General features: G+C 47.0%; 1 protein-coding gene across 3 annotated transcripts; it reads right to left on the minus strand.

Moving 5' to 3' along the window:
- Nucleotides 1-18,380: 18,380 nt before the first annotated feature.
- Nucleotides 18,381-87,216, minus strand: Syk (spleen associated tyrosine kinase). 3 transcript variants are annotated; one of them, XM_057787953.1, is made up of 14 exons: nucleotides 86,816-87,216; nucleotides 63,044-63,500; nucleotides 61,696-61,856; nucleotides 44,293-44,431; nucleotides 42,900-42,981; nucleotides 42,368-42,399; nucleotides 40,837-40,902; nucleotides 33,472-33,559; nucleotides 32,200-32,377; nucleotides 27,585-27,794; nucleotides 24,525-24,714; nucleotides 23,306-23,446; nucleotides 21,948-22,060; nucleotides 18,381-21,248 (listed from the first exon to the last, which is right to left on the minus strand). In XM_057787953.1, the coding sequence occupies exons 2-14, from the start codon at nucleotides 63,455-63,457 to the stop codon at nucleotides 21,176-21,178; spliced, it is 1,887 nt and encodes a 628-aa protein (XP_057643936.1). In that variant the 5' UTR covers nucleotides 63,458-63,500; nucleotides 86,816-87,216; the 3' UTR covers nucleotides 18,381-21,175. The 3 variants fall into 3 exon arrangements, with proteins under 3 accessions (XP_057643936.1, XP_057643937.1, XP_057643938.1); XM_057787954.1 differs by lacking the exon at nucleotides 86,816-87,216 and adding an exon at nucleotides 73,702-73,759; XM_057787955.1 differs by lacking the exon at nucleotides 40,837-40,902.
- Nucleotides 87,217-114,306: the final 27,090 nt, after the last annotated feature.

Below are 114,306 nucleotides of genomic sequence, written 5' to 3' on the forward strand. Positions count from 1 at the left end.
GCTGAGCCTCACTCCTCTCTCAGAAAACTTCACTTTTCCACCCAGCAGCCCTCTCTCTCATTTAGTAATTGGTAGCACCCTTTAAAGGAAAAACCTCTGAGACCTCCATGTTGGCCATCATCAGGGACCATGACTGAATCAGATGTCTTCCCACAGGGATGGACAGGCATGAGAATGAGTAGTGCCATCTGACCAGTGAACACAAGGCGCATGGGACTCCTACAGGTGGCACTGGAGTCCAGATCCCTGGACAGGAGAGCCCAACTCTGATTCCATAATACAGAGCAAAATGTCAAGAAAGACAGGATGATCCTGACATGGTCACAGCACAGAAGGGACCAAGGTCAGTTGCTGCAGAGCTGACAGGGCTCTGTCTTCTTTTTAAAGATGTATTTATTTATTTTGTGTGAGAGCTCTATCTGCATGTACACCTTTCTGCCAGAAGAGGGCATCAGATCCCACTAGAGATGGTTGAGATCCACTATGTGGTTGCTGGAAATTGAACTCAGGACCTCTGGAAGAGCAGACAATGGTCATGATTGCTGAGCCATCTCTCCAGTCCCAGGCTCTGTCTTCTTTATAGCCAAATGAACAGGTGTGCTCAGTCTGTGACAATTCACAAACCATACTTAGGAACTACACAACATTTATATATGTACACATGTTTATGTGTGCATTTATGTACATGTGCATATATATGTGTAATGTTCGTGCATATAATGGTATATATTGATGTGGCTGTCAATATATCTATATTGTATATCTGTATATGTGTATCTATAAACATTTATGTGTGCATGTATGCAAATGTGTATGTACATATGTGCATGTACACATGTTTGTATATATTTGTATCTATGTATACATATTCATGTGCGTATTATGTGTATGCATGCATGTATATGCTGTGTATGTATATGTCTCTCTAGATCTTAATTTAAGAAAGACCAGAGCTTGCAGCAGGCCTACTGTGGACACAGTGATGTGTGAACTCCTATGGGCTAAGACCCTCTGAGGACACTACTGTCCTTAGCCCTCAGTGTCCTTCTTCTGTCTGCTCTGTCCGTGCTGCGCCCCAGGGAGGTAAGTGCTATGCTTTGGGGCAGGAGTCATCAGCCTCATGTTGAAATGACTGGTGCTGTCACTATGTCTAGGACAGGTCCCAATGTTCTCTGTGGAGTCCTTTCTGTGAGGATGCCACCAGAAGAAAAATAATAGTCTTCATGGTGGTGGCTGTCTTGTCAACATGAGCACTGAAGGCTACCCAGAGCAATGGAAGCCCCAGGAACACGTTGGATCCTGAATTGGAAGGTTGAGAAATGGAACAGAGCAGAAGCAGGAAGGACAGTTTCTCCTCCAGGACACAGGGGACCAGAACCTTACAGAGCCAAGGAAGCAAATGGGCTCCCAGCTCAAATGTTTTGAGTCTAGGATTTGAAAATCCTTGTTTGTTTTATTCCTGCAAACTGACTTCTTCAAATGGAGGAATTCACTTAGCCTTCAGAAATACAAGAACACTAGCACCCCAGATAAAAGAGTACAGAGAAATTCAAAACATCTACCTTTTCGTTATTGCTGAACTGCAGTAACTTTAAGGATGGGTAAACACACATGTGCATTCAAGAGCACAAACGTGTGTGTGTGTGTGCACACACAACACCCTTACCAATATATGAAGACCCACTTTAAAAACAATAGGTATTTTCCCATCGGCACTTCTACCTGCTTCTGGATGAGAAACTAGGCAACCATCCCACTTGGATGTCCATCTGCAAAGCCTCTCCCATGTGGTGTTTTCTTTGTCCCAGAATTGGAAAGAACAGCCTTGAGATTTGTGTTCTCCCTTTTCACTGAATGATAAAATGACACCAACCATAGCTTCCACATCCTGTTTTACACACTGGCCTGGACAGAACCTTACTTAGTCTAGTCTTTTTTGTAAATGGGTCCTTTGAAATCAACGGGTCCACTTAAAGAAAAAGAATCATGTTTCTGTGACCTCTTGTGGCTGGTGGGATCATTTTTATGGTGACCCCTGTGGCTGGTGGGGTGGTGACCCGTGTGGGGTCACTTTTACAGTGGCCTGTGTGAGTGGTAGGGTCATTTTTACAGTGGCACCTGTGTCTTGGGTCATTTTTTACCATGACTCCTGTAGCTGGTGGGATCATTTTTACAGTGGTCCCTCTGGATTGTGGGACCATTTTTACCATGGCCCCATGTGGCTGATGGGATCACTTTTACTGTAGTCCTGTGGGTGATGGGGTCATTTTTACTGTGGCCCCCATGTCTGCTGAGGTCATTTTTACTGACAGCATTCCAAGACTTCATCTGGAAGTCAATAATAACACTGGGGATGTGAGGGCCAGCAAGACGCTATGGTTCTCAAGTGGCAAACTTTCCTGTTTCTGAAAGCTCATCAAAATGCACACTTTGGAACATCACATCTCAGATCCAGACCCCTTGCTCCACGCACAGACAGAAGATGTTGCCTTTCTAGGAAAGGATCAACAACCAGGGTGTGGTGTGGGGTCACATTCCATCTCTCTTGAGCTGCTTCCCTCTCGTGTATTATGACGAGCGAGGGAAGAGGGAAGGGGAGGGGAAGGTGCCTGGACTTCACCTGCTTCTTACTCATGAGCTGACCACAGGCAGTCGGTGCAGTGTGCACGGATCAATGGGTGAAACAGAATGGCACAGGCAGGGCAACAGTGTGCACGGATCAACTGGGGACTGGGGAGATTTCACTTGCAGTGGTTAAGACACTTGTTGGTGGTTGAAGTCCTCATAGGCATGAGGACTGGAGGGGCAGATCCCCAGAAATCCACGTAAAGGCTGTCTGAGCATCTCAGCCTGCCTGCCATCTGTACTTCCAGCCTCAGAAGGAGCTAGGACCCCCAAGGCAAGCTGGCTAGAGAGACTAGTCATAGTAGCTCTGGTTTTGACTGAGAAGCCCTACCCCAGGGAATAAGGTGGAAGGGCGGCCAAGGATGTTTTCTGACATCAATCTCTGACTCCCACATGCATGTGTACTCACTCGTGTACAAAATCACACACACACACACACACACACACACACAGAGAGAGAGAGAGAGAGAGAGAGAGAGAGAGCTCTGTGCAGTGTGTCGACTGTTCTGGTGAGAGAGAAATCCACTCATACACGAGCTATAAGATGCAAACTGTGTAGAATCAATGACTCCTCATCCACCTTAAATACATTTGTATTTGAATATAAAACCGGCACTACAAAGGCCACAGTTTTCATTGATCATCTAAAACTTAAAGAGACTGGAAAACACCATGGCAAGTCAAGAAGTTCCTTTGAAGGAGAAAGCTTTCCATTTAGTACCAGTACACATTCATCCTGCTTCCGGTACAGGTGCCTGAGAGAGTCAGCCCTGGTTAGAGCATTCACCAGATCCAGAGACCATTTTTAAATAATTGATTTTGACCTTCAGGAGTAATGAGGGATATTTGAAGTTAACTTACTGACTGTGCCAGGCACTGGTGGCACCAAGACAGGGGCATCACGGGTTTTAGAAACTAAAGGTAAGTGGGGTAGGAGGCAGGCTGTGGCCAGGGAGATGGGAACACCTAGTTCTTTCATGACGGGGATTCATCTTCAGAGCTTTTCTTCACACGGTCACAGTGTAGTTCTGGAGTCACACTGGGATTCTGGAATGACCCAGGCACAGCCCAACTGGGCTATCACTATAAGAAGATGGGCTGAAATATTGAGGACATTTTGGAACACAATGTCCCTGCAGCCATGCTGAACCAGGACCCGGACTGTGAGATCCCCTATGGAACCCAGTGAGAGCATCAGGGATGGCACAACACAGGGAGATTCTGCACCGTTAGGGGGATGCACTTGCTTATGTCTGTGCTATGATCCATGTGCTGGTACATTGTGTTCCAAACACAGACTGACAGACATGCACAGTACAGGTAAATACTGACATGTACACAGACACATAGCCACAGGCAAATAGACACACAAGCATACACAAGCATAAGCACAGATATACATAGAAATGTATACACACATGCATACACACACAAGCATGTTAACATACAAATACAAGCATATACACAGATATATATATGCTGATATATAAACATAGGCACACATATAGACACAAACATACATACACAAATGCCCACAGGAATGGGGACAGACGTACAGACACATGTACACAAAGAGACATACTGACAGACATCCGAGCATGTAGACACACACTCAAAGACACACAGTAGTGGAGAATGTTCCTGCCTTCTTTGAATGCACTTGGCTGGCATGAAGCAGGTGTAAGGGACTGATGCGCAAGGCAAGCGTTGTCCCCTGTTACTTCTGCCGTGGGCCTGAACGAGGCCATGGTAAGCACTCTCAGCCAGAGCTGTCTAGGAGGCAGAACATGGGGACAAAGTGCTTGTGGGGACAGTATGGCTGGGGACAGTGAGTCCGAGGGACAGTACGCCCAGGAGATGATGTGCTGGAGAACTTAGGATAAATTTTATGAAGAGAAAATATTTGTTTGGGTTCAACACTAAAGGTCTGGGCCTCCGATGGAAGGTGACCATGGCAACACGGAGAACATGGAGAGAAACAAACAGCTCCCATCGTGACAGGAAGCAAGAGAACCCAGTCTTAACATCCTCTCTGAGCATACACCCTGGTGACCCAGAGATTTCTCAAAGGGTTTGTGATGTGAGCACCAAGCTGCTGATCAAGTCCCTAACTGCTAGGCCCATGGAGAATGTCCCAGACCCACACTGTGGTGAGAGTCCAGGCCCTGGGTCATGTGCCTGGAGATGCATCAGCTAAGTCAGTGCTGTTATCTGCACAGCAGAAATACTCCGAGGAGGACATTGAGACCGGTACCCAAACATCACCATGGTGATTACCTTGAATGACGGCAGAAATAGCAGCGTGACTCTGAGAGGCCAGACCACATATTCAAGACCACACAGCAAAGAAGCACTACAAATACCCTCAAACTGAAGTGTTCTTGACTCCGAAGTCCCATCCCATCTCCATGTGGGGCGTGAGAAGGCACTTGAGCTACAATAGCGAGGCTGGGGCTGCAGCTCGGTGATACAGTACACACCATGCCCACGTGACACCCCAGGCTCAGCCCTGGCAGAAGCTCTAGGCAGGCTCTCCAGGAAGCTCTCCAGTGCCACGCAACCTCAGATACAGGAGCGCCAGATGCCCTTTAGTAATGGAAAGACCCCAGGTGTGGCAATTCTATTCCTTCAGTGGTGAATGCCACAGAGACATGCGAGTGCTGAAGACCCTTTCAGAAGAATCGCCCACTCTGTGAAAAGAAGACAGGAAAGAGAAATCATGGGCATGACGAAGGTCTGAGGAGCCAGCTTTCCCCAGCTGTCTCGCCCTCCCTTCACACTGGCTGCCTGGTCAAGCTCCCAGGCCCCTAGCAAAGACTACACAAAGGGACTGAAGACTGATGCTGGGAGTATCAATTGCCCAGGGATGCTTTGACTACAGATTGAACAATTTTGTTTCACTGAATTTAATTATCCATTTGTTCTGGAGAGTGAATGACTTACGGGGAGCCCCATGGGTTTAGAAGGATGTGCATTGTTTCATCTACACCAAAAAGAGTGTTACTTGGGGTTCTCCAGAGAAACACAATAAATGCATTATTATCAGATAGTTTAGCTCATGTGCTTACGGAGGCCGAGATGTCCCACAATGTGCTCCCTGTGAGTTTGAGACCCCAGAGAGACAGTGATGTCATTGGGACCTACTCCAGAAGCCTGAGAACAGAGGAGGCCAATGGTTCGCATCCACATTTAACGCTAAAAGCCCCTCCCCCGCCAAGAGGAGCTTCATTGGTTGAGGGCAGAAGGTGGTGCCCCAGCTCAAGCTCATAGAGCAAATTCTCCTTCATGCTCTAGTCAGGCCCTCACCAGCTTGGATGGCAGCCACACATGGTGGTGAGAGTGAATCTTCTCAGCCACGCCAATGACTACACTGATCTCTCTGGAAGTTTCCTCCCAGATACACATAGACATAATGAAGGCTTTACCAGTCATCTGGGCATCCTGGAGCCCAGTCAAGTTGATACATAAAATTGGCCATCCCCGATCTACCCTTTGTCAACTCAACACCCGTGCACATCTCCTTAGATGACACAATCACAAATCAGATGAACTCAAATTCTTAATTGCACTTGATATGATATAAGAAGTTCACACCTGTTAGTCACTCACCAGAAGAGAGGGAAAAGCTCTTGAGTGATGTGTGGTCATCTCAGGATCCTGTAGTTTGTGCTGTCAAGCTAAGTGTCCTCATTCCACTCTGGTGCTGTGGTAGGCACCCTGACCACACTGGCTAGTTTAATGTCAACTTGGCACAGTTTGAACCATTTGGGAAAAGGGACTCTCAGTTGAGAAAATGCCTCCATTAGATTGGCCTACAGTCAAATCTGTCAGGCATTTCTAGGCTGGTGATTGGGAAGGAGGTCCTGTGGGAAAAAGGTCCCAGGTTGTATATGGAAGCAGGCTGAGCAAGCCATGGGAGAAAGACAGTAAATAGTGTTCCTTCATTGCTTCTGCTTCCATTCCTGCCATGAATTCCTGCCCAGACTTCTCTTAGTGGTGAGCCATACTGTTGAACAGGAAGCTGAAATAAGCCCTTTTCCCCCAACTTGCTTTTGGTCATGGTGTTTGGTCTCAGTAATAGAAACCCTAACCACGACATCAACCAAAACCAATCTAGGGCCGTGTGGGTTTGATATCTCCCAATTCCAGTTTACAGGGAAATAGCCAAGATAATAGAGAATTAAAATAACAGGTCGCATCACCTCACAGTCAAGACAGACAGAATGAATCCATGCACGGCTACTACTCCGTTTACGGTTACCACTCTTCCACGGCACAGAACCCAAACCCGGGGATGGTACAGCCCACTTTCAGGCTGGTCTTTCTACACTAATTAAAGCAATCAAGATAATCTCCCCTAGACATCCTCACAGGCCAATCTATCTAGAAGATTCCTCATTGAAATTCCCTGGTGATTCTAATTGTAGCAACTTGACAACCCTACCCATAACACTTAACAACACTCAAATTCTTAATGAAGTCAGAATGCTGTGTGTCATCTGAAAAGGCACCAAGAGAGGGAAGTGGAGAGAATCATTCTGTCAGCACACAGATGTATCCCTGGCCATTAGTCCTTCTTCTGGATCTGGTCTTGCCTCATGGTTACAGCTGGTGTTTATAACATTTTCTCACTGCCTGTCCACTTCCCTTCTCAGTCTCCAAGCCCCTCTGGCTCATCATTGCCTGGTGGAGCGGTCCACTCCATCATTCCTAACGGGTCCAGACCTTGGCATCTTAGATCATGCTTTTGTCCTCTGTGCAGGTTAAATGCACTAGTGATTAGTTCTAAGTCACCAATAATACATTGATGTCGCGTTAAGGAAAGAAATAAATAAAAGTACTTCCCCTTGGAAACATTTAAGCAAGAGGGAGTCAAGATTTAAATTCTCTACTTCACACTCCCCAGGTCTTCTGTCCTCTGCCTGTCTGCTGCATGAGTTCAAATCTGTGACAGAATAAAGTCTGTCTTCAGTCTCTCCCTGTGTCTGTCTGTCATTATGTCTGTGAGTGGTGTGGCAGTCCTCAGAAAGGACTTTGATCTATCTTCATTGAACAACAGAGAAACCGTCCCATGGGGAAGGAACGGAGACTTTACAATCTTTAACAAACTCTTACAAGGCATTAAGTCCCTGACTCGCACTGATCCCAGCTGACCCAGATAACAGACATCATTGTTTATCAACCAATATCCATCAATGGATGCTTTCAACCTTTATGATAGTGCTTAGGAAGCTGCTTTCAACATCTGCATTTGCTGCTTCCAGCAAACGATGCACAGGCATTGTTCTGGGCCAGGGCCATGGAAGAGCACAGAACCTAAGACAGCAGCGATGCATTTGCTTAGGTCGTAAAAGTTGATTACATGGGAAATCCAAGGCAAGGAAGGTGGGTTATTACACTGTTCTCGTAGAGGCAGGCTAAACAAACACTTTGAGTACACTCTAGGGGAGCAGTCTTAAGTCTTATGTGACCCCAAGGTGTATTATTAACTCGGGCTCTGAAGTCCAGCAAAAGTTCCACTGTCTTAGAATGCAAGAGATATTTTTATTACCATGTATGGCTACAGTCCTTGACCGCACTCTCGGGGCACGGTAACGCTGGTAGGTGCTAGGGGTCTCCTGCACCCCAGGTGGACTCTCGCCATCCCTCATGTGATAATCTCACTCGTGTTCTCTTGGGAGAGTGAAACAATCCCCTGGCAGACACTGTAGTCACCTTTGAGCTTGTTAACTCCGAATCAAGAAGGAGCCCAAAGGGGTCAGGTGACGTCACTTCAATGCAGCCATGTTTGTGCCCTGCACGGGCATCATCTCCCTCCCTCCGCCACAAAGACTTCAAGGCCAGCAGAGCATCCAGTCACAGGAATAGGAAGAAAAGTGTTGTGAAGGGGCCACTAGGGACACCAGTGGTATCAGCCCGTCCTTTGATCTCGGATCTGTGGTCCCATGGTTTTAATCTTCCATGTCTCCCACAGACAGTTGACTATTGGTCCCATCTGGTGGTACTGTTCAGAGAGGGCATGGAGCCTTTAGGCGGTGAGGTCTAGGTGGTAGAAACGGGTTATGAGGTGGGCCTTTGGGTTGCCAGCCTCTGGGTTGTGCACTGTCTTCATCTTCTGGGTCCCCTGCTTGTAACCCAGCTTCTCTACCCTGCCTTCCCCTCCACAATGGGCCAAAGCCCTGAAACCATGAACTAAAAGTAAATCTTCCCTCTTTAGGCTGCTATGTCAGATATTATGGTCACCGAAGGATGAGTGACTAAAACCAGCTAAGAGAGAGACCCTTGTTCACAACATCTGAGTCCTCGGTAGGCTCTTCAGTGACTATGTGAAACACAAGAATAAGTTTGGCTTTCTGGAGATGCACTCAGGTAAGCCCCTTTCTCCTGCTTGGCTCTGTCATTGGGTCCAGCTCCAGTTAGCTAAAGGAGGGTGTGTGTAGACAGACACACTTCTACACCACCCAGGACGTGTTGATCTTCCTGGCATTTCTCAGATACTTTCTTGGTTGTGTCAGGAGGATGGCTCGTCATTGGTTTTGACTCATGTCTCAGAATCAAGGAGAGACATAAGCTGTCCCTGTCTTGTGGTTTTCTCAGCACAGCTAACATGCCTGAGCGTGAGAAGGTGCTGGGAGGACCAGGTAGAGGTAAGGCAGAGCACAGAGTCAGGGTCTCAATCCATGCTATCGGAGAGCATCTCAGACTTCCTGGGTGCCAGTTCCTTACCCAAAAAGCACAGGCTGGACTTGCTTTTGTCACCTCCCTGGCTCCTCCCTGCTGTAAGCCCGAATCTTCTAAGCTGTTATGATCCATGAGTCACTCGGACACACAAGCTCATTGCTTTGTTTTCAAAACACTTTCTCTTGGTCAAAATCCGAGGCTCTCTGAGTGCCGTTAGAGAGGCTGGGCATTCATGTTGTCTGTGAGACCTCTGACGAAGATCGACAGGTCCCAGTGATGTTCCAGTAATTAAGAGAGACTCAGGGGTAGAGACCAGCAAGCTGGGATGTAGGGTTCCTTCCAGCATCATATGCACCCCATGAATGTTTATCAAGGCCCCCAAGATGACTCCATGTTGCTGTCAAGCTAGCAGAAATAAAATTGTGCCAAGAGGACCTCCCCCTTTTTTGAGACAAGGTCTTATGTTGCCTAGTCAGGCCTTGAATTCATAATGTAGCTGAGTGTAACTTTGAACTCCTGATCTTTCTGCCTCTGCCTCTTGAGTGCTGGGAGAACAGGCCTGCACCTGCTTTTACTCAGTCCTCGGAGCAAACTTAGGGTTTTGTACGCACTAGGCAAGCTCTCTACCTACTGGACTACCCGCTACCACATCTCCAAGTAGATTTTTTTTTTTTAAAGTAAATAAAGAGACCTGTTTAAATTCCTTCTCAGCAGTACTTTGATGTCTAGGATTAGAAATTGCTTCCTCGAATATAACTCTGTGTATTATTTCTGCACCTGCTGGAATGTGATTTCCTGCTGTTTGTATCCACTTGGCAGTGCCGACTCTTGTTAAAACAGGTGCTTTGTTAAGGAGGAAGCCTCTCCATTTCCTGCCTGTGGGCCAGGTGGTGTGGTTGTCTGAGGGTTTGCTGCCACCTAATGGACACCTGAAGAATAGCGCCAACATTTTCAGTTGGAGACTCCTAAAAGAGGCGGGGGGGGGGGGGGGGGGGGGTGTCCAGAAAGGAAAGGGTCCCACTGGTCAGACACGCCTATTTTTGTGTTAAGAGCTTGGTGTTATGATCATTCCCCCCTTCCTGCCCTCATCTTCCTCCTCTTCCTCCCATCTCCTCCGACCTAGTAATGTTTGCTTTTTAACATGACCCGTCCTAAAAGAAGAGAACCAGATGAGTAGAGCGAACGGCTGCCATCTGCATGTTGCTTCAGAAAATGCCTCCATTGCTTCAGGATGTGCTTATCTGTGTTACCCATCCTGCATGTCTACCCCATGCATGTTGCTGGGTGGCTGGCCTGAAGTCTGTGTTGGGGTTACAGGGGACAGCATGTTCTGGGGCTGAGAGTCACACCATGGGCCCCAGAAGCCCTGGTACAAGGCAAGGAGCTGAGGACTGAGCATCGGACTTGACTTCCGGTTGCTGTGTGTCTCCTGAGGGGCCCACAGAACAGATGTGACAAGGGAACACTCTGAGCTGGCAGCCATGTGGGCTGAGAGCTGGTACTGGGTACCCTGGCTGTGGCCAGAGGGACAGGTACCCAGACAGTGTCACAGTAGCGTCCTCCCCCACAAGGCCCCCCACTAGGTACAACTGTTGCTGACTGACAGTTAAAGGGGCACTGAACATAGTGGTGGTGACTTTCTCCAAACCAGGAAGGGCTTTGAGAACTGGGGCCCTGCTGCTTTCACTAGCGGTCAGTGTGTCATGGAACAGCTGGGGACTTGGGAGAAATCACCTCGGTTGGTTCTCAGCTCCTACTTCTCATAGTACCATCCCGTCCCTTTAGAGTTAAAACTGGTTTCCACCAGAACCGGACACAGGCGGCCAAACATGACTTCACATATGACTCAGACCTTCTCTGGACTGTAGACAAAATCCCCAGGGTTCCCCCATAGCCACTCTTCTCCTCTTTCCTCCTGTATTTCTGCACATACATCCTTAACTCAGTCTCCTCTGCTACCCACCCCCGACACACACAACCATCACGGGGCAGGATGAGGGCACGGAGCCCTAGGGTTGTATGTTTCCATGTGTAAACCTGTTCCTCGCTCTCCAGCGATCCCTTAGTCCCTCTGAGGAAGGCTGACAATAGTGGTGATACTCACCTTCGTTCTTCAAAGTCCCTCCCCCATCCTCCCATAGCAGAGATGGCTCTGTCCCTTTGAGAGACCAGGAAGCCATGGGATAGGCCTTTCCACCTCCGGGTGCCTATGCTGTGGGATCAGGCGACAAAGCTAGGATGTGGCAAGCCTTGCTGGATAAAGTCACCTGGGCAGGCTCTGATGGCAGCTAGGGAGCAGTTGCTTGTATGGAGCTGACCCCATGAGTGTTGTCTTTGTGGGGCCCGTGGTCAGCAGTGGCGTGCTTGCTTTCCTTGTCTCACCTGGTGACACAGGCTGTTTGTCTCAGCCTGGATAGCCCATGAGATTGTTTAGGGTGAGGAACCTGGCATCTAGAAGAACCCCCTCCCCACCAGGTAATGCCAAGGCATCACCCTGTCTGTGCCATCTGTCTAGCCAAAGCGGACAATGGCCACTAGAGAGGAGGTGTGTGTTTGAATGCAGATGCTAAGAGCTAAAAACAGGGCACTTTTGGAAGCCCCAATTCTCTGGCTGATAGTGGGATGGACCCAGGGAGTGGTGGGCAGAACATGGTGGGCTGGGCCCTGGGAGTAGGGTTGGGTGGTACACTGTGGACTGTATTACTGTCAGGGATGGGGTACAGCCTGGCCCTGGAAGCCCTGCGAATCTAGGTGTGGCCACCCATCCTCAGTATGCCCAGTTAACAGATAGGTTAGTGAGTAGAGAAAGGAGTTGCCCAGTGACATTCCCCGCCTCCCTCCAGTCATCCTCAGGGTCCAGATACGAAGTTCGGGAATAAGCAAGGGACACACTGCTTGTGTAACTAAGTGATCCTGGTTGAAGGTGTCATTCCAGCCAGCACTGACCCATCGTTGTCTCAGCTCCAGCCTCTCCTGCAAGTTGTCATCACTGCAAGATGTCTCCTTCCCCTCCCCCTTCCTCTCTCTCCCTCCTTCCCCTCCTCCCTCAGTCTCTCTTCCCTCTCATTCCTCCTTCCTTTCCTTATTCCCTTCCTTTTATTTTTTCTTTTCTTCTTTCTTTCTTTCTTTCTTTCTTTCTTTCTTTCTTTCTTTTTTTTGTTGTTTTGTTTTATTTTTCAAGATAAGGCTTCTCTGTTCAACAGCCCTGGCTGTCCTGGAACTTGCTTTGTAGACCAGGCTGGACTTGAACTCACAGAGATCCGCCTGCCTCTGCCTCCTGAGTGCTGGGATTAAAAGCATGTGCCACCACTGCCTGGCCCTTTTCTTCCATATCCTCCCCTCTTCTCCTCTTCTGTCACCTTTCCCTTTCTACTTTACCCTTCCTCTCCCCTCTGCTTCTATTCTCCCTCCCTCCTTCCCTTCTCCTCCCTGGCCACTCCCCCTTCATTATGTCTCCATTTCTGTCTCTAAGATGCATTGTATTTCAACACCCCATTGTCCTCTGGCACTGTGTCCCCTGGCCAGACTACTGCTGCAGCAAGACCCTCTGTTTCTGGTGTCTGCATGGGCTCCTTCCAAGATCCCAAGGAAGAGTGGAAAAGATGTACCAAGGCAGCCACTTTTTTTTTTTAAAGAACTTTCCCAAATTAACACATTTGTGCTTGCAATCTGTTAAGACAGCTGTCTCTTTGTCCTTCGAGTTCCTTGTAGCATCAGAAACAGACACAGGCACTTTACAGGTTTGAGAGGGAAAAAAACGGAGCCAGAAAACAAGCAGTCTGGACTCTGTTCCAGGTACGTGTGTGACGGACAGTCCTCCAGTCTTGAGGGAAGTCTTTGGGAGCGACCCAGGGCAGCACAGCTCACCACCCACCTTACTGACCACCTGCTTTTGAGATGAGAAGGCTGCACAGGATGCTCACATACCACGTAATGCTCATGAGGACGGCAGAAACAAATCTTGGTTTGACAACGTGGAGCCATTGCTACTTCAAGGCAAGGTCTCACCATAAACATAGCATGGAGGAAGTCTTTGCGATAGAAAAGGGATTGGGGAAAAGTCTCTTACAGAGGAGGGCTCCTGGAGAGATCTTCTCATAAAGGAAGGCTCAAGGAGGACTCATGCAATAATATTCTCACCGAGGAGGGCCCCTGGAGAGGTGCTATAGAGGAAGACTCAGTTCTCAAAGTCAGGGTGAAGTCACTGTTTTTAGACATGCAATTAGACACATACCGTGTCCCCGGTTTTCTCTTTTGAATTAAACTGTGTAAAAGAAAATTCAGCAAAATTCCCAGCTGATTGGCATTCTGTGCCCTGTGGTTGTACATAGAATTGTCCATTTTATCACTGTCAACCAGGGGACTGGGTCATAGCTGTACAGCCATTGCCAGTGCTGGTGGTTCCAGAAACTGAACTGGAGCCAACTTTGGTGGTTCCTGGGAATGTGTCTTCCATATTCTTTTTCTTAAAGAGGTCTCTCAAATCACGTGAATATGAGGGTCCACATCTGCCCCAGCTTCTGAGCACAGCCTTGGGAGACCGTTGGTTTCTCTGACGTGATGTTCGACACTGAAGGCATGGGCTCTGGGGCGCCAGTGAGGGACAGTTTCAAGTTGAAAATACCTGGGGTGTTGCTCATTGCTTAGCCTCTGCAGGGCCAGCCAGGGTGGACAGGATGATGTGCTATTCCAGGCTGGAACTTTCTGGCTTCTTTCCCCACAAAGGTCTGGCCTCTACAGAACGCCAGTACCTCTGGACAGTCATCCCAGACTGACACGTGTTCTGGAAGCCTGGCTCAGACCCCAAACTCCAGCTCACTAATTCTCCAAAAAAGTAAAGGATGCGTGCAAGGCTTTGACTGGAGGTTCTAGGACTGTGGCTGATCACAGCATTACCCTCACCATGCTCTAGGTCAGCTGTAGACTCTGCTCTTCCACAGGACTCAAATCACAGAAAGGCGATGATGCTTTTAAAGGCAGAATCTGTGGAGTCGTCAGTCCCAGTTCCAGCTTGCAGCTCCTTGGCATCACAGAGTCATGTTCCTGAGGCCATCTAGTGGCCAGCATTCACACAGGAAGCCTGCGCCTGCACTAGGCCACTGTAGAGGGCCAGGATTCAGTCTGGTCCGAGCCTCTCCTCCCTGAAACAGGACTCAAGTGACTACTATCTCAACCATGGCACAGACTGCCACATGCTGTGCTGGAAGGGACAGCCTCGCCTCCGGGTGTACTCCTCCGGGTGTACTCCTGGAGACTGCCCCAGGCCACACTACAGACCCATTTTCTAATCTCAGGGACTTGGGATAGGACATCAGCGTTTTAACACTCTGACTTGTTCTGAGGGTTAGTCAGGGTTGAGACCCTGACATCTGGGTTAGATTTGTGTGTGTGCTCATTGTCTTTCTGGTTCATTTATAAAGTTACGTAATGCTAACAGCTGTCTCAGTAGATGGTTGTGAGGGAGCAGAGGACCTGAGTTTGATTTCCATCACCTACATCAAGCAGATCACAGATGTTTGTAGCCCCAGCTCCAGGTGATCCAATACCCTCTTTTGGGACCATGCAGGCACTTATAGCCTCTGCGTGTGCGAGCACATGTGTCCTATACGTGCGCGCATGCGCAAACACACACACAAGAATAACACATCTCTGAGAATAAGCAGAGACCTGAAGAAGGCGATATCACCTAGGAAGAATCATTCTGTCCACCATAGTAGGGGCTGAAGCGGCTCCAACCTGAGCTAGAGTCCCCCCATTTTGAATGAGGGTAATTGCTCTTGCAAATGATTAAGCAAAACTGACCTCAATTCTGTGGGGCTACAGTCAGGGTTTCTTGTGAGGTTATGGTCTCTCATGGTGTCCTGCTTCCTGTGATTGCATATGTGTTTAGGACAGAGTCAGTGGTAGGTGGTCCAAGACTGGAGTACTAGCATCAGCCAGACTCCATGTGGGAGGAGGGTTATTGCCATGAAGCCATCCTCGGGGTGTTTCCATGGATTAGAAGATGGAGTTATTATGGTCCATAGGAGAGTTAATGTCAGGTCGGGAGGTTCAGAAACCCAGGATCTGAGGTCAAGGGGTAAAGACTCCTATGCAACAGTTCCAAGGCCCCACACATGTAGGAATACACTCCCTAAGAAGGAGATATGTGTGTCACACAAACATACACGACACATAGATGTCCACACCTATGTCACATTCACAACACATGCACATAGACACAAGATGCATATGTCAGAATACTCTACTACACACAGATACACACACACAGATACACACATACAGAGGCACACACCATACATAGGTAAACCCATATACACAAACATGCGTACTACGTGGATAATACATATACACATCTCACACAGACACGCACACACAGGATCACATACCACATATATAGGGGGCCCTTTCACAGCTATCCACATACAAAGACAAGCACACCAAAACAGAAACACACAAAGCACACTACCAAAGAGCAAAGGCCCAGCATCCCTCTTTAGACGGCGTCTCCACATCTTGTGGGCAGAAGTGCAAGTTCCGACTGCACTTGTTGTGCAGGTGCACCAGCCCAAACGTAGCCCCACTGCACAAGTCTTGTGTAGGAGGCTGGCTACTGTTTGGGGGTGTCATGTGACAACTATTCCCAGGGGAAATATAAGCAAACATCTACTCGCCCCAGATAGGGACTCAATGACAAACCAAAGTAACCACACCACCAAAATTCAGCTTTGTGAACCAAAAGTTTACTGGCACCCCTAGCAGGGTTATGGTAGCATGTATGGGTGAGGGGTTAGTTATGGGGGCAGGGATGATGCAAAGGCAGCTGCAACACCCGGAAGCCCACCCTAGAATGGGTGATGGCTAGCGACAGCTGGAGGCTTGGAGCTCACAGCACAATTTCCAGGCAGCTCAACAGGTTAGAAGAATGTCTATTCTAGGCATCTTAGCTCCTAAAGTCTCTCAGTAGTTCTTAGTGCATGTATCAACTAGAAGAGGGAGGGACTTAGTGCATTTGGTCAGTTTCAGGGACTTCTGAAGCTTTTGAGTGATTCCCTTCATGAATCTTAAGACACTTCCCTGCCAGACGGAATGTTTTATCAGGGAGGGAATGACGGACAAGAGGCTCATGAGAATGGTGTGATGGGAAGACACCGAGAGAATGAGTCTCCTGAGGAAACATTGGCATGGGGTGTCTGATGAATTTCAATGGAAATGCATTCTGGAGTGGACATTTGTCTAAACGTTTTCATGGCAGGGAAAACTATCATCCAAGGTGCTTGTGCCATGTTCCTGGGGCTCCATCTCCCAAGACCTGCCTTCCTCCCTGTCAGGAGGCTTGCTTAGCTTCTGGCACCCACTCTGTGGCAGGCCCCTGCAGTGCTTACGGGGATTGAGAGGGACACAGCAGAGGATGCTAGGGTAGCTTTATAAGCAAGTAACACCTCAGTCTCTTCCCTGTTCTTCACAGCTGAATATCAAAGAAAACAAGAAGAGGGGTGAGCATTGGGGGGCGGGGGACACAGTGCATGAACATGACTGTCTGGAAGTTTTACAACTGGGAGGAGCCTGCCTGTCCAAAATGCTGTGTGAACCTCCAGGTTCAACCTCTAACCAAAACTATGCAGTTTGATGCTGCGATGCCACTGGACTGCCCTGCTTGGGAAAGTTACTTCCCGTCTGGCAGTGTGCTTTTCTAAGTGGTCCCTCCGCTTCCTCACCTGCTCCACACCCTCTAGGGTAGGGGTCTTTCTCTCCTGCATAAGGGACATTAGGACGCGAGGAATTTGAGAACCTGGACCCAGGCAGCCAAGTCTTCATGACCTGTAATCCAAAGGTTTCGTCAACCCCGGTGATTTATAGAAATTGATGGTGTCATCTGATAGGAGGTGTGGGGAAGAAGCTGTCCCAGACACTGGCTCTTTATTTTCCATGAGTGAGGGAGACTTGTTTATGAGTAGTCTGCATTTTGAACTCTTTGTTCCACGGCTTGATGACAGCCACGGTGGACTGAGTCACCCACAGACACAGGAGACGGAGCCCTGAAGCCAGTGACTAATGGCTTTAGCGCAACATGCTTAGCCAAAAAAAAAAAAGAAAAAGAAAGAAAGAGAGAGAGAGAGAGAGAGAGGAGAAAAAGAGAGAAATAAAGACAGAAAGAAGGAAGGAAGGAAGGAAGGAAGGAAGGAGGAGAAAGAAAGAAAGAAAGAAAGAAAGAAAGAAAGAAAGAAAGAAAGAAAGAAAGCAAGCAAAGAGCTCTGTAACAGGCCTCAGGCTTCAAGCTCTGGTGTTCCATACTGGGTGGTGGCAGTAGCTGGAACACCCCAGGGACTATTTTCTGAGTTTGGCAGTGGCGACTTTGGAAGTGTGCTTTTCTTCCTGTGGGTTCATTTTGTAAAGTTAAAAACAAGTGGCTGGAAATAAAGTTGAAACGAGTTGTCAAAGTCGGCTCACTAGCACCCTCTGCTGTATACAAATGGTATCAGTTTCTTTTTTTTTTCTTTGAAAGAACTGTTGGTTCTTTTGCCCTGGGATGTGTCAGAGAGAAGGGAGAGAGGCAGATAGGCAGAGAGAGGAAAGAAGAAAGGATATGCCTGAGGTCCTGCTGTGAGGTGATGAGACTTTTAGGAGGTAGGCCTCTGTAGCTGGAGGGGTTCGGTGGTTAGGAGCACTTGCTGCTCTTCTAGATACCCAGAGTTCAATTCCCAGCACTCAATGTCCCAGAACCACCTGTAACTAGCTCCATGGATCCAACACTCTCTCCTGGCCTCTGTAGGAACCCTTTCACACATGACACACACACAAACACACCTACACACATGCACAGGCACACACAAATGAAAAATAAAATAATAAACTTGAAGAGATGGGATCAAGTGGGAAGCAAATGACAAGATCAGGCCCTTCTTGCCGGCTTCCTCCCGTGTCTGGAATTCACTGTGAGCTCTGGGCTCTGTTCCCACCCACGGGTAGCAGTGTGGGCAAGCACTCAACATTTCGCAAGCAGGCTGCACTCAGGACGATGCTGGCCGACTCCGGTGGAAGGTTTAGCCCATTGTACCCTACCCACTTCCATAAAAGTTGTTGCAAAACTAATAGTAGATCTTTATTCAAAACAATTTCTGAAATAAACAGGAAACATTCTGTGCTGCTCCCGGGACGCTTGCTGGCACTGACAACAGGGCTTCGCTCTGCAGGGAGCATTGCAATCATAAGGGCTGGCAGCCCTGTGGAGTCACTGTCTGGCACGCAAAGCAGGGCTGGGTGCAGGGAGGACATGTCCCGGTACACACACAGACCATTTGAACGATTAGCCGGATTGGGTGTTTACTGGAGAGACAGTCAGTTCCATATGAGGTATCTGGTATTTGTGGTCAGCGGGGTGCAGCAAGGCAGCTTGGGAGGCTCCTTGTCCTCTGTTGGCAAAGGGTCATAGGTAAAAGGCACGCACTGAGCCCAGCTGCCAGGCGGAAGGGGTTGCAGTCATCAGAGGAAGCTTGTGAAAAGAGGCCCAGCCAAGGACCTTGGCTGGTTCCTGACCTTGCAAATTTTGTGTATCCATGCAGTCTAAATCATCCAGGGAGGAACTTCTCCCTGTCTGCCTGCCTCTGTGGCCCCAGGGGGGAGAATTAATCTTGACAGCAAGACACGGTTTTCACCAGATGAGAGTGTTGAACACTGGCTACAGTGCAACTTCTGCACACGAGAGCCTGTTTCGGCTTAGAGGAAGGCAAAGCCTCTGCCTCCATCCTGCTCAGTCCTATCTAGACAATGGTCAGGCCCAAACCCCTGGAAAGGAGAGACATTCCTAGGGAGGCCAGAAGGAATCCAGAGACTTCTACAGCATTCTCACCTGTGTGCTCCCCAACCTGCGTGCTGACTTTTTTTTATAGCCTCACCCTGGGGGTAGGGGAGGGCGAAAGCAGAGAACTTGCTTGGACATGGTTCAGAGGGTCCTGTCTCCATAATCAATACTTCGGCTTCTTCCTTTCCTAACTCTATCTGCAGGTGGCCTGACCCATGGGACTTCATCAGCAATTCTGTGTTCTGTGGGTCTGCTCAGTGAGCCCAGCATGCAGGGATTCCCTCTTTAACAAGACAATCGGCTGTCAGCATAATTCCAAACAGTGCCGGCTTCTAAGCACTTCTTAGCGATCCTTTAAGAGGCTCCTGCCTAAGTTTATTGCATCCATAGTCTGAAAGGCACTGGTGGTGTCCTCTCCATCCCTCACCCACCCCCAGTGGGGCTTCCCGCACCAACCCTGCCTGTTTATGTCACAGTGTCTCGGAGGTGGAGATGGCATTTGTGTATATTCGCAGACACAGAATGAAGACTGTGCAGCCTTTGTAATTTTAGGGTCCTCAGAGAAAGTGCTAAGAATGGGTGACACCTTGTGTACGATCAAACAGCAAGCCACGCATAAGGAGGACAGAGTGACAATCTCGGGTCACATGTTCTCAGCTCAGAATTGTACTTAGCCAGGCTTTCTTGTGGAGAAGATCAAATCTCTGGTTTTATTGTGGATTAAAATTACATTCAGGAACTCATCACGAGAGGGTCTTGGGCACCATGTTGCCCTCTGCTCCTCCAGTATGAACGTGTCCCCTCAGGGCCCATATTTGAAGGTTCAGTACCCAGATTCACTGGCACGGTGTTTGGAGATGGGGCCTCTGGGGCATGAGGTGGGGTCCTGAGGGGGACCCTAGGATGGGATCCGGGCTTTCCTAAGAGGAGGGCAGCTGAGACGGCTCACCTGCTCTGTCAGGAAGGCCCCTGCCTCATGCCGCACCTCACGGGTGGAAGTTCAGAAGGGACACACACATCTCACAGATACCTTTCTCTTCTTTGTCCATGGCCCTTCTAGGTGTTCAGTTATAGCAACAGGAAATGGATGGATCCTGTTGTGGCTTGAATGTGAAATGCCTCCCCCCACTCCCCAAGGCTCACATGTCTGAACGCCTGGCCTCAGCTGGTGGCACTCACTGCCTAGGAAGCTTGTGGAGCCTTTGGGAGGCGGGATCTTGGTGAAGGAAGTGGGTCACTGGGGTGGTGGTGGCTTTGGGGCCTTGTAGCCTGATTCTACTTCCTGTTCATTCTCTGCTTCCTGAGTGAGGATGCCAGGTGACCTTCCTGCTCAGGCCACCAAGTCTTTCCTTCCAGGTGTAATGTCTTTTCAACCATGATGGCCTTTCCCCACTGTGAGCCCAAACCGACCCCTCCTCCCTTAAATTTGTCTGTCAGGTCTTTTGTGGCAGCAACGAGAAAAGAACCTAAGAGACGCGGATGCCATCACGAACTCAGAAGGGATCCTGGCTGTCTCCCTCGGCAAGCACACAAGGACAGACTTCAAGTCATTCTGCAGGAAGGCAGGCAGACACCAGGGCCAGGTCGGCCAAGTCGGTGTGTCCCATGCGTGTGGTATTTCTTGTCTCCAGCGTGAGAGCAAAACCAGGGTCCAGGCGTGTTGCTTTCCTTATGCGACTGTGTGATTGCCAGCTGCAGTGCTGAGTTTTCTCTGTATTTCCTTCGCTTAGGCCTCGGGGCACTTTTCCGATCTTCAGGGGAACATTGCAGTCCCGGACCCAGAGGAACAGGACGGTGCGAAGATGATTTGGAAACAGTTCCCGACTGTGGCCATAACGAAATTCAACCACACAGATGGCAACAAGAAACAGACAGATGAACCCATGGGCCCTGAGGATTGACCGCTGCTCTGTTTTGGGGACCAGACCGGCTGTGAAGGTAAGTCCTAACTTTTCTTAGCTCTCTCCCTGGGCAGAGGGAGATGAAACTCTGGAAGCCAGTTCATCTGAATGAAGTTTCTGTAATCGCTTGAGGATCCAAGGCGGCCGATGACAGGCGCCAGAGCTGTTAGTTAACCACATCGTAGTAGTAATTGCGAAGCCGCAGCTCCACAGCTGTGAATCCCGGCCTGTTCTCTACCCTGGAGGAGGAAGAGATGTGTTACTCTTTGTAGGTAGAGGGGTGGAAACATGATTATCTCACTGTGCTCCCTAGTGGTGAATGCCAGTCACTGCATCCTACGCCAGTGTTTTCTGAAGTCCCTTCCCACTCCCAACCTGCACAACTCAAGCCTGCATTTTATAAGATTCCGAGGATCCGTGTCCTTATGAGCTAGAAGAATTTTGTACTATGTTACAGAAGTTAGTTGTCCCTATGTTGTAGATGCATCAGTTCACGCATGTTGACACAGTCTGGAACCACTTGGGAAGACAGTCTCAATGAGGGACTGCTGTCTAGAACAGGGCAGCCTGTCAGGGAATTGTCTTGATCATGCTATTTGATACGAAGACCCAGCCTGCTGTGGGTTACCATTCTTGGGTCAGGGAACCCTGGACTTTCTCAAGGAGGAGAAAGTGAGCTGAGCACAGAAGCATGTACAACATCTTTTCTCTCAGCTCTCCACTGTAACAATGTGACCAAATGTTTTCAGTCCGTGCCACTCGACCGCCTTGTGACCATGAACTGGAATCTGGAGTTCTGAGCTAAAATAAATCCTTTGCCCCTACGTTAGCTTTTGGCAGAGACATTTTATCACGGCGACAGACATAATTAGGACGCTAGCCATGCCGTCTGCTTCTACAAACACCCAGGTCAATGGAAGGCAGGGTTGAGTACTCACTCATAGGTCCAGCAAAGGTTCATTAAGTCGTACATCTCTCGGGGGCATCCTGGAGGGCACCCCATACGCTCCCCTTTCTCCAGCATGGTGCTCACCTCGCTCCCCTTCATCCCCTGAGACATGAACATGCACACAAGCTCTTAAAACACCTGCCAACAAACAAAGGACCTCACCCCCAGAGACAGAGGAACACAGACACAGGCTGTGCAACACCAAGTGACATCAGTCCCAATGCTAGGGGCCCTTCCTTGGAATCCTAGAGTCAGAAGTGGCTGCCTGGTGAGAAGGGTTGGATGTCTTGGGGAGCAGGGGGGCTTTGGGGTTCCTGCTCTGATTCCTTATTTAGGGCCTGGCCTTGTGGGATGTAGGGTCTTCATGTGTGGCAATCTACTGAGTGGTACCATCCAGGAAAACACACACACACACACACACACACACTAGTTTCATCTGCAAAATACTACCTTGCAAGCATGAGGACCTGAGTTCAATCCCCAAAGCCCATGTAAACAGTCAAGAGTTGCAGTGAATGCTTGTAATCCCAGTGCTGGGGGCATAGAGACAGGCAGATCCCTGGGGTTTGCTGGCCAGCTAGCCTGGCCTATAGGATGAACTCAGGCTAAGAAAGAGACTACCACAAACAGCAAGGCAAGTAGTCCCTGAGGAATGATGTCTCAACACACACATATGCACACACATGAGAACACAAGTGCATATGCATCCACATGAGAATGCACACACATATGCATACACATGAGAATGCACACACATATTCATACATGAGAATACACAGACATATGCAAACACACCAGAATGCACACACACGCATATGCATACACACAAGAACACACAAACATATGCATACACATTTGAACACACAAACATATGCACACACACAAGAACACACACAATGCACACACACAAGAACACACACATATGCACACACACGAGAATGCACATACATATGCAAACACATGAGAATGCATACGCATATGTGCACACCTGAATATGCATACACACGAGAACACACATGAGAATGCACACACACGAGAATGCACATAGCAACAGCTAACATAGTTGATGCTGTCAGTGTCACCATTTCTATTATAACTCCCAAGAAGGATGGTCTGGGGCTATGTCTGGTGAGTGTGTATGTAACACACAGTGAAAACATGTTCACTTAGCACCAAGTGTCATTTCCAGGTTACTGTAAGCTAAGGTTGCACTAACTGCCCACTGTTAGAGGCTGATGAGCAACCCCAGGGTGTTCCCAAGTTCTTGCGGCAATAGCCCAACACCGAGTGATGTTTTCCTAAGGCCACAAGGCTGAGACATGAAACACACAGCTGAGCGCGGCTCACCCGATAAGGCTTCTGCCCGTAGGAGAACGCTTCCCACATCAGGACTCCGAAGCTCCAGACATCACTCTTGCTGGAGAACTTGTAGTAGTTGATGCATTCTGGGGCATACCACTTCACGGGCCACTTCCCATGGGTCTGGGCCTGTGAGCAGAGCGAAGTCAGATGTGCACACGCCAATGCACACAGGAGTCAGGTGGGAGAAGCAGGGCGGAGAAAGGCCTCTGCTGAAACCCAGTGTTAGCTCTAATGAAAAGGAGTCAGAAAAATCTTCCGAGGATCAACCTTCTGGGGCTGAGGACCTGGTTTAGTCAATAAAGGGCATTCAGGAAGCCCTCAGTTTGAGTCCTAGAACAGTGTAACCCAATCATGGTGGTGTGTGAATATAAACCCAGAACTCAGTACCCGTGAAACCAGCCTGGGTTACATGAAAGCCTGTCTAAAAAATAAAAATCAACTTGTTTGACTTGTATTTATCAAAGTAAGTTAGCACAAACATTCTATCCTTTTTTTTCAAAACTCAAAATTCAGGGTCAGGAAGGTGGTTCAGTGGGTACGGTGCCTGAAGATCTGAGTTCAGTTCCTGGGACAGACACGGTAGAAGGAGAGAATCAACTCCTGTAAGTTGTCTCCCAGTCTCTATTGGTACATTATGGCACACATGCCTATTCACACCACAAGATAAATAAATGTGGACAAAAAAAGAACAGGAGATGCTAGTCTGAATAAGTCTTCAGCTGAGATATATTAAGTATTTTTGGATTTCGTTTCTTTTTTTTTTTTTTTGGTTTTTCGAGATAGGGTTTCTCTGTGGCTTTGGAGCCTGTCCTGGAACTAGCTCTTGTAGACCAGGCTGGTCTTGAACTCACAGAGATCCGCCTACCTCTGCCTCCCAAGTGCTGGGATTAAAGGCGTGCGCCACCACCGCCCGGCAGGATTTCGTTTCTTGATCAACAGAATTAATCTTAATTTCCCATTGCTGGGTGCTGATGGCTCACACCTTTGACCCCAGCACTCAGGAGGCAGAGGCAGGCAGATCTCTGTGAGTTCGAGGCCAGCCTGGTCTTCAAGAGCTAGTTCCAAGGTTACTGATGAGATTTCCACAATAATAAAACACAGAGAACATACATTTATCTTTCAATACTTTTATGACCTGTTGCTATGAGCCTGCCCTAAGCTGTCCCTCAGCCTGCTGTCATGAGCCTGCACTGAGCTGTCCTACCTTGTAGTAGTTTTCGTCCGCACGAAGGGCTTTGGAAAGACCGAAATCGCTGATCTTGGCATAATGTTGGGTGACCAGAAGCACATTCCTTGCAGCCAGATCTCTGTGCACGAAATTGGACTCTTCCAAATACTTCATTCCCATGGAAACCTGATGAACCAACTCGATGATGTTCTTATCCTTGATGTGCCTAGAACCACAGGCTGCTGTTAGCAAGGGTAGGCAGTGGTCATTGCAAACACACAGCCATGTTCACCGTGTACATGTAAGAGGGAAGATGGATCAGTGTAAGAACACTTGCTGTATGAGATGAGAACCTAAATTTTGATTCCCAGAAGCCATGTGAAAAAGCTGGATGTGGCCACATGTGCCTGTAATCGCAGCACTGGTAGGGGGTGGAGAAAGGAAGATCCTGAGGTTTGCTGGCCACCAGCATAGCCAAAAAAAAAAAAAAAAAAAAAAAAAAAAAAAAAAAAAAAAAAAAACCAAAACCAAAAACAACAACAACAACAAAAAAAACCCCTAAAAACCTAAACAAAACAAAATAGCAAAACTCCCTGTTTTTTTTTGGTTTTGGTTTTTGTTTGTTTGTTTGGTTGGTTGGTTGGTTTTTTGTTTTTTGGGTTTTTTTTTGTTTTGAGATAGAGCATCACTGTGTGGCTCAAAATACCTGGATCTTGTTATGTAGATCAGCAGGCTGGTTCCAAACTCACAGAGACCCACCAAGCTCTGTCTCTCTGGTGCTGTAATTAAAGACAAGTGCTACCTACCATACTGGCTGTGTCCTCAGGGGGCAAAGCAGAAAGTAGTAGATAGAGGACACACAGTGTTCTGGCCTCTGCACGTATGCATGGGCATGCACAGCCACGCATGGGCATGCACAGCCATGCACGGGCATGCCCAGCCATGCACATGTGTATGCACAGACATTTGCTATGCACAGACATGAAAAAACAACCACAGGAAGCATATGTAGTGATGTTTTATTTATGTTTTAATAAATAAAGCTTACCTAAAGATCAGAAGGGCAAAGCTAAGCCACTAGAGGTCAGGCAGTGGCGGCTCACAAAGAAGACTCAGCAGACTCAGCCCCTCTCTCCTCCCATTTTACATTGCCTCTAGTGCTGGGATTAAAGGTGTGAGGCACGACATCACCTGGATTTGTTTCTGCATTGATCTTGTGGAGACTGGGGTGGCCTTGAACTCGCAGAGATCCATCTGCCTCTGTCTCCCAAGTCCTGGGATTAAAGGTGTGCGCAACCACTGCCTGACTCTAGTGCCTTAGCATTGCCCTTCCGATCTTTAGGCAAGCTTTATTTGTTAAAGCATAAGAAAACATCACTGCAGGCCTGAGTGTGGCAGGTCATCTCTCTGCCGCACAGCCGTTCCAGACTGAACACGGTTCTCATGATGTTCAATGTGTTTCATTTTCACACATGTACAGAAAGTCATTCAGGGCTCTGGAGACAGCTTAGTCGGCAAAGTGCTCATCTTGCAAGCGTGAGGACGAGAGTTTGATGCCAGAGTCTGTGTGAAAATAGAGCCAGGTATAGGGGCCCATGCTTGCAGTCTGAATGCTGGGGAAGTGAAGCTGGTGGATTCTTGGGGCTCGCTGCCCCTGTCTGGCATAATTGATGAACTCCAGCCAATGAGAGACCCCTGTCTCAAAGGAGACAGGCGATATTCCAGGGTACGGGAACTGCTCTGGCCTCCACCTCTTACACCTGCACAAACACTCATATTCACACACATATACTAAAAATAGTAAAGAACGGGTGCATAAAGTGAGAAGTGGTCAGCCGTGGCTCACAGGAGTCAGGGATAACTCTAAATCCCTGTTCCAAACTGGATAGGTTACAAATCGGCTCTGTGTTTCCATTTCCTGTTTGTAAAGAAGGGTTCACACCTTCGACCACAGAGTCGAAGGCAATAGCTAAAGTACAAACAATGCTGCAACAGTGTGATGAGCTAAACCACTGAATTTAGTTCCTTCTAGGAGTTTCTCTGTGTTGACCGCAGCCTTAGAGCAGCTGTGCCTAGACCACTGATGACCAATCAGTGAACAGCAGCCTGCTCCCTGAGATGCAGGTACTCCAGAGGTCAGCCAGAGGAGACAAGACTGGTACCCCAGGAAGATGCTCGTTCACGGTGTTTGTCTAGGAAGAATGTTCTGTCTGTTGCAGAAGGTGCCCTGCCCACACACCTCGAGGGTTTTATCATTGGGCAGAGATTCAAGGAGAAGAATAAAGACCAAACGATGCTTTAGGGTTATTTTCTGCCAGGCTAGGGAGATGCTTCAGTTGTTAAAGTGTCTGATGCACAAGGATGAAGGAAAACCTGAGTTGGGGATCCCTAGCACTCAGATAAAAGCCAGGCATGGCAGTAGGAACCTGGAATCCCTGGGGCTCCATGGCCAGCCCAGTTTGTCTGAATCGGTGCGCTCCAGAGCCAGTGAGACCCTGTCTCAAAAGATCAGGTGGAGATTCTAAGTGATAGTTCAGTGGTTAAGAATGCGCACTGTTCTTGTATAGGGCCTGAACTTGGCTGGGAGGCTCACAACTGCCTGCAACCCCAGCTCCAAGGGGTCTGACACTCTTTTCTGGCCTCTGTGAGTATCTGCATTCATGTGGCACACACTCACACAGGCATATGCTCCTAAATAAACAACAATAGGAGGGAGAGTGATAGAGGAGAGAGAATGACATCCTATATTGACCTCTGTCCCCCCACATACATTCACATAGGTGTGCTCCAACAGATGTATACGAGAGAGAGAGAGAGAGAGAGAGAGAGAGAGAGAGAGAGAGAGAGAGAGAGAGAGAGAGAACTGGATTTAAAGGCTGCATCTCCCCTTATTCCATGAGGCTTCTCAATTCCCTGAGCATGGAACAACGTAGGAATGTAGGAAGTGGTGGTGGTGGTGGGGGGGGGAGAGAGAGAGAGAGAGAGAGAGAGAGAGAGAGAGAGAGAGAGAGAGAGAGCGCTTCCCACAGAAATCAGGCCCCGGCACAGCCCAAGGGGGCCAGTGCACAGCTCCTGTGCACCTGAGCTCCACGGCACCTGTTCTGCTGCAGGTACTTGTTGAGGGGCCCCAGCTCCGCCATCTCCATCACTAGCATCCAGGACTCGGCCTCGCAGATTCCGATCATGCGCACAATGTACGGGTTGTCCAGCTGCTGCATGACGTTTGCCTCTGCTAACAGCTCATCCTTCAGAGCGGGGTCGTTGGCCTCATTCTTCAAGATTTTCACAGCCACTGTCTTCACAACTCTGCAACACAGATTGTAGCTCATGAGAAACTTTCCAAACTGCCTAGAAGTTCTCTTCCGTGAGGCATGATGCCGGGTGTGGCTGGGGTCGTGGAATGCACATTGCCAGGTGTTGACCAGGGTGGGGAAATTCTGACACACTCGCTACAGAATGAGAGTCTTTTAAAGCCATTAGGAAAGTGGCCACAGGCTGGGGGGACAGCTCAGTGTGTAAGGCGCTTGCCATGTAAGAGTGAAGACCTGAGTTCAGATCCCCAGGCCCCACAGGAAGTTGGATATAGCAGCATAAGACTTCTAGGGCACGAAGACACGGGAGAATCCATGGACACCAGGGGGTCAGCCATGAACCCCAAGAGTCTCTGTTTCAAGCAAGGTAGAAAAGTAAGAAGTGACACCCAGGATTGTCCTTTGACCTCTATATTGGTGCTGTGGCAGGAGCACCTGCATGTACCATGGACACACATACACCTAAGTACACACACACATGCACACACACTTAAAAATGGCTAGTACCATTTTTCTCATTCTTGCAGAAATTTTATCACAGGTGTAGTTTCTCAAATCAAACATAGTTAATGCTTGTTCTTTCATTTAAACCACATTTTGTTAGAAAATTTTCAAGAGTTTGGCATGATCCATGTGATATTTCAATGTGAAAATGAAAAATCTATATTTTGGAAACATGTTGGGACATGCTTCAATCTAACAAAGCTCAATGGGAGAGACTGTTTCTTTATCTTTAACTCTGAGGTTTAACAGTATGTGAGTTTTGAACTGAGCCTGGTGGTGCACACCTATGATCCCCAGCACCCCAGAGGTAGAGATGGGAGGCCCCGAACTTTAAGGTCATCTTTAATTCCCTCTAAATATAGCATCTGTCATCTCTATCAGATCAGTTATGTCTTTTGCAAGAGAGCAGCAAGACCAGCTTTGTCTGTCGCTGCTTCCTCATAGGAAGAAGGGTGGGGATGACCACTGGATTGTTACCTGGATTCCTGCACCTCTCTCTGGCACCTCCCAGACATCTCTATGCGATTCTGTCCTAACTGAACAAAGACTCGTGGACTTGGGGGGTGCTAGTGGACACAGACTGTGAAGGTTAGCAGGAGTGTGTGAGGTCATATGTGGGGGGCTGTGGTGGGTTGAAAGAAAATGGTCCCCAAAGGGAGTGACACTATAGCTTTGTTGGAAGAGGTGTGGTTTTGTTGAACGAAGTGTGTCACTGTGGAAGTGGGCTTTGAGGTCTCATAAATGCTCAAGAGACCGTCTAGTGAGTGTCTCAGACCACTTCTTGTTGCACACAAGTCAAAATGTAGGACTCTTAGCTACTTCTTTATCTGCAAGTCTGCCTGCACGCTACCATGTTGCACCATGGCAATAATGGACATCTGAAAATAGAAGCCACCCCATTAAATGTTTTCCTTCATAAGAGTGACCATGGTCATGGTGTCTCTTCACAGCAATAGAAACCCTACCTAAGACAGGGACTATACACATCCCTGTAGAAGCCAAACTTCTCGGTGGCTCAGTTCCCGTAAGCAACCCTCATACATGCTCTGAAGTCAGTCTAATAACTCACTAGTCCTCCATGGTAGACTTCGGGGGGAATTGTACTCTGGTTTGTGGTTGGTGCTCTGTAAGTAGACACTTGTTTACATCTGCCAGGGTTAGCCTCTGCAATAGCCAGTCTTCCAATCTATTGCTCTTTGGTAGACAGAGGAACAATGTCCCACTACCTGTAAACAAGGGTAGCAGACAGTGATAGAGAATGTTCCAAGCTGAGGCAAGTCCCCAATTGAAAAATACTAAAACAGCCTCCATAAGGTTCACCAGCTATGCCATACATATAGCTTCCTGCAACGTCATGTGATTTACTGGCTAGGCTATGTCTATATGCATATGTGAATACAGGGTTCCTTTGTGATATTGAAAATGGGTGTCTGGGCCCAGAATTAAAGAGCATACATTGTTTTACATTTTTTTTTTGTTTGTTTCTTTTTGCGACAGGGTCTTATGTAATCCATTCTGACCTCAAGCTTGCTGTAAGTGGAGGTTGACTTTAAACTTCTGGTCCTCCTGCCTCTACCTCTGGGGTGCTGGGGATCACAGGTAGGTGCCACCATGCCCAGTTCAAAGCCCAGTTCAATGTTAAAGATCAGAGTTAAAGGCATATTTCTTTCCCAGTGGGCGCTGTTAAATTTAAGCAGCCCTCAATGTGTTTCCAAAATATAGATTTTTCATTTTCTCATAAAAATATCATGTGAATCATACTGAACTCTTGAAAATATTCTAACAAAATGTGGTTTAAATGAAAGAATAAATATTAACTACATATGATTTGAAAAACTATACCTGTGTTAAAATTTCTACAAGAATGAGAGTTGTTTCTCTTGCTGAAATGTCAAATTGGAGAATAAAAGCAGTCAGTTAAGGGACCTTGAGAGGTTTGGTAGGTAAAGGTGCATGCTGCCAAGCTTGAGGACCGAAGTTTGATCCCCATACCGGCATGCTTGTATACCACACACACACACTACACACACACACTCACTCACTCACACACACACACATGACACACACACACTCCAGATACAAATACACATCCTTAAGAAATAGAATGCCTCAAATAACAGACTAAGTTGGACAGACACACAAAAAAGCACACACACTAGTGTTGTACTGATTTGGGATGCAGCCCATGGTCTTTACAGGTGCATTTAGACAGTTCAGCTCCTGAGGAGACTCTCTGGATCCTCCTGGAACCATGGGAGCTTCCATTCTGTCATCTCTAGCCACCTACTTTGACTTTTATATTTGGGTTCTTTGTTACATCTATGGTGTGAGGTAGGGACCCAAATTAAGAAATTTTTTTTTAAAAAGTCTCTTGATTCCTCTAAATATTTGCTAAAGAAAATACCGCCTCTTCTAGAGAAGCCAAAGAGAAAGTGATGCCCCACTAATTCCATGAGGCTGCCATTGTTCTGATGTCTGAACATTCGTTTATGTTGCCCCAGGAAGAGACGTTCTGAGACTCCTCATTTTCCAACCCTTGGGCTCATTTACAGACAAGAGAATAAGGTCCCATTATAGGAATTGTAAGAAAGCAATTGATAACTTCACAGGATGGTTTGAATGAGAACAGTCTCTGTAGGTTCACATATTCAGTTTTTCAAAAGGTTTGTTTTAAATTTTGTATCTAAGTGTGTGTCTGTGTTGGTATATGCATGTTGAGTGCAGGCACCCTCAGTGACGTGGGAGTTCCCTCTGTGTGTCGCTTGTATTGTTAATGAATAACAAAACTGCCTTGGCCTGAGAGGGCAGAACTTAGGTAGGCGGGGAAGACAGAACTGAATTCTGGGAGGAAGAAAGCAGAGTCAGAGAGATGCCATGGGCCCACCCACTGTTGGAGATAAACATTCTGAGACTTTGCTGGTAGGCCACGAACTCGTGGTGATATACAGATTAACAGAAATTGGTTAAACCAATCTGTAAGAGTTAGCCAATAAGAAGTTAGAGCTAATGGGCCAAGCAGTGATTTAATTAATCCAAGTTTGTGTGGTTATTTCGGAGCTAAGCTAGCCGGGCAGCCGGAATGAACAAGCAGGCCCTCCTCCTACACCCTCAGAGTCCAGAAGAGGGCATCAGAGTTCTTGGAGCTGGAGTTAAGGGCTCTGTGAGCATCTGATCTGGGTACTGCAGAGTGAACTTAGGTCCTGTGGAAGAGTAGTATACCCTCTTAACCTCTGAGTCATCTCTCTCTCTCTTAATATTCAACTTGAAAAGTGACTGTGATTTACATACATCTATTTAAAAATGGCTTCTGTGCTCGTGCACAGGACACAAGGCACCAGAAACCAAAGTTTTACAAACATACAAAGATCCAGCAAATGCCTACACCAAGGTTAGTTGCAGGTAGTCATGTTTGGGAGGTACAACATAGTCATATTTTCTTATGAATTTGTTTATTTCTATTTAGTTATTTTCTACGAGGCACATGTACTAACACAAACATTTCATTACTGTAGCTACAGTTAGCACACACAAAGGGTGCTTTCTTTACAAAAGAGTCAGAAATGAAGGTGGGCAAAAGGGAAGAGTTGATAAAAGAGCTTGCTGCCAAACCTGATGACCTGAGTTTAGTTTCCTGGAACCCATGTGAGAAAGAGAGGTCCAACTCACGTGTCCTCTGACCACATGAGATGAATGTTGGGACATATGTGCACATACACAATAAGACACAATTTCAAAATGAATACATATAATGCTAGTGAAAAAGTACTAAGCCATGCTAGACTAAACTTCACATCTGGGATTAGATGAACCTTCTCAGTGCATTTTTTGAAGTTTTCCATGCTGCCTGCTCACACTGAGGGTGACTGACAGTAACACAATGGGGTAACGGTACTTACTTTTTCATTTGGTAGTATCCCTTTTTCACGGTCCCGAAGTTACCAGAGCCCAGTTCATTGTCCTCCAGGGTTAGCAAGCTTCTGTCTAGGTAAACCTCTTTGGGCCGGATCTCTTCAGGGTCAGCGTAAGGGCTCTCATACACCTCTGTGTCCATGGGCAGGGCCTCTCTCTGAAGGCCTGCAAGGCAATTAGGTAACACATAACTCCAGACAGGGCGCCTGTGAGCTTTTACCCATTGGCCCCCTACCTTCCACTCCTTTGGTCTTATGGGGCATTTGCAGGCAGGTGAGAACTGAAGCAAGGGGAGATGGGTCTTCTACACCAGTAGGCTTTAAGAACATTCTTTGTGACCCTTTGTGAACAATCTTTGACATCCTTCTGTGGAGAGGTGCCACCGAGGACATGTTCCTTGCTGTTTTTTTTTTTTTTTTTTTTTTTTTTTTTTTTTTTTTTTAATAACTGAACCATGATGCATGTGCTCTCCAAGGCAAGGCTATGAAAAGCCATAATGCTTAATATTTGAGATGCTAAGGATGGCGTCCTGATGTTCTGAGGCTACCAAACTGTGAGAAGGACCGTGAAACTGAACATCTAGACAACAATGGCCTTGATGACATGTGGGACACTGTACCTGATTTTTGCAGTACTGGGAAAGAAACCCAGGGCTCCGTGCATGCCAGACAAGACCTCTACCATGAGCCACATCTTCAGCCACAAGGAATAAATTAAAAAAGAGAGAATTCCCTCTTGCTGCTTTAAGCCTCTGCTTGGAAGCAATTTATAGCAATAAACAAACCTCAAGCTCACTAAAAAAAATATATATATATAACAACATAGATACACTCATGAACCCAAGAAAACCAACCAGAGGTCCCAATTCTGAGAGTAAGTCACCTCTGTGGTCTCTCAGTCATCGTGACTGTGAGTGGCATCTTCTGTCAAGACCACATGCTCCTCCAAGAAAGGCAACTGGTCTATGGAGTGTGGCAGACACAGGATTTGAAGCAGAAGCATGGTGCTGTCAATGGTGACAACTGTTGGGATCTTGTTGCTTGTTTTAATTGTAAAAGACCATTTCACTTGACAAACTGCTTATTTTATGGATAAGGGATGTCTTCTGCCTGTGACTGGACATTGCTGCCGCCTAATGTTGACCCTCACCATAAGGGAGATTTGGAACAGTGCCCTGAATTTGTAAGCTGGCTCCACACACTGACAAGCATGGTTGCTCCCTGCTCTGAAGGTTTACTGAGTAAAAGCACATCTCTCACCTCTGTCCGGGGCCCAGGACCCTCCTGTTGGCTCATAGGGGTTGAAGGTCACGGTACTCTCAGGACGACTCCCTTGGGGTGTGGCAGTCTGGAGCACAGGAATGACAGCATGTTATCATTTCTGCACGGACGCCATTATTTTCAAATGATCACTGGTTAGTTTATGCAGGGGAGACAGAGGAAGAGTTAAGAAGAGGTCAGAAGGCTTATCTCAGTCTTCAGGCAACTGTTTGGACCTGAGAAGGTTAGACAGGCTCATGCCTTACAGCACCCCCCCGACATGGCCTCAGAACTGGAGGGAGAGAATCCATTCTGCTCATTCCAGTAGAACTTCCTTCCCAATTATGTGCCCTCTGTGTGTGTTTCCCACCTCCTCGAAGATGGGAGAATCTTGTATGTTCCCCATGGATTTATTTCTGTCTAATTTCATGTGGAAGTTATTTAAAAAGCAAAGTCAAGCTGTGTCCACCTGTTTCTCTTCCATACAGATTTAGACACAAGGCATTGATGTCACAGGGTAGCCCAGGCCACTTAGCTACAATCCCCAAAGAAGGATGCAGCCTGCTGAATCCCCACCCCCACCCTGTGCACTGCTGCCATTGATGACAACGATAAAGTTAGTGAGGACAGGCAGCAGGCACGTGCCATGCCACAAGACAGCGATGATTGCAGCAGGCACGTGCCAGGCCACAAGAGAAGTTCTCTTTGCCTTCCTGAAGAATAGGAACTCCTTTTTACCTGTGACTGGTCACTGAGGCAGAAACTGAAGGAAAGCCTCACTGGCACTTAGACATTTATATATAGGCGAGGGGCTTCTCACTCACTCCATTAAGAGTGATTTGCCCTGTGAAGCAGGTGGAGGGGAAACTCTCCTTGTATTCCTATGGATTTTCCATTTGAAACATTTTTCTCTTCTTCTGACCCATCTCCACCCACAGATTAAAACAAGATGATGACTACTAAACTTGTCTCACCAGCAAACCACTGTTCGACTTTAGCCCTCCTCCCCTCCCCACCATTTTTGTTTATCGTGCACATCGATTTACCTTATCAGATCCACATTTTGCCATGAAGAAATGAGACAGCATCAGATTTGGGGGGATTTAAAGAAACAGAGACATTCAGCTAACATTACACAGCCACTGTCTTGAAGCACACATTAAATTCTCTTGTCTCACTAACAGGACATTCCCACACATCAAAATTTAACAACAGAGTCACAATGTGTCATTACGAACACAGGGACATGCGTCTCAAGATACTTTGATTTCCCAACTACATGGTGTTTGCCATGAGGTAGAGGCTGGCAATGCCTGTGGCAAAGGACCTTTCAATGAAGTCAGAGGACGTCTGGTTTCAGATGCCATGGAGATGCCACTGGATTCATTTTCTTGTGGTTTGTCCAAACATTCCTGCTGGCTTGTATAACAGAACTAACCATGACAACAGAGCAGAAGTTATGCAAAGGTAGGCATTAAATCAAAGCTCAGCAGCTGGGCCATGCTGTAATGGGTGCTTACGAAAAACACACAAGCATGTGAAAGAATGGATGTTGGATGAATAGGTGGGTGAATGAACGCATGTACATACACATGTATGTATGCATGTGTGTATGTATGTATAGATGGATAGAGAGATGTGTGGGTGTGTGGATGGATATGTGGACGGATGAGTGGATGGACAGACAGATAAATGGATGGATAGTTGAACAGATGGATGGATGGATGGATGGATAATGGACGGTTTGACAGAGAGATTTAAAAGTAACTTTTCATTAGTGGGAAATGTGAAATGTAAACATGTATAGTTTTAAATGAGTTCTCTCTTGAGTCTCTGCACTCAGAGAGGGAACTAGGTCCAGGTAAATCTCTTATGACCCTCTTAAACTTTTACATAAGACTTCAGTAGTGTTGAGTATTCCTTGAATCCCTCTTATCACTTATACTACCATTGCCCTGGCTAAGGACAACTCTCTTAGCTCATACTTGGTAATTCCTACCATATCTATCCTTCCCACCCTGCTATGCTCCCTCTATAAACAAACTCCAGACACAAAGAGTCTTTAAAAGTGTTTTCAGGTTAGCACAATGACAATTTTAAGTGTTTTTTTATTTTTCTCTGTACACAGGAAAGTTCTGAGATTCCCAAGACACACTCTGTCCCACCATGGAGTTAAAGGATACCCTAAGATGGGGAAACAGGTCTATTCCTTCCTATGGCTAGAAGAGTTCCTGCCCTCCGCCCTTCAGTGCCTCGTTCCTGGGCGGCACACAGCCTCTCTAGTGCAAGAGGACTTCACATGGCTTCTTACAATAAACCAGCACCCACAATTTCCTAACAAAATCTGCTAGGGATGCTTTGTAAGCAGAGTTTAGGGACTTACAAAAATCACTGGAAAATGGCAGTGTATCAGAAGCAAGTGGAAATGGGTAGCAAGGGACCCAGATCATCCAAGCTCCTGCAGGGAGTTCATATCCAGACTGACAGGTGCTACCCCTGTATCTGTTTGATAGACACAGGAAAGGGCAGGGTGCCTCCTTTGGAGAGTCGGCCTCCACTTTAAGTGGGTGTGGCTCAAGGCCTCATTTCTATTCTACCATCACAAAGCACCCTATGAGAATGAGCATTCCTGATCCAGAGACAGAGACCCCCAAGACACTCCAGGGGATACATAACTTTTCTCATCTGGATGTCTCAGCCCTCAGCAGGTCCCCACCACCTCCTGCCTCATGCACAGGCAGAGACCTACGGGATTGGGGCAATAACGGCATCCAACTTGGGGCACGTTCTGTAGAAGGAATGGGTGGTTTTCTACTGGGATAGTTAAAAGAGCAGTTGGCTGCTTTATGACATAGATGAAGACACAAGGCCACACATCCAGCTTTCTCACAGTACTAGAGAACAGGCCTTTGCTGGGACCACTGTCACCACTAAAAGCTCTGGAAGCAAAGCCTCCAGGACTAGGGCCCTTTTAAAGGAAGGAACACAAAGGCACAATGACAACCAACCAAGTATGGGCCAGTGTTAAAATGGAGGGAAATGTGAACCGCAGTGTGGAGCGCACTGCGGGTAGGCAGCCCTGACCTGCGTCATCGGTCTCTCCACTTTGTATTTGATGGTCTGCCCCTTCTCGGGCATCATCTTTTCTGCATCGAGAACAACTGGAAGGAAGTGCTGACAGCCTCACCCTCGCTGCTACTTCCCGCCAACTCTCGTCTTCTAGGTGCCTCTAGATGGTGTCAGCTACCCGACCTTTGGTAGACAGTTTCCAAGTTCAAACTACTCTGTCACAGTACATGAAAAGGAGTGATGCATATAGATATGTGTGTATGCGCATGCATGATATTGTGTGTGTGCTTGTGTGTGTGGGGGGGCAGATGTCAACCTTAGGAATCATTCACCCTAGTATTTGATACTGTGTCTTCACGGCTGGGTAGCTGGTCAGTATGCCCCAGAGATCTGCCGGACTCTACCTCTCCAGGCTTGTGATTGCCAGAGCTCTCCATTACATGCAGCTTTTTATGTGGATATAGGGGATCAAACTCAAGCCCTCACAGTTGTGTGGTGAGTCCTTTATTGACTGCTCTCTCTCTCTCTCTCTCTCTCTCTCTCTCTCTCTCTCTCTCTCTCTCTCTCATCTATCTATCTATCTATCTATCTATCTATCTATCTATCTATCATCTATCTATCTATCTATCTATCTATCTATCTATCTATCATCTGTCTATCTATCTATCTATCTATCTATCATCTGTCTATCTATCTATCTATCTATCTATCTATCTATCTATCTATCTATCTATCTATCTATCTTTGACTTTAAAATGATTTGAAGAGAAAAGCACACTGTCCTGTGGAGCTGATGGTCTCAGCTCAGCATCCTGCTTCCATAGCCTGTGTTTTAGTTTCCAGACCCTGGCTTTTGCTCCCAGCTCCCTGCAAGTAGTTTCAGGTTAGACAGCAGTGGCACTGTGGGTGGTAACACTCCCCAGAGACCCAAAGCCTGCAGGCTTCAGGACATGGGCTGCAATCAGCTGGCTGTGGCTTCCAGTCTCAGAAGGAGCTCAGGCCAAGGAGGAGCGAGAACACCCGGATGAGGGCAGGCTCTCCTAGAAGGTGGGCTATGGGTAGGCTTGCCTGAAGAGGGGCACATGACATATATGATTATTATTTCATCCAAATATCCAAAGATCCAAGACCTGGCCCTTCTGGGTTACACTTTCTCAAAACCCTGGCCATCAAACTTTATGTTGAATAAAACAAGAAATCCAAGGATGAGTTTCTGTTTAATGGTCTTAGAGAGGGTGTGTGACCCTGGGAAGCCTCTTCATGGGCACGACTGTGGACAGAGGTAACCAACACAACAGCAGGTGTTTATATGACCACTGGTGCTCTTACTTCTTAGCTAAGTGTGGTTACATTCTCAGAATATAAAACACATTGCTGTTTTCCAAATTTAAATTCACCTGTCTTGAGAGTGGAGAGGCAGCTCAGTGGCTAAGACCACATACCATCCTTGCTGCTTGCAGACGACCTAAGTTCGGTTCCCAGCATCCACACCGGGCTGCTCGCAGCCATTTGTAACTCTAGCTCCAGGGGATCCAATGTTTTTTCTGCTGTCTGGAGGCAGCTGCACATATGCAGCATATACTCACCCAGCATGCACATGCATACATGAATAAAAATTAATTAAGAAATTGTACTTGACTTTCAGAGTATTTCTCCCTCCTGGTGTTAGGGACCAAATCCAGGCCCTTATGGGTGATAGACACGTACTCTATGACTGAGCAAAATCCCCACCCTAGTTTCATTTCTAGTGAAAGTTTCAAACTGATAATCCTAAAAATCAAAGCATATGTTTCCTGGACTCTCAAACTGCTAGAATTCATTGAAGGTGTGGCTGACAGGTTTTGCTGGTGTTGGCTTTTTTTCCATGTGTGGTGCATGTGTGTGTACACTTCTGTGTGTGTGTGCATGTGTGTGCATGTGTGTGTGAGCACTCCTCTGTGTGTGCATGTGTATGTGTCTGTGCATGTATGTACATGTGTGTGTGTGTACATTCAGGGGCCAGAGGCTGATGCCAGATATCTTTTTCAATCACTTCTGCACCTTATTTTTTGAGACAGGGTCTCTCACTGAACCTGGAACTTGACTAATTGATGGCCAACCAAGGGATCCTCCTGCCTCTGTCTTCTTTGCACTGCGATGACTGACAGGCATGTGTCACTGTGCCTGGGTTTTTACATGGGTGACAGGAACCTGAACTTGGGAGCTCAAGCTTGAATGACTAGAACTTTACCGACTGGGCCATCTCTTCCAGCTGCGGCACTGGCTTTTCAATATGCCATCTGGCCTATCTGAGTGGCCATCACTGAACCATGTGGCAATCTCAGAGTGAGGCAGTGCTGCTGCTGAGAAGGGTTCTGCCGATGGAATTACAGTCCCCAGTCAGCTGACTTATGCCATGGAGATTATCCCCCATGGGCCTGGCTCCATCAGGTGAGAATCCTTAGATGCAAGTTTAGACTTTCTGAAGAAAGACAGAAAGGGGTAAGGGGAAGCTAACCACGTGGCAGCTTTAGCCATGCCACTGAGTTTGCACACAGCTCTAGACCTTCCCCGTTTGACAATCTCCCCCACAGACATTGTACTTGCTTATCTAGTCTGTGTAACTGCATAAGGTAAGTTCTTGTAATAAATCTGTGTGTAGACATATGCAGGTAATACATCTGCATGTGTGAGCACCAATATATACATACACAAATATACACATTCGACATATGCATGGATGTGCATATATAATGAAACTATAATATACAAATATATACACACAAGCACAGATCTTCCATGCATGGATGCATATATGAGTGTATCATATATATGTTTATGTGTGCTCGTGCACATACGGCATCTCTGGCTGATCCGTCTCTGGTGGGACCCAAGAGATAAAACGTGAGGTGCTAGGATGTAAGTGTCTCTTGCTAGGACTGCAGAGCTGGGGGCTGTGAGTTAGCAACAGGCCTTGGACTAGGCAAGTGGAATGACATACAGGGTGTGGTTGGAAGTTCAGGAGGAGTAAGAGACATAGGCTTACTCGCTGCCCCACAGAGTTCTGTGAGGGTTGGTAAGTACGGTGTCACATTCAAGACTATGGTGTCTGTGAGTCTAACACCGACCCACAATGCTGTAGCTGCTGGCCCGAGTGGCCTTTATAACTGACACCTTTGAAAAGCTCCCTAAGCTGGAGAATATTAAGTACCTCAGCTCGTGAGGTACCGTGCTCCCTGCTGCCCACTAAGCTCGCTGGATACGAGCGTCCCCAGTCCCAATGGAGCCCTCCGCAAGGAGAGTGAGTCAGAATCGGGGCGAGGCTCAGGCTGTGAAGCCAGGGCAGCTGCAGAACATTCTCCAGCATTAACCGTCACTGACAGCGCAGAGCACAGCACGGTCTCCTTTCTCTTCGGCCATCGTGTTACTGTCTCTCCTGTGATCTGGTCAACAGGATTAAGATCCTCTAGCGAATGACCAATATAGAGGATAATTACTGAGCAAAATGTCTGGGTCTTTATGCCTTTTGTTATTCAGCTCCGTGTGTCTCTGCATAGCCATGTGCCCACGTGCTTGGAAAAACATTGATACAAAATGAAAACAGCTGTTGATAGAATCAGCTAACTGCTGGGACATAGCTCAGTGGTAAAGCACTTGAGTTTGATTCCCAAACCCTGAAGAAACATTTTACATTTACTTATTTAGTATGTGCCTGGATCACAGCACACACATGGGGTCAGAGGACAACTTACAGGAGTTAGTCCTCTCCTTCCTCCATGTGGGTTCTAGGAATCAAACCCAGGCTGTCTGGCTTGGTGGCAAGTGCCTTTAGCCTCTGAGCCATCTTGCCCTCGAGGTTTTCTTTTTATTGTCCCTCAAAATTCAGTCCGATGTCTTGGGGGGCAGAGGACCTCCAGAGATCTCACTTCCCTCCATTGTGAAGAGCGTCACGTGACAGAGGCGTTAATGCCGCAACACGTGTTCTAGACAACAAGGGCGAGCTGACGGTGCAGCGTCTGATGTGAGAGTCAGCAGACACTGGTTGTCCTCACTGAAATGACTGAATTTATGTGTTGGCAGAGAACAAGGCAACATGGTCTGGCTATGCAGCAGCAGCGATGGAGAAGCTGCATGCAAAGCATGGAATGCACTGTGCAAGGGCCTCTCGGCTCAGCAGGTGCACTCAAAAGTGGGCATGCGGTGGAGGCATGGAGGCAGAGCTGTGCTGGGTGAAGGAGCGAGGGAGCCAAGCATGGTCTGCATGCGGGTCTATCCTACCACTTAGTCAGGGGCAGCAAGCAGGGGATGCTTTAGCACCTTTTTGCCAGGCTTTGGGAAGGAGTAGGATTTGATTCTTGAGATTATTCCACCAGGTGACCAAGTCTAGAAACCACAATGGCAGAGAAGAATAGAGCATTTAGTTTCAGAAAACACATGCAAGATATTCTTTGTCATGACAAGCTACCTGGCTTTGCTTCTGCAAGTGCACAGTCCACCCCCTTCACCAGCCCCAGCGAGATTTCCTGCATGCAAATCTGGACCATTTGAGTTGCTGCCAGAAGAGTCTACCATTGGGGCAGGGATGTCTAGAATATTCAGTAAATAGTTTCCATTGAAGGCAGCAAAATTAAAGCTGAGACAGGAAGCTGCCATGTTGTCTGCGGAAATCTCGTGTGTCAGGCTCCACTTGAGACTCTAGTCACTCACGGCTCAGGGGTGTCTCTGTTCAGTGGCATCTACAAGTCCTGGGACATATGCAGTCCTTAGGCCACAAGCTGGACAAGCCTGAGATGAGAGGGCCAACAGATCTGTTTCAAGGGCACCAAATGATAAATACCAGAGCCATGAGAAATATGGGAACCTCATGCAAGTGGGGACCCTGGTGGCACTGTATTTTAGAGGACCCTCAAGTTCACTGGTGTTTTAGCCAATTCAAGGTCTCTCAGTTTGGTAGAAGGCACTAACCCTGGAATCAACAGTGTCAGTACTGAGTGGCCACCCGTCCCCGCTGGAGACAGAACACATTTCTGGCTTTTGGTCAATTTTGTTGTTTAGGAGTTGGCAGAACATAAGTCAAGAATTATTCCCCAATTAGTGCTAATGGTCTGGAATGTTCATGCTGGAGTCCCCAAGATATGAGAAGACCAACATCTGCAGAGTAACAAAGTACTAGCTCTGACATCCCGGATGAGAAGTGATTTGAGATCCTTCTCTGTTTGTGGGCACGGTGATGAAAGGACGTCAGGGGTGCAGTCTCATCTAGTGACATGGAGTGGTATGTTGTCTCTGGCCAAGACTCCCAGATTCTTTCCTTCTCTGGACCTTTCTCTTGAGTTCTTACCAAGCATACTCTCTCTACCCTAATCATTGGCCAAACCGGTTTACCCAGGAGGTCAAATCTCTAGTAATTCTGTGTCAATTGGTTTGGTCAAAGGAGTTGAGTAGCTAAACTCAAGGAGATACCAGTCTGCCAGCCCTGTCCTACGGACATGCATGTCAGCAGGCCTGTGGATGGCTCACGCATGTTCATATTGACAGTGCAAGGATGAGCCTGAACAATATTCCCCCTTTTGGTACATCTGACAGGAGACCTTTCTGATCTAACAGTGGGTTTCTTCCTCACTCTGTATACTTCTCTAAAGGACGAAGAGAAAATAAGCCAGTCATGAAACCACAAAAACAGGCTAGCTGAGTAGTGGCCACAGGCAGGTGCCTCTCCAGACTCGCTGGAGTTCCAAGGTCTTCAGGGCTGAGCTTGGAGTCCAGAACCTGTGCTAACTAAAATTGGACTCCCTGAGTATGTAAATACAACCGCTTTCTCAGCACAGACACCTGTAATAACACTTACCACAGGGTGAGCATTTGAAATTGGCGGGGGACCTGCAAGAAGAATATGCCATGGGTGCGGTTAGACAATTACTGTTGTGTTCTTGCAAACCACCTACTTTTCAGATCAATTGATATGACTGGAACAAACTGAGGAGACAGTAAACTTTCTGCATTAATACTTTGCTCTTTTACTGAATTTTTCACACATTCAATTAAGTAAGATTTCATTTTTTGAGACAGAGTCTCACTATATAGACCAAACTGGCCTGGAACTCACACAGATTGCCTACCTCTGTCTCCTATGCTGGGATTAAAGGCATGTGCTACCATCTCTGGCAAAACATGCAATTAAAATCCACTAGTTCTCTTCAAAAATTGTAGTGATTAATTATCCTTCAACTAATGATTCCTAGAATTGGAATGGCATCAAGTTTAATCACATGGTAAAATCAAAGCCTCAGCCTGCTTTAGTTTGGAATAGACAAATCTGACACCCCGTTGATAGTGACCAATGTCCCCCAAACCAGACCCAATGTGTCCCAACCACTCACCTATCTGTGCACCGATCTTCTGACATGGTACAGTGAGGACTCTTAACAGCCCATCCGGCTTGTAAGAGTAATGTTCCACTAGCTGCAAGAGAAGCAGGGAAGAAAGTAGTCAGTAGAAGGAGAGAAATGGAGACAGTGACAGAGCCATGGACCCCAGGCAGTCTCTTCCACAGGGCACTTGGGGGATGGACTGAGGATGTCCTTGGGTAGAGCCAACAAACTTTTTTAGCCTTGAAACTGTGAGTCACATCCAGAATCAAGAATGGAGAGTGGATGAATGCATGTTTGCTTACTGCTTAACTAACATTCTCCACTCTTGTACAGACCAGGACTCCAACCCAGGAAATGGTGCCACCCACCACAGCCTGGTCTTCTCACGTCAATAAATGCAATCAGAACAGTCCCCACTGACATGTTCGCGCTCTAATCTAGTCTACACAATCCTTTACCGGGCTCTCTTCTTGGGTAATTTAGAGTGTGACAAATTGGCCATTAAAACAAACCATCACACAGCCAGGTGATGATACACTAGGAATCCATACCATCTCCTTCAGCTAGACCTTTATCAGCTTGTTTGTTTGCTGAGACAGGATTTTGTTATGTAGCCCAGGCTGGCCTTAAATTTACTATGTACCTGAGGCTGGCCTTCAACTTTTATTCCTTCTGTCTCCATAGTTACTGCAGCTGCAATCCCAAATTAAGGAAGAAAAATGTGCTTAGTAGCAATTGTGGGGAGCAGGGTGAACAGTGTCGGGGTGCTTCTGCATGCTTGAGTTGTCTCTAGGTTTACTGAGAGCTTGGTTGAGAATGAACCCTTTGCAGAGCAGGCCTGCAGTGTTTCTAGACAGGCAGCTGCCTGGAGCTTAAGAAGTGTAAATTTGTTTCCCAAGCTGCTTTGACATCCCACAGGGACTCTGCTATGAGGGTAAGTCCACATGGTTTATCTACCCTGACGTCATCCTGGCATCTCTTAGTTCCAGGAGCAGCTGGGTCACAAGCCTTTGGTTCTTTCTTTGGTCACCTATGACTGTGTGTGTGTGTTATTCCATGTTATTCTAGACCCAGATGGCAGGGACATTCTGTTAAATTCTGAGCAGTGCCCTGAATCACATGATCTTGAAGCACCAAGAACTTAATAGCTCGAGAAAAATATCAAAATCTCTGTAGCCCCACTGACTTGGTAATGGCCTCTATCAACATGTCTCAAGCAATCATCGGAAATCAGAGAGTGGATTGAGGGAGTATCTGGGGCAGATTGCCTCGTCCCTTCTCTTGTTTCTAAGAGTTTTCGATCTAGCAGTCCCATGGACCTGCATTGTGCCCTTCAGAGGGGAGAGAGGCAGAGACAGAGACAAAGAGACAGAGATAGGCACACACATATATATATACACACCTGCCAGAGGGTGTCGAACTTCTTCCCCTCGGGGATGGAGAGCTTCCCTGTCTTGTCCTTGTCGATGCGGTAATGCAAAACTTTCCCTTCATGCAGTAGGCACAGCGCGAAGGAGCCATTGTTGTCTCGGGCCCTGATCCTGGAGAGAGAACAGACCGTATCACCCCGTACTCTGACCTTCTGACCCAGGAAACAGTACTCTAGCCACTGTGGGCAGCAGGTGCTCACCAGAACCAGCATGTGGGTATGTGATTGGCAGGCAGCACCCAGACATCTGGTACAGGTAGGCTCAGTACCAGAGTCAGCAATCCAGAAAAAAGGAAATGCCAAGAGAAGGAGCTGGACTGAGGCAAAGGTCCAGCAGGGCTGTGAAGTTCTGGAGATCAGGAAAAGAGTTAGGGATCTGTGTAGCTCAGGGCAACAGACAAAGGCTTTGGGTATCTATCGAGTCCCTAGACTCATCTCCATTTTTTTTAACCACAGGTGCTGGTGTGGTGCAGATGGGGAATCCAGTGGGCATTTTAACAGTACCTTCTGGAGCACACAGGAAAGATTACAAATGCTTCTACTCCCCCAAGGTCTTCTTCACTCTCTCACCTTCTCCTGAACACCAGGGCCAGGCTTAAACACTATTTGATACTATCAGATGGCTTTGACATCCCGTGCCTGAGAAGGGAATGGTAGCCACGTGAGATGAACCCACAGAGACAGCCTGAGGTCCAGCAGGACCTGCAGATGACCTGAGGACTCCATTTTCACTGGCCTCATGAGCTACATATAGTATTCCAGGCCCCCATGCCGAGTGACAACACACAGGTGCCCTCTTGAACCAAGACACGTGAACAGGGCAGTCCGGACACTATAGGAGGAAGTGGTACTTCAAAATCCTAGGCCCCAGCCAGGCTGTGTTCCAGGCTGACGTGGCACCAAGGGATGTGACTCTTCCAGGTCAGAGTCTCATTTCTCCCTAGCCATGCCATTCCCCACTTTCTAGTAGCTCACGCCTTCTGATCACGTGATCTGGGCAGGGTGAGTCCCTGGGAAACCTCCGTGGCCTCTGCATTTGCTAAAACAAGGAAGATGAAGTCTCTGAGCATTCAACAACACCCAAATGCATTGAGCTTGAGAAGAGCTCAGCCAGGCCAGCAGCCAGGAGTCTGTCTGCAAACTGGGGTGATTTGTGCTGCTTTCTCCGGGTATAAGATGTCAAGACCACAGCCACAGTTCAGGCTAAGTTGGACCTTGGAACCAGTGACTACACTTCCCTTTCTCCTGCCAGGCAGCCCATCTCTTGAAAATGGGGGGAGGTTGCAACTTTAAAAACTATTTCCTTTTGAAATGGTATTTGGTTGGTACAGTGGCCAGGGCTCCCTCCAAGCCCCTGCTTGAAGCTCAGGGCAGCTGGCAAGATACACTAATGCAGCTGGTGGAAGATGCACAAACAAACCCTTCCTGGCCTTTGCAGATGGTTATTCTGAAGTTTCGCCACTATGGAAACAGCCCCTCCAACCTATAGTGAGTCACCAGCATCCTGAGGTGCCAACTCCTTTCGGACAGTCATGTGGCTGATGAAAACCTTGTTGGTTACTGGGCAATGCCCAACCATGCCATAAAACACCATATTGGATAGAGAATTGGACCTGTTTTTAGGGAAGCCATCCACAGTGTGTGCTGGCTCTATTTTATAGATGCCAGAGGGCTTGCAGAAAGGATGGATAACATGTCTACAAACATACATGTGAGAGTCTGGGTATGTGACTCAGTGAGTAAGAGCACTTGCTGTAAAAGCAAGCTGGACACAGGCACCTGCGTGTGTAAGCCCAGTGTTGGAGGGTGTAGACAGGCAGATTCAGAAGTTTAGGGCTGACCAGCTCAGATGTAGCAGTGAGAGTCAGGTCCAGTGACAGAGCCTGTCTCAAAGGAACAAGGTGCACATCCACACACAAAAACAGGCATAAAACACAGTGATGGGTGGAGGGGAGAGTGAGAGAGAAAGAGAGAGAGAAGAAAGGACAAAGGGAGAGGGGAAGGGGAGGAGAAGACATACACCTACCATCCCTCCAACAGGCAGTAGAGGCTGGAGGGTCAATAGCTCAAGACCATCTCCACTATACTGTGAGTTGGGGGCTAGCCTTGGGCACAGGAGACACTGTCTCAAGGAAAGAAAACCAAACCAGAAGCACACAGGTGTCAGCTCATGAAGAATTTGTGCATATACCTATAAAAGTATTTGGGGAAAAATATGATCAAAAGACACATCTCCATGTCATTTTCCTTACTGAGAGTCCCTCATGCCTGAGATCCCAAAGTCATGGAAAGAAAAGATGTGGTCTGAAGTCCAATTTCTAAATCCACATTGAACTTGCTAACTAAGCCATCTTCTTGCCTCAGGCCTCGGTTGGTTTTCTCTAGCTAAAGTTGATTAGAAATCTCCAGGCTCTGTGGTGCCCACCTCTCACATGCTGGGGTAGAAGGGTCGATGGGAGCCAGGAATTTAGGGCTACCCTTAGCAACACAGCAATGTTTCTCTGTTAAACAAACAAATCCAATACAGCAGACCACAGGTACTCAGTGAGGCAGAGGTCTAGAGAGATGGTACAATGGACACTGTGAGAGATCTGGGCGCTCCACATTAAGCTCAGAAGAAATGCCATGGCACTGTGGACCCCGGCAGTCGTGTAAACAATGAGTAATGCAAGTGTTTCCGGGATGGAGCAACGCTTGCCCTCTCTGCTGCCAATGGGAGCACACGTCAGTGCTGCCACTTTGGAAAAGCACCTGGAGGGCCTCCAGCCACGACTCACGCCACAGGATCAACAGTTCCACCTCCAGGTGTGAGAAACGTGCGGTCAGCAAAGTGAAAAGTCGATACAGCAAATCAAGCCCTGTTCCCTGCCCTTCCTCCTTCCCAAGATGCTTGTTTCGCCATCGTCCCAAGGAGCCCATCCAGTCTCGGAAACTTGCATCTCATGCTCCGTCAAATTTTGTTATTGCTTAAATACTTTTCCACTTCACACTCTGTACCTGGAACTGGTGTTTCTAAATGCCGTGGATAGCCTTATGATAACGACTCTTTCTTCATGTGCATCTCCCTTGTCGTGGCTGCTCAGGGTAGCCACTTTGGATAATGAGACTTTTTAATAGATTTCATAGAGGTCGGGCAAACACTGGCTAGGAGTCCCAGGGAAAAGGAAACGGTTTTAGGGCACAGGAAAACATCTACAGAGAATTTGAGCTTACAGCCTCCTTTGCTCCTGTTGGAGGAAAAACATAAAATAACCTAAGGAAAGTCATTACAAGCTCACCGAAGCAACAGCTCCGACTTCTTCTTTTTTTTAAATGCACTCAAGAAAGTAAGAAAAAAGTGTAGTGGATCCATTATGTTTTCTAAACACCCCTTCTCTTTTTGCCCATTGAAATGTATAGGACCTCTGTGATGAAAGAAACAGGAAGTACATGATTTAAAAAAAAATTCTGACAAATCATAAGGAAAGGAATTCTATGCTAAATTACACGTGTGTTTAACCCCAGAAGGTGTTAGAAGGACTGACTGGCTCTCTGTGCTTCTCAGAAACTGCCCACATTCCCAGTGTTCACAAGTTACTGCACAAACTGTCAAGTCCTTCAGCAAATCTATGCATACGATAGAAGGGGCTGTAAAAACCAAGTGAACAAGGAAAAGGGTGCTTGCTACACAGGGCACTAAGAAGTGTCACAAACAGGAAATGCACTGAGGTGCGGGGGCTCCACTAGCAAACACCTGCCACACAAGCAGGAAGCCCTGAGTTTGGATCCCCAGGACTCAAAATTCCAGGTGTGGTGGTGGGTGTCTGTAGCTCAGTGCTGAGCAGGTGGGGACAGGAGGATCCTGGGAGCTCACAGCCTACCCAGCCTGTTTGAATTGGTGAGCTCCAGGTTCAGTGAGGGGTTCTGTCTCAAAAGACCAGGAGAGTGACAGTTGGGAAGACAGCCCACGCCAGCTTCTGGCCTCTGCAAACAGCTGCCCCCACCCCCAAGCACATGTGCATCTCAGGGACACATACATGTACACACTGCCCCTCTGAACCACACACGAGGAAGCTACTCCTCGATTCCACATACGCGAAGTTCCAGAAGGGCAAAAGCAAAAGATTGTGTTTAGAGATGCAGAGATGTATATCTTGGTGGTAAAATTGAAAAAGAAAGGAAGGAAAGAAAGAAAAAAGAAAGAGAGAAAGAAAGAAAGATATAAAATATGACTATTTTGTGAGCACAGGTCTAGGAGCATATGTCCCCTGGGGATGGGGTGGGGTTGAGATGGGGGAGGGGCTTCTACAACTTGGTTCTAGTTCACTTCTTGGCTTAGCTGGTGTTTGCTTGATGGTTTTAGTCATTAGACTGCCCCTGCCTAGCTCTGCTGAACTTAGTGTCTCTCTGGAAAAGCAGCATGGAAGACAGAGGAGGAAATGGAGCCAGTGGCCTCTTGCTCTTAGACAAGTCTTTCTGCTAAGGCCCCTCTTCTTGTAGCCTCCCCAAGGGACTATGTATAAGTGACCCTCCGTACTGGAGGCCAAGCCCTCAGGCGGCAGGTAGCCGGTAGCTGTGGTTACCGCCTGGACACACGGCCTGAGCAGTGCCCGTGGCAGCTGGGAGGAAATGAAGGCAGAGACGGGAAACCCACAGACTTAACATCTATAAGTAACAAAGACCAGAAGGACTGACCTCACCAACGGCCAGGCAACTTGAGGTATCTATCTGCAGGCTGCAGGCAGAGCCTGGCTGGGATTATTTTGAACTCAAAACAGGAGAACTAGTTAGAAAGCTGCCGCCTGGCTTCTGTCTTGGCCGTTTCCTGTTTCTAAAAATCCTGGCAGGTTTCATGGGCAACACCTGGGCCTCTGGTCTATGGACAGCCCCGAGGTTAATCTTTAGGTTCTACTGGCTCTAGACTGTTCCTAGACACCCTTGACCAATGTTTAACACTGTGTGCATATGTGGTGTGTGTGTGTAGTGTGTATGTGTGTGTGTTATGCAGGTGTGTGCAAGGTGTCACACTGAAGTCTGAGGGTGACATTGGGGTCTTCTTTTATGACTCTTTCCCTTACGTTTTGAGACAGGGTCTCTAACTGAACATGGCCAGTAAGATCCCGAAAGCCTCCTATCCTGTCCTCAGTGCTAGGATGCCAAGCACGTATGTGAATTCTAGGGACTGAACACAGGTCCCCAAGCTTGTAAGAAAATCACCTTGCTGACTTTGCTACCTCCCTAGCTCAACATTTGACGATTTACACCCAACATTTTCCTTTCAATAAGTAAATGAGCAGGTCTTTAGTTTGCCCTTATGAAGCCTCGGGGTGATTCCCTGAGGATTACGCTGGGATTTTGTGCTGTCTTTACAAGAGTCCTTGTTCTTCCTTGGCATGCTCTTCCAGAGGCTTGATTCCTTTCCAGACTTTGTTCCTGCCTTTCCCAGAGGTGAGAGAGGAGGGTGTTACCTTTGCCAGAATGACTTGACCCCTTTCTCCATCCTCATGTGCCCTCAGGGTGGGAGAATGTGTTGGGGGGTGAGGCCAGGCACTTAGCAGAGGGCCTGGGAGGTAATGAGACCCTGTAGGCTGTCTCCCTAAGACTCTGGGGACCCAGGTAATGAGACCCTGTAGGCTGTCTCCCTAAGACTCTGGGGATATGGTTTGCATCTGCTGCAAACAGAACAGAGCAGCAGGTGCACACCCCAGTCCATGAACCATTCAGTCTCTGTTCAGGGAACCTGTTCATTCCGGGGAATCTGTGAGGGGACATCAGAGTCAGAAGGAGGAAGGATGTCTGGATGGGCAGGGAGAGAGAGGAGAGAAGAGGGGAAGGGAGGAGAGGGAGCAGAGAGGGGAGGGGAGGAGAGGGACTACCAGGTAAGAGAAAAGGATCCTTACTCAGAGCTAAGAATGCAGTGGCTTTTCCAGGTGGGCTAAGGAAAGAAAGAGGGAGAGAGGGAGAGATGGATCTAGGAGTAAGTGACACTCTGAACAGAAACATCATGTCTGCCAACACCTTATACTAGCAACACAGAGGCCCCTGGGTATCCTCTGTGCAGACCTGAGAGCAAGATCAGTTTCTAAAACAAACATATCTGGGGCATACCAAGCATGCGTTCTCCACAGTGTGTCTTTTAGAACATTTCTTCACAAATGTCTCTCCCTGCATTGTGGAGGTGGTGCACTAGGGAAAGTGCTCAGCTTGGACCATGATGCCCTGAGTTCAATCCTCAGAATCCCTATTAAAACAATCAGCAGCCAAGTGTAATAATTTGTTCTTGTAATCCCTGCACTGGGGAGGCAGACACAGGTGGATCTCTGGGACTTGTAGGGTCATTGGACTAGACCAGTGACGCCAGCAAGTCCCAGGTCTGAGTGAGAGACCTTGTCTCAGCAACTAGGTGGACTGCTCCCGAGAAATAACTCCCGAGGTTGACCTCTGGCCTTTACACACACCCACTGTGTGGGCATGCACTCATCCACACGCCGAATGCTTCTGTCTCCTGGTCTCTCTGCTCCAGTTCCTGAAGGTAGAATTTCTTTCTGTGGCTTCTCCTCCAGCTTCCCAGGACCTCTGAGCAGCAGCAGTGAGCTGATACTGATATCAGTCCACAGCTGTCTTTGAACTTTTCCTTCAGACAGGCTATGACACTTTTTTTTGCTGACCCTACTGGCAAAGCCAAACAGATCAAATGAATGACCTGGCTTTGATCCCGCATGGCAGTGTGGGAAGACTGATTGAACTTGGCTTTCACTGTGGCATAGGAGGCTCGCAACAGTCACGGTTTCATTTATTAATGAACAAAGAGAGGGGTTTCTTTGATGCCTACAATATAATTTTGTAATGCATGTATAGAACACAAAGTGAGCTGAAACTTGAGGAGGCAAAATTGTTCAGCAAATAAAAGCAAAACGATGGGGCTGGGGAAGACAGTTAAGTCAGTAAAATACATGCTGAACAAACACGAGGACCTGAGTTCAATCCCAGGACTCACATAAATAACTGACATTGGGGGCACATCCTTTAAATCCCAGCACTGGGGAGGTGGAGAGAGGCAGATTCTTGAGACTTGCTGGCCAGACAACCTAGTCTAATTGATGACCTCAAGGTCCTAGTGGATGGCCCCTGAGAGCCACATAAGGTTGATCTCTGGCCCCTGTATGCATACACTCACATGTACACCTACACATAAGTGCATGCATGCACACACACACACACACACACACACATACACACACAAATTGGGTAAAGACAAACACTACTACCAGCACAGCACTGCAATGGGCTGGAGCTGACTTACAGGCCAGCAACAACATCTCGAAGCCCGGAGAAAAGCATTCCCAGTGCAGGACACTCAGCCTCCCCACAGATGAGTATCAACCAATCATGAGCTCAAAAAGATCACCCCAAAAGGAAATAAGCATGAGTTATAATAAAAGAGGCTTTGAATAAGAGCAACAAAAAGAAAAATAGGACATTATATACCCAGACCTGCTTGATATTAAAACCACTAAGTATGGACTATAATAAACTAGCTATTCCGGGAACCAATGTGGCACAGAAGGGGAGGCAGTGGACATAAAGCGGGCTGGAGAGGATACCATCAGGAGGCCCGGCATGCTTCCTCTGATAGAAAAACTAGTCTGTGAGAGGAGAGGGGTGGCAAAGGGAAAGCAGGCATTGCTGATGGAGAGATCAATGGGTGTAGGAAGCATAGGTACCACACAACCACCAGCTCATCTCTGAACACGACCCAGTTCATATCACAGCTCAGGGTGGAACAGGACTGCAGACGTCATCTATGAGGAACACTCACCACGCCTCCTCTACCTACAGGGAGCACTCACCACGCCTCCTCCATCTACAGGGAACACTCACCATGCCTCCTCCATCTACAGGGAACACTCACCACACCTCCTCCATCTATAGGGAACACTCACCACACCTCCTCCACCTACAGGGAGCACTCACCATGCCGCCTCCACCTACAGGGAGCACTCACTATGCCTCCTCCATCTACAGGGAACACTCACCATGCCTCCTCCATCTACAGGGAACACTCACCATGCCTCCTCCATCTATAGGGAAAACTCACCACGCCTCCTCCACCTACAGGGAGCACTCACTATGCCTCCTCCATCTACAGGGAGCACTCACCACGCCTCCTCCATCTTCAGGGAACACTCGCCACGCCTCCTCCATCTACAGGGAGCACTCACCACGCCTCCTCCACCTACAGGGAGCACTCACCACGCCTCCTCCATCTACAGGGAGCACTCACCATGCTGCCTCCATCTACAGGGAGCACTCACCATGCCTCCTCCATCTACAGGGAGCACTAACCACATCTCCTCCACCTACAGGGAGTACTCACCAAGCCTCCCTGCAGATGACTGACACTACCATGTAGCAAACTAAGTACCATATCAAGCACAGCTTCTCTTGGGCATCATTACTCTTCCTCTTGGGCCATTACTAAGTAAAATAATGGCTGTAACAGTAACACACAAGCAGGGCAGGAACCAATAATCAGGATGGCTGTGGTGTTGCTGGTGGGTGGGTGGTATATATAGGGTGGACACACAGGACAAAGGATAATTCTCATCCCAGGATAGAGGATTTCCACCTGGTGCCACATGGGATGGGGCAGGATAACACAGGAGGCCATCAAGCTACTCAGTGTGAATGCATCTAAAACTTGTGAGTTGTTTTTGGAAATTTCCACCTAGCAATTGCAGACTTAGCTTATGGCAGGCAACTGGAACCTGGAAAGTTAAACCACAGATAAAAGGATCTACAGTATTCCTGTTATCTTATTGCTAGGTAAAACAAAGCTCAGAGATTAAATTAAGCCTCAAGAGGGCTGTCTGCAGCACGGAGCTCATGGTAGCAGGAGAGTCTGGTTCGGTGCCTAGGTACCTACGTTGCTTACTGGTCTCTCAAGTTTCCCTCAGAACAGATGTAACATTGACTCTCTTCAATTTTCTCCAACTTACAATTTTTTTTAAAGGATTTCTTTTTATTATTGTCACTTATGTGTATGTGTGTCTGTGTGGTGAATGCCACATGTATAAAAGTGGCCTCAGAAGCCAGAAGAGGGCAGCAGATGCCCCAGAGCTGAAGTTACAGGAGGTTGTGAGCCGCCTGCTGTGGGTACTAAGAACCAAATCCCAGTCCTCTGGAAGAGCAGCAAGAGCCCATGACCACTGAGCCATCTCTGCAGTGCCTAATCTCCTCTTCAATACATAGTTAAGTTTGCCTTCCAAACGCGGTGGTTCACTTTTCTTTCTAGTAGCTGGGATGGGGATTGATCTCAGGGCCCTATAAACACTGGGCAAATGTTCTACTACTGGTCCTTAGCCCCTCTAGCAGGTGTTTTTGCAGGTCCCTTAGACAGTCTCATGTAGAAGCATCATGCAGACTGAAGGTTCATTCTCTCTCCCAGTCAAATACCGGAGCACTTGGACATGCTGTAGGAATCTCTCCCTGATTATGTAACAGACTTATAGAGATCTCGTGATGTAGCCTGCCTAGGCATCAGGCATCTCTTCAGACTCAGGCAAGGCTGTCTGACCACCACAACCACCACAGCCATCAACAGTGCTTTTGGGAACTTGGAAATATGGACTGCTAAGTTGTAATTAACAGCTCAGGGGCTGGGGACCCTCCATACATACCTGCCAAACTTTCAGTGACACACACCTGTGCACACATTCATATACAGAGAAACATATTTAGACACTCACTTGAATTGTGTGTGCACTCTGCTCCGAATACAGGGAACAAGGGCTTCTTGGGGCTTATTTCAACTCAGGCACTAATGAGCTATTATGGCAAGGGAACACGTGGGAGTCCTTTCCAATCACACACACTGATAAAGATTGAAGCCAAGTGCCAAGGGCCATCCCAACAGCAAGTGACAGGGATGGTCTGGAGCTCTCAGGCCAGCTAAGCCCACAGGATGTAGCTCCCATCTTCCTTATCCAGTGACCACACGGGTGCCTTTCTCTGATGAACTTTCTCAAACTCCCCACCTCAATACCCACTCCATCACTCAAATATCATTGCCGGCATCCTTCGCACCCCCTGAAGACATCTGGATGGGTCCATCTCAGACCTGGTCTCCAACTCCCCTTCTCAGGGGTCCCTCAAAGTGTCCCCTCCAGCAAGCAATCACAAGACAATGGTGGGACCACCTGTTCTTCCACCCAGCCAATCTGCCATCACCTGGGGGCATCTCTTCTACCCATGGTGCTCTGCTCTCCTGGGACCTCCCTCAGTCTTCTCCAAGTCCTCTCCCCGAGTGAGGGAAGCCTGGGCATCACCAGAATGCTGTGTCCACCTATTTGCTGTGATGGCTGTGACTGCAATTGCCTGTCCTCAGAGGGCACTCTCTCCGGCATCTGCCTGCCGAGCTTCCCACCTCTCTGGCTGAAATTCAGGCCTTCCCAGGTCACCCCACTTCTGCCACCTCCTTGGACTCCTAATTCATCACTCTGTTGTCCGCTCCACTCAGCAGGACCTCAACCCCGGATGGAGATAGAGGTAGCTGCTAAGTTCCACCATTGCTCCACAGGATAACCAGCCAGGCTGTGTAACTTCCTTCCTCCCTGCTCCCTGCCTCCCCCACCTCTCCTTTCCCAGCCTCTCCTCCCATTGTCTCTCCTCCCCCCTGTCCTTCCTCCCCTCCTCCCCTCCTCTTCAAGTAGCAGTCCTTTTGCTCTCTGAAAATGTCATATGGTCAGCCATTTCACAGAAGCTTCTTCTCTGGTCTGGCCACCTCTTTTCCCACGGCTAGTCACATGCAACATGTAGGTCCCTAGAGCTCGCACAGATACTCCTTCTGCTAGGATGCTCCCCTCCTCAGCTAACCACCTCTTCCTCTCTCAGAGCCGTTTGAAAGTCCCTTGCCTCAGAGTTCCTCCCACTGAGGTATTGTTGTACACGCTAAGATTGTAGCTGTTGAAGACAAGAGCCCAGTCCTTGCTCCCAAGGCACCAAGAATGAGCGGGAATGAGGAGGAGTAGATGCATAGACAGACACAGCAACCAGAATGTGGGGGCAGAAAGAGTGTCATTAAATCCTAGAAGACAATAAGCTAGGGAGACGGTTCCCATAAAGTGTGATATATACAAGCGTGAAGACGTGAGTTCAATCCCTAGGTGTAATGGTGTGTACTTGCAATCCCAGCAAGTACAGGGGAGACAGAAACAGGGGGATGCCATGGACTTGCTGGTCAGCTGACCTAGCAGAATCAGTGAGCACCAGATTCAATGAGAGACCCTACCTCCAAACACAAGGTGGAAAGCAATGGAGAGACATTGAATGCTGACCGCTGACCTCAACACATATGTATGTAGATACATGCTCATAAATATGTGTATACATAGACACATATTGGTGAGAGACCATGGCAGGGAGCGGCATGTTTTCATGTCCCAGGCTCTGTAGCATGTGGACATGAATAAGATGGTGAGGTGGGAGGGAAGGCCTGTGTCTGTGGTCACCGAAACCCAGTTCCCACCGTGCTGCTTGCCGCTCATCCAGTCGTCCAGTCAGACACATGACTCTCTTATTGAATGAGTAACTGTTTCTGTGCTCCCCCCCTTTTTTTTGGTTTGCACAATGTATGTCCCAAGTCAGAAAATAGGAACTATGGCTCAAACAGCAGTTTAGTGACTTCCTGGATGGATGAGTCCACAAATATGATATTTATGGCTGTTGGGATTATAATGGTAGCCTGCTGTCTCCACAGCTGCCCTGGGGACTCCTGTATGTTGTGAAGTTTTGTCAAGAGCTCCTGCAGATTCTGGCTGAAGGCCTGGAGCTTTTTCCACTCATGGATTCTTTGAGGGGGAGGACCGTGGGGATGAAGGATGGTGTGAAGAGTCTGGCCTGTCACAGTGGCATACACCAGGGTGGACTCAGCTCCTAGGGCAGCGTGGCTATCCTCGAGCTCCAGCCCAGCCCAGATGGCTGGGAGCACAGGGTGTGTGGGGGCAGGGGCTATGTGCTTTCTTCGGTGTGCAGAGAGCTTTGGTGGTCTACTCTTGTTGTTTGGGTCTTCCTAGTCATTCTCTGCAGGTAGCTGTGAGATTAGGGTGGGAAGCTAACAGGGTGAGGAAGGAAAGAGGAGGAGGGGAAGGCTTTTGTATCCTATGCTCACACCTGAGAGAAGGTGGCAGAGCATTAGCAATGCACAGTGTCCTAAGACAGAGGACTTGCTCCCTTGCTACACTGGCTCATAAACAGATCTGAATGAGATCAAGGCTGCAATCTTCTGCTTCCACCAATTACTGTGGGCTGCCTGGGCCTTCACCTTGTTTCAGCGGGCACCGAGAGCAAGGGAGGGCAGTGGAGACAAACCATTCTCTGTGCACTAAGTTTCCACACAGCAAGCATTTGTGAACAGAAATGACAGAGACCCCACCACCGAGTACTGCACAAAGGGATGGAGGAACGAGGAAGACTTGGGGTCGGTCTTTCTACGAGCAGGGTAGAAGCTGGCACCCAGAGCGAATTGTGCATGCTGTCTTGTGCTCTGGGGTCCTCACAGCACAGCCACACACAGGCTACCTTGCCCTCCAGCAAGCATTAAATGCAGCATCTGTACTCATGCATAAGAGGGCAGGATCCTGCAGCCGTGATACCAACAATTCAGTACCTGGGTTGGCAGCTAGGAACTCAGAGCAATGGTTTGCCCTGCTCACCATAACCTGTTCAGGACACTACAGACAGACAGGCCCCACTGAATATCAGGCAGGCCTGGCCCTCCCCACACAGGAGGACTGTGAGCCTTCACCACACTCTTCCTCTATCTCATGCTTCTCATGCTGCACTGGCTACGGTAGGGCTGGCCAGCTGACCTGTTCCCAACTCCAGACACCTACACACGCTGTTCCCTGGGCAGGTGGCTCCTTGCGCATAGCCTCTAATCCCTTCAACACAGTGAGGTGGGCATGAAACAGAACCACGACCCAGCCCGGCATGTTCTATGCCCTCACACATCCCTCAGTAAAAGTCAGTGCTCTGTATATGTGGGCTCCATGTCCGTGGAGCCACCACTACAGACTGAAATATTTGCAGAGAAAATTCATGCCTGGACTGAACACGTGCAGATTTTTTTCTTGTCAGTGTTCTCTCATTCTAAAGACTTACTTTGTTCTAAATTTTATGTGTGTGATGTAGGCAGCAGTTGCCCATAGAAGCCAGAAGACAATGTCAGATCCTCTGTAACTGGAGTTAAAGGCAGTGGTGAGCTGCCCAAATTGGGTGTTGGAAACCAAACCCTGGTCCTCTGCCAGTGCTCTTAAGTCCTGTCTCTCTTGATCCACTATCCTTTTAACAAACGGTATGACAACCATTTGTGTGGCACTGGCATTGTATTAGGTATGTTTAGAGGTGACTCATGGTCCATGGAGAATTCTCATTCTGCCTTTGTGTGCAGAGATTCCGCAACTGTCTGGAAACAAAACCCGAGGCTACAGGTGACAGACTACAGGGTCTTCATGACTCAGCCCCACCTCCCCCTTGCTCAAACATTGTGTGTATGAGGGTAGACCCTTGCAGAACTGACTTCTGCAGTCCAGTGGCCATGACAGGGCCCGGAGCTCTGTTCCTTGTGTATGAAGACTCCACCTATGTTCATCTAGGAGGGATGGGTACACAGAGGGATTAGCAAGTGACAGAAGACACATTCTTTAGGAAAACATGAACAAAAAGAAAATCTGCCTGAAAAGGAAAGAGAGAAGGAGGAAGCCAACAGCTGCCTTAGACCCTTGGCTGTTCCAGGCAGTGCAGGAACTCCTTGGTGACATGCCCCTTCTGTAAGTGTAATCCAGTTTTGACTTTACAAATTCTACGCCCTGGATGTTCATTAAAAGTAAGGGACATTTTACAAGTGAACTGTAAGTGGGTTAGCTTTGGGTTATTCAATCAAGTTCAAGATCTCCTTAAACTTTGACTCACTGCCACTGGGGAAACAGGACAGATGCCTGCTACAGATTGGGAGTCAGGGCTGGTTTGCAAGAGTTCTCGGGAGCCTTTGACTCTGTTTCCCATAACATGTGAATACTTGTGTGGAAGAAGGAAGATGGAGCAAGGTTGGGGCAACCTGGGTTCACTGGGGCCCAGGAGTCCCAGTGGACGGTGTCCCACAGGCTACATGCCCTGTTCACACACCAGACAAAAGAAGAGAGCAAAAGACCCATGCCAGAAATAGCTGAGCTCATGAGGTTCCGTAGGAAGCACGAGACAGTCACCAAGTCGCAAGAATGCTGCCTTCTATTTCCTCTGTTTGAAGATCCCCTAGATTCCCTCATGAGGAGAATGGCCTGATGCTAAGGGTGGAGAAACCACACAGAGTCACAGAGAGGAAACTTGGTCCCATGCTGACCACACACACTGGGTTGTGAGCTCACATGCACCTTTATTTATTTCTCAATGCAGTGATGCAGAGCTAGGGATGTGGGTAAGTGGGCAGAGTATTTGCTTGGCATTCATGAAGCACTGGGTTCAGTCCTCAGTCCTGTAGAAACTAGGTATAATGGTGCACACTGGGAACTCTTAGTGGGGTTAGGCAGGGGACCATATGCTCAAGAACAGCCTGGATACACAGTAAATTCAAAGCCGGTCTGTGACCTTGGAGAGCCAGAGGGAGGAAGGGAGAGAGAGAGACAGAGACAGAGAGACAGAGTTTCGATTACTAAGACCAGACCTAGAGAATTCATCTTAGAGAAGATAGTCCCTTAGACTTGGATCCTATAACTGACCTGAAGGTGGGGTCTGAAGAAGGGTCCCACTTCTCCATGCATGACTATCACCCTACCTGACGTGAGGCCTTAGCTGAAGTTCCACGTATCCATCCATGGGCAAACCCTGCAGGTGGAGCAGTGGTAGTCTGGGAAAGAGTAGGGCTGGCTCTTTGGCAACGCAAGGTAGGGAGGGCAGTGTCTGAAAGGTTTGTGTCTACAGGGGACATTTAGGATAGACAAAAGACCCACTCCTGAAGGGATTTGAGCATGCTGTGGAAACACAGCCACCCAGGTAGGGCCCTGGCCTGTGAGGCCTCTGCATCTTTTGAGCTCTGATAGTAGTTGATAAGGACACACACAAGCTTTGAGAGTGCCCTGCATAAACTACAAGCCCAGTGTTGGAGTGGAATGCGGCATAAAGAGGCATGGGATGTCTGTGCAAATGACTGACAGACTGCTGGAGGACCTTCTGCCTTCTGCGTGGGCTTATATATGTCCCTGGGGGAAACACAGGAGTGCAGAACATGGGGCAATTTGTGGCCCCAGTACTTCCCCAAAGAGCTTGAGAACAATAGCTCTAGGCAGCAAGAGGGCAACAGCTTTCTGGGGGTCAGCATGTCTTCTGGGTGCTCAACATGGCACAATGCTGCCTGCTACCCTAGGGTATTTGTGCCAGAAACTATTGCTCAAAGATGCGACGCAGCCAGATCTCAGGGAAGTGCTGTGCTGTTAATCTACACAAGGGGAACCTGTCTTCCTCCTCCTCCAGCCTCGCTGTGATGCGGCTTCTGTCCCACAGAGCATCACATTCCCGCCACCAGGGTCTGTTGATCTTGCCTATTGATTTATTTCTTTAAGACATGGTTAAGATCATCTAAAAAACAACTTTCATTTTACTATTTTTTATGCCTATGAATGTTGCCAGCATGTATGTCTGTGCACCACACGCATGCCTAGTTCCTGCAGAGGCCAGAAGAAGGTGGTGAATCCCCTGGGACGGGAGTTACAGACAGTTGTGAGCCCCCACCTGGGTGCTGGGAATTGAACCCAGGTGTTTTGGAAGAGTAGTCAGTGATCTAAGTCATTGAGCCATCTCTTCAGCCGCTAAAAAAATTTTTTTTTTAACATCAGAAGAGGAAAATTCTTTAGCTAGATGCAAATACAGAGAAAACACCTGCGTTTCTAGGAAGACAGCCTGGGGCTGATCAATGTACCTGACCATAATGTGACATCATTGATTCAGGAAGGAATAGGGGTGGTTTTTTAGAACCCCAAAAGCCTCTGTGTGGGGACACTGAATGACACCAAACACTGGCATTGCCACAGTATCACCTTGGCAGGTGCATCTTTAGAAGAAAAGGCATACCCACACAAAGACGGCACCTTTCCTCTCTGGACCACAGACCCTGCCCAGCTGGACCGCTGCCCCAGGACCTTCTGAATTTTGACTCACAGAGACACACTGCAGATGCCTAGGCCAGGAATCCAGGATCCAAGTCTTCACACTACTGAGCTGGCCAGGCTGAAGCCCACAGACCCATTTCTGCTCAGACAACCACACCCACATTTGGTATGAGCTGCTCCCAGGGGTTTGCTCTTCTGTCTGCTTTAGCACACAGTTCCAAGCACAAACAGAAGTCCAAGATCCAGGGCAGATCTCCGTGAGCAAACTGTGCTGCCTGACTTTTGTTCTGTCACCACATGGTGTGCATCCTGCCTGCCATTGGAAGCAGAATCCGGGTTGAGCAACCCTATTCTGACAGCACTAAAAAGATCATGGGAAAAATTACCTTGGTGCTAGGGGCCTGGGACGATGGCTCAGTGGGTAAGGTGCTTATCACACAAGCATGGGGTCCCCAGCTGATCCTAAGAACCCATGTAAAAATCTGGGTGTGGCAGTGGGTGCCTTTAATTTCAGTCCTGGAGAGGGACAGACAGGAGGAGTCCTGGGGGCTGCTGGCCAGTCAACATCGACAAAGCAGCAAGCTCCAAGTTCAGTGAGGGACTGTTTCTCAAAATATGAGTCGGGAAGGGAGGGCCGGAAAACAAATTCATTGGGTAAATATGGTTGTCCCCAATCCCGAAGGCCTGAGTTCAATACTTGGAACCCATGTAAAGGTGTAAAGGAAGAATCGGCTCCATGGACGTTGTCCTTTGACCTCCACACACGCACTATGGCACATGTATTCCCCCCCACCAACATACACACACAACAACAACAACAATAATAATAATAATGAGATATTAAGATAAATAAGGTGGAAAGAAACTGATGATACCAATGTCCACCTCTGACCTCCACATGCATGCATACACACTTGCATTACACACTTACATGCATGAGCAGGTAAAGCTACACACACACAAGACATTTCATAAGCATAAAGTGTTTCTAAAGGTCAATGACTTTCTAGTGCAGGTTTGGGTAAGATCTCATGACATCTCTTTACATGATGTGCAAATATATCCTGTGTTCAAAACATCCCCAATCCAAAACACTTCTGGTTCAACCATGTTGGATAACAAACTCAACCCTCATGTGTGACGTTGTGCTTAAAGAAAACGGTGTTCAGCCACTCATGGGGAAGCTGTTACCACTAGGCGAGCAGCCCTGGCGGTAGGAGGTAGGAAGGATACTCACAGGAATTTTCCGTTGATCTTTGATCCTATGAGGACTGTCTGCTCTGACTCATCTCTGGAGATGTTGCCATGGAACCAGGGCATCTTCTCATGGGCAGTGGTGGCGATCAGCTTCTCCAGCTGGGGCTTCTGGCTGATGATGGCTTGTTCCAGAGCCTGGCCCTGCAGTGAACGGAGGGAGAGTGAGCCATCCGGGCACAGAGAAGATAGAACTGTGTCCTAGGTTCTGAGTAGCAAATCAGGACCATCCCTCACTCATCCTTCTCTTGTGCGCTGCCTAAAATAAGGGAACCAGTAGGACCTTGTAATATTACTTGCATGTCTTCAAGTGTATAAATAAAGGGATATGTTTTGGAATGAAGAGATGGGTCCTTGAAAAGCCAGAAAAAAATTGCATATGTAGGTCATATACTCCTGGAGTCAAAGAATGAATCCTCCAAAGACAGATATATATTCCAACTAGGTTCTGGGTGAAAACATTGTCATTTCCTAATAGGCAAGAAGCCTTGAGATGTGTGTGAGGTTGGGGAAAGTGCGGTAGCTCAGCAGGTGAAGACACTTGTTGCTGAGACTGACTGTCTGAGTTTGGTTCCTGGGACTCACCTGGTGGAAAGAGAGGCTGACCCCTGCAAGTTGTCTAACCTCCACATGCGTGTCATAGCACCTGTACCCTCCTCCCCTGTACACACACACACACACGTACACATATGTACACACGCATGCATGCACATGCGCATGTGTGCTAAAATAAATGGAACCAAAGAAAAATTTTTTTAAGAAGATTCATGTGAGGAAGGCATCTGTGGCTTTCTGTCTGTCAGGGTTCAGCTTTTTCCTCACTCCCATCCTGTCCCCCCCACACCTGCAGGAAATGTCATCAGAGGAATCACAGGTGAGCAGCCTGAAGGACATGGAAACAAGGTGAAAATAAAAAGAGTCGCCTTAAGAGCTGAGGGGACTGATTTCCTTATCTTTCCCAGCGAGAAAAAAAAATTACCTTCTTGGTAATGATTAGCCAGAGTTTGGTTACTGGCAAGTTAAAAAGAAAACAAGAGCGAATGAACAAACAGGACGGAATGAAAACTGAGCCTCCTCACATGTGGAGAAAGGAGGAGGACAGAGTGCAGAGGGAATGTGAAGATGAGGCTCTGACCACATGTACAGATGGAGTGGGAACAATGGCAGAGAGGGGCATGGCCATGCAGACATCTGGAACATAGCAGAAGCTGGAAAATCCACTCAAGCACCCTTACTGCCTCAGTTTCCAGGTAAAGGACGCAAAGGATTCTGGGTGATTCTGGGGCAGGGCTCCACGGTCTCAGGGAGCAGTGGCCACCAGCCAGACTCACCTGAAGGTTCCATGTCTGCTTCACATATTCCCGGATGAGGTTCTCCTTCAGGTCCTCAAAGGGTCCGGTCTTGGGTTGTACCCCCGGTGGCCGGTTGAAGGGCTTTTTGAGGAGGCAGATGAGGCCATCAGGTTCCTGGGAGTGGTAGTGGCAGAGGTCCGCAGGGCTGGCATGGGTCCTGCCGCCGGAGATGGCATAGGTGCCATTAAGTTCCCTCTCGATGGTGTAGTGGTGTGCCTTCCTGTTGTGTGCTACCGACAAGGCGAAACCACCCAAGTAATTGCGACTTTGGCGCAGCAGGTAGAGCCCATCGGTCATGCCTCCCTGGACCAGGTAGTCCTCAGCTTCTTCCCGGGTGATGTTGCCAAAAAAGTAGGGCAGGTGGTTAGCGCTGTCTGCCGCATTGCCTGCCATGTCTGCACCCCTTCAGAATTCCAGGAGGTATGGAGGGAAGTACCTGGGGATAACAGAGATGGGTTAGCCACAGTGAGGAACCCAAACAGTAAGGGGCACTGGCTAAGCCCACCAGAACCTACTCCACAGGGACATAAGCCTTTCTAGTTTAGAATGAGCACACTGCCCTATTCGGCGCGGGGGTTCTGTTACCTAATTTCCAGTTTCCCAGAATGCGCTGTGGTTAGTTAACCAAATCCATGACCTTTGACAAAGGTGACCCAATTCACCATGATATTTTTCTAGTGGAAAAAAAAAAGAATTCTAAAAAGATACAATGTGATGGTTTGAAAGAAAATGGTCCCCAAGGGGAGTGGCACTATTTGGAGGAGAAGCCTTGTTGGAGTAGGTGCGGCCTTGTTGGAGGAAGGGTGTCACTGCGGTGGCAGGCTTTGAGGTTTTTCCTCACACTTCACTCAGTGTGACAGTCAGTAGACTTCCCGTTGCCTGCAGAATGTAGGACTCAGCTCCAGCGCCATGTCTGCCTAAATACCATCATGCTCCCCGCCATAATAATAATGGACTGAACCTCTGAAACTGTAAGTGAGCCACTCTAATTAAATGTTTTCTTTATAAGAGTTGCCATGGACATGGTGTCTCTACACAGCAACACAAATCCAAAATAAGACAGACAGAAAAGAGAAGTGTATAGTAGTCTTTTGACACAGTGTTCAAGGCCACACACACCCTGAGTGTGGACAGTGGTACGTGGGACAGAATTAGCAAGGACTGCTGACATAATTCTGGGAGCTCACTGTTACTCCATCCGCTTTGACTAGCCTCTCCCTGTCCCCACCCCTGTCCCCACCATGATCCACAGCCTCAGGGAATCACCACTCCACATGGCAATGCAGCCTCCTTCCCTAGTAGGCAGCCCCTTTTGTTTTCAGTGGGAAGGAAAAAGGTTGGTATTGGCACTCTCCTTGCCAAGAAGTCGTCTTCATTTTGACCTGACTTCTGACACCGCAAGTAATGCATGTGTCGGCTAGAGGGAGGAAGCGCCATGCTGAAATGACAGCAGCTGCTCCCGGCCTGGCCTGGGCTCTAACCTGGAGCATGGATAGTGTCACCTGCCCCCACATGTATATCTCTCCAAGGCTGACACTCCTCATGCCCACTCGGGACCTCATTCCGGTCTCCATCCTCCTCTTAACCAGGCTACCATGCAAGTCTCATGGCTGGACACGAGTCTCGACTCTGCAAGCATTAACTTGTGCCTACCATGCCAGACTCACAAATTCAACTTTTTGTGTGGCATGTGGTATACGCTGCCTGCCATTCCAGTGTTCGGAAGAGGTAGCTGCAAGTTGGAAGACAGCCTGGACTACATAATGATTTTCAGCCTAGTTTGCACTACAGAGTGAGACTCACTAATAAATAAAATGTATAAGTAAATGTAACAGATCACAATAAAAAGACAGAACAAAGCAACTGTGCTAGTTAGTTTTAACTGTGACCTTGACACAACCTGGAAAGAGTTTCGGTTGAGGAAGTGTCTAGAACAGGCTGGGCCTTTGGGCAAGTATGGGGGGGTGGTACTGCTTGTTACTTAAAGTAGAAAGACTCATTCCAAATGTGGGTAGCAGCACTTCAGTCCTGGGCCCTGAACTGTCTGTGTGAAGAAAGCTAACTGAACGTAAGCAGCAAGTAGCTGGTGAGCAAGCATGGGTCCGCTCATTCTCTCTCTGCTCTTAATTGGGTGTGAAGCTTTAAGTTCCTGCCTCGACTTCCCCATGATGGTGAGCAGCAACCTGGAATTATAAGCCATATAAGCCCTTTCTCCCTAAACTTTTTTCTGTCAAAATATTATTTTATGGCAACAGAAATGAGACTGGGGTACTGTGGTGGTTTGAATAAAAGTGGACCCCATAGACCCATAGGGAGCAGCATTATTAGGAGGTGTGGCTTAGCTGTGGATTGTTGGATTAGCTGTGGCTTTGTTGGAGGAAGTGTGTCACTGCGGGCTGGGCTTTGAGGTCTCAGAACCTCAAGCCAGTTCACCTCCTGCTGCCTGCTGATCCTGATGTAGAACCCTCAGCTCCCTCTCCAGCACCGCGTCTGCCTTTCTGCTGCCATTCTTCCTGCCAGGACGATAACGGACTGAACCTCTGAAACAGTAAGCCAGGCCCAATTGAATGTTCTCCTTTATTTGAGTGGTCGTGGTCATGGTGTCTTTTCACAGCAATAGGAACCCAACTAAGACAGATATCAACCAAGCAAATTCCCAAAGGACCTCAAACAAAAACGAAGAGACTGAGCTTTTTACTTAGTCTTGGCCACAGCTGTGGCACCTTCATAATCCCCGCGCCTTGAAGAGTCACCATTACCTGACACATGTGCTCTTCCAGGTGCCACTGAACTCATCACACCGACTACTGTGGCTTTCATGTCCTGTCTGGACTCTCGTCCTCTGACTGCAGGGAGAGTCCACAATTCGAGATCATTTCAACACCCTCAACAGTATTGAGAACTCTCGTGTTCTTTCTCAGTTCAACACTACATTTTCTTAGTTTGACATTAACGAGTGTGTGAGGCCGCTATATAAAAGCATAAACTTGAGAAAGATTAAAGACCCCAGTCCTGACAAACCACCCCCTCGTTCCTCCTTAGTTCACCTCTGCCCAGAGTTAGCCTGTACTTACTTCTGTACACTCCTGTCTAGGTTGCTCTACAGCAGTGAGGTGTAGGGGAGCCTGTCAGAACACAGCAAATCTCTCACTCTCTTGGGGACTTTAGGAGGTAAGTTATACAGAAGGCTTTAGAACTAAAGGAACATGTGTGTACACATGCATGTTCATGTGGATGCTTGTGCACATGTGTAATAAGTAGGCCAGAGGTCAACATTGGGGTTGTTTTTGAATCATTCATCACCTCATTCTTTTCAAAACAGGCCTCTCGCTGAACCTGGAACTTGTCAGACAGGCTAGACTGGGTGGCCAGCAAGCCCCAGAATCCTCCTGTCTCTGTCTCTGTGCCATCAAGCATGGCTGTTCTGCAGGGGTTCTGACCATTCAGCTTAAGCCTGTGCTTGCAAGGCAAGCACCTTACTGACTGAGCTGGCACCCAGACTGAGGAGATGGTTTTTAACATGAAGTAATATTTTGGGATTTCCTTGGCTGTTTGTCTCCCCTCCTCCATTTCAATTGTCTCTATGGTCCATCATCACAGGGTAAGATCCCTTTAACACATTAGCAGGGCTGGTTGGGAGGGGCTTGAAAGGGACTGCCCTATCCCCAGGCCTGGGGCAGCTCTTGGTGTTTGGTGGAGGGTTATAAAAATAAATACATTAATACTTGATGATTAATGGACATCCAGCCTTACTAGTGAGTCCCTAACTGTGTGTTAGTTGACCCAAGCTCTTTTTGGATACCCACGAAATAGCTTGACCCTCCCAGATCCACTCACCCTGACCCTGTATTTTGAGGGCCCATCATATTTCTCCCCACTCTAATGAAAGTGACAGCCACTGCAACAGCCAGTCAAGACAGCGCTAAAGGCCTTCAGGAGCCTTCCTTCTCTCCCTTCCTCTATAGCTTATGCCCAGAGTCATGAAAGACTTTGCTCTCCAAGAAGGGGCACACACTGGGGCAGAGTTGTCCTAATCTTCACTGATGTGGCCAAGAGGTGAAGGATCTAAAGGGAGGTTCACTGAGCCAGTTTCTAGGGTTCATCTAGCAGCAGATTTCACAAAGAGAATCTCGAGCCACTTGTGCTCCTCACCCACTCCCATCACTGCCTGGGGTGTCCGCCACCTCTGAGTCTTACCTGGTTCTCCCCATTGAGCCTCATTCTTAGTCCATTTCCTTCTTGGTAAACACAGTGCACTCAAGATGGCTATAACCACAGCACATCCTAAACCTTCCCCCACCTACAAGGCCCTCCTCGACCCGACTCCAGTCCACCCAGCTGTGTTCCACACATGGCTTCTATGCCTCACATGCCAGACGCATAATGTCTGGGTTACAGCATTTTCCCTAGTGACTTTTCTCCTTTCCAGGCTTGTGGTCTAAGTTCCTGCCATCCCCTCAGATGTTCTGATGATCTGATTTTTAGGTGTCTGTCTTTGCCTGCCATTGCTCCCTGCCAACACATTCTCATTGAAATTCATCTAAGTGTATTTCTCTTAAATACAGCTTCCACCCTTCCTTTATGCAAAAATGTAAGCTTCAAAGGTCTGGGCAGTTTAGCCAGCTTGATCAAGGTTTACCAGATGGCCACAAAACATGTGCTTAGTGTGAATGTGCCCCTCTTTCATTTTGGAGATTTTACTGCTAGTTTCCTAAATGAAAATGTTTAAAGTCCAAGTTGTCTGAGTCCAGAGGACCCTGAAGCCCAACACATCAGCTGGCCAGAGGCTCAGCCCTGTGCTTGTGTTGATGCAGCTCACTCCTGTCCTGCATGAGCTCACAGCTTCTTGTGGGAAGGAACCTTCTGTCACATGCTCCATGCTTCAAGCAGGAAATGCCGTCTCATCAGATGCCCTGCCTCTTCTCCTCAGCCCTGCTCTTCATGATACTCCTAGGACACCATGCCTGCTGCTCCCTAATTCCTCAGGGGCCTGCCCGCAGGGGATGTCCTGCCAGTGCATTCTTCCTACTCGCCAGTATTTCCAAAGTGCCCATGTTTCCCTAATTCTCCCACATGGCTTCATGTTGGACAAGCCCCTTTCAAATGCCCCACTGACTTCCATGCTGCTTTTTTGATCTCCTTGGTCTGGGCCAGAGGTTCACAAACACAGCCGTGGATGGCCCCAGCTGTCTATCATCTGCCTGGGGCTTTTGGAGAATGAGCAGTTTCTCTTCCACATGTGGTCATGAGGGCCTTCCTGCCCTCTATTTACATATGAAGGCAGCTGCATTAGCAAACTATAACACCCATTAATTTCTCCAGAGCATTTTACAGTTTCATCTCAGAGCTGCTCAGCCCGCACAGTCTTGATGGAGGGGCTGGACGAGTCTTTGGTATGTGTGCTTAATGGTAGTAGGGGCTTCTCTTCCACCTGAGCTGATTTAGCAGCATCCTGTCGCCCACACACTGGGTGCCTAGAGCAGTTCATTTCCCAATCATGCAAACCAAAAGCCACCTTCAGGCATCACCAGGTCTTCTCTGGGGCATAGGTGCCCTTGACTGGAAACCACTAACTTGGTTGCTGTGTCATGACCACAAATCTTATATGGCCTGTCTTTGTCTTTGGTTTCACTAATACATTAAATAACTAAACATTCCCTTATCTAGTTGATGATCATTCTCAACAATGAGCAGACATTGTGGAAATTCCTCCTAAAGGGGAAACATAAACAACATTTTCCTCTTCTTCATGAGGGCCCAAAGAATTTTGAGTTCACCAAAATTCACCGTAGAGGACCAATGAGTTCATTAGGCTTAGTTACAGAAATGGGTGAGGGTTTTATGGACAGGAGCATGGATGACTGCACTAGAAGATCAGTACCCAGCAAAGACAATGGCTTCACCCACGACTATATAGTTAGAATATCTAGTCTCTAGTCTTCCCCAACCTATATGCTCCAGCCCCTGCCTGAGATCCCACACCATGTAGCTAGGACACAATTGCATACAAATGACAAAAAGGAGTGTCTATAGTCTCACCTGCGGGTTCAATGACCCCCATTACCCCTCCTTCTCCTCCGAGGTTGGGTCATGGTTCCCAGATTGGCTCCTGATGCAAGCTGAAACAGCTTATCTGAAGAGGAGGAGGCCTAGAAGGCCACTTACACATGATGCCCTCCAAACCTAGATAGCAGCAAGGATGGGATGCAGAACAGAGCGAAAGCAAGCTCCGCGGGTGTCCCTCCTGGTCCTGCATGACCCTGACACCCGTGCACCTCAGCAGTTCTCCTGTGGCCATGGAAGACACAGTGTCTCATTAACCCTGGAGCTTCCTGACTTGGCTTGCCTGGCTGGCTAGGGAGCTCCAGAGATCTGTCTATTTTTCTCTGCTTCCCTAGCCCTGGGATTACAATGCCTGTCACACCCGCCTTTTACATGGGAGCTGAAAAGGTGAATTCATGTCCCCAGGCTGGCAGCACAAGCCCTTGACTAACTGACAGACTTCTGAACTTCCTTTCCCATTAGACAATCACACGCCAATTCTCCAGTCCCAGGACTAAGGTGGACTGTGTGACCTTTGTCCTTTCATAGGCATCTGTGTAATGATATCTTATCAACATCAACATTTCCATAGAGACTGAGCAATGGCTGTACCCGTCCTGGCAGGTACAGTGTTTCTGATAGCCACTGAGCTAACTAAGCGATCACATTTCTCAGGGTGGTCACAGGCAGCTCCTTAGATCCCGGAAAGCATGTATGAAAAAAATCAGACTGCAGAAGCAGCCAGTACCAGGAAAATATCTGAATTAACAAACACCTGGGCAGTGAGTAAGGCTTTAGGTCTGGGTTCCACAGTCAGGAGAAGGCTTTCCAGTACCCAGAATTTGAGAGAGGAGGAAAACGCACACAAAGAAAATCATTGTAAATGGAGACAGCTCATTCATTTCCCAACCACCCAGACCCAACAGAAACTATATTAATTACAACAGTTTGGCCAATAGCTTAGGCATATTGCTAGCTATCTCTTATATCTTAAATTAACTGATTCCTATCATTTTATATTTTACCACGAGGTTTATGGTTTGTTACCTCTTGCTTCTTGAGCAGCTACACGGCATCTGTCTTCTTTGGCAGCTACATGACTGTTTCAAGTTCCTGCTTAAGTACCCACCCTGACTCCTCTCAAGACAGACTGTGACCTGGAAGTGTAAACCAAACAAACCTTTTCCTCCTGCAAGCTGTTTTTGGCCAGAGTGTTTTTTTTTTTTTTTTTTTCATAGAAAAAGAATGAAATCACTTAGTGCATATCCACAAATAACAGCAAAGGTACCATGAATGACTGGGGTTGCAAATACATTTTAGTGAATAAAGTGCCTGTGTGTGCATGTGTGCGTACATGTATGCACGTGTGTGCGCACGCGTGTGCGCATGCACGTGTGTGTGTGTGGACTCACCAAAGGTCAGCTGTAGCTGTTGTTCCTCAGATTCTATCCATCTCGTTTTCTGGGACAGGTGCTCTTACTGGCTTAGACTTTTCCAGACAGGCTAGACTGGTCAGTCAGCCACAGGGATCTACCTGTTCCTACCTCCCCAGAGAAGTGTGAGCCACCACACCTGCTGCTATTGGCGTTGTCTTTTTATGAGTGTGCTGGTGTCCCCGTCACTTGGCCACAAGAGCCCCTGGTGTAATGTGGACTGTGGCTGGAAAAACTTCACCCAAGGGTAACTTCTGCCCAATCTGGGCTACACAGAGAAACAAAATCAGGAAGATGCAAATACAGGCTTATGACACTTGAAACCACATGGCCACCCTGAGGCAAAACAGTCCCACTGAGTGTACCTGGGAAATTTCCTTGCAGCTTTAAGTTGAGTAAGTTAAGTGCCAGAACTTCATTAAATAAGAAAAACTTCCTCCAGGGGTTAGGGTAATTTTCATAAAAAAGAGGAATGAACCCAGCCTAGAGGGAGAGTCAGTCTCGCTAGGCTAGTCAGGCTGGTTAGTGAACGAGAAATAACAAAGGAAAAGGAGGTGCCACAGGCCCACCCCACAGCACCAGGCTCTGCAGCTAACTGCCCACGACTCCTCTGCCCGGAGCTGTGAGCATTCACATGGCTTCTCTGTGGGATCTTACCATGCAGAAAACACATGGGCACAGGCTGGGGCCTGAGCAGGAGAAAATGGACCCCAGAAGATGCTGGGCCTGGACTGCTCAGGCCAGCTGCTATGGCTTCATTGGCAGTTAGAGGCTTATCCTCTAGGATGCTACCCTGTGGGGGTCTGTCCCCCCAGCCTTCCTGTACCCTGCCTGGATGTCACCATGCCCAGACACCTAGCCTCTCAAGGAGGAGCCACACCTCTCAGAGGAGCCCGCCCCCCCCCCCCCGTTCTGTTCTGGCAGAAAGCATAGGAATCTTCTCAGAATGCAGAGGCCTACACTTCAGAGAGAGGATGCACACACAGCCAAGGCTGGCCTGCAGAACGTCCACCACCGTTCAGAAATAGAGACAATAAAATGAAAGCCCAGAGTGGTGTGAGGCAGCTTCATAGCAGAGAACCCCAGAAACACGCCTGACAAAGGCTGACATCTCGGCAGGCCCATGGTCACTCTCAGAGTCCACAGGCAAGTTCCCTAAGCTGGTCTGCATGCCCACCTTGACGCCGTTAGCACAAGTCCCAAAGGATACCTGTGGTTCACAGACTATTAACTGTTTGCTTACAAACAAGCAGCCAGCCCACCTTATTAACCAGCACTTAATATGTGTACATACTCGTGTACATGGGGGTGTGCATATGTGTAGAAGCCGGAGAGTGATCCCAGGGTTGTCCCTGGGGGTCATCCACCTTGTATTTTGAGCCCTAGGATTCTGCCTTTCTCCACACTTCCTCGGCACTCTAACTACCCAGTGCCAGCCATTCAGCTTTTTAAAATCTGAGAGCTGGGGACTGAATTCAGGTCTCTGTTCTTGCTCAACAAGCGCCTTACCAACTAAGCCATCTCCCCAGCCTCTGGTGCACTTAATTTTCTAATCTAAATTGCAGCCCCGCGGGATCAACCCATTGAACGGATACCACAAGCTCATCAGCAAGTGCTGTGCCGAGAGAACACGCATGTGCTTGTTTCCCTGACAACATGAAGGGAGAAGAAAGTTCTGGAATAAAAGGTGCCATAGCCAGGACTACGTATACCCTGGTTCTTGAGTATACGTTTTGCACCTCATGGCAACTGGCTGACAGGACCTGCAGATGACAGACACTCCTGGAACAAGGAAGAGAGTGCTCTCAGGCGGAGCCAGATCCACACACGCTTTTGAATAGTGAAGACTCAGCAAGGAGGCCAAAGAAAGGGAAATTGGTACAAATGTCTCTCTTGGAGATTTTTAAACAGAAAACTTGTAAACTTCTGTTAGAATCCAGCATTTTCCTTCTTAACTTGACATTGCGAGAGAGGGAAGCAGGTAGACCATATTCCCCCTGGACTGGCCAGGCAGGTAGGGCAAATGAACAGCCCTTGGCACAGCAGAGAAACCAACCATCCAAGTCCTTCCCCACTTGCATGGAAGCAACATCATTAGTCCCAGTGCCTTACTGTAAAATGAAGGTAGAGACAGGAGAAATCCCTGAAGCTCGTGGGCCAGGAAGACTATATACACAGCACTGAACAACAGAGAGGCTGGCGTCCACTCGGGGTTGTGTTCTGACATCCATGCACCGTGGCATGTGTGTGTTGGTATACACACACACAGATACACACAGATACACAATTTATATATATATATATATGCACACATATATACATATATCTACTATATGCACATATATACATTCACCTCTCTCACACACATATACACATACACCATACATATAGGCATATACATGTCCACATATATACATACTACATAACTCACACACAAAATACCTATCAGACATTTCATGATAAAAATGTCTTCTAGCTTTCACTGCCACCATCTTAGGGCAAAGTAACCAGGACAGGTGAACAGCCAAGTTAGAGTATTCCCTTGGTTCCCACCTCAAGCCCCAAGAAGCCCTATCCCAGACAACCCCAGCTAGGAGGCCAGGGTGGAGGCCACAGTGGACACTGTGACCAGCAGGGGCCATTTCTGTTTAGGACGTGGGGGCTTGGCTGAAGCCGTTGGAGTCTAGGCACTATTTTTACTTCCCCATCTGCCACCTCATAAAAACAATCTACACAGGCCTTCAAGGCCTCTACAGGAGCCAAGTAACCTAAGTTAGATACAAAGAACACGCGATACTTGCTTAAGGAAACCCAGGTTTTTCTGAAGTTCATGACTATAAAATATTCCAGGAAATTATGATGGACTCCTGAGATTTCATGACTGTATCTAAATACACAAATTACCCCCGAAGCTCAAAGAAAGTGGCGAAGGTTTTGTGTACAGGGGAGAAATACAGTTTTGTCACATGAGAATTACAGTTAATTGTCAAGTCCTTCAAAGCTTAAGATGAACGAACATAGTCAGGGTATGGTGTTGTCAGGGAAGCGCGCGCGCACACACACACACACACACACACACTCCGATACTGATGTGCCCTCCCATGCCAGTCCATGGCACAGAGCCCTGGGGTCACACTGTTGATCGCTGCAGATCTGACTTACCTTCCTGGACTCACAGAAGGCCTGGGCTCCCAGGCTGCAGGCGGCATGGAGTGTGGACCGCACCAAGCTGGAAGGCTTGAAAACGGGGATGGCTGTAATGGAGAAAGAACAGGCCGAGGAGAACAGTGGAGGTTTCCTGCTGTTGACTGGTGTCTGTAACTAGGGAAGTGGCTTTTCCTCAAAGTGTCAGTAGCAAGACGAGACAGAAAGCAGAAGTGAGAGGCCCCAGGACAGGCTGTTTGTTAATTTCATAGTCAAAATGAAGTTCGACTCGGAAGGCAGGGACCCGTACAAACACCCGCCAGCCAGGAGGGTCAGCGGACACGCAGTCCCCGGTCAGGGTGGGCGCTCGGTTTCCCACACTTTCCCCACACATCCTGGTTAAAGCCATGTCCCAAATTTAGGGTATATCAAATTTTTGTCCCTCTTTTTTCTTATTATAAACCATGTTTGATGATTTAATAATTCTGTTGATAATTTTGAGGGCTCGAAGAGGGTTTTGTTAATTTTTGTCTACAGTTTCCTATTTCTGGTTATAAAGTTTTCGCCATTATAGTTTAGGATTAATTTACTAGAATTCTCCAGAGCACCCTTGCCCAAGATTACAGGCAACTGACTTGACACACTTCTTTTATCTGTTGTATCATCACGGCGTGGGTGTGCCGCTCAAAGGTATGTTGGAAGGTTGGTCAGGGTGTGGCAGGACCTGTAAGAAGTGGGGTCTGGTCTGAGAGGCCACTGGGTCACCATCCTTGGGAAAGATTAACGGCTATCGAGGGGACTAAGTTAAGTCTCAGTGGACTGGGTTAGTCCCTTTGACAGTAGATAGTTGTAAAGCAAGGTCACTTCACCAGCTTGGTCCCACTCACACCGGTACCCCACCATGTTCTTCTGCCACTTGGTGTCACCTGCCAGGATGGCATGACTGAGGCGCTCACCTGAAGAGGCTGCCGGAACGTGGGTTTTTAATGCCCTAAACTGTTAGCCAAATTAAATTCCTTTTCTTTACAAGGTACTTCGTCTCGGAAATTCTGTTATAGCCATGGACTTAGATTCAGGAAGTTTCCCCTAGCACTACTCTGGACAGCATTCTTAAAATGTTGGTAACCTGTTTTCAGTTTTTTAAAAAAGTATTATTTTGTGTATGAACACTTTTCCTCCATATTGTATGTGTAGCGCACGTGTGTAGGAAAAGTATTCACCTGGCTTTTTGAATTTAAACTTAACAGATTCTCTAAGCAAGTATTTTACCTTGGTAAATATTCCACGTGAGTCTGTGAGCAATGCATTCTTCTGTTGTAAGACGAAGCATCTCACAGATACCAGGTGGATGAACAGTGTTGCTCTGGTCTCTTCATTACTATCGATTTTCTATTTGATCTATCTACTATAGAAAGGAGAAAATCGAAACTGCAAATCATAATATTGGCATCTTCTCTTTATGTCTTTGACCTTGTTAGGGTTTACCTTATGCATGTTGATGCCCTGTTGATCTGTGCGTGTAGGTTGAGGGTTGCTATGTCTCCTTCTCTTATTGCCTTGAAGCCTTGACCCCTGTTCACTGCAGAGGTTTTTGCCCTGTAAGGGATTCAGTGAACGAGGAGAGCTCTGAAAGGAGGAATCCACTTGAGAACTCTCATCTGGGTGTGGCTCTGATGATGTGTTTTGTCTTGGAGAGTTTGGGTGCTTTCCAAACTTACTGCTCGCTCCCTCCCTGGCCTCTTTCTCAGATCTTCCCTGTGGGAACCGAGTGAGGTGTGTGTGTTAACTACAGCTTTTTTTTTTACTGTCTTTACCTTCTGGTGTTTTGATAGCAGGGACTTGCTGCTATTAGGGGTATATTTATCCCAGCACTGAGCAATCTTCAGAGAAAGTGTAAACAAACCAACCCAAAGTCCACCTCGAACCGCAGCCTTTATCAGGCTCTCATACGCTGACCTGCTTGTCCTCTGCTCTGATCCCTCTACAGAAGCAGGCAATGAGGGAAGACCCTCTTCCAGAGCCTGACATCGCTTTGTAAACCAGCCAGCCCTGGGCCTGCTCGGCTCTGCCTCCTCTTACCCTCTGAAGGAAGCACAGGCAGGCTCTGCTCTGCTGCCCTTCATGTCCTCTGGACTCACCCCTGTGATGTTTCTCCACGGGGTCCTCCAAGGCACAGAGTACCTCTTGTTCTGAGGGATCTGTGAGCACAGATGGCCTTCCTGTGATAGTCTGGGTTTGATGTCCTGCTACATCCATGATTCATTTCAAAGATGAGCCCACTGGGAGTCTACGTAGTTACTCAAAGGAAATCAAAGGTGAGAAGCCACAGGATAAACTAACAACAGATGGAGAATGTTTGCCCAAGCATGGTTCTGGGTCGAGAGCACTACACAGATAGCCAAAGAAGGTAGCTGACCAAAGTCTTAAACCGCAGTTGTCTGTGAGGGGAAAGAGGGGCATGAATAGAAAGGCACTGGGGACCAACTGACTGAGGTTGTATGTGGAGGGGTAAAGACCAGAAAATAAATAGTAGGCATTGTCCTAAGCAACAAATAGGACAGATGTTGAGTCTGCAGGGAACCCATGCACGGAGGCAAGAGCTTGAGAAAAAGGATGCGGAACTTAAAAAATTCTAAAAGGCAAAGAAGATCCAAAGTAAATAACACTGATGTCCCCAAATACAGAATTAAATAAGAAGGCAGAACTCATGTTTTAGTTAGATGTACATTTTTAGAAACAAAAGAGGCCTCATCCCTAGGGGAAAAGAAATGTCTTAGCTCCAAAACTAAAGGAAAAGTAAATCACCTGACCTCAGCTGAACATAGAACCCATCTTCTACTTCTGGGCATGCGTCTCGGGGATTTGAAATCAGAATGTGGAAAAAACAGTAGCAAGTTTGTTGTTCACTGAAATACTACTCACAATAGCCAGGAGGCAGAACCAGCCTAGGGACCGGCCCACCAGTGGATGAGAGGATAAAGCAAGATGGTCAGCATAGACCATCAGTACTGTGGAGGAATGAAAAGGAAGTGAACTCTGCCATTTGTAACAACAAATACATGGACCTTGAGGACATGAAATGAGTCAGGCATAGAGAAACAAGGCACATTATCACTTAGATGCCATGCAATTCCTTCCTCAGAACTGAGATGCTCCCCTCCACCCGAGGGGAAGGGAGGAGAGGCTCAGAAACTCAAGGGAAGGAAAGCTGAGGAAAGGACACTCCTTTTGGGAGCTGCCAACAAGCTGGGCAGGGGTCAGAAATGCAGCCTTGGTGAGCTTTTAGGTGAAAGTGGCTGCCTTTGAGTCACCTGTGCTCCTATTGGCCACCCCCATCCTGCTCCTGGGGTGCAAATCAACTCACTAACTCACCAAGCTAGACAAGTCTCTGGCACCAGCTGTGAGGGATTCTCTAGATTAGGTTAAGGGGAGAGACCCATCCTTACTACCGGCAGTACCTGTCCATGGGCTGGGGTCCTAGACTGAATAAAAAGGAGAAAGCAGGCTGAGGGCCAGCATCTGTTGCTCCCTGATTCTTGAATGAAGATGCACTGTGGCCTAAAGCTCCTGCTACCAAGTCCTCCCTGCCATGATGGACTGGATCCTTAAATTGTGAGCCAGAATAAACCCTTCCCTTTTCAAGTTGCATTTTTTTTTGGGGGGGGGGGGTGTTTTTGTCACAGCACTGAGAAAAATAACCAATACACCTTTTCAGTTAAAATCCCTCCATAAGGAATCCTTTAGACACATGGGTCTTGTGAGAGGCTCATTATGGAAGCTGTGCTAGGAGTTGTCACCAGAGCCCTGAGATGGCTGTGGGGGGTGGGGCAGCCCAGGCAGCTGCATTTCCTGATGCCAGGCTGATTCATGGGAGGGAGGAAGTCTCCTAATCTGCAGGGCCCCTCAGAGCAACACCTCTTGTGGTGTTTTCTCCTCTCCCAAATTACACAGCACAGAAATCCTAGAGGCAGGTGACTCAGTCTCTCCTTAGACTCTGAGTAAGCAGGCAGAGGGGCTGGATCCTGAGGAGACTCACAGGACACAGTGGGAGGGGTCCCCAGTTCTCCATTCACTTCTGTCCACCAAAAGGACCTAACGATGCTCTGGCCTGTTCTCAGAGCTCCTGGTAGCTCTGTCCCAGTAAATAATCTCACTTTTCTGTATTCAGAAGAGCAGAATGAGGGAACTTGCTCAACATGGCCTTTACAGTTTGTCCCCACAAGGGACATGATCCCTTTTGCACTACATTGTTGTTGACTCTCTCACTGGCTTGCTCACTTTGTGTATGTGGGGGGGAGATGCCTCTGTGTGTGTGTGTGTGTGTGTGTATGGGTGTGCATGTGGCATGTGTGTAACACCAGGGATTAAAAACCCAGGCCTCACACATTTTAGGCATGCGCTTTACCACCAAGTTCCAACCCAGACCCCAGACCTTGATTATTCTTGTAAAGCTGCAGAAAACTGAACAAAATACCAAGAATCTCCCAAACCCCAAATCCTCCTTTAAACAAAACAAAAAATTAAGCTTTGTGAGTGTTCAGCTCTAAATGGGGCCTTTATCTCATCATTGTACCCTGTCCCAAGGGCCAGGGAACACCAAGGAAGAGAGGAGGGAAAGAACATAAGAGCAGGAGGATGGGCAGAAACGCTGTGAAACGCGGTCTTCTGGACATGCCATGGTGATCGCATGCAAGAACTCACATCAGATGTGGGTACGTGCGGAACCTGCACAGGACCGAGTCAACTTTCCAGCAGTGATGGAGGGATAGTGGGGGCCCGTGCCTAGCTGAGGAGTCACTGGCAGTTGATGGTGACTGAGGGATGGAAACTTTTCCTTAGGTTGCCCATGCTCTGGTGCCCAGCCCTGCATCCTCGTGTGAACTGGAAACCCTGGTGGGTCTCAGTGAGCTGCTCTGGTGCCCAGCTCTGCATCCTCGTGTGAACTGGCAACCCTGGTGGGTCTCAGTGGGCTGCTCTGGTGCCCAGCCCTGCATCCTCGTGTGAACTGGCAACCCTGGTGGGTCTCAGTGGGCTGCTCTGGTGCCCAGCTCTGCATCCTCGTGTGAACTGGCAACCCTGGTGGGTCTCAGTGGGTTACTAAAGGAAGAGGAGTAGGAGATGGAGGAAAGGCAGATAGTGAGGAGGTGAAGGGGAAGGAGGAAGAGGAGACAGAGGTGGGAGGGGCTTGTTGAGTCAGGGAAATGGTGGATGAATACAATCAGAATATATTATATAAACAAGTCTGAAATTCTCAAGGCATTAATAAAAATCCTATTTAAAAATGATACTTCAGGATCTAAGTTCTGCATAGTATCTACAAAGGACTGGTTCACAGGCACCCCACCTCACTCACGTAGCACCCAGATCTGCAGCTGCTTGAGTCCTTAGCAGTGTGCAGAACATACCTGTTGTCTTGGTTACTCTTCTATTGCTGCAAAGAGACACTGTGGCCAAGGTAACTTAGAAAAGAGAATGGTTATTGGAGCTTTCAGTGCCAGAAGGTTAAAGTCTGTGATCGTTACTGTGGGGAACATGGCAGCAGGCAGGCAGGGCACTGGAGCAGTAGCTGAGAGCTTACATTTTGAGCCACAAGCAGGAGTGCTCACATAGTCCCCTCAGTGGCACACCTTTCCTTGTCAGTCCTAAGGAAACCGGAACTGGTCTCAGTGGTTGCCTCGCTGATGTCTTACAAATGAGGACCTCAGGGCTGAGAATTGTAATAAACCCTCACCTTCTCACCTTCAACAGTGGAGTTAGTTCAGTTAACATGTAGCCCTCATAGCAGCAGCTTCCTGAAGATGGACCCAGCCTTAGACAGAGTAGTCAAAGACACCCACTCTGCCTGCACTAAATATGTGCACACTGTCCTTCATGCCCTGGTTCCCTGACAGTACCATGTATCCACACACGTGTGTGTGTCAGGTGTCACGGGCAATCTAGAGAAGGATAAGGTGTGTGTGAAGATGGGTGTGATGGCTTGAATAAAAATGGCCCCCATGGGCTCCTACGTTTGAATAGTTGGTCCCCAGTTGACGGAACTATTTGGGAAGGATTGAGTGTTGTCTGGGTTTTGTTGGAGAAGGTGTGCTCACTGAAGGCAAGCTTTCGGTTTCCAAAGTTCATACTGTTTCCACTTAGTCTCTCCTCTCTTTCTCTCTCTCTTTCATCTCCCCCCAGCTTATGTTTGTGTGTGTGTGTGTGTGCAAGGGAAGCTACTGTTTTCTTTTCTAAGTTGCCTTGGCCACGGTGTCCCTTTGTAGCAATAAAAAAGTAACCTAGGGGCAAGAATTATGCACCTAGGTCCCTTCTGATCTATACTCAGATCTCTTTAAGAGAGTGACTTAGCTTTAGTTCTTAACCTGACACACTTGTATTGCACATATATAGACACCACACACACACAACTTGCTGATGATAAACACATTCATCTTTAATGTGTAGAAAGCTTGCTTCAAAAATCAGGTGATGCTCTTGGGCAAGAGCCACTCTGTATTCATGACCCTCCCACAAGGCCTTGCAAAGTCATGCTGCTTTGTAAAAAGATGCTTTCCTCAGTCTCCAGGTGACCAGCAGCGTTTTATCCTTGGTTCCAGCTCTCTCCCATCAATGCTTGCACGGGGTTCATTCTCTGAGGCCAGCAGCTCAGATTTGTGCAGCACAACTGTGAGACTGGAAGGGGCTCCAGGGAAGGGGGAGCCCAGCATCACTTTGTACATGAGATAACATGAACCTAAGTAATTGAAGGAAATGGTGGAGTCGGGATCCTGGGTGCCTCTGCCAACTGTGCTGCCCTGAGAGGGCCTAGGAAACCACCATTTAGAACCGGACAGTGGCTGATCAAAGCCACAGTCCCAGAGTTCTCATCAGAAGGGATGTGTGACATGTCCTGGGGCTCTCTGTGGTCAGTGCAGCAGTGCAGATAGACACATCTGGAGCCGAGCAAGTGACCGCACACACAGTCGGCACATGGCTCACACAAAAGCTGCCTTCAGGTCACCCTCGGCTGCAGCCTGAAAGGCTCAGCTGTCAAGCCACAATCACCCAGAAACCATAGCCCAAGCTCTCAACCAGAAGAAAAGCAGCTTGTGTCCTCATGAGAAAAAAGCCAGGTCACAGAAGCAGGCACAGAACCAACGGTGTGATCACAAAGTACTAGACAGACTAAGAAAAGAATCACAAAGATAGAAACCGCTCCAACGGACTTGTGTGGAAGTGGGTGCAGGCGGGTACACGCTTTCTCTCCCTGAGAGTTATTTTATATGTTTTCATCTTTTGTGAGTCGTCTCAGAATAGACTGACATTCACAAACACTCAAACACCTGAAAATTCCAAGACTGGCAGAGTTTATGAACACAAACACCTGTGTACAGAGGGAAACTGGTTGCCTGATCCCTCCCCCACTACTCTGTCTCTGTTTCTGGCTCTGCCTCTCTCTTTCTCTCTCTCACACATCAAACGGGGAATGAACTTTTGGGACCACCCAGTCTTTGCAACTAACACACAAAACAGCCATTATACCCAGCACACTCACCAATTCCCATGCAGTTGAAACTCCTTGGCCTTCAAGAACAAGCTACTTATCCCGTGAGCTGTTCTCCCCATTCCTCTCCTGTGGCTCCAGGCAGAACGGGGCAGAAGGCCACACCCCAGACCTCTCAGCATCTCAAGATGGACCGGAGCATCAGGGGTCGAGACTGCGCACAGGTGGCAGTGCACAAACCCCTTTGAAAACTGTGCATGACCTTAGGCCATCCTCAATCTCTGGAAGCTTTGGCCCTCACTTGGGGCCAGAATTTGCCCAGCTGTTGTGACAATTGTCGTTGATTCAAAATTAGTTTCTTTCCTGGTCCACTCACTGTCCATTATTTCAATAAAACTTCTCTTTGTTGTTATTCTCCTAACTTGAAAAAGACTCACTTCTAGCCATGCCAGGTTTACACACTCAGAGAAGCAAGCAGAATGACAATGGCTATTTCTCCATGTCCTTCAGATGAGTTCTGCTTGCTAAACTTCATCCTTCTCATGTCTTCCGCATTGGTTCAAAGACACTTTTCTGAAGGTGGTATTCACAGCCCATGATGGTCACCTTAGCACAGTTAAGAGAACTGACGGGAAGGCCAGGCCTGGGCTTTCCAGAGAGACCACCATTTCTCTCTCTCAGATAAGCGCATCAGTGATGGGTGAATACACTGATTTAGAATGTAGATGTCTAACCGCTGCATTGGAAGTGAAAACAATCTCTCACATAGCATGATTGAAAAATAAATTCAGATGGAAGAAACCATAGAAATTCTTCTGAAAATAAAAAAAAATAAGCAACCACAGAGATAAAAAGATTATGGGAACTGTGCCCAGCAATTATGATAACAGATTATGGTAATACCATGTATCTACTCACTGACCTGGATGTATTTAGGATCTATACAAAGGCCTCCAAGATCCAAAACAGAATTCAGTGAGTACCAAGAAATATATTTCATCAACAAACTCCTTAAGGACATTCTTCAGCTCTTAACATACGTTCTACCAGACTGAAGAACATCTGTCAGCCTGGAGCAAGACAGGAGATAGCTCCAGGGGGGTTAAAAAAAAGAAGAAGAAGAAAAAAATGGAACTGAGAGATAACATGGTGTATTTTTGACTGTGTGGAAACTTGTGTCAAACAAGATTTCAGTTTTAGGTCAGAAGTTGAGAAGAAAATTGTATTAGGTTCTGTGCAAACTAAAAAACAACAACAACAACAACAACCAAAAAAACTAACAACAGCAACAAAAAAAATGCCAAAACAAAGTTTTACCCTAGGAGAGCAGAGGGGACAAGGGAAGAACAAGAAAGGAAATGGCAAGGTACAACGGCCCTCTCTGCTTCTTGTTGCTATGAAAATAATACCTGAAGCCCAGTACTTGGTAGAAGTTTATCAAGCTTGCATTTTTGAGAGCCCAAGACAGGGTGATTCCATCTGTTCTACTGCTGGTATGGCCCTGTGAGCCACAGAATGACATGCGGAAGGTATTCTGGGAGGGGTCACGAGTGAGGAAGAGATCCTATTAGAGACAGGAGCCAAAGAAACCAGTAGCCTGGCTGGCTGTTTTACTCAGGGTCCCTGAAGACCTGTGCTAATCTTCCTCTGAGGACAATACCCTCACCCCAGGTAGGACCCACTTCTCAAGGGTACAATTGTCTTTCAACACCCACTCAGGGTTTAACCCAAGCACACAGACCTTCTCAGGGGCCACAGGCAAACTATTCAAACCTCAGACTACCCAAGGGGTCCTAGTGCTTGTAGCTGGCGAGGCTGCCAACCCCGACGGCTACACAGGAACACTGGGGAGGGAACACACTGGGGAAGGACAGTGAACCCTGGCTGGGTCGTCAGAGTGGAGATGCTATGACCAAGAAAGGCCTCATGAATGTCAGTAAACAGCATCAGTAAACACTTGCTGTAAACTGTTAGACACAAACCACAGACCGATTACCATCGGAAGGTATGGGCATCTGGCTTCCCCACTCCTCATTCTCAGACACACTCTGAAACTGAATCATGAAATAAACTCGTCGGTTTGCCTTGCAAGAGGAAAGGAACAGCTTCCAAAATGAAAAGCCTGCTTCTTGGAAGCAGGACTATGGGGCAGAAAGACAGGATGCTGAGTCTGAAGGGGGAAATTTTTCAGTTAAATTAAAATGAAGTAAAAAGACAAAATTAACCCGGGTTACACTAAGACATTTCCATGGCAACGCCACAGGAACTGTCAAGTGCGTTCACATGAGGTTGCTCTAGCTAGAACAAAGGTTCATCGGTGAAGCTAAACCTACAGAGAAAGGCGGCAGTAAGCACCACGGCAAGTATTTCAACACTTTCTATAGGCATGCTGAATCCACCTAAGTTCATCGATATTGAGATTATGGATTTCCCTAACTGTGCCGAGCCCTTCCTTCTCTCTGCACTCGGCACCCAGATCTGCCAACCTGGGCGTCTGCCCTGCCTCTCCTAGCTGACCTCCTCCAGCAGGCTTAGTCTTCCCCACACCTGTGTTGCCACCCAAGCCTGAAAGCTGAACCAGAAGTGCAGGGCACACCACAGCTTCCAGAGTCAGGACTCTATATGGGGGAGCGAGGGGTTCTTCTGTTCTTCCCTCCTTGCAGCTCCCTCTCCCCATCCCAAGCAGCCAGCACAGCATCCCAACTCCCGCACGCACCCCAAGTTTCCACGAAATGAAGGACGAAGAAGGGCAATTTTGGTCTATTAAACTGATTGCAACATAAATGAAATATGCTTTTTTTTCACAGCTTTGGTTTTAAACATATTTCATGGTATTTATTTATTTTTTTTATTTTTATTTTTTATTTATTTATTTATTTATTTATTTTGGTTTTTCGAGACAGGGTTTCTCTGTGGTTTTGGAGCCTGTCCTGGAACTAGCTCTTGTAGACCAGGCTGGTCTCGAACTCACAGAGATCCGCCTGCCTCTGCCTCCCAAGTGCTGGGATTAAAGGCGTGCGCCACCACCGCCCGGCATTTCATGGTATTTAATATTTAAATTCAGTCAATGAGTTTTAAAGAATACAGAGCAAAAGTTACATAGTTTTATTTTTATTTACTCATTTTTTTTTTTTTTTGAGACAGGGTCTCATGCAGCCCAGGCTGGATTCAAACTGGGAACATACTAGAAGATATCCTTGGCCTTTTGATGCTATCACCGTCAAGTGCTAGGATGATAAGTCTGTGCTATCACATATGATCTATTTGATACTGGGGATTTCATGCACACTAGACAAGTATTCTATTGACCAACTTACAACCCTTGCTACTTTGTGGTATACTGTTTTCTTTTTAAAAACAATGTCTTCTTTAGGCTGGTCTCAGTCTTGCTATATAGTTGAGGATGACCTTGAACTCTTGATCCTCCTGCCTTTGACTCTCAAGTGTTATGGTTACAGAAGTATCACTACACCTGCCTACATAATTGATTCTTTTCTAAAAGTTTGTTTAATTGTGTGTGTGTGTGTGTGTGTGTGTGTGTACATTTGTGCCTAATTACACAGTGCCTGTGGAGGCCAGTAGGGGGAGCTGGAGCCCCCAGGGGCTGGACTTAACAGATGGTTGTGAGCCACATTCAGGGTAGATGCTGAGAAAGGCACCTACCCCAGTCCTCTGCAAAAGCAGTTAAGTGTTCTTACCTGAGGAACCACCTCTCTCCCGTAACTGATTCTTAAAAGAAAATATGTATAAAAAAACTAAAGCCAAAGCAAAGAATCCTCAAACAGATCCAAGCTAACATTTTTTTGTCAAAGTTATAATCAAATGAAAATTGTGCCTAAAATATATCAAAATTTGGAAATCTTCATAAGATCCAATCAACCTAGTTATTATTTTAGTCTTTATGCAGCGTTTCCATATGAAAACCTCTTTTGCCTAGTGTTCAAACACAAGGGTGAAGATTGTGGCGATACCTATCCAACTGAGGTAAGCAGCAATTGAATTACATCTTTGTTAGGGCTCTGCCTTCTAACATAATCAGAAAAAAATTCAACCTGTGTTTTTCCCCCTACCCAGTTGTCAGGACACCGATCCAAAAACAAAGAAAATGGCTAAAGGCTGCAGACGAGGGTAAAGGGGCAGCTGGGGTAGCTGGGTAGCTGGGGTAGCTGGGGTAGCTGGGGCAGCTGGGGCAGCTAGAAACAGGTTCATACAGCGAAAGGTGAGAGACTGTACACTGACTTGGGCAAAGAGAACAGACACAAAGGTTCAATAATAGTGGGAGCAGGAAATCTGTCTTCCAAGAACTGCAGCTGTGGGGGATGACCACGCCCCTTCCTGGAGTGACTTTTGCTCTCTCCCGAAGTCGCAGGATGATGCGACTTTATCTCTATCTTTGAAACTTTATCTCTAAAGGATGAACCGCCTGTTACTTGGGTGACTAAATGCGTGGACATTTGGTGGACCCTTGCTGTTTCCCGCGCCCCGACAGAGGGGAACTGCCCACTGGGTACTGGAAGGGGTGAGATGTCCCGCTGCAAAAGCACTCAACTTCTCAAAAAGCACGCGATAGTTTAAGGAGTCCAATAAGGCCCCAGTCCTTGAGCCCCCGCTATGAAAAACAAAGCTTGTTTTTCCTTCCTCGCTCTAAGTTTTAAGGAACCTCATCGAATGACACCACCTGGTCTAAACTGACAGAAGCTATTTATAGTTGGTATCTATTCCCCTCAGAATACAAACACTTCTGTGGGAAGAAAGAATGATGCCTGGGATAACAAAACACTGCCCAACAGTGCCGGAGTGGTCACAGGCAGCGGTGTTTCTGTATACAAATACCCTTCGAAATTCTAAATGTAAACCTTAAGTTTTGAAAACTTCTAAATCCCAAATACACCTTGAATGATGAGGGACAGTTTTCTGGGTAAGTTCTACTAAGAAGTCTTTGCTTGAAAATCAAAACCAAACCAGAGGGATAATGCCTACATGTAGAATATTAAATATGGCCCTAAAAGGACCAAAGAACTGTCTCATGCAAGCCTAGCAACAAAATAAAACTTTCTATCAATTTCATCTTCCAGATGTGAAGTATGTTTCAACAATATATTCCCCATTTATTATCCTAACTTAAAACATTTTTCAAAAAAATTTCGTTTTTAAGACTTTAAAATTTTTTAATCTGACATATTTAAGCATTTCAAATACAGAATACAAATAAATTTCTGTTTGACTGTAAAATTTTCCTAAATCTATTAAAACCAAATTATTCATTTGGATAGAACAAAATGACTTGGTGAAATAATCCGAGTGAAAAAAATTGTCACTTAAAACACCTGATATCGTGTATGTATTTAAATATTTTTACAAATATAATACCCATCGTCGAGAATTTTACTTAAATAAGGGAAGCTGACCGACCTTCCCAATTCTTTCTACTCCTCGGACTTTGGAAGAAGTGAGTCTCTTTTCAATGACTTTTAGGTGAGGTTAAGTTTTGGGAGCCTTACTGATATACATTTAAATGTACACTTTAGTGCCTAAAAGAGTCTTCAAGGATTTGGAGAGGCGACTTCACAAAGGAAGTCCGCCAAGCAGAGCGAGCTTGTTGGTTTGGGTAGGGGTTCCGAGTTTGGTGAAACTGCTCTTGCCCTCACCTACCGCATTTCAGAGGCTCTGGGACTCTGCATCGCTTCAGGGGCGCGCACAGTGTCAGTCCCGGGGTTCGCGGAGTCGCCCGACGAAGTGCGCAGCCGAGAGGCGGAGCTCCCGGTTCGGCCCCGCTGCCAGCCGCGCTCCCTGCGCCACGGGCGCGTGCGCGCGTGCTCGCCGGAGTTCCGTGCCGCGTGCAGGGGCCCGGTGGGTCCCAGCCGGTGGAGCGAAACCGAGGTCCAGCCTGGGCTAGCCAAGGTCTGTCGCCTAGGGGAGGCCGAGGCCCTGCGCTAAAGCGCGGCGGGGCAGGTGGCCTCGTCCTCCAACCCCTTCTCCTCCTCCCCACTCCTGTTTCTCCTCCTCCTGCCCGGTGCACGCGGGTCCCCGGTTCTCCCCGCCGCCTGGCTCGCCGCTTCTTCCTCCGGGGAACTTCCTCAATGCGCCCGGGTAGCGCCTGGGTAGCGCCTGGGCAGGGCCCGCGCTTCCTCCGCCGCCCTAAACACCCCGCCCAGAACCCAGCAGAGCTGGGCAGCGCCCCGAACTGAGCCGCGCTAGGAAGTACCCCAAGATCCAGCGTAGTTAACATCCAAAGCCCGAGCTAGAACGGAACAGCAATGAAGACTCCAAACATGGACGGGGCAGTACCCCTAACAGAGCCTGGGTGAGCATTAACTTGAACCCAGTCAAGGAGCACCCGAACCTGAAGCCCAGATCCCCAAGCCAAGTTTCAACCAGTTATCACTCTGAACCTGAACTGAGCGGGACAGCATCACAAACGGAGCCAGGCAGCAACCCTAGACAACTGGCCCTCAGTCCCCTGGCACGACATATCCAGAAGAACAGACCATTCTCCAGATCTGGAAGTCCCAGGAACCAAGGCCACTCTTTGCAGAAAGGAGGGTTTCCCAAGCTCAAGCTGGTTCCCCAGACCCCTTCTCCCTCCACCACAGCCCTGCTCATCAAGCCCAGGGCTGAGACTGCTTATGGAATGATGTGTTTAATGTCAAAGGACCAAGATGCTCCTGCCAACATCACTGTGATCTGAAAGGTGGCCCCAGAGGCTCTTGCCTGCAAAAACCCCGTTTCTGAGGGCGTTACCTATTGCCCACAGTCTCCTTAAATCCTGGTCTACAGTTCTTGACATGTTTTTGGTTTTGTTTGGTTAGTCTGTTAATAGCGTCAGAATCGAAACAGTCACTTTTGTCAAACTCTAACCAACAATAAATAAATACAATGAGTATTTAGATAAAGTAAATAAACAAATAAAGACAATGAGATAAAAGATGCTGTTTGTGGAAAATTGAAAAGAGCAGCATTCTGTCGAAGATTTCCTGGAAGCACTGATTATTTAAGTGCCTATGTTAAAAACTGTTCCCTAAGCACAAGCAAAGACATCTAGGCAATGTATTCGACTGTGATCACCACCAAAGAAAATGCAGGGATGCGGCTGTTTATACTCACTGGGAGCCCCTCTGCCCTTTGCGCTTAAAATGTTCCTGGGTTTCCATTTCTATTCATTTTTCATCTTTAAATATTTTAACCTGAATGGAGTATTTTTGTTGCTCATCATTTATTATGGTTAATAATTTGTCAATCATTAGACTTAATTTTGTTTCAGTGAACCAGCAGAATAGCCATTTCTCTTGAAGAAATGCAGAGTCCATAGGTGTTTTCAAGGGTATGGGTTTTTAATAACAGCTCTCTAGGGAGAGATGAACAAACATCTACTCACCCCAGCTAGGGAATCAATAACAGACCCAAACAGCCACACCATCGATATCCAGTTTGGTGAACCAGTTGTTTATTGGGGTTACTTTTACGGGTTGATGGGAGCAGTAATGAATCAAAGACATCTTCATAATAGAGAGCCCAGCCCAGGAAGCTAAAACTCTGCAGCTTACTTTATGACTGACCTGTAGCTCAGCAAGTCCAAGAGTCTCTCTTCTAGGCAACTTGTCTGGTCTGCAAGTGTCTTGCAACACTCTTTGTTGCTTATATAACCTTGGGGGGAGGGGAGGGAACAAGTGTACCTGGTCAGTTTCAGAAACTTCTTAAGGATTCTGAATTTACTTCCCAAGTCTTAGTGAGGTGAGCTTCCCTTTAGGACACTGTGCATCTTGATTAACTTCCCTCAAAGACTGAATGTTTTAGCTCAGAGGACTTTGCTACACAGCAGTAAAAAGGTGGGACATGGGACTTGGACCTGTGCGTGCAGAATAAATTCAGTCTTTTTCAACTGGCCAAGTCTCTCTGGAGTTACACTGAGAGTGCAGACAAGGTGACATGAGGGTCCTTCCCACTTCTGAGTCTTCTTCAGTGTTAACTGCCACTGAAGTTGATCACACAAATACCTAAAAAAACCAAAATCTTCTTGACAGTCAACATGTTGCCCAGTGTTTCTACACCGCACATGGCATATTCTTCTGATGACTGAATAATAGGCTCCCCCCTTACACACCTGCATTCTTGTGTGTCAGTATGCTGGCCTTGAAAGCCATCTGCTAATCTCTGCACCCGGGACTTCCCAGCACCGTGACTTAAAAAAAATCATCTGTTTTTTGACTTTAGGGTCTTTAGTAAAACTTTAAAAATAGCACATGCAGTATAGCTGTTTTCAATGCTAATTCTGACTCATGAAGTCTTTCCATGTCTGGTTATTTCATGTGAGTATTTCTGCTGTTTCTTGCTCACGGCACCTCCCCTTCTTGTGATCTCAGTGGTAGTTGATGGTGAGCTACTCATCACCCCTGAAAAATTGTTTGCGGGAAATGGGTAAAGCCAGGAAGAAGGCATTTTCATCCAATAAGAAAGAGCTTTTGTCTCTGACAGAAACCTATGTTCTTACTAGTCCCCTAACAGTTTTAAGGTACATGTTCATCTTACATGTTTTTAGCAGGCAGGGGATAATACTTTGGATGGTAAATATGAGAACAATTTCCTTTGACTTATAGGCTACAGTTACTCTGAAAGCTATTTGTTTATTTATTTATTTTTTTGAGACAGGGTTTTTCTGTGTACTTCTGGCTGTCCTGGAACTCACTCTGTAGATCAGGCTGACCTTGAACTCACAGAGCTCTGCCTGTCTCTGCCTCCCATGTGCTGGAATTAAAGGTGTGCATCACCACTGCCTTGGATGCACCAGGCCTTACAAGTTCATGTTTCCATTTCCAACTGTGGTGACAGATGTTAATTTGTTTAGTTATGGCAATTACTTCAGAAACACCACATTGCACACTGAAAATGTACATCATTTTTGTCAATTAAACTTCAATAAATCTGAAAATTTTTTAAATAAAATCTCACAGACAAAATTTAATTTTTAAGTGCTGGAGAGACAGTTTGGCAGTTAAGAATGCTTGCTGTTCACGTCAGAGGACCAGGGTTTGGGTTCCCAGCACCTACACCATGGCTCACAACAGTCTTTAGCTCTAGTTCCAGAGGTCTCTATGGATACTGCATGCAAGCAAAAGACCCATATACATTAAAAGTAATCTAAAAATAATTTAACCTTCCCATAAAAGTAAAATAAACAAAATGCCTTGCCCACATAGTCTTTCATTTCCTTCTAATAGTTCTTTTTATATTTAGATCCTTCTTCCTTGAGATTTATTTTAATTTAACTTGGTATATGATATGATATGATTGATATGATACGGTATGATATATAAAACTAACAGTTGTCTTCAAAATGAAGAAATAATGAAACCATTTGGTTTTTAACCCCCTTTCTCTCTCTCATGTGTGTGTGTGTGTGTGTGTGTGTGTGTGTGAGAGAGAGAGAGAGAGAGAGAGAGAGAGAGAGAGAGAGAGAGAGAGAGATGATGTGTTCATGGGCACACACAGTGTATATGTGGGATCTTCTTCCACTTGTATTCTCTGGGGGGATGTAACTCAGGACATCAGGCATGTGGGGCAAGTGCCAAGTGCTTTTACACACCGAGTCTTCTCACTGGCCCAATGATATCAGTTGTAATCAACAATCCTGCCCTGAGCTGAGAATGCTGGTTTCCCCCCACACAAACTTTAGTATTCCTACACTGAGTCTATTTCTAGGTTTGTTGCATTAATCAATCAATGTTTTAATAAAAATGCATGGTTTCTAAAATAGTTACTTGTTGAAAGACAGCATCAAGAGAATGAGAGGAGAAACAAACCAGGAACAAGATCCAAAAAGACAAGAGCAGACAGTGCTGCTGTGCAAAATGTACAAAGATCTGAAGACATTGGTAGGTAGAAGTTTCTGTTCAGCCCACTAGTTCCCAAATAACTGACACAGAGGCTTAATATTAATTATAAATACTCGGCTGATAATTCAGGCTTGTTACTAACTCTTATAATTTAAATCAATCCATTTCTATTAATCTGCATTCTCTCACATGGATTTTATTTCTATCCCATTTTTGTGTGTCTGACTTGTTCTGCTTCTGATTGACTACTCATCTGACTCTGCCCTTCTTCATTTCAACCTCCTTAGTTTGGTTGTCCTGCCTATACTTTCTTCCTGGCTACTGGCCAATCAGCTTTTTATTAAACCAATCTGAGTGTCAAATCTTCAGTGTACCAAAGGATTATTCCACAGCACACAACAGTAAACTCGGACTCTGATTTCAAAGGGTCAGGAAAACTTTAGTCACCTCACCAAGGAAGATGTAGAGATGGAGAAGAAGAAAATGGGAAGATGCCCCCCTCATTTGTAAACACAGATGCAGAGTAAGGCAGCAATGAGCATCCGCTGTGGGGCTATTGGACTGTCCAATATGCAGATGCTGACACTACCAAATGCTGGCCAGGGTGTGAAGCCACAGGAGCTCTGTCAGTGCTGGCGAAAGCAAACTGGTGAAGTCACTTTGAGGACAGATTTTCTTTGCCTGTATATCAGTTTTTCTGAGTGCCTAGAACTGCTCAAAAAGTTGCCTCCAATTTTGCTAGAATGCCTGAAGTAAACAAAAGTACAGAGAAAATAGGAAGACTCCAGACTCAAGACATTTACCTAGGTGACTCTCTTGCAGTTTGTTCTCAAAAGCTTGTGTTTGAATACTTGGTCTCCAGCCCATGCCCTACAAGTTAGGAGGTAGAGCCTCCCTCAAGCGGGTCCTTTACTGTGTGATGGGGGAAGTGGGGAGGGGCAGGAAGAGGGGCAGGCTTGAGGACTTAGAGCTGGGACGTTTTTGTCTTCTCTCTGCTTCCTGGTCACTTCACACTCCTGTCACCACAGCCACGGGCCTTTCTTGCTGTCACACCTTCCCCAACACATTGATCTGTAGTTTCTCAGAATGAACCCTCCTCCCTTCAGCTGCTCTTGTCAGGTCTGCGTTCATGGCCACGAGAGCAGTAATAGAGACAATGACCACAGAGTTCTCTTCCCATGTAGACCCTTGACAACAGCCTCACTTTAACCAGAACACGCCCCCCCATCTATCCTTGTATAAAATATAACAGTTGAGCTTAACAGGATAAACATCTAAGGTGTGCTGATTGTACAGAAATGACTGTCATAAATAAGCTGTTGTTTTGAATTATCTCATGCACTTAAAGGAAAAGAAGCAGCTTTAGCCCTTTTGTTGGGCAGTCAACTGGAATTTTAGAGTTAATTCCTCTGTGAGACTTGCAATAAGTACCTCTACTATGCTGCTGCTACCTGATCCCCCCAATCACACACACATGCCCTGTGATGCTTCTGAATGAGTTTTAGATCCCCAACCTCTCTGTTTTCAGTGACAACCCCTCAGCTGTTTATTCTTAGCTCTGGAGTTCAGGGACTCTGTTAACTTCAGGGTCTTTCCACCAGTGTCTCTGTGAGGAGTTAGCAGGGAATAAATAGGCAGCTGGGGAAGAGACTGGAGGGAGAGATAAGGTTCCCACACAACAGCTAGACTGTGAAGAGAGATGACACCCCCCGCCCACCGCTATCAAGTCTCCTCACTCACTGTGGTTATCTTCCTGGGCCAAGGACAGTCTGAAGGAGGAGGTGACAGAATGGAAGAGAAGAGGAGGGAAGTGAGAAGGAAAAGAGGGGATAGAAGAGAGGGGACCAGCCTAGATCACTAGTTTACTGGTCTGCCAGTTCTGGGGATCCCACACTTCCTAATGGGGTAATTTATGCTTCAGTTGTCACCTTTTCTGGGCCTTGACTTCCGTTGTCTCTGGGTGTCCAGTTCTTTCTCTGTCCACCTCTAGGAAGAACCCCAACTTCGGGGCAGCCACTCCACAGCAATGACACTCACGGTACAATAATTCCCACGTCTAGTCTCTTTATCTGTTCCTCCACTGATCCCACCTTGGACGTGCCAATTTTCTCAGGTTTCGGGGTGCTGGTGTGCTGCCACCCATGTGAGAAGGAATGGCAGCAAAGACGGGACTGACTGAGTCCCTTGTTCTGAGCTTGGAACACTGAGTGTTGCTTTGAAGAAAGCTGGAAATAACCAGTCTCCTAATTTCTTACAACTTGTTTTTTTATTCTGTTTTCTGCCAATGTAACCAGATACCTAAGACTGGGAAATTACTTGATAAATTGTTTAGTTATTTGTTTTGAGACAACCTGTCCTCAAACTCATTGTCCCCCTGCTTCAGCCTGAGTCCTGAAATTATAGAGGTGCACCACCACACCCCACGAAAATAGTTGTATTTGCTTATATTTTTGTTGACTGGAAGTCCCACTGGTCCAGCCTTGGACAAGGGCCTCATGGAATCACACCTGTGGTGGTGTATACACAAGAAAGGCAAAGACAGGAACCCAGAGAGAGGCTTGAAGCCAGGCTTGCTCTTTTCGTAATATTCTGCTCTCATAAGGACTAACCAGAGTCCTAGGGACTTTATTAATCCCTTCTGATGGCCGCTTTCCAATGACCTAACTATTCCCTCCTCTACAAGGCTGCACCAACTCAGTGCCTTTGGGGACTGGGCCTCTGGCACGTGGACCTTTGAAGTGCATACAAACGACACACAAACCAGCACAGGTGTGATGGCTGATACCCTCTCTTTACACACATCTGATCAGCTGCCATTTTACTGTCCTGCCGTCAGAAAGGACAAGGGCAGGAACAAGTCACAGCTTCGTGGCTGTGCTCAGTGTTTGAGTGAGATGAAAATGCTGGACTCACAGAAGAGGGTGGGAAGCCATCTGACCTCACCCTGTCCTCTCATACTTCTCCTTTTCATGGGAGCTGCGGACTTCAAGCTATAACTCGCTGACGCTTCCCGTTGGCTTATTTTCTCCATTCTCTTTCTTTTCATGGGGTAGATAATTAGAAAAGAGGGGGGAGTTCTTCATGGTACTCTGTGGCTGTTTTGCTACTCTTATCCAGAATTTAACATCATGTGTTTTTACTATAGGGTCTCGTTGCATTTTTAATTCCCCTCTCCCCCTCTCCTCCTCTCTCTCTCTCTCTCTCTCTGTGTGTGTGTGTGTGTGTGTGTGTGCAGGCGCATGCATGCCATTGTGTGACATGTCTCCCACCTCACCTTTGTCTTGAGGCAGATTCTCTGCTGCCGGTGGTGTAGCCCCCACTAGCTGGCCGGCAAGCTTCGAGGGAGCAGTCCTCACAGCTTGCTGCTGGGCAGTCTGGACATCCCTGAGTTCCACAGCTCAGTCTTCTCCTCCAGCTGCCGTCTACTGCTTTCCATGCTACTTGGGAGGTGCTGTGAGACACTTTCAAGTCTGGGCTCTCACAGACCTGCATCCTTTTGTTTACGCCTGCCCTCCTGTCATAGCTCACCGCCATTCTGTTCCCCCTTCACCTTCATCTCTGCATTGCCTCTCTCTTCAGGTGTATTTCCCATAGTATACCAGAGAAAACCCAGGAACTAAGGGATATGACTCACAAATAAATGTTGTGTGTTGGGGGGGTATTAGAGAGATAGTTCAGCTGTTAAGAGCACTCGCTGATCTTCAGAGGCCTTAAGTTCAGTTCCTCACACTCACGCGGAGCTCACAACTTTAACTCCAGTTCCGGGAGTTCTGATGCCCTCTTCTGGTTTCCAAGGGCACTGCATGCACGTGGTATACAGATGTATAGGCGAAACACCTATACACAGAAAATGAAAAAAATATGGATATGAGCAGGGGATTTGCATAGAGAGTGAAACGCGATATGTTGAGTCACCACGGTGGGTCCTAGTCTTATAAGCAGCTGGGTCACGTTTTCACAATGCACACTGAGGGATTTTTGATGAACTCCTGCTTAGATATTGCTTTAAAATACTGACAAAGAAGAGCGTGTGTGCGAGAGTGTGTGTGTGCATGCATGTATGTGTGCGTGTCTGTATGTGTGTGCGTGCATGTGTGTAAGTGTGTGTGAGAGTGTGTGTGTGTATATGTGTGTGTATGCATGTGTGTGTGTGTGTGAGCTTGTGTGCGCGCATGCATGCATATATGATGGCCAGTGATTGACACTGAATGTCTTCCTCAATTGCTCTCCACCTTATTCTTGGCTCCGGTGATCCACACTCAGGTCCTTATGATTTGGCAGTGAGTACTTCACCTAGGAAGTTATTTCTCCAGCCCTGACAGGCAGACATCAAAATTAGTTTTTTATGGGTGTTGTTAACTGTTCATTCTGGGAATGGGAACATGGATATTCATTTTATAGATCACACACTACATAAGGTACTGTTAATCCCACTGGATTAGAATAAGACCACTGCCACAATTTTTGAGCCACATTTAAGCATGCTTCATTAAATACTGGCCAGAATGACGGATACTAGCCAGGTCCATACCTGAGATTCTCAAGAATGGCCACAAGTTATTTAGTCAGGTGCTTATAAAGGCAAAACCCACAAGGCTATGTACTTCCTGCCTTCGTCCAATCAGTGGCAAGCATACATCCCGACGTACTTCCTGCCTATGTACCTCCCTCCTGTGGTCAAGCACATCCTGTGCAGCTGCAACAACCGACCTTGTTTACAGAAGTCAAGACACTGGGTTTGTTACCTCACGTGAGCATCAACCCCCAACACTGCAGGAAGTTGCCTGTCTGTGGGCAAGTGGGGCTCACAGGCTAGAGGCGTTTTTGTTTTATAGCTTTCTTAAGCACAGTAATTAAAACTTAAAGCATAACTTCAGCCCTCACAGTATTTCAACACGTTTGTTTGGGGCCAGATAGCCAAGTCTGAGGACTGATTTTTATCCCTGGGTTCCACATGGTGGGAGGAGAGAACCAACTTCCCAAAGGTATCCTCTAACCTCTGTACCCATGCAGTAGCATGCCTACCCTCACATTCATGTGGACCTGCACACGCACACATAAATAAATGTAATTTTAAGATTTAAATGGATGTTTCAAGGCACTAGGATTGGGAGTGAAGTCTTATAAAGACACCCAAGAATAAACAAGTCAAACCGCAGTAATGTGCAGGTACTCCTCGGCTAGATGGACATGTGGGTCTTGGTCCAAAAACTAAGATTAAATGTCTATGGAACATTGTTTTTTCTTCTATTATCTTGTCCTGTTTGTATTTGCTGTGTAGGTCCTTCCAAGTGCGCATACAAATCGCTAGCATGGACCTTATGGCTCATCTTTGCCTGGCATTGCCTACACTGTGTTTACACACACACAGAAATAGGGCAGCATCTAACTTGTACTCAGAATCTCCATGATTGCCGTTTGTGTTTTGAGGCTCCAGGGTGCATGGGTATTTCGTTCTTTCCAGAGCAACGGACACGCCCCGCGGCACTAGCTTTACATTGTGTTTTGTTTTGTGAGCCAATGAGTTTACTAGTTGGTCTTAGGCTCACGGGTGAGGGGTTACCTCTAGGAGCATAGGTGACACTGGGGGTGGGCTTGGAGGTTTCAGGAGTTCAAGCCAGGCCCGGTGTCACTCTCTATAGCTGCTGCCTGCCCATCTAGATGTAGAACTCTCAGCTACCTCTCCAGCATCATGTCTACCTGTGTGCTGCTGTGTTCCCCATGATGATGATAATGAACTAAACTTCTTAACTGTAAGCTAGCCCCATTTAAATATTTTTTTATAAGAGTTGCCATAGTCATGATTTCTCTTCACAGCAATAAAACCTTAACTAACACAATGGGTGAGGAATAACTCATAGGAGTATGGATGAGGAACTACAGAGACATGTGTGAGAGGGAACTCACAGGGGCGTGGATGAGGGTTTCCAGGGGCATGGGTGAGGGGTTTCGGGGGTGCGGCTGAGAGGTAACTTACAGGGGCATGGATGAGGGGTTCCAGGGGTGTGGGTGAGAGGGAACTCATAGGGGCATGGGTGAGGAGTTCCAGGGGCATGGGTGAGGGGTTACTGGGGCGTGGACTTCCCTCTCTGGCCACTGAGAACACCCGACAAACACCATCTCACATTTTGTTTTTGCGCTAAGGGTCACAATTCAAGGGCGACCCCTGCCAGCAATGAGTATCAGCTAAACTCAGTTCCTCCTTTCAGGGCTCAGTTCCCCTTTCCCAGCTTAACTGGCAACGTACTTCCCTCTTTCTTCTGTGTAGAGCCTCCAGCAGACTTTGCTCGGAAGAGACACTAAGTAGACGCTTATGAGAGCTCCAAACACCTTTATTTAATCCCTTTACATGGAAAACCTGTTTTTTTCTGGTTCTGGTCTGTGAAGTAGGAACGGTTACCTTGTCTGTTTCACAGGTGGAGGAGCCAAGAGAGAAGAGGTTCTGGGTCCTGAGTCACACAGGAAGTTAGAGAATCATGATTTGAATCTAGAGCCCTGGATTTCAGGGCAATCCACTATTCCTGAGAGTGTAGATGCATGGCACAGCCGTCCTGTGAAAAGTCTCCAGGTGCATGCATATATATGTTTAGACTAACCACATTCCAGCTCAACATATAATAAGATTGCCACTGTCCTTTCAAAACAATAAGAAGAGAGACAAGAATACAACCAGGAGCCTGTGACCACACTTGCTGTTGCTACATGCTCAGAGTCTACTGTTGCTGGGGAGTTCGCCAACTGGGAAACACCCTGGTTCAGAGGATGCCGGGCAGCCATATCATGACCTTCTTTGACCCAAGGCAGGAACCAGAAATGATCCTTGAGCCCAGGAGGGTGTGGTACAAGAGTAACTGGGAGAAGGGAGACGATTCTTCTCAGGGACATTAGAGAAATTCAGAATCAAAATGATTTCCATGCTATTCTCTCACGCTCCACAGCTGTTTCCATGGAGCTGCACAGAAACCGAGCCATGGAACCAGTTTTCTGATGCACCCTCCAAGCCTGGAGGCACCATCTCTGCAATGGGGTACTCACGCTGCTGACAGGCTGTTGTTCTCAGTGGCATCTGTAACCTTGTTGCTGGGTGTTCCTGATCCTCTAGCTATTGAGCCGAGTTAAAATGATATTAGACAATCTACTAGCCAACTTTTCTAGATAAACTCATGTCAATCAAACACTTTTAATTTCATTGATGTATTTAGATCCTGGGTCTCACTGTGTATCCGGGCTATCCTGGAACTCATAGCAAACTGCCTGCCTCTGCCTCACAAGTGCTGGGATTAAAGATGGGCTCTGTTATGCCTTGAGTTTTTGTTTTATTTTTCTTTTCACTTTTTAAAAATCTTTAGTTAAAAAAACGTTTCAAGTGCAGCTGATCTTTAGTACAACCAAGGCTTGTTTCTTTATCTTAATATAGAAGAATCAGAAGTTCAAGGTCACGCTCAGCTGCAGAGAGTTTGAGGCCAGACCTGTATACTTGAGACCCTATAAACAAATAAATAAATAATAAATATATAAAGAAAAAAAGGAAGGAAGGAAGGAAGGAAGGAAGGAAGGAAGGAAGGAAGGAAGAAAGATGGAGGTGATGCAGTTTATAAATTTTGGCTTTTTTTTTTTTTTTTGTCAAAAATGGCAGCCAGAGACACTCTTAGACAGAAGGTTGCAGAGGCAGAGTGAACCATCGAATGCCATATGCACTAAGTTACTCTTAGGGACACAACTTCACAGAGAATTTTGAGAGAAGAAACTTCCAGTTGAAAATACCAAACTGAAAAAAGCAAGGAACTCTCAAAGCAGAGAGAAGCCCATGCTGCTCTCACCTGGCACTCATTGCAAGGTTACTGAGTCTACACTACCGCAGCTTTCTCCACGGGCCCCAGACGATGGGTTAAAGGGATGGAAGGGGGAGAAAGGCAGGAGACGTAGAGAGTGGTAAAGACAGGAGGTGGGGAGACACCTCGCCATCAGAGGCACCGAGCGCGGAGAGGTTTGCACATGGGGTCTGGATCTTTGAGCTGATCACCTCGTTCCACCCCACAGCAGATTCTCTGCGTATAGAAGTGGGTGTCAAAAAAGCTGCTTTGAGAACAGTTGTCGCTGGGCTGGTGAACGGTGTTCCCACGGACCAGATGCAAAATCAGATGGTGAATTACTCAGTTACCCAAAACCTGCAAAGGTGTGGCGGTGATGTGCTGACGGGGGACATAGAAATCCTGGCTCCCGCTATGGGCTTGCCTTCCTTGGGACAGGTGGCCTTTGACTCTTTTCCTGGAGAGCCTGATGAGATGATCAATTCCAACAAAATCTTGAGCTGATCACCCAGGCCTGTGCACTAAAGAAAGAGTGTGTGGCTTCGTACAAAGGGGCTCTTCGGAGGTTGGAAGGGCGGGGAGTTGACAGGGCTCAAACCACAACCAACAGCAGAATAGAGCAAGAAGAAACACTTCAGAAGGGAAGTGTATTGGAGAAAGTTTCAAAAATGATATTTAAAAAGAACCTTGTTTTTCACATATCAAAAGAAGAAACTCCCTGTAGGGAATCAGGCCTGCTTGCAAAAATTTATATCAAAAGTTTTGTAAAAGCCAAACTTTGGAACATTGTATATACTTCATGGTAACAAGCAGTGAGAAGCCAACCCTACATCCTGTGCCAGGTGTATTGCCAATCAACCTTTCTATGTGTGGAGTGCCTACAGACCTCACGCTGTGTTAAAGCTTGGTGCTACCATCCAGAAGGTCTCTGTCCTTCTGACGCTGGCCTTCTGATGGGCAGAGGGGCAACCCACCGTGACTTTTCAGGTAGAGTTAATGCTGCAAAGAACCATGGCGTGAGAATGGAAAGCAGACAGGAAGATAGATGTTTGAAGAAAACACAGCTTCGATGGGAAGGAGTGAAAAGGCTAATACGTTAGCAATCCTCAGAAAGCTATGGAGAGAGAGTATTCCAGAGAGAAGGCTGGCTTCCAACGGCTGCTGATTTGACCAGTCGTGTGTAAGTGATATAAAAGAAGCAAAGTCAATCGGCCGGCACAATTTTCTTTAATGAGGTTTATTGCAAGGAAACAATCTCATGGCCACAATTGGGTCTCAAGGTGAGAGGGAGAGCTAGACAGAGGCATACAATATACAGTAATCTTAGCAAGATGGGGCCTTGAAGGGAGCGACAAACTCCCATTTAGGTCTGGGGGGGGGCTTCATTAAGACTGAGAATAGAGTGCCACCATGAAAGAGCTGTGGGGCGGGGCAGGGGGAGGGGCCTTAGAGCCTCTTCAGAGAGCCTGCCTAAACAGATCTCCACAAAGATTCTTCAGACCCAACTCCACTGAACCAAGGAAATATCCGACTCTTGGGAGCTTTCAGTGTTGGCAGGAAGTGTAATATCACATGATTTAGGCCCCATAGTAAATCTGGCAAAGGGCATGGAAGGACAAGGTACCATGGTTGAGGGCTGTCCAGTTCCAGCACAGAAACACAGACAGCTTCTTAATTCTGTTCAAGAGAGCTTCAGCGAGGTGTGGCCCGATTCAGATGTGGGATCTATCCTAAAGGTGCAGTAAGGGGACCTCTGAAGGCCAGGGTTTGGAGCATTTCTGGGTTAGGGAGTGTGTAGGATATTTGAACAATGGTGACCAAGCTGGGACCTTCACTGTCTTCTATACACCTCTGGCTGCTCAACTATGTAACAAATTTCATAATAAATGCCAAGTGTTTCCTAGAGTTCTGTGATTTAACCTTTTCAGCCACCTAGCTCAAGCTGAGGTGTGATGGCAGGGACCCATTTTGTAGCAAATTGATCAGAAGTGTAGGTCATAAGGTTTGTGAGTCAATCTCCAGGGTCTCTGCCCTGACCTGTGGGATATGTCTTTAGGTAGCTGGTGTTGAATAAATTGAACTGTAAGATACTTGGCTTGGTGTGGGACACTGTTCCCGCAGATGGACACATGTTGAGTTGTTAAGTTTACTTTTGTTTCTACTGCAGTTGTGTGTGTGTGCTGAGTCTGTGAATGTGTTTGTGTATTGTGTATATATATTTGTGTATTGTATGTATGCATGCAGTGCATTGTGAGTAATTTATGTTTGTGTCTTTGTACATGTGTTTATGTGTATGGTACATGTTATACTTTGTGTGTGTATGCATGTGTTTGTGTATTGCATGTATATCATGTATATGTTGTGTGTAATGTGTATGTATTGTGCATATTGTGTGCATGCATGTACATATTGTTCGTCCATCTGTCTCGGAGCTGCTTCTTATTTAAGGAGTGGGAATGAAGCTAGTGTGAGCATTCTTATGTGGATCTTATAAACGTGCTGTAACATTTCTCTTGGTTGAGAGCCTGGGATTTGCAAACACACCTGCTGAGTCACAGGAAACTGCCCAAGGCTCCAAAGGGCATGCACCAGCTCCTGGTCAGGAACTACAGAGCAGGAGGGCCAGCACTTCCTGCCCTTCCTCCATCTTCAGCTCTTCTATTTAGGTTGGAGTGCCACCACATTGAGGTGTGGGTTGCCTTGATAGCCAGCTGAGCTGAACATATCCTGTATGCTTACTGAGGTGTCTGTTCTTTTTACAGAGCGTACCTAATGGTGTGGGAGGGCCTTTTGTCTATGTGTTGCTTTTATTAGTTAATGAATAAAGGAACTGCTTTGGGCCTATAGCAGAGCTATAGGGGAACAGAACTAAATGGGGAAAAACTAAATGGAATGCTGGGAGGAAGACGGCTGAGTCGGAGAGACGCCATGGAGCTGCCAACAGAGTCAGACATGCCAAAACTTTGCTGGTAAGCCACTGCCATGTGGTCATACACAGCTTAATGGAGATGAGTTAAATTAAAATGTAAGAACTAGCCAATAAGAAGTTAGAGCTAATGGGCCAAGCAGTGTTTTAATTAATATGGTTTCTGTGTGATTATTTTGGATCTAAGCTACTCGGACAGCTGGAAACCAACAAGTGGGCTTTCCTCCAACAATCTAATATGCTGCCCAATATTTTCCTCACTAATTTCTATAAAAATTATCCTTGGGTTTTGGGTTTTGACTTGTGTTTGTCTACTTTGAATTATCTTTTGGTTATTACTAGTTTTGGAGCTGCAGGCTGGATCAAAGCCTGTTGCCAGGTACACAGGGCAAGTGTTTCCTCCCAAGTTTTTGCTCTTACCTTATTCTTGCCTTTTAATGAGCAGAAGCTTTAAATTCAATAAGAGATGAGAAAGGAATGGTAGTGGTCATGACTTTGTGACTTTACTTTTTTAGTTCTTTAAAAGAGCCCATTTGTCCATTGTAATAAAACAAGTAAATGTTCTTCCTTTCTTTTCTATATTAGGCTAAATATTTAATGAATAGAAAGTAACTAGTATGATTTTTTTTTTGAGGCAGGGTTTCTTTGTAGCTTGGGAGTCTGTCCTGGAACTAGTTCTAGTAGACCAGGCTGTTCTCGAACTCACAGAGATCCTCCTGCCTCTGCCTCCTGAGTCCTGGGATTAAAGGCATGTGCCACCACCACCTGACTTTAGTATGAATATTTTTACATACATTCCTTTGTGTGTGAAGTGAACTACACAGAGTCCATTGCACGGGTTTTTATTAACTGTGAAATATCATTGGCCACCGTTCATATAACAGCCATGGTCTTTATCTCTACTACTATCCCTAATTTTTGCAACAGTTCACAAACTTTGTGCTCCTGTTCCCAAGGTCCAAGGAAGACTGATGGGCAGATTCCATTAAGAGACGAAAGGAATTGCAAGGGCCAAACTTCAGTTGTTCTGGAGTTCCACCAGCAATGGTGATACGGATCTGTAACTCCCTGGTGCTGTGTGGTAACACTTCCACACTCTACACCAGAGACATCAGAGGGGTCGTCATTGGTGCCCACCCAGAACATGTCATCCCCTTCAGAATGTATGGGATGTTGGTGACCAGAAGCTCTCAGTGTGAGCCTTCCACCTGCTCAAACTGTTTACTGGAGGAACTGCATGCTCGGCAAGGTCTTCTGAAAACGCCTTTGCGTGGCTTTGGTCACAGCCTTGGGAGCGTGAAGAACCTCAAGAAAGAGGAACAGGTCCACCCAGCAGGTGCTAGAGGGTATGTCAGCCTGACAGGGGCCAGAGGCCACTGACAGACAGGAGCCAGAGGCCATACACTTTGCTCTTCTTCAGCATGGGGGTCAAGAGGTTATGCTCAGTCTGTGACAATGCCCAGTAACTACTTGGGAATGAGTGAACAAATGAAAAAGAAAGAAAGAAAGAAAGAAAGAAAGAAAGAAAGAAAGAAAGAAAGAAAGAAAAAGAAAGAATGAGTGAACTTCCAGTAATATGTTTTTTAGCTCATGAGTTTTCTGCTGGGACCTCTGCTCCCTGGCTGGCCTGCTACCTCTCTGCTGGTATCAGAATGACTTTCTTTCCCTACTTTGAAAGCTCCTGGATCTCCATTCCATTCCTGGCCCCTTTCTGATAAACTGCTCTGCCAGGGAGAGCATTAGGCCCAGTCCAAGTTACCTGGTGTAAGGATACTGGGATTAGTCAGCCAAAAGACCCAGCCGAAGGCTCCTCTGTGATGAGCACCGGCTTGGGACAAGGGTTAGGGAAGTTCTTCAGAAGCCAGGACACCCAGGGCAAAGCAGAGACTGTGGCCTGGGGTTCCTCCCTTCTCTATCCCTGAACAGACCTCAGCTCCCTTACCTGAGGTTTTCAGCCTCTGCAGCTTTAAGATGGAGGTTGGAGAAATGATGGTGACCAGTGTTTGTTGAAGACTATCTTAGTTAGTGTTCTATTGCTGTGAAGAGACACCATGACTACAGCAACTCCTATAAAGGAAAGCATTTCATTGGGGCTGGCTTACAGTGAGAGGTTAGGTCCATTATCATCATGGTGGGAAGCATGGCAGCAGGCAGACATAGTGCTGGAGAAGTAGCTGAGTGTCCCATATCTTGATCTGCAGGCAGCAGAAGTGACTATGGACCGTATTGAGCAGAGTCTGAGTATAGACTATATGAGACCTCAAAGCCCACCCCCATAGTAACATGTCAACAAGGCCACACCTCCTTAATAGTGTCATTCTCTATGAGCCAAGCATTCAAACACATGCGTCTGTGGGGGCCATTCCTCTTCAAACCACCACAATGGCTAAGTGAAACATTGTCAACAACTTACATGAATTCCCTTTTATAATCTTTGAGTCTCCAACTCTTGAAATAGACAGGACTGGGCCTGTAAGCCTGGGGCCTCTATCTGAACTCTTTATACCTTTATACTCTGTGGTCTTTACTGTATCTCCAACTTCAAATGTCTTCAGATATCCCAGGTTTGTCTCCGGATAGTTAGTTAGTTGTTTGTTTGTTTTTTAACTGTAACAGGCTTATTTGTCTGTCCATGCAGATCTCTTCATAATTCTCATAAGCTTTATTTAAAATGAGTGATCTAGGTTGGGGAAACAGCTCAGTGTACAGAGAGCTTGCCACACACGGGCGTGGACTTGAGTTCAGTCCCTGTGCAAAAATCCAGGTATGACCACACAGGCTTGTAATTCTAGAGCCAGTGAGATGGAGATGAAGGTGAAGACAGGTGGATTCCAGGAGTACCAAGCCTGCTTGGCAAAGGGCTGGCCCAAAAGAGACCCTACTTCAAACAAAAGGGCAGGAGGCATTTGAGAAATAACACTGGAGGGTTTGCTCTGATTTCACATGCGTGAGCACACATGTACACACATGCACCTGCACACACAGGTATGAGAGAGAGAGAGAGAGAGAGAGAGAGAGAGAGAGAGAGAGAGAGAGAGAGAGAGAGACTGACTGTAGAGACTGTACCCTATATTTTTCTTGCCTGACCTGACTTTTGATGTCCAGCAGAGGGCAGCACAGTGCCAGCCAGACACCCTCCTAAGTGAGAAAATCTGACAAAATCTAACAGCTTCTAGCCAAAACCAGTCTCAGCTGGACCAGGGCTAGTCCCTTTAGAAAGGAGGTTAAGAAGGCACAACAAGGACTTGGGTGAAATCCCATCCCAAGTAGAGCCAGCTTGGACGCTGTTTTTCGGAGGGCATCACAGAGGCCTGGTGTTCTTTAACACAGAGTCCTCCTTGCATTTCACGCATGAAAAGACATGGTAACAGTTTTCATCCACTCCCCGTCTCTATTTATAGCAGTTATTAATGTGCCTGTAATGGAAGCTCTTCTGCCCTTGGGGACCTGACTGTGAGGCTAAATGACAGCGTGATGACACCCTTTGCCAAGCATTAGGCATGGCCTGCTGCCTTAGAAGTTGCCCACTTAGAGAGCGTGCATGTCACAGGTTGGTTTTAAAATCCTCAGGAAAAAAAATGTATAGCCACAATTGCTAGCATTTAGACATGAGTGCCAGGCCATCATAACGGTCTAGTAGGGATTCCTGCTTGGCCCAGGCTTAGACCCTTCTTCATTCTGAAGGTGACCTCCACGTTCAGGTCATTGATTGCATAACTTTACCTGGTTTTCTGAAGTGGCCTCTGCGCACAGTGAGTGTTTGGTTTCTGTAGTCACTGTGGGAGTTTCCCCATCGACTCTACGCTCTAGTGAATAAGCTATTGTCAAATGCTTCCCAGCACCCACTACTTTAGCATTTTATGGGGTAAGGGAACTGTTTATAGGCTAAGACTGGGACTGTGGCTCAATTGGTAGAGTGTCTGTCTAGCATTCATGGAGTCCCAAGTTCGAGCCCCAGCACCCCATAATGTGCTGTGGAGGGGGTGTACACCTGTAATCTCAGCCCCCAGAAGGTGGAGGCAGACGGATCAGAAGCTCCAGGTCATTGCATGCTACACAGTCTTGAGGTTAAAACAAAAGCAATTTAATAAAAGTGAGCAGTGTGGGCTGGGTGTTTTTAAGCACACCTCCATGTGCGCACACCAACTGCCCATAACAGAGCACTTAACATGGGAGGAACTGGAGAGGGTGCCCCTCCCAGTCCCTTCCCTGACACACCTGTGCTGGCAATTAGCAGCAACAAGCTTGAAAAACTGGTTATTTGGAGATGCAGGGTTAGGCTGGCTATCCTCTGTGCCAAGAGATTTGCACCCATCTGCCTGTGTAAGCAGAGGACGCAGATAGGAGCTAGTTCTACATAATCTCCCTTTTCTGTGTAGCAAGGGCTGACCACAGAGATGGCCGTGACATCATCTATATCATAGGACAACCCTGGCTGGTTGTGCCCCTTACTTAACCTCTACAGCCCCATCCACCAGTCCTTTGTCATGTTCTGTGTGAGGGTTGACTGTCTTGCCCCTCTCTGAGTCTTGAGATAAATGTGGTCGACTTGGGTACCATCAGCTGAAGTTCAGAAAAGATCATTCCTGTGTTAAACGTTTTCCACAGTTCACTGATTGGGGTCTGAGGGACTTGATGGTTACAGGCCAAAAGCAAGATGAACTTTGGCCGCCTCGGCCTCTTATCTCACTGAGTGTTGCCCATCACTGGGGGTATAACTGGGCATTGCCAGCTGGACTGGATGAGGAGGAACTCTTCAGAGAAACTGCTACTTAGATGCAGTTGAGATCTGACTTCTACTGCAGAAAGGAATTTCAGGATGAGTCAGTGAATTGAAGATGGAATGTATTCAAAAAAAATATGGCATGCTTATGTTACAGGATGCCCGCCAGAGACAACCACCCAGACAGTTATAGCCAACTGAAGGTCTTTATTCCAGTTGGCTGGGACTACACTCAGGGAGTCGGGGACCCGCCTGTATCCCTGAGCATTTAGACCAAGGGGCTTTTAAAGGCCAAAACTACACCCTGGGATCTCACTCTGTAGCTGCAGGGGGGTGTGTGCACAAGCAGTCTGTTTAACAGAAGCTAAACTGTATCTTGACTTGAGTTCTTAGGATAGAACTGGGTCATTTCCCATGGGAGTTTTCATCAAGGGGATCAAATTGTGAAACCTGAAATGGTGTCAAGAGGAGCACAGATGTAAATGGAGACGGTGTTTTCATTTCCTGGCCATCCAAACCTGAGTAATTTTCATTTCCTGGCCACCCTGATGCAAAATTTATGTTAATTACAACACTGTTCAGCCAACAGCTCAGGTGTATTCCTAGATAGCTCTTACATCTTAAATTGACCTGCTTCTATTATTTTGTAATTTGCCACAAGGCTTATGGCTTGTTACCTCACATCTTGCTTCTTGGGTAGCTCCATGGCATCTGCCTGACTCTGCCTTCTTTCTCCCTGCATTCAGTTTAGTTTTCCCACCTGGCTATATTCTGCTCTCTCATAGGCCCAAGGAGCTTCTTTATTAACCACTGGTAATAAAATATATTCATAGCATACAGAGGGGAATCCCACATCACACAGATGGCTTGCCCTGTCACACTCAGACATACATGATGTAATCACATGCAAGGAGAGAGGGGGTAGGGAGAAAAAGAGGCTTAGAAATAGCTCTCTGTATTATTTAGAGGCTTTTGAAGTTACAGTGGTCAACAGAGGTAATCTATACCCAAGTTTAAAAAATTAAGTAAAAATATTTTGGTATACCATTAAGACAGTCTTTTTGTATACTGTGTGAAGATGTGTCTATGTCCTTTCTCACTTGCCTAAGACACCCTATGACTGGTTTAATAAAAAGGTGAGTGATCAAAAATAGCGAGGCAAGAGGGAAGTTGCCTGCTGCTCAAGTCCCCACCTAAGTGCTCAGCTTTTGGTCATACTTGGACACAACACAACTTGTGCAGCACATGTCACCACCCCTTGCCTACAACCCATAAAATCTCCCAGCTGTTGTTTGGGGTGTGACTTCTTTGACCTAGATTTCTGGAACTGGAGAACCCACCTGGGAGTTGCTTTGCTCAATATACCTGTTCTTACACTTTTTCAATTCAACTTGATCTGGCTTTCTGTGTTGTCAGGGAAACCTATTATGGAAAGGGTGGGCAGAAAACCTATTAAGATTATAAGGTGGTTCATTGTATAGGTTTATACATAACAAAAGAATGCTAATAAGATAAAAGCATAGGTCCCATATTGTCAAATGGCCTTCTAAATATTTATTTATGTCCATGGATCAATGCCTTTTCTGAAGAAGTCTCTTTCTGCTCTGTGCCTTGGCTATATAATGATTATCTAGAAAGCAGGAATCCTGTGAAGACAAAAATCTCATTAAAGGGATAATTATTCCTCTCATCTTCTTAACATAGCTTATGCAGAATCAGCTTTCCTGAGGAGTGGTCCCTCGGCTAGATGAGTGACAGCACAAATGAATTAATTCTTGAGGGAGGAGACAATGACACATCTCTGCCCAGAGGTAGACGTACTTCTTGTCCTTTACACTTAATCTTAGCCAAAAGGCTGAGAAGCAGTTATAGATATCCTTCAATGCTGCCATAACACCAGCCTAGTCACTGTAGTCAGTGGGACTTTTGCATTAAAAACTTTTGGGACTAAATCCCCAAACTAATCTAGGAAACTTCATTGCTTCTAAAAAGCAAAGCAATGGCTCAGCCTTGCCCAGACATCTGAGTAGCTCCTAATTAACTGACTGTAAGAAGTGACCCTGCCAGCTGATCCCTGGCTGCTGTAGTCCAACTCCAGGGGAGCTGGCAGAACAATTCTGCATTGTTATGATAATAGCAAGGCTGCCATTCCTTTACTATGCAAATTGTACACATTTTGGTCGAGTAAATACTTCCTGTCTGCCTGCAGCATTGATTTGAATAACAAAAATATGAAAAGTTAAGAGTGGGCTTCTGTGGTTAGAAAGAGCTTTAGATAAAGAGAAGGCTCTCTCTGCAAGTGGCTCACCAGCTGCCACAATAGTGTAGACTTAGATGAAGCTTGGATCCCTTGCAACAAAATCCAATTTTCACGGTTGATTGACAGGGGAAACTTGGAACTTGGGAATTCAGCTCTGAAATTCTTCCTTTCTGCATCCTCCTCTTCTTCCTCCTCCTAGTTTTAGTAAAACATAGGCTCTATTTACTGAAAGGTTTTGGGTTTTAGCATTCAAGGGGGACAACTGAGATAATTGTCCTTTGAGTAAGAGTCTTATTAGAATTATTGTTGTCATAGATAGACCGGCAGACAGCATGGCAGGGGGTCCAAGGAGAGTTATGTTCAATTGGCAGAGTAGAAATTCCTTCTAGTAGGTTTTGTAGGAATAGGGTGGGAAGGGAGAAGAGTGGGAAGGGAGAAGGGTGGGAGGGGGAAGGAGGGAAGGAAGGAGAGTGGGAGGGGGAGGGTGGAAAGGAAGTGGTGAGCTAAAGAATATCAAGTGATGGGCCAGCACCTCTCTTGGCCTCCTTTATTTGGGCTTGATTGTAGGGAGGGCAGGGATTATAGAGAAACAAGTTTCTTAAGTTCTGGGGACCAAATTACGTTTATTTCGTGAATTGTTGCAGTTCAACAAAAACAGAGGAACTTTACATAATGGCATGGCCCTGGCTGGCACCCACCCCCAGCCCTGGCACATGTGAACGTGTATGGAAATCAATAGCACTGCTCATTGGCAGCAATGGTCACCTTACCAGCAGATTAAAGCCAAGGGGTTCATCTACGCTTTGAGTATTCAGAGGTGACAGAAAATGAGAAAGTGTAAAATGCTTTGTGTTAGTCAAAATGCCTGTAAATGACATGCATTAAAACCCTGCTGTGAGTTTCTTTTCCAAGGACATTGTTACAAATGTAAACATTAGCTATGAGCTCTCTAGTAAGGCTGCAAAATCGATGAAATGACTGATATATATGCTTGTCAGGGATCTTTAGGATACGTTTCCTTTTCCTATAATGGGAATTCAGGACATTTCACCCTGTATAAAATAGGACCCTTAAGGATCTGGGCCAGCTTTTATTATGCTGTAAGCCATAAACCAAAGCCAGCACCTGAAAAGTTCCAAGTTTAGGGTTCGAGGAGGACCCTGAGGTGGATTGTCCTTCTGAGGAAAAGGTTTGTTGGAGAAGTTATTGATACCAAAAACAGATGGACAAGCAGTAGCAAGGAAGGGGTGCTGAGGAGATGCAACTTTGGTGAATGTCTGCCAGTCTGGGTGGGTTTTTTGGTGATAAAGCTGTCTTGAAGTGATCCAAGCTGAACTTCAGTGACTTCTCTCTTGGTCTATTGTTGGAGGATGTAGCTTGCTGGTGTTCACAACACCTCCTTTCTTCTTTCTTTTGTTTTTCTTTTCTCTGAGCCAGAGTTTTATTCTATGTATCTCAGGCTGATCTAAACTCACTGTGTGATGTGGGATTCCCCTCTGTACGCTATGAATATCATTGCTTAATAAAGGAACTGCTTTGGGCCTATAGCAGAGCTTTAGGGGAACAGAGCTAGGAGGGGAAAACTAAATGGAATGCTGGGAAAAAGGAGGCTGAGTCAGAGAAGCCATGCAGCCAGCTGGAGCCAGATGGAACTTTAGCTGGTAAACCACAACCACATGGCAATACACAGATTAATAGAAATGTGTTAAATTAATATGTAAGAGTTAGACAATAAGAAGCTAGAGATAATGGGCCAAGCAGTGATTTAATTAATACAGTTTCTGTGTGATTATTTCAGGGCTAAGCATTCAGGAACCAGCAAGCAGCCCCTTCCTTACAAAAACTGTGTGTCCCAGGCTAGCCTTGTACCCCTGGTGCTCTTGCTTGCATCTCCTCAGTGCTAAGGTTGCAGGCATGTGCTAGTTACCCCATCTGCCTATATTTCACATTTCCACCTAGGTATCCTGTGTATTTTTAAATGCAGCATGTCTGAGAGCCCGGTTCACACGAACTGAAGGTGTCCAATGGCAGCTCTAAAAGAGAGCAGAAGTCCTTAGGGAAAGCTCCATCCATCACTACAAAATGTTTAGCTAGAGGCCTTGCCTGCCGTGCAGTGATGGTCTCTGAGACCATGTAGGGTTGTTGGTCCAGGAGAGATGGTGGCTCATGAGGCACAAGTTTCTGGGGTTGCTCCGTGCATTCATGTGTAGACCTCCCTCCCGAGATCTTATCTGAGTAAAAATAAATGCTTGGGATAACACTTCATTACGACGTTTGATAATTTGTTGATCCTGGTAGCTGTAACCCTCCTCCTGTTAGCAACTCAGTCTTCCTTCTATTTTGTCTGCATATTGAGAGCATATGACGTACATTAGCCTCCCTTGCAGCAGAGAGAGGCAAGCCACTCACTGGGCACCTCCTGGTTGTTTTGTGTGACTTGTTTGAGAACAACTGTGCTTCCCATCAGTGTCTTTCATTCTCCCGATGGGAACATGTGTAGGCAGTCAGGAACTCGTGAAGACCTCCCTGGCCAAGGCCCTGAGCCGTGACCTTGTCAGTAACAAGGGAAAGAGCACCGTGCTTCAGCCCCGGATTGTCTAGAGGTTGTCGGATTTTTGTCTGTTCTGTGGCCATGAATAAAGAAAATCACCATTCCTTTCACTTAGGACAGTTTGATATTTCTGTCAGAAAACTCACAAACCAAATAATCCTAACAGATACAGCACTCATGACAACTGGCATCAATAGACCAGTTGCCGAACAACTCAAAGAGTAACATTTTATTCATCTGTGTCCGAGAAACTTACAGAGGTGTGTGCCAAAAGCTGTTCTTTGTAGCCCTGTTGGTCAAAGTTAAGCCACACCCCATGTCTGGGAAAAATCAGTCCACCCAGCAGAGGTGGTAGTAACACTCGATCTAAGCCCAAAAGAGAGCAGCACCCCTCACAATGACACACTACTGTGCAGGTATTGAAGGAAAGATCCCACCTACCTGGTAGGAAGAGTCCAACAGCCCTCAAGAAAAACAGTGTAGAAGTTTGCGTAACTGGCATGGCCTTTAAAAGTAGATTTGCTGGCACGCTTTTAAGTGTGTGTTCTGTGGAGCTGGAGAGATGCTCAGTGGTTAAAGGCACTTGCTGCTCTCACAGAGGACCTGAGATCAGGTCCCAGCACCCATGCAGGGTGACCTTCAGCTACAATTGCCTGTAAAATCCATCCCCAGGGGGATCTGATGTCCTCTTCTGGCCTCCATAGGTACCTGCACCTTTGTACACACACACACACACACACACACACACACACACACACACACACACACGTATAATTAAGAATAAAATTAAAACTTTAAAAATGTGTGTTCTATGTACATTTTGTTATAATACATAAAAAAACATTCTTTTCTATAAAGACATGCAGAAAAATTACACATGCAAATAAACTGGTTGAACAAATTTTCATGTTATTTTTATTGTTAGGTGGCAATATGGACTTTTACATAAATTCCAACCAGGAGGAGAATCGTTTTTATTTTAAAAGACAGTAATAGCATGATGGGCAGCTGTCTTGACTATACTGTGCCCCCACCTGTCTATTATTTCTTCATTTACACAGTGGCCAAATGTAGTTCAAGTTTGTGAAGAGCTCCTGCTCTCCAGGGCTCTCCTTTACCACGAGGGCTGCCTGTGGAGTCAAAAGCTGAAGTATGGCAAGACTGAGGGTGCAACCACTTGGGGGGCACAGGTGCTTGGAATAACATACATGTAGCATTATGCACATGGGGCACACATGGCACATTAATGGCTCATATGGAATACACACCATGTATATATGGCTCATATCTGTTGTATACATATATGGCGTACACACACCACACATATAGTGCATGTGTGCTATATACATCATACATGTTGGACATGCGTAACATCCACATGGTAAAACATATGTACATAGATGGCACTTGTGGCATGTACATGGTATACAAACATGGTGCACACCTGGTGCACAATGTTATTCGAAAGGCACACATGGTAGTCACATGTATACAAATTAGTACATACATTGTACACACAAATACACAGAGTACACACATGGCACACATAGTACATATACAGTACATATGTGGTATGCCTCTGGGATACAGGTGAGATGTATGTGTGTGGTGTGGGTGACATGAATTTGGGGGCTTGGGGCTTGAGAAATGAAGAGAGCCTGCTATACTTCTAGAAAATGTGCCAACCCTAAATGTCTTGTTCTAGATCTCCTTTCCTCTTTCTCATCACCTTCCAGCTTCTCTTCTTCATCTTTCGCCTCCTTTCCCTCTTCCCATTTTCTTTAATAAAAGTAAGTTTTAAGATGTTAGTCAGAGCTCTAGCTGTCTCTCCCTCTGACAGAGCAAGAGCACCTGTTGTCCAGGCTCAGACCCTGGGGGATAATGAGCTTTCCTTCACATGCCCATAGTCTGACCACTCTCTCTCTCTCACAGTTGCTTTTCTTGCTAAGGAGAAGGTCATGGAAATGCTTTTGTCTATAGGCTTTGCACTCAGGGTGGGTGTGACAGAACTCAGAAGTCACTGTGAATGTTGGGCTCTGTTCTCAATTTTGTTCATCCTCCCTTCACATCAATGTGGTCTAGAAAGTTTGGCTCATTTGAGAACGACTTTGCAGTTGGCCCATGTGCCTTCTTCTAGCAAGTTATAGCAAGTGGCTCTACTTTCTTTCTTTTTAGGTATCCTACATGCACACATATATCCCTACATGTTTGAGCACACCTGTGCAGGCGTTAAGTATGCATGTGGTAACTTAGATGAACCTGATTATCTTTTCCTGACCTTGTATGCATGTCTTATTCTTCTGTTCAGACTCCATGCTGTTCTCTCTCCTTCTTCTTGTATTTTCTTTCCATGATATTAATTTTCATAATGACTCAAAGTGCGTCCTTATTTCCTAACAATGAAAGCTGTGAAAACCTTGGCCTTTGAGTGGTATTTACTGGTCTGTCTGTCAATATCCTCCATTGATGCCTCTCATGGACTCTGTGTGCCAACCACTCAGGGCATTGATTTCTAGTTTTTCTTGTCATTTGCTCATTTATTTTGATTGTCCTCATTTTATGAGGTGCACACCTCCATTTCTCCAGTCTGGGGAATCATAGAGCTTTTCCCTCATCCAGCAAATGCTTGGTAATGTCTAGGCAAGCCTTTTAAAACTATGGTTTAAAGAAGTATAGGGATTATCTAACAGAATAAGAGAACTGTTTAAGAAGAGAGAAGAAAGTGAAAATCCTTTAGGTAGACATTCACAGGTGCCAGAACCTTCCTTGGGGCATAGATCAGTCTTTGTTCAATCTCTTGTTTTTTTTTTTTTTTTTTTTTTTTTACATTCACACATGTTCTTTGTACAGAGTGATGGCTGGAATGGAGGCTTAGGGCCACATATATTGCCAGGTTATAATCTTGGGTTCTCACAGGCTGGAAATGTTTACAGAGGATGGGGCCTGAGCTCGGTGTTCCCAGGGTCTTGACGGTATTAGTCACTTTCTATTACTGAGATAAAACAGCAAAGCCAAGGTAACTAACAAAAGAAAGCATTTAAT

Source organism: Chionomys nivalis, chromosome 13 (genome assembly GCF_950005125.1).
Source record: "Chionomys nivalis chromosome 13, mChiNiv1.1, whole genome shotgun sequence".
Classification (NCBI taxonomy): domain Eukaryota; kingdom Metazoa; phylum Chordata; class Mammalia; order Rodentia; family Cricetidae; genus Chionomys; species Chionomys nivalis.

What these genes read in the sequence shown, in the direction of transcription:
- Syk (XM_057787953.1), bottom strand. Translation starts at nt 63,457, where the DNA reads ATGGCAGGCAATGCGGCAGACAGCGCTAACCACCTGCCCTACTTTTTT. An exon ending in AGCAGACATGGAACCTTCAG is followed by an intron (nt 61,857 to 63,043) that starts GTGAGTCTGGCT and finishes CGTTCACTGCAG; the next exon opens with GGCCAGGCTCTGGAACAAGC. An exon ending in ACGGGCAGAAGCCTTATCGG is followed by an intron (nt 22,061 to 23,305) that starts GTGAGCCGCGCT and finishes TTCATGTCTCAG; the next exon opens with GGGATGAAGGGGAGCGAGGT.